At 32.6% G+C, this 144179-nt stretch overlaps 1 protein-coding gene across 1 annotated transcript; it reads right to left on the reverse strand.

Moving 5' to 3' along the window:
* Positions 1–54298: 54298 nt before the first annotated feature.
* On the reverse strand, positions 54299–97023 carry LOC143195329 (uncharacterized). The gene is made up of 3 exons (XM_076402373.1): positions 96571–97023; positions 80309–80491; positions 54299–54500 (listed from the first exon to the last, which is right to left on the reverse strand). The coding sequence occupies exons 1-3, from the start codon at positions 96950–96952 to the stop codon at positions 54370–54372; spliced, it is 696 nt and encodes a 231-aa protein (XP_076258488.1). The 5' UTR covers positions 96953–97023; the 3' UTR covers positions 54299–54369.
* Between the last annotated feature and the right edge of the window lie 47156 nt (positions 97024–144179).

Here is a 144179-nt window from a genome sequence, read left to right on the forward strand (position 1 = left end):
GACGGACCGTGTTGTCTATCCGAATTCAATAAAAATAGTCCCGATGACGCAGGAAAAAAAACGAATCGACGGGAAAAGCGGCCGAAAAACGGGACACCATCCCGTTCCCGTTCCCCCTCCGGCCGCCGCTCGACCTCGTATCGCAGTCGATCTCAATTCCGTTTCCTCCATTATCATCCCTCAAAAGCTCCGACTAATATCTTTGACAAATCTCCGGCTGTCGGAAAACGGGAACCATGAGGAAAAGGCAGCGGTGGAAAATTTTGCCGCCGATTAAAATGTGCCAAAGGGTTTCGGAAATCTTAATTTGTTATTTGCTAGTAAATATGCTGCTCGTTTCCAGTCTTTATTTATAAATTATTGTATATAACTTATTATGATGCTATTTTAATAATTAGTTTAGTATAACGACACAATTGTTTATTATTAGGGGAACCTGAGGAAATCGGAGCCATGGTGTAATGGAAACTACCAAGTTACATCTAAGACACAGTAAAAATCACCCTTGTATTGTCGATTTATTATTTGAGCATGCTCTAATTACGAATTTACTCTTAATTCCTAGTTCATCATTCAGAGATACGTGGGACGTGATGTTGTTTACAAGCAAGGTTAGCTTAAATGTTTTAGGGTAACCTAAAATTAGGCTAAAATTAGGTAATATAAGATATTTGCGGATTTAAATAAGAAGTAATTTAGAAATTGTTAGAAAAAAGGTTATACTTTTATAAAAATAATATGTAGTTTGTTATAGACGTGATGTTGCAAATCGGGTTGACGAATTAGTTAATAGTCAAAAGGACAATAAACTTATATTAACTTAAGTTAATAAAAGTCACAAACTACTCAAAGAGTCAGTGGAAAAGAAACTTAAATATTCATATAAAAATATAAGCTATAGAAACTTTTGAAACTACATGATTTGCGAATAGTAGCTCAATGTATATACATTAGTCAAATGCAGATAATCTGTCTAATAATTATTATAAATTCTTAATTGCGATGAGGTCAGTGGATTTTCGAACGTTTAAAGAATAAAGAGGGAATGTATGAAAAAGAAAAACATAGAAACAAACTTATTTGATATATGAAATTGACTTGTAAATCTCTTGTATTTTATTTGAAGCTTTTCATATACATTTCTTATGATAGAGTTCATACTGCAGAGTCATATGGCTTGAAAATTAATGAAGAAATAAATATCGACAATTAACAGATCACCTGCTATTTATTCTACTGTTGTATTAATATAATGTTGTTTTTGCTTTTATAAGATGGTGCGTATAGAAGATAGTGAAATCGGGACAAAAATCGGACTCTTTCAAACGTTGTTCTTTCTAATTATTTCTTCTGTATTCGTTCGACATGTATTAGCTTAAGATATCTGCAGTGTGATGTTTAAGACAAATTCTGCATATTTCTGATAGAAAAAAAGTTATTCATTTGAAAGATATTCATTGCACATTGGAATAGTTTTGATGTGTCTGTTAAATAAAATGTGAACCTAAATTCCATATTGCCAGATATATTTCCAGATATATTTATTAACAATCAACCTTTCAAAGCAAAAATATAGTTACTGCCTCTTCAAATAGAATTGTATTATAAGAAAAATGGAGTAAACGCCTCGTGGAAGAAAAAAAAAACTAGAAACTAGAGAAAAAAAGAGAAAGACTATCGCCGAAGTTAAATGAAAGAAAGAAGAAAAAATCAAATAAGTTATGGAACACATGTGTTATTAGAGTATATGGGTCAGGAAATTATTTTGTCACAGATTATGTTTGAAATGTTTGTGTTTATTAATAATTGTTTTGAAGTATATAATTGTGATACTCTACTTTACTAAATATAAAATAATTGCGTTTCATATGAAAATCATTTTACGTCATTTTATAACATTTGTTACATTATATATTTTTTATATATATATATATATATATATATATATATATATATCTGAGTACTATAAGGTAATAGAAGTCAATGCTGTTTTAAAAACAAATCAGGTGATTATCTTTGTTTGTAGGTTTATTGAATCTCTATGATTGTAGGACACATCTGAATCGTTACACTATACAAAAACTAAGAACTATATTAATGTGTGATTATCGCACAAAGTTATTGGAGCTTTTATCATAAGTGGCAATTACTATTTTTTAAATAGTTAATTTACTTTACAATATGTTAGTTATTTTTCAAAATATAAATTGTTTGCTACCATACGTTTTAAAAGTAGACAAGAACTAGCCAATATTCAAATGGTAGTGTGGTGATAAAAGTCCTAGTTTATTATAAAATTATGTACCTTTATCATTGTATCTGTTCAATTAGAAGCCAAAATTTTAGTAATTTTCAGGGTAAGTCAAAAAAATCTATTGCTATTCGCATATTCTCAACACTTTTACATATTTACAAAATGTTTATAAATGGAAACAGTTATAGGCAAGTGAAGTGTGTGCTAAATATGTATTTTGTTCTGTACCTTCTATTAGGTTCTATTTCCTGTAATATTTTGAAATAAAAAAAATCTTAAAAAGACGTTACTTTGACCCAGGCTTTGGAACAAAAATATTTCTTTCGCGAAATGATGGAGATTAAATAATGTCCATACATTTTCATTATTCCGATTTTTTAAAAGAGTGGCGAAACAAATTCTAAAGCAGATGTATCCGGATACATAGTGATCCACAAAACAATTCAAGAGATTCCGGAACCAAACTTGTACACCCATTAGATCAATTATTGAAAATTGGATAACAATAGTGATCACTATTTACATGAATTTCTAAAATATTAAACGTAAGTATTAATCATAAGTTTGAAAGTTTATATGCTTGAAAAAATATTATTATGTTATGTAAAATGTAACGTTGGGAAACAATGATTGAATGAAAGTGACCATTGAATGAGACATTAATATACTGACATACATAATTTGAACATTCGATGGAATTTGGCTCATAAACTAGAATTTTCAACCAATAATAACTTTATGATAGATGTGCAAATTGATTGATATAAGCATATATCGTTAAACTTGTAAGAAAAGGTTGGAAGCAATTTTCTATAACCATTATATTGAATTAAATGTTGAAAATCGGAGAATAAAGATTATAACTATTAACATACAATGTTAGCATTAATCGGAAGGCCTCGAATTCACTAAATTTAAAAATTCAGCTTTTAGAGGCAAAATTAAACTTTTGTTTCACATCTATTTTAAAACCAAACCTTTTATTTAGTTTTTGGTATTATTACTTTAATCGCGTTGGCCTTTATTTAAAACAGTGGAGCCGAAATGTCTGAAACAGACGTTGTATAAACATATCTGGATTGTGAAAAACCTTGGGGAAGCCCTCGAATGCCAGCGGAAGAAAAACGGCAGCGGCTTCATACATAAACGGGATGGGCGGGCATCCACTTTCAAAACATTTTTAAAGTTTATATATCGCCGTACATGGTAGGGCTTAAATTTCCAGGAAAATAAATCGGTCTGGAATTTTCTGAGCAAAAAGCCACCCAATTTATATCTCGGCTTCACGGCTTTGTCGGAAGACTGTCGAGATAATGCGGCATCCGACTGAAAGCAAAAAAGGAATTGTCCAATTGTCAGATTGGAGGAATCTGACACTGCCCATCTTCATCACAGTTGCTTATGGCCGTATGTTGAGAAAGTCTTTCAACAATTAGGGATGCCAATATTAGGTTAAGGGCAAAAATGAAAAATACAATAAATGTAAATTTTTGGAAATAGAAGTAGGCAACATTTCTACAATTTCTTTACATTTTTATGGTAACCTAGTTATACTGGGATCGATAGGATCGAATATTCAGCTACTTAATTTTCCATCCTTTCTGAATTTCTGAGGAATTATTAGCTATGTTCTGGTATATCGATCCGACCAGGAGATAATTCGGTATTTCCAAATCTGGTAAGTACGCTGATTATGCGAGAACTTCTGTTTCAAATTGAATGTGAGGTCTTATAAGAGCAACAAATGTTTGTGTGTTACTCCTGTTGTTGGATATTTCTCTAAGGTTAGTTCATTGGTATTTGTAGACATTTACAAATTATATTTATATATAATATATTTCAATTTAGTGCAACAAGATTGTTCTGGCTGCCATACAAATTATTCTTCTAAGATTTCGTTCTATCACCATTTTCGTAAGTTGTCAACTATAATTTTATCTGACGAGTATAACAGCTGTGATGCTTTGCCAATTAGGGTAGTACTTTTCTTTCCTTTGATTAGTCTTAGGCTATTTAAACCTATTATCAATAGAATAACAGCACAAAATATGTTTTAATAAAATACTAGTACTGATACATAGATGGCGCTACTAGAATTCATATGGTTTTCAGTTAGCCATAACCCTCAACAGATGCGTGATGCACTATGAACCAAACCATTAAAGACTCGTGAAATAAAAATGTTATTGACTCATTTGTTTAGTGATAAAAGAAATCAATCGTAAATAAGTCTCCGTGATAAAAAGGTTCTTCAGTACTACCTTGTAGAATCTACATCTTTCTTGTAATGAGAATAATTTTCTTCATATTTACTTGTTTATCGTATCACTTCATTATTGTCTGTTTTAATATATGTTATTGTTTTTATTCACTATATTTAAAGTAATTAATTAAAGAAGTATTTTAATACATGCGTTAAATCTGATTGAGTATTTCCCTCAATTTTAAATCAGATATGTGTCATAATAATTACTGACGCAGGAGGAAAATGGATGAATGGATTGTTCATCGGAAAGCCAGGTTATCTTTCAGGATATGTAATGATACTAGATTAGAAAGCCGGAGGTAAAACCAGAGTATAAGCTTAATTTTAATAAACAAGTCGTAGACATATTGGACATCAATAAACTAGTATGGCAGTGATGTAGATTTTATTGATATGTTGATATCATAGATTTGTAAATAATAATTAATATTAAGTTACACTATTCTTTAGGTTTTTATTTTATCTTCAAGTCAATGATTAATCATCATGCATATATAATTATAACCCTATAAAAAGCTCTTATGTTCATTGATTTTTAAAAAATAAATTTTAACATATTATATAAAGAGCCTCTGTGTACACCGATGAGCAAACTATTAAATGACAAAAAATAAGTGACTAGCGTGACTAATAAAGTGACTAGTGGCTTTTGCAGCTTTAAAATTTTAAGTTGAATTACAAAAAGAAAACCACGGTTTTTTTAAATTTATTTTAAAGTTTTATTATACAAAAAATATGACATAATCCATTATATGTTAAAAGAAATACTGTACACCATTATTTATAACTTTGGTCCATTTTTCGGATAACATGTGGATTGCGAGTAGATAAAATTCGCCTTTTTTGTAGACGATCCAGGTGTTGATAAAATTGTTGATATTGTTATAAAAAAGTGGACACATTCCATTCATTGATAATTGATTCAACTGATTGATGCTCTTTGATCAACTTAAAGCAGGAACCTGTTTGTTATGGACAGCAATAGATATTAATTCTAAGGAGCAGATGGAGATCTGGAGAATATGGTGATAGGATGCCACATTCTAGCATTTCAACTAAGTTTTAACCTCTTGAGTCACATGTGGACGGGTATTGTCATATAACAAGATTATTTGGTCATGCATTTCTTGATGCATTAATTCTGCTCACAATACCGTCATAATGCTTGTAAGTAGTGATCATTACGAGGCAGCAATGAAATTGCTAGCGCCAGTAAACAAAATTAATAACTAGACTAATGATCAAAGACCAAAAGGGTAACAAGTTTAAAGGAGACTAAATCTATCCATCTCAATTTTACTTTATAATAAGAGAAATCAGCACATTTATATCAAAATAAATAATATCCAAGTGCTATAACACAGGAAAATATTTATACTAGATTCAAAGCTGTGCTGGAAGCCATGTAAAGAAAAGGTTGGCTATCACCTTTAGAAGAATGTATTAGCTAACTGGATAAAATCTACCCAACCTACAATAAAGTACCTTAAAGTAACAAATACTTAAGCCCATACGGACATATGACAACTAGATATGGGATTGGGCTAAGAAAAGCAATCTGGACATAAGTCAGCAGTTTCAGAACGGAGTAATGAAGAGTAAAGTGTAAAAGAAGTAGAAATCTCTATAGAGATTAAAAAACAGACACTATAAACCAAACCATTAAAGACTCAGCTAAAAAGCAAATAATCATGAGCAAGGATTTCTTTACCATATCTATGTAGAGACAGTGTTCTCAGTGGCACAGATTGGATTAGACGACTAAAGAGGACTAAGGCTTTGTAGCTGTTTTCGTTACAGAAGAAGTGAAAACGTCGTTAATATAAGTGTAAACAAGTTGATGGAAACTAAGAACAAATATTATTCAGATTGTAATTTGTATGTTTATATCTTTATGTTAATGACATATACAATTTTTGACTGTCATTTTGGGCCCCCATTTTCCGCAGATGCCGCTATCTTTTGTAAAGCGGTGGGTTTCAATTTGTTATGAATATCAGTTAAAACAAGCAATTAGAAGTAGTTAAAAACTAAAGTACTAACACATATTTTGATTAAAACTTAGCTCTTTTGTTTGAGTAACTTTTCACTCATTTATCTAATTTGTCTTACAACTTTCGCTCATCCAAAATTCATAGAACCTTAAAACCGCTCCCGAAATAGTGTTTTAAACTATTTATCCCGTTCGGGATTAACAGCAGCTCGATCAAGTTTACTTTCAATTTTCAATTGTGTAAGAAGTTTCCGATAGTTGTCGAGACAATCCACTTAATAAAGGCGGGGTAGTTGCCCTTATATTGGGGGCCCCGTTTGATCTAGTCTTCCCAAAAATTTGATTAGGGTTAGTTGCGTCGTAAACGTACCCCCTTCTCTATTTTATCGGCTCGTTCCCCACATCTCCAAGAAACTTTGTCGACGCGGTTTGATATATTTAGGAGTTTGATGTGTTTATAAGTGTTGATTTTGCTTAAGCATCAATAGTTTTAAATTGTCCCGTTTAACGTCTTATAGGGTATTTTCTATGGTGTCATCATACATTTTAGAACGAAAAATTTATTTTATTTTATATTGGAATATTACGCATATCTTGATAAAAATCATGCATTTTATATTAAACTAGCAGATCCGACGGATGTGTGATGTTTAATCAAATTTATATCTGAACACACGTGCAGTGATATCAATGCATAGCGTAGCATTTTTGAGCTGGCAACAATAAAGTTTTAATTTCATCCCCATTTTGATTGCATGTAAATTTGATGAATATATCTGGTATACCGTATCCTCGCAGAAAAGTCATGACGTCTTGAATATATTATTGCATATAATTCGGACTGCCAATACATGATGGAAAAATCTAAAATTAAATATCCATGTTCCATGTATGTTACTGATAATTGCAACAAGCAGATGTTGTCTTCAGAACGAAGTTTTGCCTTATTAAACTTTATATATCGTAATCGCTCACTTTCAATTTTTGCACAATTATCAACGATATATTGATAAAACAGCTGGCATCGGATAATTTTATTGTCTTGATTGGCATGAATGATATGCATAAAATTCATTGTGCTAACTTCCTTGTTATTTTCTGCATTTGAACAAAAAGATAAATAGAATACAAAATATTACTCGTACAAAAAATAAAATAATGGATATGTAGTACCTATCACTACATTTTCTTGTTTAATGTTTAAACGAGTCCATCTTTTCTTTCCAAAATATCAACGGATATTGCAAACGAGGCTTTACGATGATTATCTTGAATTATCTGGATCATGTTAGCTCTGCGTTGTATACGTATCTCGACATTTAAATTCTTTGCTAGCTATAACAATTGCAACTTTATTAACATATTGTATATTGTATTGAACGGATCTAGTTGTTCTTGGTTGGTTATGATTTTGCAAAAACGTCACCAGAGTTGCCACAGCCGGCTTGGTGGCACAGTGGTAAAGGCGATGGGACCGGCCTCCTACTGTTGCGATAGCAGCGGGTTCAAATCCTGATTGGACATGGTCGTAAATTTATGTTTGCAATTGTTTAAAATTTGTGAATGTTCTAGGCAAGGGTGTAAAATCCGACAAGGAAAATGATCCCAGTCACGCCAGGCCGGGCAAGACCGGATGTCTCCTGCGATAATTTCTAAAGTTGATTACTCGGCAGTCGGTAGGCCTAATGCTGAGGACCGTGGTTCGGATCCCACGTTAACCTTTAAACACAGTCCAGATAAACCCATAGTTGGTAAAAGGAGACTTTAAAACATATATAAAAAAAGAGTTGCCACAATTTCTCTCTTCTCAATCTCTTCAATGTGGTAGTATAGACAGCGTGTGTTCAGGTTTGCTCCTCGGTGCCCATAAAATAAATTTACAAAAAATTTTGCCTGATCCAAATCCAAATTTTTGAAAACAAAGAACTATTTAGCTGATAAGCTTGGCTCTGTATCTTAATGTTGATTCAGTTACGACCATCCTCATTACGACCGATTTTTATTAGTCTAAATAATGTCATTTGGAAGAAAGAATTTACGAATTTTATGCAAAACAATTTTGATTGAGATATAGCTCCAGATGATAGTGTTTTCAGTGGTTCTAGTGGGTTATTTAATAACGAAAGTGAAATCTTTCCTGATGTACAGCAAAAAATTACCGATTCACTTTTATTCTTAAATGCATGATAATTATTGCATTTTTTGTCGTATTGTCGATGGTGTCTTCTGTATATGACGATTGGTATATTTTGATGATTTATTTCAACGTGACGTTCTTCTGGTTGTCTCAATCTATTAGCTCGAATTTCTTCCATTGTGCTGCTCTCGACTATACTTTGGAATATGCGTTATCCCTACAATTCTTTTCTGTCGTTCTATTTAACCTCTAGTTATGGATTATTTCTGTGATGTGTATGTATTTGTGTATGCATAGAAATTCATCGTGACCAATATTACTTGTTCGTCCTCGAAGAAATAGCATTTTGTAATAAATATACAAGAAAAAATATAACTAACTTTTTAAGTTAAAAATAACAAAAATGTAAACGAAATGTTATTATTATAACTACACACATTTGGAATAAAATTGACAATGATAACATTTAAAAATATTACCATATCCTGACTATGTTATTATTTTTTAAAATTCAGTATTCACTGAAAATTTTGACACACTATATCTTATGAAAGGACTAAATCACCAAATATCTGCCGGATGAGACCGGATAAATACATTAGTGTTAGGGGAATTAAGCTCTGTTTAGCTTGATTTGTCATACATATAACAACCACCACGTATTTAATTTAAATTTTCATTATGTTTTAATTTTCGTCTATTATATTCATGACAATTGAAAGTTTTGTTTAAAGCTATTTTATTATATTTATATGAAGTTTCAGGTATTCAGAACTCATTTAGATGTTGCTGGACGTTCATTTTTAGCTTAATGTGCATACAAAATGTTACGTCACTTGTGTGTGTGTCGATTATTGTAAAAAGTTCTTGCAAAGGTATCTGTCTAAAAAATCTACCATTCTATCTCTCTATTACCTTTCTATCCTTCTATTACATTTTATTATGCTGAAAACGAAAATAATAGAGAAAAAGTTTCAGTACGTCTTGATTTAGTATGGTAGTGCCTAAGGCCACTGCGACGTTGGTCGATATTCCAAGTTCTCACTAAGATGTTGCGGTATCTGAACCCAATGACGTAAAAAATAATTTTCAATGACCAATATTTTCTGCGACGCCAAATTCCTGTTCTTAGTTTTTTTTTGGTACTATATGAGCGCTGGTCTCAGTAAAATATGCCAATATCCGGAAATAAAAGCCTTCTTCTTAGTAATAATACTAATATAGTGAGATCTTTTCTATTGTCTTTTGTATAAAGAATATTCAAACTTTAAAAGTCATATTATCTAGCAGCAAGTTCGAAGCTTATTTTAGGACTACCAAAACTAATTGTTTGTCTACATGAAACTGCTTAAGATAATCCTATATCGAGTATCTACGATTCAGCTATTTACTATAAAAGTTTTCTGGCATGCCCATAGCTATTTTATGATGTATATCATGTCCAGTAGACTTCGTATTTCACTTTTGTTCCGTTTAACTCTGAGCAGTTTGCATTCAGTAGTACAGTTAGTGGTAAAAACATAATTTTTTTTCGTCTTATGTTTTTGTTTAGCTATGCCTCCATCTCTTGTCCCTTGTCTTCTCAAATCGTTTACTATACAAGAGACCATTAATTGATGTATTCCTAGTATTCGTGCCATATGTTCTTGTCTGAGACCCTCGTTAGCTAGCTACACAGAACCGACACACAATAATATGGCATACAATGTCGCTCCAATAAAGTAAAACAACAGAACAGAGTAATGGTTGTGTGACAATTATTTTATAGGAAAATAATTATTATAGTAAATTAATTAATAAAGTAATACTTGCCTCATTTTTTGAATGGGTATTGAGAAAATATATATCCTGATGCGGCGAACAGTTGATAATAGGATCTTTCATTGCTGAAACAAAAAAAAATACGCTTTATATAATTATTTACTTCTACAATATTTGTTATATATTAATGTCTTTAATTTATTATATTTTGGAGATATCATTATATTAAATATAATTGTTTAATGACTGACTGACTGACCAAGACATCAAGTTTTACCATCAAAGATATCCAGCCTTACCATCAAAGATTTCCAGTTCCTGGCATAACCATGTTGCTGACATGACTGGGATGGTTGTCTTCTCGTATTCTTCACTGTTATTTCTGTCATTCACCATTATTTAACCTATGTTTAACTATTGATAGATTGCAGTAATCTTTAACAAATTTATATGGCTGTATAATATCCGACAATATTTTCCTTCTCATTTTATCTCAGTTAAAAAGAAATACAATGCTATCTCATGCGTTCGAACATGTAACAGAATCAGCCTGTAAAAGTCATTCGGTTGTCAGATGTCTGCAAAATTCTTCAAATAATTGATAATAATGTTGTTTTGATGCTTTGTATGTTTTGATAAATTTCAAGTCGTTGCTTAATACTAGTCAAGTCAGTCAGAAAAAGATTACGTCTTTAATTAATAACTTTGTAAAATATTGGTACTATTATATATTAAGCTGTTCGGGTTTTTATTCGAAATATTTTTATAGTGTTTCAGCTCTACGTATAATGTATACTTTATGTATAAAAAGGCGAGAAGTCTTTTTAATATAAATATAATTTAGTACAATTACTTCATAGATAACTGTTCATCCATAGAAAACTTAGGGATATGCAGCTCCTTGACGGATATAAGTCATCGCTTCAAAGACTGAAGGAAGCATAGGATATAAATAGTATAAAGATAACCCACGAAGAAGTCCAAGCCAACTTTCAGACATTGGTTTTAAAAGAATACCATTTTTAAAAGCATATAATAAAATTGAAGGAGACGACTTGTTATTTCAATATGTGTAGCGACCTTTCAAAATGGAATATTGGGCTACCCTTGGCAAGACGCTAACAAAAAGAGTGCAATGGCAACAAAAGTCGATGAAAAAAGGTTAGAATAACATTTGGTTAGGTTTTGTAAATCATAACATTTTTTAATAATTCCTTACTTCATTAAATTAATTTCTTAATTCATTCCTCGTGCTAGAAAAAGGAATCTAACAAACCGATCCCAACATGTGGTCGCCAGAGGGAGGAATGGCTTGCTAAATATAAATTAAATTTTGAGGATACCATGTTGAAGAGTGACGCATTTTAAATTGTTAGTGATTGCAAAATGTGTTGAATTGTGTTTTATGTAATTTACCTTGTTAGTAAACGACCTGAAAAAAGATACTCCTTCCCACCACTCCATATTCAACCAGATCCATTTGTTGATGTTGCAAATAATTACAAATTTATTAACTTACGACAATATATTAATAACTAGCGCTAAGGTTCTGTTGCAAGAAATGGGTACTCTTAATAGTAAAATTTACATAGCGGAATTGAAATATCTTAAGTAGAGGTAGAGTTAGAAGAGTAACGATGAACGCAGAAATATGAAAATACCTCAAAATATAACTGAGTTAATGGGGCGCATAAAATTTGAATAGCCTATGAAAGAGACTAGCCTAGTGGATGATCTACCTTAACCTAGGACAATTATATCAGAAAAGAAAAAGAAATCCTGAAGAAAATAATGGATGCAGAAATGACGATCGAAAGCAAGGGAGAACGGGTCGCATTTGTGTACAGAATATGAGATAATAGATACTAAATATATATATCTACACTACTTAGTGGTATAAAAGGTGGTTTTGATTGTGTATGTATGTATATCACATACCGAGATTAACACGACACTAGATCCCAAGATATTGGTTGGTTGGTGTTGTCTGTGCTTTTGGTTCAATAAGTTGCAACTTTTTTTCCGCTAAAATAAAATATATTTTCGGTAAAGTAGGTTGGTAGGGTTTCGGGGAGATCATAACGTTGTTCTCTTTTCAGAATTAGTTTACTTAAGAAGAGAAGAAAGGCTGATGTTAGATTGGCAATAATTCCACAGTTATTCGAAGCATTGGTTGATATAATTAAGTGGAGTCCAAGGTATCAGATCACCAAATCACCAAAGGCGGATTGGAGTAGTCCAGTTGCTTAGTCATGTATGTTTCTATTGAAACTTGGACACACCAAAACTTACATTAAATTTTAAAAAATATCCTAGCTATGTAGCTACTTAGCGGTGTCTTCTGCCTGCAAATTTTAATGCTAGTTCTGGTATACTACATCTCTTCAGGCGAGAATATTTTAGAGTTGTATCACTCCCTGCAGTTCAGCAGTCAACTGGTTAATATGTTGGTCTAGTCTGGCTTGATAGTTCTTGCTCTATGACCAATTCTTCCTTCATTGTTAGCAGATTCAAATCTAGCTACACATATATAATGTTTATGTACGGTAGAATATTGAACCTAGTTCTTATCGTTTTATTTTGCAACGTTTCTAGTATTTTGATGTTGTTGGCTGTGGTCATGGATTATTTTGAGATTAGGATTTAATTTTCTTTTGGCTACTTAAGAGTTGTAGAAACCAATCCATAATGTTTTCTACCATGTCTTTTATATTTTAAAGTCTCCTTTTTACCAAGAGTTAATCTGGACTGGACCTACTGTTACTGTGGTTAACGTGGGCTCCGAACCATGGTCCTCGGCATTAAGCCTACCGACTGGCCAACATAAAAACATAAAAACTGTCCCAACAGGATTCGGAACCTGCGACTATTGCAACAGTAGGAGGACCGTCCTGTCACCTTTACCACTGCGGCGACCAACTGCGGTCTACCGTGTTTATTAATATAGTTTGAATTCTGTTGAATATTTTATCTAAGATATCATCAAATTGTTACGTTTGTAGCAGTTGATCTGGTTTAATTACGCTTTCTGTTTTATTCTTGGTCAATTTGCGTAGATTGTTGTCATTTTGTTGTAAGTGTTAAGTCTCTCTGGTTGCGGTTTGTCAGCTTCGGGCACCGAGGTTTAGGTTTATATTGATCTGATTTCGTTTTGGTTGAATTTTCAGTAAACACTCTTTATATTGTTTGGATTTGACACATCCCCTATAACCGACCGGGTGCTTTTCTGTCTTCTGTGTCTCTTTTGGTACAAATTGTGTTTTTATGGTCGTTTCCACATACACACGCATTTTAATGGTCGGAAGCATTGATTTTTGGATTAACCATATATCTGGCACCTTTCGCAATGGATGATATATTTTTTCGTATGGAGGATATTTTCATATGATATGAGAATTTTAGTTTGAATTTGTACTTATTGTTACGCTTTACTTTCACGTCTACATAAAATAGGGGTAAAGGTTTCTTTGAGGTACAGTGGCGCACATTTAGGAACTTACTTTGTGACCATGTTAATCAATTTTTTCCTTATTTGGGAGGTATCTTCTAAACTATGGAGATCTATAAGTAGAACTCTGTAGGGTCCTTCACTTTTTAATATGTACGTATAGTGGCTAATGTTCTTTGTAATTTTCTGCCGTTGTAATTCTTATTAGTTCATTTATAAGAGCACTGATATCTATATTTCGGTGCTTTTTCTGTTTTCTTATTATCTCCTATGTCTTCCCCGTTGCCAAGTATCGCAAGTTGATTTTGTGTAGGTACTGCATATTCAGCTCATATTTCCATGACATATTCAGCATATTTTTCCATAGCATATTTCCAGGAACTCTTATTTGGGCCGCTTACACTAAATATAACTGCGGGAGGATTAACGTATTGAGGTATGGTATCGAGAATGTTGCTACATGTTTTTTTGAACATGCTCTTCTGAAGAGTTTGTTGGATCAGAGTTGGGTTTGTTTTATTTTTTAGGTTTTCATTCATTTTGTTCCCATGAGTACTGGCGTATGTAGCAGGTCACTTAGGGATGACACATTCCATTTCCCTAAGAGGACATAATACAGCTACGTTTGCCATGTCTGCAGAGAATTAAAAAATGTTCAAGTGGCAAAACCGTGCAATTTACAAGATCGATTATCGATCGATTATCGATTATCGATTGCAAATAGCCGGATGAAAGTGCAGGTGATGCAAATAATTTAACAATAAATAGGTTAAAAGTATTTCACACGTTGTGTTAGTCTTAACAACGTTCATGTTGAATAATAAATATTCAGTTTTAAAGCTTTCGATTTTTTAATGTAATTTTGCCGATTTTCCTCTTTGATTGTGATGCTGATCTAAAGTTATGTGTCATATGTATCTTTGGAGACTTTTAGCCCGACCTTGTATACAATCTTCATACATATTTTGGGTTCTCCCCCTTAAGATACTCTTGTAAAGATTGAAAAAGGGACTATTGGCGTGGCCCTTTACGGTCGGAGAGTTCAACGGCGATGGCCCGGACGATTTAGTTTTATTTGTTTGGGAGTTCTCTTTGGCGAAATACAATTAATGTTATACGCCGTGTGGTTTTTGAGCTTTTAGTTGATTGTACCTTTTTCTATTTCGAACGAAACTGGCCGATCCCGAGAAGAAAATGTTGTCAGTTCTGTGAACGGCACTAGGCTATCATGTAATGGAAACTAATTCATTCCGGTATATAATGCAAAAGTAAATTTAAATGCATTACTTCACAGCGGCTCGCTTATATAATTATTCTAAATAGAAATAGAGCAAACGACCTGTTTTCACTTTTAGTTCAATGGAAATTTAAATTAAATTAAAATTTCTTCGGATTTGTTAATTTGATTGATTAATTCTTGTTCTATTAAGTGTTTTCATGGATTCCAATCAATTTTTCATGTTGAGAATGCATTTTAGAATTTGTATATTATATATTAATAAAAATATTTGCCATCATTGTCTACATTTTTTTTTGTTTGGGAAAGAACGATTTGCTTTGGCATATATTCAATTATCAATCTATTTCCCACTTCGTCAGCATTTCAAAACCGTGAGAGAGCCAAATTATCCTGTATTTACCAGAATAACTGGTAATGTAGTACTGGTCTACTGAGTACGTTGGTTGTAATAGAACTTCTCATTCTGGTTGCGACCTAGTATATTATACAACTATTGCATCCTGTATGATCTTGGCAATTTTTTTGCAACAACATTTAGCTCAATTTGTTCAATTAGCACCGGCAGACCCTCGTATTATACTACACCTTGTTGATCCCGCCATATACACAGCAACGCTGTTTGATTATAAGTATTTTACTTCGGTGTCTAGGTAGGGGGCTTTCTTGGAATAATCTATGATTTTTTTCGCTTGGAATTACAAATTTATTTGTCATCGCTAGTTACAATAAGCTACAGAAAATTTATATCTTTTGCCCGATAAGCAATCAAACCACGAAGTTGCAACCGTTCCAAAATGCATTTCCAGAGAATTCGTTTGGTAGCAATTTTCACTTCTTTTGTATCTTACTTATCCCATATAAACATTCATAAATAGTTAATTTTTCAATTGCTAAACTATTAGAAAGTTCTTTGTAAGTTTGAGCTGTACATTATCTGCTTGAGCTGCAAATTATCATCAACAGAGATATCAATCATCAATTATATCTGGTAAGTTAATATACAAATATGTATAAACTTAAATAAACAAAAATAAATATTTCAGCTATTTAATACATTTCAATAGGTGACTTGGTAGCACGATAGTAGTATACACGATAAGAAAAATTAGCTCAGTCAGGCCAGTAACCAGGCTGGGTAAGACTGGTAAATTTTATAAGATGATTTCCCAGTTGGTGATTCACCAGTCATTAAAAATCCCAGAGTTTGACGTGACCAATATTAATATAAATATGTACATTTAGCATCTCCATATTAAGTTCCACTATTTAATATTCAAGTGGTTTCTGATTAACTAAATTGTACCTGTTTGGAGATAATTTATTATAAGTTGCAGGCTATTGATAATATTTGGTACGATTAATAATGATTTGTTGAGAATAAATAGTTCCTGGTTCTGTTTTACGTTCAAGTTTTGAAAGTTTTCAAAGAGATAATTCTCGTTCTATCTATCGTAAGATCTATCTTTTCATGGCAAAGAGGGAGTCATTTCTAGATTAAAAAATCCTTTATTTCAATAATAGCGTCAGAGTCAACACAACCAACTATATTGACTTAAATAAGAACGATAGTTAGTTTGCTTATGCTTTTAATTTCTTTATTTACTGGATTTTATCTTTTCCATTTAGATTAATTACTACAGCCAATTACTTATAGCTAATTAATGTGTTATACATTTTCGAGATCGTCTTTTCAGTACCTCGTGAATTTACCACACACGTGAATAGATCAGAATAATCGTGTCTTTGCTGTACATTTTCATTAAAATCAATGATATCTTAGATATTACTGCGTTGGGTTTTTCTTTCTCAACTAATGTTTTTAATTAGTAAACTGCAGCCAATTTGTTCGCCAACAGCGGAACAGTCGATTTATTTATTTATATTTCCATTAATTTTCCCAGCCATTCTATTTTTCATAAGAATATAGCCAAAATTATATCACGCTCTGTCAGTTCATTCGTTAATTAAAATTTAAGTTTTACATGGGTGCGTAGTTGTAACCATAGAAAAACTGAACATTGCATAATAATCAAATAATCTGTTGATCAAGAAAACAATTTTCGGTTAACATCCCCGCGATTACAACAAGTTCGTGGTGGAATAATCCAAGTACGTAAACCTCAATAATAGGCCAGGCAGATTCTTCTTTTGATTAAGCATGTAAGTCAGTAAGCCGTAGAAACCAAGAATTATATACAAAACAAAGCAGAAACCAGAAGAATCTAGTCACGAAGCTTACAAGCAGGCGTCAGGGTCTACTAGGAAGCCGTCTACTACCACTAGGAAGCATGCAGAAAGGAATATTCTAGTTATAAGTCTTACACGAAGGCATACAGTCTGTATCACGAGAAATCGTATAAAACAACAAAAATATATTCGAATATTAATAATGTTAATATTTTATAGTTTTGCTCTATGGAGCTTTTAGGAAAGGAAATATGTGGGATAAGGGTAATGATTATTTTATGCGTTGCAACAGTGCCATGGGAGGGACTTAATTCTATTACCATGACCCTGAGTTAAAACAAGAGGTTAAGGAGTGAGTTTAAAAAAAGAAGCGATCTAAAAAGTCTTACAGTCAATATTTAAGGAATTTAATTTATAAATTATTTTTAAGCTTTTGGAACCTTCTAGATTAGTTGATATAAATATTTATAAAAAAGACCCGGTTTGTAGGAGAAAAACATATTTTTCATTAAGACTGTGCATCTTCTTACACTACTCAAGAAACAATCAGTGAATTAAATTATTAATTATTTTAATATCCAGTTTATTTGCAAGTTTAGGCATCTCTTGAGTCTCAAAATATAGTTATAGACTGTCCAATAAAATAGACAATGTACGTCATCAAAATGTCATCAATGTTGTCGTGTTAACTTAGAATTTTGTTTTACAATGCTTGCCGGTTTGTAACCTCTAATTATTATCTCTAATATTTTCGAATATAATCGACAAAAGGATCAACTAGTTCCAACACAAATATAATTTTATAGAGTGATTCATTTACGTTTTCCGACGTATCAGAAATCATTTTGTTCTTTTTAACTGGGGTAAAATGAGAAGAAAAAAGAGTTTTAAAAGTGTATGTTTTACAAACTACATTTGGTAGTATTCTCGACGTCATCTATGATGTGCATTGGCTGTTTTATTGAAAGTACTATAATTCAGATGAAAAACTATTGCGGTCTTGGGATATGTGATTTGGAAGTTGAGGAAAAATGTAATAATTTTTACAATCATTTAAACACTAGTTTAATCTGTTTAAAAGTAACTTGTTATTCATAATTTTATATAATATGAAACCCAAATTGCTTTTCTCTATATTCATGCGACGTTATGCGACGAATACTTGAATAACGACAGCCCGAAATGAAATCAATAAATTATCGAGCGAGTCTCGTATTTCATGCTGTTTAGTTCGTCCTATACATCTTCGTAATTAACTCCCACGTTCAATTCATCGCCGATCGATATCAATTTTCTGCTTTTTTCCCGTCGATTCCCCAGGGGTCGCGCGACTAATCCTCGCCGTCCAGTATATTAGCCGCCCATCTAAGCCTACTCGATCGCCGTGACAAAGGACCTGGCGGACGAAACAAAACGAAACGTCGAAAATTTTCGTCGCAATTAATAACAAAGTCGGTCAATTATCGATGGCGGAAACAAAAGACGGCGACAGGTTTTGCGAGTTTTTGTTCCTGGAGCGGGGGAGGCGACGGGCTGGAAGTTAATCATAAAGATCGGCAAAATATATAGAAATTATATGGATTAGATGGAAGGACTTTTCGTTTTGCCTTTCCTTACCGAATTTTTGACATTGCTAGGAAATCTACGCTGAAGTTGCATTATAAATTGAAAAAATCTATATGGTAAAATTAGTATTGTAGATATTGTAATAGTATATTGAGGTAGCTGGTATTTATTGTAATAGTATATAATAGATATATAATATATAACAAATATACTGGTTATAATATATATCGTTATCAGCCATTACTGTTTTCAGAAAGTGAATATTAATGATTGGTTTTAGTGGTTATTTGCTATGATGATCCAAACAAAATAATCAGAAATTACTATGAAGAAATCGTTGATATTGTAACGAAATATCCACAATTAAGTATATATTTTACATTTTGTACGACCAGTAAGAAGAGTATAATAAAGAATTGCATTGAAATATATTGTAGTAATTGAAATATGTTGTCAGTGTGAAAAAGTGCAATGGGGAGTAGCAAACAAAAAGTAGCAATAAAAGTGTGAAAGATACTTTTTTGGGTCAATTTTTCCAATGGTCCTAACGCGCTTTCACGCTTTGGACTTGGCTGAGCTATCTAAATTCTTCTGGGATACTGTCAGTTTTCAGTCCTTCAATGCCCGTCAATTTGTTTATTTTTTTTTGCCCTCCTTAATTACCGAATAATGGCCATTGACAATTGGTTATTACAATTTGTCTTTGTATTTATGTCAACATTAATTATCAAGTAAGGTCCAGATACCCAAACTCTATTTGATCGCGTTCATTTTTTATGCCTCTACTGAACTCTTCCCGTGTCTGATCTATCTGCCTCAGTGTCGACGTTTCTAATTACTGCCTCCGCTCAGTTATTGATCAGATCTATATCTGAACTGTTATTGTTCCTTTGTGGATCTTTAAATTGGTAAGACCCACCATTTTCGTCCAGGGTGCATTCGACGATTAGGTCCTTGGTGTTCTCCACACCATTACCACATTCGTACAGTTCTTCATTCTTCCTTAATATAAATCTGCTGATGTATGCAGCCTTTCTGCTTCAGCTCCATCCCTCGCATTCTACCCTCTTGCAGAAGTCATAGAATGTTTTGCCATCGCTTGAGTTGTTCCATGCTAGCTGCCATCTGCCGATTGTTTCTCTTTTTTTTCTGCATTTGATCTGTCCTTACTTATACATCCCTAGTTATCCTACTATCGCCTTTCTTGTTGCCTCCTTTACCAATTTCTCTATCCTTTCTGGTGTGGAAAGGCCCCTTGTCCATCTTTATATTAATAGAAATTTCACTCAGCTCTTTCAATGTCGTCCTGAGGTTGTCTATGTACATATTCTTCGCTTGCGAACCGTGTTCGGCCCACCATAGCGCCATCTTGCTGTCAGTTCTGATAAGGTGTTTGCCAATTATTTTATTTCTGTTAACAATATTCACCGCTAGAATTAAAGCAACGAATTCTGCCACCCCCACCTTAACGTTGCCATTTAACTTAATGATATATGTTGCTTCCTAACCATTCTTTGACCTTTCCAACATGCCCTCACCTACTCCATCCAAGCCAGCACTAGCGTTCACCCATATTGTTGTGTCTGATTTTGCTAGTTCCATGTATGTCGAGGCAGCCTTCCATGGCCACGGATCGGATTTAGGATCAACTGCTTTGGGGTAACCATATCGTTTGCTCAAAGTAGGCTGCACCAGTGCTTCTGTGTGCAAAGGTGGAATGCCCGCTACAATCTTCAAGGCTTCGACTGATGTAGTTCTATAAGCCCTCGTTATGGCTATCAGGAGCGGTCTCTGCGCAATAGACAGATCTCTCTTGATTCTTGTCTCGTTTGCCTTGCTTCCCCGTACCTCTTCTCCATAGGCTTTATAATCCGTTCGTAGAGGATTTTTAGTAATTCGGCAGCCTTGTTGCATTTTTGCCTCTTTAGCGGTCCCCATATCTTAGCTAACAGTCGTCACCTTCTCTCTAATACACCGGAAACACCGTTGGAAATTTAGGCATCTATCTATAGTTATTCCCAAGTACCGTATTGTTTCCTGAATTCTTCTAGTGTTGATCGTATTCGTATTGTACTGACGGTGGTCTGATCCTTTACCCTCCCCACAGCCATTGTACGTCAGTCTTTTCTGGATTGTAAATCGGTCCGTTGTTCTGCGCCCACTTCTTGCAGGTCTTCTAGCATTTATCCCAAGTTACATTTATATTATTTTTATAGTATTGATTGCTGATCAAAATGACCTGATTGTCCGTGAACGTCTGAAGCCTGCTTTGACAGTTCACCATGCCCACTGCTTACATTGTTCGGAACCAGCAGTTCATAAACAAGAGCCATAGTGTGGGTACAAGACTAGAGATCTGCAGGCAGAACCTGCGTTCTGTTACGTTATTACCTGTAACACTCCTATCGGACAAAACGCTCGCCACTGTCACATAGATGTCAATTTCCATCCTATTTGGCACCTTTCCGTCTCGCTTAGGCCTGTGTGTTGTGCAGCAGTGTTAAAAGCATTCTTGATATCCAGCTTCATTCACTTACCCTTCCTGAAGCCATACTGTCTATTGGCATATAATTTGGTTTTCTCCATATTAGCTCGTAGCCTCGAATTGAGTATTCTATCAAAAATTTTACCCAACACAGCCAGCAGACTAATTGGACGCTCACCACCATCCTTCTTATGCAGCCAGCAGATATTCGCTCTCTTCCACGCTGAGGGGAACTTTCTGGCGTTCAGGCAGTTATTATAGAGCGGCAGAATGTATTCCTTTTTGGAATTCCAGACTCGTTTGACAAGCTCATTCGGAATTCCATCCGGGATTACCGCTTTTTTGGTCTTAAGCGACTCTACAGCCAGCTCTAATTAATTTTTGGTTATTTTCTGGTCGCCCAAGTTGTTATTTGGCCAGCTGTCAATTCGAATTGTTTCCATGATAATTTTGTTTTTAATCGAATCTTCCTCGAATAGTTTTCGATGGTATTTCTTTATCGTTTCCATTTCCAGTCTTCTCCTGTTATCTGGATTGTCATCCCCAATATCATTTACGATGTCACCCCTTTAGATCCCGACCTTCCTCAGCGCCTCCCAAGTATCTCTAATAGCTGATATAAAGTGTGCTCTCTTCTTTTCCTCTATCATTCTCTTGTTTTCTATTTTCTCTATCCTGTATTATTCTATCAGTTGTTCGTTGTTCTTCTGTCTGTTTATTTTCCTTTTCATAATCTCTAGCTTTCTCTTTTTATTCGAAAATGCGCTATACCAGCATCCGTTGTTATTAACGTTTAGCGGCCTTATCTTAATTAATTTTGAAGCTAATTTCAATAGGTTATTCAATATATTTGCCCATGCTCCTATATCGACACACCTGTCTGTTGTGGTCACACAAGATGATTTTGTTCATTATTTAAATTAATCCTTCCCAACTAGTGTTGAAAGATAAATAAGAAATAGATAAACTATGTCTAGTATATGCGTATATGCTTCATCTAATATTTTCCTAATGCAGAGAAGGTGCAAAGATGTAGTAGATATTCAACAAGCTGCTTGGAATAATACTCTAGAAATTAAGAGTACAACTAAAGGAATTAATTATTCAGAAGTGAAGGAAATGGTAGCTGAAAAACGTAAGTTACAAAAAAAATAGTAACAAAACAGAACACCTGAAGATAAAAATTGTTTAAACAATATAACCCAAAGACTGAAAAGAGAAATACTGGAAATTAAAAACAAAACCATAAATGACTATGTGAGAAATTTAACAGGTGATAAAGAAACTCATTACTCACTCTGGAAATCCACAAAATATCTAAAGCTACAAATATCTATGTCTACACAGTCCACCTATAAGAGACCTATGTAGGAATTGGGCACGTGACAATCATCAAAAGCAGAAGCATTTGCTGAATATCTAGAAAAAACTTTCAAACCAAACGAAGCTAATATTGAACATAATTTACCGGACATAGAAGCTGAAAATTCGATGATTGAATTAGTCACACCGAAAGAGTTAACCAAAGTTATTAAAACTGACATTAACCCCAGGAAATCACCAGGCTACGATTTAATAACAGGATAATTACTGCCAAAACTACCAAGAAAGGGAATTATAAAACTCAACAACTTGATCAATACAGCATTTATATTAAAACATGTCCCAGACATTTGGAAGATGGTGGAAATTATAATGATCCCAAAACCTGGGTCAGTAAATGAAATAAAAGCTTATAGACCTATATCACTGCTGCCAGTAATATTTAAGGTTTGTGAAAAACTCCTGTTGAAAAGAATAAAACTGATCATAGAGAGAAAAAAACTAAAACCAACACACCAGTTTGGGTTTATTGACAAGCACTCAACAACTGACCAGGTCCACAGAATAACAGATGTTATTGAAAAAGCCTACGAAAGTAAAAAAGTATGCTCAGCTATATTCTTAGACGTAGCACAAGCGTTCGATAAGGTTTGGCATGAAGGCCTTGTTCAAAAGCTACAGAAAATGTTACCAAAACAACACACCGAAATATTAAAATCATACATAACTCTACAATAAAAGAAGCTAAAGCAGGTGTACCACAAGGAAGTGTACTGGGACCAATGCTTTATCTATTCTACACTTGTGATATACCACAAATGGAAAATATTACGATGGCTACATTAGCTGATGATACTAGATTATAGCTGTCGGAGATAGTAGTGAAGAAGCCTCACGAAAATTACAACAGGCAAGTGACAATATAAATAATTGGCCAGAAGCTTGGGAAATAAGAATAAATGAAAGTAAATCTGTACATGTACAGTTCACCTATAAACAGACCGTACAAGCATCAATAACATTAAGTAATACTATCATTCCATATAGCAACAAGGCTAAATATCTCGGAATGGATCTTGATGCAAAACTTCGCTGGAAGAAACATATAAAGAAGAAAAGAAAAGAACTGGAATTGAAATATAGGAAAATGTACTGGCTAATTGGAAGAAAATCACAATTATCAATACATAATAAATTGCTATTATATAAGTAAATACTGAAAGCTATATGGACATACGGAGTTTAATTTTGGAGATGTTCTGCAAAGAGTAACATAAATAAAATACAAATTTTTCAGAACAAAGTGCTGAGAAGTATTGTAGGTATACCCAAATATTATAGGACTGATTACCTACATTGAGACCTTCAGATACCAACAGTCAGTCAAGAGAATTGCAAGATGGCATGAGGAAAGACTCCATTCTCATACGAATATTGGTATATTGCAACTATTAGATACCACCAACATAGGACATAGACTCAATAGCATCTGATCTTGTATAGTGTTGTGTAGTGAGGTGCATATATTAAAAAATTCAGCAGTGACATGGACAAACATTATTTCACTAGAGACTGAGATAGGGCCGATTAATCCTATTTATATACCTAGATTTAAGTTACCATAAAGACAAATTGTAGGTTAGACGGAAACGATTGATAACAATATATTAATTAAATTTAAAAAATAACAATAAATATACGAATATTGTTGAAATGCATTACCCTAAAAATTATGAAAACCGTGAATTCCTTGGGGTTTAAAGGCGTAAATTTTTAGCGACGAAAAATCACATTGGTACGATATACTCCCTTTCTAGTGATCATAGCTTAAAATATCAGTCTGAGAAGGAAGTGCTTAATCCAACTCAACCACCAACAAGAAACTGAGGGAGAAACTAAGATATATCCGACAAATCAACCAACATTCTGAACATTAGTCAAAGTACAGAATCTCCTAATCAATCACAGAATCTTGGTCCTATATCGTAGCATAAAAATAAAGTTTTGATTACAACAAGAGTGTCGTTGAAACAAACTTAACGTAACGAATATGTATTCAAGAAGAATATTGTCAGTAAACATGGATCTTATACAAGCAGTCTCTATTCATAGTGAAGCCTAATTAGAGCGGTGCAGATTCTCGTTAGTATAATAATCGATCTATCGAAGCAAAGTTGTTATTTGTACATAATCAAGGTAATCAGTTAAATCAGCTTATTAAGCACGTAAATGTGGATTCCCAACTACAACGTTCACGACGAAATGTGCCATAAATCGCTTGTATCAATTATGTTCGTACCAGAGTAGTGTCTCTATGTCGTCCAGATTATTCTCATTATAAATTATCATTCTCTTTTGAATCTTAATCTAAAGCTGATCATCTGTAATCTTACTTGATTTATTTTATATTTATTTTAAACTTATCAATGTTGGATCTTCAATTTAAGCCGTTTAATTCTGTATATTAATTATGTATTTTTAATTTAAATTGTTTCTATAACATTTTAACAGCATTCCTACAAAATTCAATGGGTGAAGTGAATGACCGTATCGGCTGCTATATCACTGCGAAGAATTATGGAACGACCGAAAATGTTCAAGAAGAATAAAAGGATGGCCAGAAGTTTTTCAATGTTGTTTTTTAGTCATTTGAACGATGTAATTTTTAATAAATATATTCTCACATTATATTCTTTAAAAATTAGCAAATACTTTTTCTGATTACTCTTTGCATCAATTTACCATATAAAATCATTCTTTTGAAACGCCTTATATTATATATTAATTGTTTTCAAACATGCCTAGCTTCAGCTCGGTATGGTTAACTTAAAAATAAGGAAGGAGTATAACCATAATACAATAGTATTATTTTTTATTCAACATAATTCCCTTCAAGATTGATACACTGATTATAACGACCCTCCAACTTTTCGATGCCATTTTCGTAGTAAGATTTATCCTTTGCTTCAAAATAGGCCTCCGTTTCGTCGATCACCTCTTTATTCGAAGAAAATTTCTTCCAGTGAGCATTTTTTGAGATCTGAGTAAGGAAATAGTCGCTGGGGGCTAGATCTGGAGAATACGGTGGATGAGGAAGCAACTCGAAGTCCAATTCATGGATTTTTGCCATCGTCTTCACTGACTTGTGACAGGGTGCATTGTCTTGGTGAAGCAGCACTTTCTTTTTCTTAAAATGAGCCCGTTTTTCGGCGATTTCGTCCTTCAAACGGTCCAATAACGCTATGTAATGTCGCTGTTAATGGTTCTTCCTTTTTTAAGGTAGTCAATGAAAATTATTCCATGCGCATCCCAAAATACAGACGCCATAACCTTGCCAGCCGATTGTTGCGTTTTCCAGGCTTTGGAGGGGTTTATCTTGTGCACTCCACTCGGATGACTGTCGATTGGACTTCGGAGTAAAATTCCTTCGGAAAAAAAACGTTTCATCCATTGTCACATATCGATGAAAAAGCTCGTGCTTATTACGCTTGATCATCTTCAAACACTGCTCCGAATCATCAACTCGTCGTTGTTTTTGGTCAAAAGTGAGCTCGCGCGGCACCAACTTTGCACAGAGCTTTCTCATACTCAAATATTCGTGAATGGTATGATGTACACGTTCAGTTGATATCTATAGGGTGTCTGCTATTTCATTCAATTTCAATTTACGGCATTCAATTCATCATTCAATCATTTTGTGGATTTTTTAAATGTTTTCGTCGGCAACAACCTCTTTTGGGCGTCCACTGCGTTCACCGCGTCCGGTGCTCATTTCACCACGTCTAAACATAGCATTCTATGCAACTACTCTACAAAGTAACTTCGAGAGGACTCGAGGGAATCAACAGACCATGAAAAGGCAATGTCCTAATTGGATAATTGCTTATTACTAAAAAGGCTTAAATCGAATTTACTATAAGTATCAAAGCTCCCGCTCTGAAGATGCTATCTTTAACGATTCCAAAACATCAGTTAAGTTTAATCATTAAACGCGGCTTTGGTTTGAAACAAGTAGTTCGGCGACCTCATAAGTCTCAAATCTAAAAATAAATTAAAATTAACACAAATAAACTAATAATTAACATTAGTAACATAATATCTGCAAAAAAATTGTATCAAAAGAATATAATTGTTAAATAGAAAGCATATCATATTCTTCCGTTACAATATAAGTAAACTCCAAGTGAATTAAAATTAATTGTTTCCAGATTAATCGTCATATTCCGCTTTTCCATTATGTGAGGCCATAGAGGAAAGTACTTTTAAATGCCTCTTGGCGTTTCCATGCTGCCAACGTTGTTATACAACCTGGTTCCGGGAGACATCGCGATGCCCTGCTATCGATCGCCCCTCTCCCCTCACCTTCAATCCACGTCCCATATTAAGTGTAATATGCTGTTGAGCAAACCTGTGGTTAAGTAAACCCCCAAACGCGCCTAGGAGGACACGGATTTGTGTTTCGGCTGTTTGTCGACGTCTATCCGCGCCGGAGACACGTATACGAATCGGTTGACGGTTGTTTGTCGATGCCGTTGACGTCGACGTAGGCGTCGTCTTCTCGGATCCCTCCCGAGATGAAATTCGATCGTTTGTCGATGAGGCATTACGAGCGATAATGGACAATTTATACGGATCTTGTCCTTCTCGGTAATGGCATCGAATGAGCGCTTTCTCTAAACATCTGTCTAATTTTCTTCCATACCGAATTATTATATTATATATGTAGACTTGTTTGGCACCTTCTGGGTTGTCCAAAAATTTTATATAATAATTGTGTAAATGCGAGTTTTATTTGTTTATATTTTCTCGATTTGTTTTCCTAAAACATAGCCAAGACATGTACTATTCAAGGAAATAATAAATCTTTCCGAATATATATGGTACTCTTTTTGTCGTTGGTAATTTGATATATTAGACCATTTAATTTTGGGTCGTTTATGGTTTCTTAAAATGTATGAACGATAATGTAAAAGAAGAAGGCGGGATTGCCGCTTCTTTTTAATTGTGTATTTTGCCGCTTTTGCGAATGCTATATACAAATGTGGCTCCTGTCGGCTCTTGGTGGCAGCGTATCTAGCTTGTTTGTCTCTGGCTTTTTCCCTTGTACGCAATACCGTTCATAATAGTCGGAGTTAGGAGAAGTAACTACACAACTTACTTACTTATTTATTTATTTACTAGCTTATATTTACTTATTTATAGATTACAAATTTTAAATATGCCCTAGCGAGTGCTACTAATTGTAGTGGCACGTCGTGCGTCTGCTTCCCTTGATCTTATTGCATGTCACTTATTGTTAGTGATAGGATATATGCTGGTAGGTCGTGCGCTACTTACCCTTCGTACCGTTCATAGTTTAGTTATTCTCATAGTCATAGTTGATCATTACTATCAGTAAACGTTATTGTGTGTTGTTTGTTATAATTCTCCGTCAATGTTATTGATTACCATTGTCATTATCTATCATTAATATTATCAATTCCATCCATTATTACTACTTGTTTGTTCATATATTTATCAATACTATTATTTATCAATACTAAGGTCTGCCAGCATAATTAATTACCCATACTTTTAGCTGCTAGTTATATTTTATTATTACCATACATTAGAAGTATCTGACGTGATAATCATCGATCCCTGTTATATTACATTAATATTTTAATGTCGCAATTTTTATTGAAAATTGGTTGCACGGGTACGTTTTCATTTTGTTTTTAGAACTGCCATCCGACCGTTTTGATATCGAGATCTCGCAAGCTTGGAATTTGCTTTATTAACTTTGCTATTTATTGTCTAAGTAGTCGCTAAATCATTTATTTTGATCTGTGTTTTTATTTATTTAAGATGTTGGGTCGTTCTATATTGTGTTATTGCATATAATTTTTATTTTATGTCCTGGGTTTAAAATCATTCCTATATAATCCAATTATGTTGACTAACCTTGAGCGCTGCGGCTATTAAAGTAGTGTAAAGTCAACAACGAAATACAAAATATTCCAAATTGTATTGTAATATATAAAATTAAACCATAGAATCTAAAGATAACGTATTAACTTTTTTTTTGGGAATATTGTTCATTGTTTTTATTGCTAAAAATTTTAGGCAGAAGACAGATTTTGACGAGGAACATGTATGATTCGAAGCAATAAAGTTTTCGATGAATTCATATATTAAACAATGTCCAGTGTATGTATAAATATTAGTCGGCTAGTGTTATATTTCGCAGCAACTTCCAAATTGGCATTCACATTATTCCTGCAGATTTCTCTTACATATCTAGTTAATTTCACGTATTTCCCGAGATCAGTTAGTCTTTCTCGTTTTTGTTGAGTATATGAATATATGTCTTCATACTTATAGGAGCTACAATCCTTAATTTTGGTTCAGATTACCACAGTATTCTAATCGTATGGTCTAGCCTAATATTTTGGTTCCAAGAAAATTTTTGATGAAAAATGTTTTTGCTTTTTATCATCTTTTTTCACTTTTATATTAAATAAGTAATTAGTACACATTTCTTCATTAGCAAAGGCACCAGTGTGTACATTTTGTATAAATTTAATCAAGCCATCATCGGAGCCATTAGGATTACATAAAACTTCTTCTGCTTCATGGCAAAATGGAAAAATTTAATGGAAATCCGGACCGGAGAACGTTAAGTTTCAACTTTTTCACTTCCAACTTTTTAATTTTTAATCTACTCGCGAGCTGCACACTCGCCGTCTCCGACTCTTTTTCCCACAGAATGAAATGCCAAAAATCTTGGCAAAGTCCCGAGCCGATGCGAACCAAATTTATGGCCGTACTTTTCGTTAAATTATTAAAACCTTTTCGTTTTAGTGTCGCGTCGGTTTTTGGGCCCTATTTCGCTAATTGTTTCCTTGCCAACGGCAATTTATTTAAGTAGTTTTAACTTTAAAGGCACGTTGAGGTACATATACCGAACAACAATTTAAAAGCTCGCTTGTGAAACCTTTCAAACTGGTTTTGAATTGCTTCAATTATTCTTTATTGGTTTGGTAACATTGTTCTCTACTACTTTGTTGTTAAATCTTTGTTAAGTTAAATTCGTTCTTAGATGGTTTGATGTTGCCACGGTAAAATACCTGTTATAAGGTGTAGGAGTAAGTTTTAAAGTTTTTACCAGTACTATTTTTGTAAATGTATCTCCTCATGAATGTTAACAAAACGTCTTAATTTTATGCGTTGTCATGAGAAGCAATATAAAGCAATATATTAAAGTTGCCCAAATTTTGCAGACTCTTTTCGCTGCTATCTGCGATACCAAAATTATTTGAGAAATTGCTGTTAAACGTATTGTTACCATAACTGTTAACCATTTATAGAAATACCAGATTTCCAGTTTATATTTTGAAATCAACAAACGAATGATCCGACAGCTGACACACGCATCTTTTGAGTGTTAGGCCTAACTAGAAAACATAAGAATTTAATTCTAGTAGCGCTATCTATGTGTAAATTAAGATTTTACTAAGCATTTCTAATGTAAAATGAAATTAATAAAAAAAGTATTCATTCTCTGAAGTTTAAAAAACATAATTTCTCTGTACTCCAGCAATAAAAACATCCGAGTACCGCATTCAGTATTTTCAGTGGCCATTGTGATGTCTGTATTTAACAAAAACATTTAAAGACGCTGACTTAGGGCATCTTCGATACTGATTAGATTTTTGTTGAAAATTTGTTTGATTTGAATATTTCTGGAAACCAAAGCTCATCAAACACTAATATTATAGTTGCTAGTTTTGGTTGCAATTTCTTAAAAGTAATGATTTTAGAATCAAGTCTTATTGGAGGAAAATCTAGTTAAAACTTTCAAAGAGTTTTCAGACATGCGATGCGAAAAATGTGATTTTTTCAACAATTTTTCAAGATCGATTTGTTATTGTTTGTCAGGCAAATAAAGGAATTTTTTAGGTTACATATTATGATTACTTATATCACTGCTGCCAGTAATATCTAAGGTTTTTGAAAAACTCATGTTGAAAATAACAAAACCGATCATAGAGAGAAAAAACCTAATACCAACACACCAGTTTGGGTTTATTAACAAACACTCAACAATTGACCAGGTCCACAGAATAACAGATATTATTGAAAAAGCCTACGAAAGTGAAAAAGTATGCTCAGCTATATTCTTAGATGTAGCACTTCTTCTTCAAGTCTTCGGTAAGGTTTGGCATGAAGGCCTTGTTCATAAACTACAGAAAATGATACCAAAACAACACACCGAACTATTAAAATCATACATTACGACCAGAATGTTTAGAGTCAAGCAAGAACAAGCTTACCCTACAATAAAAGAAGCTAAAGTAGGTGTACCACAAGGAAGTGTACTGGGACCAATGCTTTATCTACTTTACACTTGTAATATACTACAAATGGAAAATATCACGATGGCTACATTTGCTGATGATACTGCGATTATAGCTGTCGGGGACAATAGTGAAGAAGCCTCACGAAAATTACAACAGGCAAGTGACAATATAAATAATTGGACACAAGCTTGGAAAATAAGAATTAATGAAAGTAAATCTGTACATGTGCAGTTCACCTATTGTAAGTTAAATTCTACAGTAAATGTAAATGTAATTAAATTCAGACAAATTGTAAGTTACACGGAAACGATTAGTAACAATATATTAATGAAATAATAAAAAAAACATATTTTGATTGGCGATTGAAAGTAGATTGTACACTGTGACAATCTCAAGCATAAATGGTAATGGGTTAGTCCAGAAATGTTCAATAGTGGTATATATGTTATGAAATCTGAAGGGGTTTAAACACAAAAACTATTCTCGTATGTTACTTAATATGTATTTTTTCTTATGTAAAAAAGAGGCGCCTTATGATCGGCAATAAAAAATGACGACGTCTATATTTTAACCATTCAATATTTACACAAGTATTTGAGTGTTAGTCCGTAGCTAGTGTCGTAACAAACCCGCTTTGTAGCATATATAGGTGGGATTAACAACGTGTAATACATATAAAGCTCTGATAACCGAATAAAACTATGACTGAAAATGTTTGCCGATGCCATTCCAACAAACTAAATGATGTATTGTTTCCAAAAAGATTAGTAATAGTAATTTCTATAAGTAACAGACGTAAAGTAATTCTATTGTTCTGCTGTACACAGCATACTTATTCACATCTATAAAGCATGGTGAAAATATAAAAATCTGGTAAAGTATCTTTCGTTTGATACACAATGTATTTTGATTAATATATAATAGACCAAATCCCAATTTTCAATAAATTCCTTTTCAAAGAGAATAAATGATAATAATACATCATCTAATATACTTCTGAAAGTAAAAACACCATATTTAAAAGGCATTCGAAAACCGTGGAAACCAAAATCAAAGTTTAAATATTTGTTTTTAATTTATTACAATTATACAATCATCGCTTAATATATGAAATATAATGGTAATGGTACATGCTCCCGAATTTCTGAAGTTTATTATGTTTATTATATTTGTCGAATTAAAAGAAATGTAAAAGCATGAAAACAACTTTGAGTATGTCAAAGGATTTAAATATTTTCTTGTTTCTATTTGTATACATACGTTTCCATAGGCACCAATTTTTTTCCTATGTTCATTTGATTTTTATCTTTGAAATGTTTGGCTTTCCGGATATTTTTTATTAAATTAAAATTGTATCCAAATTAGTTTTTCTAGCTCTGTTGAACTTTAGATGAGCTCAAAATTTCTGGTTATACTGAACTAATATGCAAAATAAAGCAATATTATTAAATTACGTTGTTGGTAAAGAAGTAATTTAGCGAAAGTAATAGTAGCTATAAATAAGATTAATATCCGTTTATGTGTTTGTAAATTAGTCTAAATATAAAGATAGAAAGATAATTTGGGGATGCCTAAATCAGAATAAAAAAAAACACTTCGAAAATTGGTACGCAAAAAAATACACAATTGTATTGATCTCAAGAAAAACACATTTCGAAAATAATATGTTTATCAAAATAACTTCCATTTTTTCTGCAACTTTTTCTCATTTTTTTCTGGCAACAATGATACCGTGTCGATGGGACGATATCAGTTTTGAAGTGGACTATTAATATACCTATATAGCTCACGTCACATGCGGCATTGATCGAATAAGTGCAAATTGAAAGGCGCTAAATTTCGTTAGTATGTTGATTGGAATATAGGTATATAGATATATGGAATAGATATTTTTTATAATTTACACTAACGGGGTTTGATTTGTTTCATTCTTTTGATTTTCCGTGTCTTGACGAGTAAATTACTTTATTTCTAGGTTGGTGTCAATCCAATTTTGTGGTATATAGCCAAATCTTGGATCTTATATCATAATCAGCATTGAAAATCAATCAGTGAAACTTGTTTTGAGAGCGTTGGTTCTGATTAAGGTTTTACCATATTATTTTTGTGCTCAATATGTCCGAATCAGATTTATTGTCTTATTATCTTATATAAAGTCTTAGGTCACTCCGTTTGATCCTATGTCAAGTTGAGAGCATAATTATATTAACTAATAGTTTATAATTTTCTAATAATAAATAATAGTGTAATCTATAGTCTATCCAAAGTTGCTGTGAAAATACGTTATCAAAATATTCAATGTATTTCCCGCCGCAATTTGTAAATTTGTTTTAGAATGAGACAATATTTCTCTCCGCATTTTATTCTAGTTAAAAAGAGACGCAATGCTGTCTGATAAGTTCGAACACGTAACGGAACTAGTGATACATTAATGAACATTTGTATTACTAGTTAACAATAGTGGTAAAAGGTTATAACTCTAACTATTCTGGCTCTATAAACTATTGTGGCTGTATAATTAACTGTCGTTTTTAGATGTACTATAATGGTAAAAGAAATTATATTTGATAACATGTTTGTTTCATAATTTTGTTTATATTAGAATTTTGTAAAATATCAAAGCCAAGCTGAATTAAAACACAGAGTTAATAGGGCATATTGCACCGTTTTAACGCCACAAAATGAGACGACGTATGGTCACACGAACTTTGGATATATTATACTTAGATTTCTGTTTAGCATGATGTTAAGTTACACTATTTTAGCCTAAATTTAGGTTTAATGTTAATGACTTAAGTGGTTTAAAAAATATATTATTTTTGAGTCGTAAAAAAACTGAAATCAATTCAAGAGTAGTAGTAAGGTACTTAGTAATTAAGGGCAAGAGTTGGAAAGGAAGAAGGTATAGCTGTAGTGATCAGAAATAGGAGACCAGGATAAACAGGCATTTATTAAGTATGAATGATTTTAGGCATGAATCGATATATTAATCGGCTTAACGAAAATTAAACAAATATTTTAGGCTTTATTTTCATTGGATCTGACCGGCTCGTTGCCCGCTTCCAGCTTCAATTTTAATATAGTGGATTATTCGCTATTTTTGTTGTACGTAAATCGACTATGGATGTGAAATTTTACGCAGAGGCATAAATTTGGCAGTGCTGTACCGTAAAAGACTGGCTAAGGAAATTTTAATCGAAAGACAAGTCCTTACGTTTTGTACATGAAACGATATTTACATGGAAAGTGAGTGAGTTAAGATATTATTAAATTATTTGTATTACTTGTGTTTATGCCCATGTAATTAACACTATTAAAGGATTATGGTTGTTATGATTTAACGATTAAGAAAAGTAAGATCATATAAAGTAACATTTTACATTATTTGTAGGTATAAGAAATGAGTGGATCCGTTTTATCGGAAGATATATTCAGCTGTGAATGAAAAACACTACATATGCGGAAATTTCCGAATAACAAGATTTCAGAATAACAAGAAAAGTTTGTGCTCTGTTTTCAATGTTAGTCATTTGTTGGTGAGTGTTTAGTCCCCATATGAGATAAAAGGTAAAGTAGAAAGCCATAGATGACAAATTAAAGACGATCTATCTGCAATGGTGAGATTCCAGAATATTACTTATCACCATAGTTTAAAATAAACTAATATACTGACCGGGAAATATATGACAGATACTTTTTTAATTTTAAAGAAAATAATATATTTTTTATAATATAATTATAATAGAATAGTGGAATAAATTAGCGAAGAACGATGCACTTTTATTTAAAAATGTAGGCAAAGAAATTAAATCGCTGACAAACATTAATATATTAATAATTAATGTAATAAAATATGTAATTATATGAATATTATAATTCTCATATAGTCATATTGTATATACTTTAGAGAACTAAGTTTTGAGAAATCAATACTTCATTTAATAAATAATAACATATAAGAGTATAAATACATTTCTTTAATATAATTTCTATATTGTAAAAAATAAATTGTTTATGATTACAATGTATAAATAAATAAAAAATATGTATAGTTGATGATATACTAACTTTGATATTCTAAAGTTGTTGCAGTTCTAAAAACAATGTTATTCATGATAGCGTTTTTATAATGTCCAGTGGTGTAGTTATTTAAACTTACTAATTCTTTGTTGATTACTAAAGCTTAATGGAAATTAGATTTATTTAAATGCCTTTAAAAAGATTAGTTAGCGTTACTTCTTGAGATATATATCTTATATTTCTATATAGCAGATATTGATGTTACTGTAATTTATGTTGTATATCAAAAATATTTCTGATCTTATATTGAAAATATTGTTGAAACAAGTTTTTGTAATTTGTAAGTTATTGTCTTTAGTCTATTATGAGAGAAACATGATCAATTTTATAAATTTTCGACCACAGGGCGATCATTAATAAATATGAAATCTAATAGATCCGCATAGCTGATGCGTCCGCATGGCAATGTAGAATTCTGGTAAAAGTAACCGGGTACTGACTAAAAACCTCCATTATCTAAAAGTGTGGCATAAAATACATGAATTATGTAAAATATTTTATTTCGTGATATTGAACCAAACATGGACGAATTTAGACTAGAAATAAAATTACTGAAGCATGTTAAGACGGCTACTGCGATAGATAGACAAGTAATAGCATACTGGAATAGTGTGGCTACCGATTTGGAAGGTTGTTGCGTTAAAATGTGAATATCAGACGTTGTAAAAATAATTAGGATTTTAGGCGGTAGGAGTAAATCTACCAAAAAGCAGGTGCGCGTGCGAAGGAGAGGACATATAATCAAGTCTAAAATTGGGCTCTTTTAAAAGATTATTGCCCATATTTCAGCCTGGCTCCAAAATTTGGCTACTGTTGCCGTTTGATATCTGTAAAGTTGAGGTTTCTTAAAAGCGACGCTTAGGAGAAATTATACATATACTTCTCTGAAATTATATCAGAAGTGAAATTATTTGTTTAAGATGTGTGTGACAATCAATGCACACCAATATCTGCGTAGAAATCGGCTTTTTGCATGGCATAAGCTGGAAACCACTCCGAAAAACACCCAAGATTGACATTAACCAAGGCCAGAATGGTTGCGGCCGATCTCCAACAGTGGCGAGATTAGGCGAATAATATCTTGTGGTACAATTTGCCGAAAGCGAAATATGGATTGATGTTGATAATGATTAAATTATGTAAATTGATATATTTTAAAACGTTGATTGATCAATTGTTAGCTGCTCCTCAATTCTACGTTTTTAAGCTCGATCCATTCATCTTCCATCTTTCTGGCTATGGGGGGCGTTCCTTATCATTGTTGATATCAACGTTGCCAGAGTTATTCTCCGATTGATTTAAGTACACTTTTCAATAGTGTTGGCCTATTTATGTAGCAAAAAATAAGTCATAAGCCTAGTCAACAAATTTAATTTCCTCTTTCTCTACTTTTTCCAATATATATGTCAAACTATAGGAGGGATGTTGTGTATCCAGATAAATTATAGATTTTGAAGATGTATTTAACAAAATAAACATTTATTTAGCTTAAAAACTGTTTTATTTTACTTAAATAAGAGACGACTGGTTGAATGGCGATACAAAGTAACACTGAGGTTTCTTATCTATTAGAAAATTGATCCCTCCATCTTACTCGTACAGCATTAAAGTAGATTTTACACAGATGACCGGATAAATTGAACCGTATAACACCTCTCTCCTAAAGCCACATGAATTTATGTCGCCGTTATTCCATCTGGACAGCTTATAATTATTATAAAAATGGTGTTTTAGTATCGACTGTACCTTTGTCCACCAGTTTACCTTTGAAGATCTTCGAAATGGCACTGTATCTACCCAAATTTCCATGGGATACCTCTCCACGGAATGGTTTTCTACATTTTGGTGATCCCATAATCTACATCAATAATCTACGGTTAAATAACTGAGTTACTTCAATCCGCCTTTGGTAGCCGTTCACAACTGAATCGCAAGCTTCTGTCCAAATTCCAGTAGACTATGTTAATTCACAGCAGCTTCAGTCCGCCTTCGGTGGCCTTACACCTTAAACTGTGATTCACGTACCGGGAATTTATGGACTAGGGGTTCAGCTTGAATGCTTCTTACTTGGAATTGTTTATCGCTAAGAGTCATTAATTTCAGTTAATTACATCAATTGAAAAGATAACAACCTTATGATCTGCCCGGAATCCTACTGATTGTGCTAATTATAATTTATGGAAGGTTATTAAACAAAAAAAACTATTATTTTATTTAAAAAATGATTTTATTTTACGAAAAGAAGAGGTAACTGGTTGAACAGCGATACAAAGCGATACAAATCGGGGGTGTATTATTTATTAGAAAACAGACCCCTCCATCTCACTCGTTCGTCAGTCAGATAGTCGGATAGTCCAGTCCGTATTACATAACAATTACATGACTTAGTGAGTGTTGAGTTCTGTTGTAATTTTTGCCGCGGTACTATTTTGTTGGTTGGCCACAATTCTGTTTAATGTTCGTTGGTCTCTGTGATTTAACTTTGGGTTTCGCCCATTGTTCCTCTTCGCCGATGATATTATACCATATCTTGTGTATTTTGACATTACCGTGGGTAAACTCGTTTGTTAAACAACATCTGAGGGATCACACATTTCACCAGTCCTTTTCAACGTAGCAAAACAACACTGAAACATAACCTACAAGACCTGACATGTAAACTGAACAATACATATAGCTCTTAATATTTATATGGAAGCAATATTAAGATTATGCAAAAAATATACTATTTTGTTTATGCCTTCTACATGTGCGTTCCCAAAAATAACTTTTGATTTATTGCGTTATGTAATTACCATATATAACACAAAGAGTCTAAAATGAGATAGGAAAAATATAAATGTAAAAACCCATGAAACATTAGCTCAAAAACCAAAATGTCGAATAATAAACGCGAAACAGAGGTAAATTGAGTATATGTATGTACAGAAAATTGAATTTTCCGCACCGGCAATGAAGTACAAAACATTTTAGGTAGTTGTTTGCCGCTCTCTGGAGCCCGATCCATCAAATAGTCGACTCACCAGCCAAAGCAATGCCGATGAAACATCGTAGGAGGCGTTGGCGAGCGTCAAGCCATCCTACGATGTTAATTTCATTTCGCTTAAATTCTTTGATGTTAAGATACTGTCGCTAACCTGTGTTTGTAGCAGGACGGCGGGAAGGGAGGCGAGCCCTTGACGGCGCAAGAGGGTAACGCCGCGAATAAGGCTGAGACCTGGGCGGTAATATGGGGGAAATTTGCCCGCGAGGTAACGTGTTTACGTCAGCAATTTGGTGTTGTTATTATGTTGATATGCGGATTAATCTTAGGAAATATTAAATTGGCTGGGGCTTAACGGGCGTAATTGTGTCGGCATTGTTGGGGTTCTGTAGCTGATAATCGCTAATAATGAAGAACATATATTCTGTATAACTAATGCTCCGTACCGAATAAATAATTCATTCCATGATATATTCAATGAATACACCGTTCATGAACATTTCATGTTTTAATTAACTTTAATTTGAACATTTTAAAGATACAGTTTGAACGAATTTGGGTGTATTATATTTACAAGTTTAACAAATCGAGTTCGCTTTTAAAAAAGATTAATAAACTTACAGCCATTCTCATTAACGTGTATGATCTACCATGATGATTGTGCATTAAAATAGATTAAAAAAATAAAAAGAGACCTTTATAAAATAATAAAGATAAGACAATAAAATAAAGATAGAGATAAAGATAAAGAAAATAATAAGACCTTTAGTTCGGGTATTTCTTCCAAAATAGCAAAACTATTATGATTAGTTTAGCTTTTTGGATTAATTAAATTCAGAATTTATAAAACATAGTAACTTACGAAATCTATTTTCTATCTAGATAACTCATGTGTAACACATCACATAACTAGCTCAAAGAGACAGGTTAAATCAGTCAATGAAAATATGAATTATTAAAAGATCTAGCATATTCTTGAGATTTAGCTTTCTCTGACCTTTGGTTCCTTATACATTTGACAACGCATTATTCATGGAAAATGGTTTTTAGAATTTGAAAAGGTAATAGCTGTCGTAGATCAGCATTTTCAGGTGTTCCAAAAAACTACCACAGTGCCTCAGCATCTATGAATCGGAGTGATCATTATTAATGGATAACCGACGCTTGAGTAAAGTCTCTACCTTTCAATTAATGAGAATAATCAATTTCAATCTTTACCAAATCTGGCCACTGTTGAAGATCGGCCGTAACTGTATTGGCTAATTTTTTTTGGGACCTAATCGTCTGGTCTTACATCTGAAGGTCGATTTCGCGACAGAAGTCTATGGAAAAGGAATTCGATAAACATATCCTAGCCATTGTAATTGGTGTTTCTGAATTTGTTTTTCAACTGTGCACCGATTGTACTACATTTATTGTACTTATAATTTTAGCAATAATCTCGAAAATTTTTGAGAAATTATACAGAAAGATACATTGTTAAAGAATTTAATAAAGAAGTTGATACAAAGGGTTGCTGGTTAGATTATGAAACTCCTCCCTCATCCATATTAGTTGCTAAAATTTTATCTCACAGATAGACTTTTCATTATAAAACAAGACGGTGAACTCACTCAATTACATCCAATATGTTCAGGAGTCCCACAAGGTAGTGTACTGGGTCTGATACTCCTATATACAGCTGACATACTGATCATAAAAATCATTACTGCGGTAATATATGCAGACGACCCAGTCATCTTAGCATCACACGAAGATCCAATAACGACATCAAACAATCCCCAACTACATCTTGACAAAATAGAACTGTGGCTGAAGGCACAACGCACTAAAGCAAATTAAACAAAATCTACCCATTTAACATTAACCCTGCATAGAAGTACCTACGGACTAGCGAATATCAGTAATTATCAACTTCACAAGCTGAAATTGCTAAATATCTTCTCTGAAGCGACGTCTAACCTAGAAGAAGCATATATTTGCTGAATGAAAACAACTTGGACTTAAATTATATCAAATTTATCCTGCGCAAATCCAAGATATAATTAGTTAACAAGATAATGATTCACTTCAATAATTGATTGAAATAGCTTACTTAAGCTTATTTGGTCACATGGAATGCAACTATGAGGTGCTGCAGGCAACTCTAATATAACCACCATAGAACGGTTTCAAAACAAATTTTTTGCCATTATTCATGCTACACACAATGTGTCTAATGAAGGTAACGAGAGTAATTCAAAATGTTTGTGTTAACTTATTAAGACTGTCGTATCGTAAAGGAATTACTGTTTTTAGATATTTTTCGGAGTATTTAGAAGAATTTCTTTTATTGTTTTCTGGTATTATGGTTATTTAGTATAAAAGGAGTTTTCAAGAGGCTAACGAGGTACTTTAATTCATATGTTGTGGGTGTTAACAATCTTCTTTACTTTATAAATACATATCGTCTATTCAAAAGAGTAGTGACACACGTGATCAATATGTGTCTGTCGAAAGTTGTAAATTCCTTTCGTACTCAGATAATATTTCATATCCCAATTGTTGCTTTTGTTTTCAAGGATTTAAAGGTGTTAGTTATGTAGTTATGTTGATGACCAATAACACAGACCAAAAATCTCGAAGAAATTGCAAAGATTTCTGAATGAAATTGATGTGTTGATGTCGCGACATTATAGAGCTGCAGCTTGAATCTATCAAAGCTACTACCTGTTAAGATCGATGGAGTTTGGCTTGCTTGCTACACCGTTTGGAAGACTGAAGAAGTGGGAAAATGGATCTATGATTGGATCGTTGTCGGAACAGACACCGAATCTTTCGACAGGCGGCAGAAATATAGGGAAAATTGTATAAAATGATGGGAATTATTTTGATTAGTCTATTGTACCAATTTTTCTCAATATCTATTTTTCGAGTGACAAAGTAAGTATTATACAGTATTTGTAATACGTTGTTTCCTTCTTGGCCTATTTAATTAGGAAATGTTTTGCGTGGTGCTACAAATGCAGACACTGCAACCACTCTTTTGATTGGTTCGTTTGATGTACCCTACAAAGGTATTTGATTGGTTCATTTCTATACAGCGATTGTTTGTTTCTATGGTTTGCTTCAGTCTGTTTAAGACGCCATTTGTGTGTCTGATATAAAGTAGGTTCAGCAGTTTGCGACTTAATTATAATCAGTATTATTTCATTACAATGTATCTTCAGTCTCTCTAAAATGTTGTGTATCCAGTGTCCAGAAATAAATCCTTGAAAGAAGCGTTAGATATATTTTGGATGTGTGTGTATGTGTGTATGTGACTAAACATTATTTTACGTGGTACGTTTATTATTGTTTATATAGAAAATTTGTGTTCAAATATATGTGTGTGTATTGATTTTACAGGAATACATTAACGAAAATATTACCCACAGTTTAAACCCAAAATATGTCCAAATGGGGCGATGGCAAAATTACATTGAAGGTAAATACTATTAAGAAGGATTATATTACAATTCAATATATATAAAACCAAATTTTGTCGCCCTTTAAAAATTGTTTGTAAGGTGCCATCAATTATAAACTTAATTATTTTGAAGGCGTTCATTTACTTGTACAAACATATGCATATTGGTTAACATGCCTAGTATAGGCTACTTAATCGAAATAAGACATTTGTTTTTGGTCCCATATAATTAACACTATTAAAGGATTATGGTTGTTATGATTTAACGATTAAGAAAAGTAAGATCATATATTTTACATTATTTGTAGGTATAAGAAATGAGTGGATCCGTTTTATCGAAAGATATATTCAGCTGTGAATGAAAAACACTACATATGCGGAAATTTCCGAATAACAAGATTTCAGAATAACAAGAAAAGTTTGTGCTCTGTTTTCAAGGTTAGTCATTTGTTGGTGAGTGTTTAGTCCCCATATGAGATAAAAGGTAAAGTAGAAAGCCATAGATGACAAATTAAAGATGATCTATCTGCAATGGTGAGATTCCAGAATATTACTTATCATCATAGTTTAAAATAAATTAATATACTGACTGGGAAATATATGTCAATAATTTTTCTTAATAAAAAAAATATATTTTTTATAATATAATTATAATAGAATAGTGGAATAAATAAGCGAAGAACGATGCACTTTTATTTAAAAATGTATTATATATTAATACATTAATAATTAATGCAATAAAATATGTAATTATATGAATATTATAATTCTCATATAGTCATATTGTATATACTTTAGAGATCTAAGTTTTGAGAAATCAATACTTCATTTAATAAATAATAACATATAAGAGTATAAATACATTTCTTTAATATAATTTCTATATTGTAAAAAATAAATTGTTTATGATTACAATGTATAAATAAATAAAAAATATGTATAGTTGATGATATACTAACTTTGATATTCTAAAGTTGTTGCAGTTCTAAAAACAATGTTATTCATGATAGCGTTGTTATAATGTCCAGTGGTGTAGTTATTTAAACTTACTAATACTTTGTTGATTACTAAAGCTTAATGGAAATTAGATTTATTTAAATGCCTTTAATTACATTGAAGGTAAATACTATTAAGAAGGATTATATTACAATTCAATATATATAAAACCAAATTTTGTCGCCCTTTAAAAATTGTTTGTAAGGTGCTATCAATTATAAACTTAATTATTTTGAAGGCGTTCATTTACTTGTACAAACATATGCATATTGGTTAACATGCCTAGTATAGGCTACTTAATCGAAATAAGACATTTGTTTTTGGTCTACGCATGGAGATAAAAAAATACAATTCGTAGACCAATAATTTGAGACCGATTTTATAGAGAGGTTCGGTTCTATCATAATATATATATATATATATATATATATATATATATATATATATATATATATATATATATATATATATATATATATATATATATATATATATATATATAAATATATATCAAACTTCTTAATTTTTTGTTGCTGTTCTTTAAAGCATTATTTTTGGTATGATTTCTCAAATCTGTCGCATATCATACAATTTAACTCTTTTAATTTTCCGTTCTATAATTCTCATAATAACATTGAAAAAATAATTATAACTTGCTTTAATACATATTGTGTTGAACAAGTTAATAAAATGTTAACATATACAGACTTAGTCTGCGTTTAAAATGAATGTACATATGGATAGGAATTTTAATATATCTTATATAAATTGATAGCACTAAAGAAATATGAAAATGTGAAAAGGCGTATATTTATATTTTAGCATTTTAATACTTTTTATGTAGAGTTTTATTTTAATAATTTTTTTTGAGAAATTACATTTGTGTTTTATTTCAGGGGCTAGTTATGTGATGCGTAAGAAATCATTCTTCCCACAGTTGTCAAATATGTTTCCATATTTCTATTGTCCGTTTTCAACGTTGGCATGGATGCCTGTTACTCAAGACGTCTGGGCAGTAATTTTTAGTGTAGTTTAATTAATCCGAATAGATGAAACATAACAAAAGAGAACTACAAACATTAATGAAAACCGAGGCTCTGTCGAACTAGTCCAATCCATCAAACGTAACGACCGAATGTGATGGGACCCATTTCACCGTAATTGACCGATTCCTCCGATGGTCTCTTCTTTTTTTCGCCCCATTTCCATGACAAAAACAATTATACTTTGTCGATTTATCGTACTGGTAGATCGACAAGAGAAAAAACATTTAATCTAATCCTGCGAGAGCGCCGTTTAATGAAAAACAAAATGATATATATGTCTGTCTGGTCGTCTCGACCGACTTAAAGACTGGAGTGAAACTCGAAAAGACTGTAGTAGTACGAGAGGGCGTAATATATTTGCCTTTTTCGTATTCGTCTCTACTGAGATGTTAATTTATAAATTTAAATGAATGGAAATGAGTTGTTTTTATAAAACAACTGAGATTTTAAGATAATTACATGCCCAGTATCGGCGTGGTACATAATTTATACCTTTAATTCAGAGAAACATAGATGATATTTCGAGTAGGACTGTTTGCCGGAGTTGTCCTTTTCTGTAATCCTCAAAGATGTAGTTATTTATCAAATAAATTAAAATTACACTACGTGTACACGATGTCTTAAACTAAGGTTACAAATTTAAAAAGATTAAATACAGATAGAATATTTCAAAATTGGTAAGGAATTATATGCACGAATAGTTTAACGTATCAATATGAGCGTTACAAGCGAGGATTGTTGTTGTGAGAATTTACCGTTGCATTCTCATCATCATCATAAATTCATAGTGGCCGGTCTGGGTTAGATTTAATTCTCAACCAACAAGCTATCATCTGCTGCTGAAGTAATAATACGAATCGGCCAAGCTACAGAAGCACAGGTAGAAGAGAGGAAATGCTATAACCAAGACGATAATCTGCCTCTTTCAATCGTTAACCTTGTAAATTCTTCTGTATGGCTTCGAGACCTTGACACCATTATAGACATTTGTTAGCTTGAGTTCTTTCAAATGCAATGCTTTAGGAAATTCTACATGTTTTTTTCGAGATGATATTATAATTAAAGTTATTCGTTTAAGATACGACAATCATTGTACAGTTGAGCAACATATTCAAAGATATTACAATGGTTGGACATGTTGAATGAAAGGTGTGTTAATTCGTTGTATACTTCTATGGCAAATTCGACCTTTTGGATGGGTAACGCGGCGAGCATCTTTGAAAAATACACGGATGATATTGTCTGATGCCAAAAGAGTTGCGACTGATCACCAATTGTGGAGTGATGATGGTGATAGTTAGATGAATGAAGGAGTTGATTAGCTGTCAAGACTGTAAAAAGTTAATGAGAATTGTAGAACATATACATAACTATTGTTTCCAACGACTAATATAATTGTCTTCTATTTCCTCTTTCTAAGATTATGCTAATGGAAAAAAAGCTAAAAGCTAAAGGCGTTTAGTTTTGGCAGAAAATACAAGTACAATGCATAGGGTTAAAAAATCTAAACACTTGTGGCGAACGAAAACATCATTATTCGTTGGCCCAAAAATAAAATAATTTTTTGAGTAAAGATATTTAAGAATTTACTATATCAAGAAAACTAAATATATCGAATAACAGCTGGCTAAAACCAGAAATGTGTAACTGTTTGCACTGCTGTTTGGACTAAATAAGAAATTTAACATTGTTGAGATGCATCTCATATATTATTGATTAGATCAACTACCATTTGGATTTAATATACCAAAATGGTTGCAAAAAGTTATTTTTCATAGGTCTTGTTAGTAGAATTACATGAATTGAAATAGTCATTTAGTTAGTCATTTAATTTAGCCATTTAATAACAGGTCAATTAAAATGTTCCCGGTCTGACACATAGATGGCGCTACTAGAACTAAATCCATATGTTTTTTAGTTAGCCATAAACGTCAAAAGATGCGTGTAAAAATTTGACAGCCTACGGATCATTAATTTGTGAATTATATCAATTTGAGTGAAGCAACTTTTGTTATTGCGAAAATAAGAATAATAATAAGATATTGCTCTTTGAAGGGAAAAAATACAGTTGAAGCAAAATCTAGGCTTGATGCTGAGTTTCCGGATACTGTCCCAGGAAAACTAACTATTTAAGATTGGTATGCTAAGTTTAGATGTGGTGAAATGAGCACCGAAGACGGTGAAAGCAGTGGACGCCCAAAAGAGGTTGTTACCGATGAAAACATATAACAAATCCACAAAATGATTTTGAATGAGCGTAAACTGAAATTGAATGAAATAGCAGAAACTCTATAAATATCAAGTGAAGGTATACATCATATCACTCACGAATATTTGGGTATGAGAAGCTCCGTGCAAATTGAGTGCTGCGCGTGCTCTTTTTTGACCAAAAGCAACGACGAGTTCATGATTCGGAGCAGTGTGTGAAGATGATCAAGCGTAATAAATCCGAGTTTTTGCATCGATATGTGACAATGGATGAAACATGGCTCCACCATTTCACTTCGAAGTCCAATCGACAGTCATCCAAATGGACTGCACACGATGAACCCGCTCCAAAGCGTGGAAACACGCAACAGTCGTCTGCCAAGGTTTTGACGTCTGTATTTTCGGATGCGCATGGAATAATTTTCATTGACTACGTAGGAAAAAGAACAGCAACTATTACATAACGTTATTGGACCATTTGATGGACGAAATCGCCTAAAAACGGCCGCATTTAAAAAAAAAGAAAGTGCTGCTTCACTAAAACAATTCACCGTGTCCCAAATCAGTGAAAATGATAGAAATCCATGAATTGCTTCCTCATCTACTGTAGTTTCCAGATTCGACAACAGCGAATATTTCCGGTTTTCAGATCTCAAAAGAATGCTCGCTGGGAAGAAATTTTCATCGAATGAAGAGGTAATCGCTGAAACTGAGGTCTATTTTAAAGAAAAGGACAAATCATGCTATAAAAATGGTATAGAAAAGTTCGAGGGTCGCTATAATCGGTGTATCACCCTTGAAGGGACTTATGTTGATTAAAAAAATATATTTTTTTCAAAAAAATATCTTGTTGTGTGGTAGACCGGGACTTCAATTAACCTGTTGGCACTAACTTTCAAATATATATTTTTCGTGGAATTCAAAATGTAATACTAAGGAGATTTTTAGTTCCAATGAATTAAGTCCAGTAAACGCTAGACCTGTGTCATTTATAAAAGAGGAAGAAGGTTTTATGAAAACGCACTGGGTTTGAGAGGAAGCAGGTGATATTCTTTTAAACAATACATCTTTGTAAATATTATAGACACTGTTAAATTGTTACATTGTGAATGACCAAATGTATATGATCAACGTCAAAAACATTCGAGATGATTTGTAAGGTGATTTACAACTATTGTTTACAATTATTGATAACTTCATATATCTCAAACATGTGTAACTATTACTATAGGTTTCAAAAAAGCCAGATAGTTTAGAATATTCCAGATATAGCCGAAGGTTAATTATAGGTGTAAATTCTAAGGTAAGACAAATTAATACAAGTATGATTGTTTCAACTCGTAGTAAAACGTAATTGAAAGTGACTTTTAAGTAAGTGCCCTTACTTCGATCAATAATGTGCCAATAATTGAATTCGTGCCCTTACTTCGATCAATAATGTGCCAATAATTGAATTCTAGGGACAGAAATTTCTTATGAAGATTTTAAAAAACGAATAGTAACTAAACCCGAGGAAATCTTGCAATACAAGATTCGTCTCTTCGATGACAACATTTACTTTTTTCATATACATTTGACTTTTCTTCAGTTTTCTTTCAAATATTAGATGCTTGTATGTATTCTGATGATTTGTTCACTTTAAAAATGTATGCATAGAGACATTGGAACAATACATATTAATCAAAATATTTTATATACTAGCCAGCTGTTCAGAGCTGAAGAAGTTTTATTTAGATGGTGTCATATCTGATACGTATTTTGGGTTCGGCAGCGTTGGGTTCACAACTCTTGGAACGCGTGATCGAGCGATGCTAGAAGATGATTTTATGTCTATTACTCGATATTATTGATTCGTTTTTGTAACAATACGTCATCAATTTGTTCTCTTGACGTCGGAAGAAATATTTAGTAATGGTTTTATGCGATTTTAGCTGTTCGTAGTACACTATACCATCCATACCACGAAACAGAAAAACATTTTGGTGGTTTTAAATGCTACTTTTACTCCTTTTAGGTCTTTCACATCGCATGTTGTTCCATGGTTTCCCCTGGAAATGTTTGATTCGTCAACTACTATGCGGTCTTTACTAAGTTACGTTCTCGTAAGTCTAACGTGTCTTGCAGTTTAGACCTTTTTAATCTTCGGACTATTTTAATCCTCCGGTAATGAACGGCTTTCATTGTTATTGATCATAAATATCTAAAAGTGTTTAATGGGCCTCGGCAGCAGATTATTTCAAACTAACCAACAAAAGTAATGAATGTCGAATTTGCAATTTTGAGAGTTGCATGATTAGTGTTTGTGTAAACTGAATATGTCAATAATACTAAATGGAAATTGTTACTTAACGCTACCGAATTTAACAGTTAGGTTATGTTTAAGAGTTATTTACTAACTTTTTGTTTAACCTAATACTGGAGGTTAATATAATATTGTTTCATCTAGAAATCGATCCGATGACTATACCTTCATTGTTACGTAAACCAATCATTCAAAACAGAAACCAGCATAAAATTAGCATACTGAAATGTCCAACATCCGGGAAAACGCCCAGCCCGCGTCCCCACAACCATCGCCACCCTTCCTTCAAAACAAAACACAAAAACCAAATAACCACCACCATTAAATAAATTATGGTACGTCTCTTGCAGACCGCATCATCATAATGGACCGCGAAACGATTCACTCAAACAGGCGCTACCAAACAAAAACAAAAGAAAATCACCGCCGCCCCTCAACAGCTAACTCGCCCCGACCGACGTCCCCCCCTCATCGTTCGTTTCCGGCGACCGCGACGAGAACGCGCTCTGCCGTCGGATGGTGTAAACGACGAGCGAGAAACAACAAATTTGCGGCCGTTCCAATATAGGACTTTGGCGACGGTAAAAGGGTGTCGGTGGGCCGGTAAAAAGGGCGGCAGACGGCGCCAACCGTGGCGGGGGAGCGGGCACAAATAAAAAGGGTGTCTTTTTTTGAGTCTCCGATACGGGACGATTTTATTGCACGTGACGCTAAGGGAAACCGGGAAAAGGGGACGGCAGGGTGACGGACGATGATGGAAATGAGAGGAAAAGGTAAGAAATTTAATAAAAGTAATCGAAATTGCTGGGGTGCTAGGCGACGAGGAAAAAGGTCAACGATTGTTTGTAAAAAGAGATCGTGAGTTCAAATATTACTGTTAGCGATGTTATAAAATCATATGGGGCCTTTACCTGATGGAGCGGGGAATTTTTTCAAATTTTGATACTGAAATAAATACGAACTTGAAAATTAGCTGAAATAAAATAAGAAAAGGTGTTTTTAAAATGTTAATATAATCAAAATGTTTGTAGTATACAGCGAGGACACAATGACTGCGAACTATGCTGGCGGCACTGCCGTCATTGTATTATGACTAAAAAACTGCTTCGTTCCAACTCCAATGCAATGTAAATAAAATTGAGAAAAAGGCAACTAAACCAATTCCACTCATGTTACTTAAACTCTAAGAAGATAAACTTATCCGTCGCTGAAACTAATAACGAAAACATTCCGCAAGAGGAACATGTAAAACACTTTGGAATTAACTTGGGTCGTACGCTAACTTGGCCACAAACACATCAGGACCAACAGTAAATAACTCGACAGCAAGCTCGGTAGTGTGAATTGGTTAACAGGTCATTACTTCCTTTTAAATAATGATGATGAGCAACATGATGATATACAAATCCATCGTCAAGCCAATCTGAACTTACGGTATTCAACTATGGAGTAGAGCAGGCAGTAGCAATATAGAAATATCAGTACAAACTGGAATTGGTTCTGAGTGGAATAGGAGAACAATAGCATGTGAAGCTCAAGATTACCATGGCGAAGAACAGAGAAGGGAAATAATTAGTATACAGTTTCTATTGAAATGTATTCTAGATGGTGACCAGCACAAATTCATGGATCATCATTTATTTTGTCAATTTATATTATATTTCATAATAATGCACTAAATATTGATTTTTTAAGCACATTGCAATGTCTCTTAATGTTGTTCCTCATCATCTGTTATAACTAACAGAAAAAACAGACGCTACTATACACCTTTATCTCTGTGTATAACCGAGCCATATTACCGGATTATATTAATAAACTTAGGTAAAAATCTATTTAACTTTTTTTTATTTGAACGATTATATTTTATTTTTAATTAATATACATAGAATATTTTACAGGGCATCTCCTCAAAACCAACGACCCCACGAGTTTATTGGCAGTGAGGTGAACGCTTAATCACTTACCCGTATTACCATTAGTGTTGCCTAAATATGAACCATGTTTACATTTACATGTAAACCAAATTTACAATTCTTTTATAATAATGGATATTGTTGTAGTATTGTTGTGATCAACGACAGGTCGACTTGTGATCAATATGCATAATTTTTTATTCATAATTACTGGTAATGAATTCTCAATATATATGCAGTAATAGTAAGACTATATGCTATAGTAGTAATATACACCGGTTATAGCATTATGTATGGCAAACATCGTTTACATATTTGCTAATTCTTGTCATTTGATTATTCCCACTTGAGATATATTTTGGGATGCCATAGTACTGTCTCTCAGCTTGCTGTCCAATTTATATAAATTCCGATACATATATACGAACCATAATTACACGTCTAATGTCAAAAATGCACCTCATCTCTTTATATATAATTTTACTGTCCAAAGTCCCTATCTTTTCTAGTAAGCTATTCCACTAGTAGTTCTGAGTTAGAAATTATCGTTTTAGTGCTTTCAAATTATGAAACAAATAGAGGTATTTAATATTCATCTGAATTTTGTAATTTATTTTTTCTAGTAATAACTGTTTACAACTGTTTGTTCTCCGGACCATTACACACACATTTCACATAATCTGCTATACTAACACTAATTATTCAACTTTAAATATCTAGAAAATATCTGTAAGGCTATATTGTATACTATTTTAGATATTTTCGATATCTTAAGCTATTTTAAGGTCAACTATTACTTTACAAATATTAAGAAAATAATAAGGTTTACGCTACGTATAGAAGTGCTACGACGTACAAGTTTTTAGGACTTTTGCAGTGAAAGTGAAATTACCTAGGATGTCATCCTATATAGAGGTATGATATGATATTTTTTTCATTTATTTATTAAGATAAAAACTTCGTAGATTGTGTGGTTAATCCTCATAAAGCACTGTTTAACCACCAAAAAAGTAACAATAATTTTTGAAAATAGAACGGTGATAAAACTTGATGAAGAAATTTTATGGTACAGTAGCAGTATATTATATTTCGATAATGAGCAAGTTGTTAAATATATTATTAATTTATTAACTCACTTTAAATATTTATCGGAATATAAAAGTTACTGCTAACATTTCGGTCATATTAAATATATGTTGTTGTATATATTGTACATTTTTAGCTTACTACTAACTGAAATCCGCTGTTTTCTAAAGGGTGTCTTGAAGCAGAAAGGAAGTTTGAAGACGCGGAAATAGAGGAGCTGCTTTACAAAATTTTAAGTAAGAAATCCTCAGCAAGAGCTTCGTCACTAATTCGAGCTTACTCAATATGCCATTTAAGATCAATTAAAAGCTTAAGAATGGTTAAAAAATAACATCATTTAGCACACGAATTAAAGCCAGTCCTACCACGCCCGTCATATTCTCTGGATGGGGATCCTTTGAATTGTCATTTATTCCTAGTAAGGCTGAATAGCAGATTCGTTCTTTTGCAGACACTAAAAACTGGATCGTTTTCTGGATCGCTATGAAGACGAATTGCATCGACGCGAAATCCGCATACAAAGAGGATAGACAAAATTATATGAATACCAGACATTTACAAAATATTTATTTATTATTTAAATGCTAAGTTTTAAAACAACTGCTATTCATCTTGAAATAGATTCGCAGAGTTTATGAATAGTTTCCAATACAATGTTATCCCATTCTACTACCAAAACAAACATTATGCTCTATAACTTGTCATAATTGTTCAATTATTTTAAGTTCTGTTGATTTTTACGTACCGGGAATGTTTCATTATAGTTTGATGCTCCTCAAACTAAGATCTTTTTGGCTGTGTGCATGGGCGCTTTATCATCTTGGAATATCGCAGTGTTTGACAACAATACGTCAGTCATAGTAAGAATTTTATCATTGAGGATGTCGATATATTCATTATCAGTAATCTGGCCAGTGATATGAATGAGTGGATCAGTTTAATACTATGTTTCCGTCTAAATCATCAACGGAATTTCCACCATGCTTGACTCTAGGAAGCAGCCAGTCCAGATTGTATACTTCTTTTTGAGATCTTCATACATAATCTCGGCCGTTTGTAGGAAACAAAATAAACAGTAATTCACTCAACCGTGCTATATGCACCACTTCTCTCGCAGCTTAGCGTTGACTTCACTTACAAAGGTTATCGTAATCGCAGCCCTTCTATGAATGTTAGCTATGTGGAACTCCTACCGTTCTATTTTTAACGAAACAGTGTTACTCAAACGATTGTTAAGTTTTGCTGTTACTTTTTCGGCGGTAGTTTTACGTTATCTGGCCCTAATAATTTTTAATATTCGGCGGTCCCTCGTCAGTTACTCTTCTTCGATAACGTTTTACCATGTATTGTGTATGGTGTCATTACCGTAGATAGTGCTGCTCAAAAGTTTTAAACAATTCTGCTGCTTTGGACACGGACCCTTTCGCTAAGCAGGCACCAAAGATTTGCCTTCTTCGATGTTTGAGAGATCACGCATTCTACTGATCGCTCATTTTAACCATCGGAAAACCAAGTGTATAATACATTGAAACATAACCCATTGTTTCTTCTCACTTTACGGTAGTAAAAATGTGATAGAATCTGATGCTTTGGAACATATAATCGAATCAGTCTATAGTATTTGATTTGTGTTAGTACTGGTCGACACTGTTGTCAAATGTATAAAAATTCTTCAAAATATCAGTGGTAATAATTAAATATTACAAGCCGGCAAACATTTTAAATCAAAATTTCAGGTTAATACGGTAACATTCAATGTCAATCAAAGTCATAGTCAATTAAAAAGTTTCCGGCCTGACACATAGATGGCGCTACTAGAATTAAAACCATATGTTTTTTAGTTAGCCATAATCCTCAAAAGGTGCGTTTATAAATTGGACAGCTGTCGGATCATTAGTTTGTGAATTATAGCATTTTGAGTGAAGCAACTTTTGTTATTTTGAAAAAATTGATAAAAAGGAATTTCGCGTGTTGATAATATATAGCTACAGTTGAAGCAAAAAATTGGCTTGATGCCGAGTTTCCGGACACTGTCCCAGGAAAATCAACCATTAAGGATTGGTATGTTAAGTTTAGACGTGGTGAAATCAGCACCGAAGACTGTGAATGCAGTGGACGTCCAAAATAATTTGGTACCGACGAAAATATTTAAAAAATCCACAAAATGATTTTGAATGACCATAAATTGAAACTGAATGAAATAGCAGACACTATCAAATGAACGTGTATATCATATCACTTACGAATATTTAGATATGAGAAAGCTCTGTGCAAAGTTAGTGCCGCGCGAGCTCACTTTTGACCAAAAACAACGACGAGTTCATGATTCGGAGCAGGGTTTGAAGATGATCAAGCGCAATAAACCCGAGTTTTTGCATCGATATGTAACAATGGAAGAAACATGGTTTCACCATTTCACTCCGAAATCCAATCGACAGAGTGGATTGCACAAGATGAACCCACTCCAAAGCGTGGGAAAATGCAGCAGTCAGCTGGCAAAGTTATGGCGTCTGTATTTTGAGATGCGCATGTAAAAGGAAGAACTATTAACGGCGACTATTACGTAGCGTTACTGAACCGTAGCGTTTAAAAGATGAAATTGTTGAAAAACGGCCGCATTTTAAGAAAAAGAAAGTGCTGCTTCACCAAGACAATGCACCGTGTCACAAGTCAGTGAAAACGATGGAAAAAATCTATGAATTGATCTTCGAATTGCTTCCTCATCCACTCTATTATCCAGATCTGGCTCCTAGCGATTATCTCCTGTTTTGAGATCTCAAAAGGATGCTCGCTGGGAACAAATTTTCGTTGAATGAAGAGGTGATCGACGAAACTGATGGCCTATTTTGAAGCGAAGGACAAATCGTACTACAAAAATGGTATCGAAGTTGGAGGGTCGCTATAATCACTGTATCACCCTTGAAGGGTATTATGTTGAATAAAAAAACTAATTTTGACAAAAAAATATGTTTTACTATGGTAGGCCGGGGACTTTTCAAATGACGTGTTACACACCAGACTTGATATGTATCTGGGCAAAGCATTCGCGTCGCATTATTTACATGAAAGCAGTGTTGACAACATGTAAAATGATTGCATGGTGTTCATATTGTTTGTATCTCCTGAAACATGAAGGAAGAATCAATATTGTGGATAGTGGTGGATGGCATTTCTCCGAACAAAGTAAAATTTTAAAATAATTGAAAGAATATACATATATTTTACTGTTCTTTTATATAATTATTAAAATGGTATCTACTCTACAACATTTGCTGTTATGATTATATAAGTTGTGGTTTTTTTCATTTCTTCTTTTTATTACTTTTCTTTTTCTTTTCACCGCCTTTTTCTGCAGCTTTTTTCTCTTTCTTAATTTTTCTCTCAATTACCTCGTCTGGTAAGCTAACTAAAACAGTTTTCGTTTTTGGCCATCCTAAAATTAGTTAAAATTATATTTTTACATCCGTTTTTTTGTCTATTGTTATACTGTAATGAATACACTTAAAGAATAAAAACGCTTAATAGCAAAGTTTTTTGTTACATCGTCAAATGTTATAGCGCCATAACTCGCAATAGTACATATTTAATTTATTTCACCATTCATTCTATTCGCCTCGCAATTATCATAAAATTCAACATTTCACGCGAACAACATGCAACAATCGTAACGTTCGAAAGGAACCGTGAGTGAAGTTCTAAACAAAATAGAAAATAAAACCTATTTATTTGGATATTCCGGTGGAGACCTATTAGGTCTTGTACCCAATCTATCCTGTCATGTGCCGGGTGAAATACGACGGAATAAAAGGGAATCTTATGAGAGAAGTTGGATATAATTCAACCAGTATGAAGCGAAATGGGAGTAGCCTGGATAGAAATGGATTTAAACCGCTTCAAATGGGATTTATTTCAGATATATGTTCTATTTATATATTGCTTATGAAATTATGTTTTGATATTAATATTATTAATATTATATGCTAATTTTGGTATTTGTTGTGACACAGAAGTACTTTTAGTTGTTAATTTCTGTCTCTATTGATATGTTTAATTTGTAAGCAATAGATATAACAGATCAATTGAAAAGTCCCCGGTCTACCATAGTAAAACACATTTTTTGTGACACGGTGCATTATCTTACGATCGATGTCGGCGATTTCGTACCTCAAACGGTCCAATAACGCTATGTGTTAGTCACTGTTGATGATCCTTCCTTTTTCAAGGTAGTCTATGAAAACTATTCCATGCGCATCCCAAAATACAGACGCCATAGCCTTGGCAGCCATCCTTTCGATTTCCAACGCTTTGGAGTGGGTTCATCGTGTGCAGTCCACTCTGATGACTGTCGATTGAATCGACGCAAAAACTCAGGTTTATTGCGCCTGATCATCTTCAAACTCTGCTCCAAATCATCAACTCGTCGTTGTTTTTGGTCAAAAGTGAGCTCGTGCGGCATCCACTTTGTACAGAGCTTTCTCATACCCAAATATTCGTGAATGATATGATGAATTTATCTTATGAATTTTTACTATGGAATTTAGTTGAATGTTCTGCAGGAAGTTATACCAATATTAAAATATAATATCAAAGTAATGGTTCTGAGGTTTTATGGATGCTATAGGAACATCTACTTACAGCGAGATCTTCGGATTCCATCATAGAGGAAATTAAGAGATTCACAATAAGATATGAGGAAAGACCTCATGCATACTCAAGAGAATCAAACTGTTTGATCTAATATAGTTGTATGGTAAAATGTACTAAATGGTAAAAACTCAAAAGTGCTATTAACATTTATTTTATAGTAGTATTTATATATTAATAAATTAATGTATTTTGTGTCGTTATTTGCGAGCCCATTTATAGTCTGCCTATAAAGGTGAAACTTTGTAATTTTAGAAATAACCAATAAAACCCCCGAGACGATCTACCGCGCGAAGGAGACTTACCCTGACCTCTACCTACTCCGAGAAGTAGATTTCTATTGAGTTAGGAAAAACAATATTTAATACGTATACTGTCCAGTGAGAGTACGCAGCGGTCCCGAGACCTTTTTGGTCTTTAATCTACTGGCTGGATACTATAACAAGACGAATGCGGTGAATGAACTACCAATGTGGTGAAGAGAAGATGGTCAACCAGCTCACTCTTGGTGAATACCCTGGCATCGGAATTACCGAACTATTCTATGCAGTCTAACAACAACACGGTCAAATAAACAAATTTAGGTTAACACCATCGCGTTTAGAGCAAGTAATACATGCTTGTGGCCAAACAACAAAGTTTGTCATCAAATAACCAGTCGACTGTGAAACCTCTAGTCTTCGGTCAGGCAGAGGCTTCAGGTTTTCAGTTTAGGTTCTGAAGCACTAGGAAGCGTGCAGCTGGCCACTTGTAATGTTTACATCGGTAATTAAGTGGAGTCTACAAGTCATCGAGAAAGGAAGAATACATTCTACCCAGAAGGCTTGCACGAAGGAGTACGGTATTTACCACGAGGAAGTTTACAGTGTACTGTTTGCAACATACTCTCTCGGTACAATATATAAAACGAACAGTGAAACCAAAAGCCTTTATATTCACCAATTCTACACCATTTTATGTACCCATTATGTCTCAAAATTATTAAATTAATAAATGTAATATGCTAATAGTAATCAAATTATAATCAAATAATAATCAATAAAATCATAATATTAGTAATAATATTAGGTAAAGTTTTTCTGTGATATGATTTGGATTATTTTAATATATAATTTTTAACTAACTTTGTCTTTGACGATTAATTTGAACAGAAAAGAGAGAAATGCACTTGCATTTTATCCATGCAACGTGTTTTCCTCTCTCACGCTTCAACAGGATCTATTGTAGAATTAAAAGGTATTATGAACAATCGTTATTTTTCTAAGTACTCTTTTTTCTAAGTAATAGTTTTACAAGCACTTAAACTCTATGAACCTATCCAAGAGCCCTTTTATCACTCGGTAGCATCGAACGAAAGAAGTAATAATCGGCAATATCCAGTTAGTAGGGCATGTCAACTATCGATACGAATATCAATATAAGTGTTTTCATGTAGGTCGTATGGATTTTATATTATGACAATATTCTAAGAATTTTATGCCGTGTTACAAAATTACTTTTATTGCCTTTTATATTGACCGTTGCTCTCAATACTAATCTCAAACTTATCAAGTATAGTCGATTGTGACCTTTTATATTGTGTTCATTAAATTAATAGCTTAATAATAGAATCTCTTCTATGACATACGCATTGGGTGTACCATAATTTTAAAATAAATTATATGTTATAACGCTATTTTTGTTTCATTATTTTATTTATCTTTGCATTTCGTTGTCATAGACAAAATAAAACAAAACTTCAATTTGTTGAGGCAATGTTGCATTATAGATTTTGACGACGTGCATTTGCTGATTTATTGGAAGGGCTATGGTTTGCTTTTTAATTTTGGTTTCTTAACATCTCGAATTGAACTTGGTTCTTGTAATCTTATAAGTATAAACAGGTTTCGTTTCAATACCAGAGTTCAAATGTATATAAATTTCATTGTGATAAATTATATTTTTAAATTGAATCAGATATAAATACTCTTAGAATTATTTCAGTCTTCTTTCTAATCATGTCATGTTAATGATTAATCGTCGAATTACAACCCTTGTTTGATTTTATTAGCCGACGAAAAAACAATTGTAGGGTATTGTATTCTATTCTAGGTCTTTGTACCGCTTTGCCCAATACATAGCTTAAAGTCGAGATTGTTTTTTCAATTAATTCATTTAATGGGTCTGGTTATCAGCTAGAATCGGAATTTTAATATTCTGAACTATGCATTTAATATAACTGTTTGCTTGTATGACAATTCTGAATATCTCTAAAATTTTTAATATCTCAAATTTTGATATCATTTGCGAAAAATAATGAGAGGAAACAAGAAGGCTTATGTTGGCCGATAATTTAATAATTTAGTCAATGGATGTTCATTCGATATTAAATAGATATCATCTTTGATGTGGTTGAGTAATGTTTGTTTATGCATTACCTAAATTCTGGATCAGGCGCCCTCATATAATCAATGTAAGTAAAATCGTTTATACGCTTCATCGTGCTGTATCTGCTTTGAAACCCTCCTTTACCTCAATTTAATATTTTATTTAATGCTAAAACCCATATCTAAAGACGACTAGGTAAAATTGCTCTTTCTGAATATACTATTTTCTACATAAAATATATGCCCGAATACTTAATACACTTATTATATCTTCTAGGACTTGACTTTTAATGTCGCTAGTAATAGTACCTGTTTTCTTAATTTGCATGCTTGATATTTTAATTAAAGCTTAGTCTAAGGTTTATTCTGATATTATATATGATGTACGTGTTTTTAACGTGCTTTAAACATTTAGTAATGCGACGACAATGATCAAACGACAGTAGACTCTACAGAGCGAAATTAGTCTTGAACTATTTGAAATCATGTTGAACACTTTCTAGATCTATTATTAGTAAAATTAGTACTAAACTATTAGTAGAACCTAGTAAAATTAAGACGACTTTTTTCCCCTGCACAATGCTGCTAATATTGCATTCTGAAGACGTAAGGTCTTTAGTCTGGTGTTAGATATAGCCACTCCCACGTTGGTACGTGAGTGTTCCGGTACCATTATAGGGATGATACCATGCACTGTTAGTTCTGTTGATCCTCCGATCATATCCTGACTAAAATCTAACAATATTATTAAATAATTATCCTAGCACAAATTTCATTTATGCAATTTCATAGAAAAATTACTTTATTATGATTTATGTATTATCGATTCTTCTAAAATGAAATATAAAATATTCTTTACGCTTTATGTTACTTGCGATTATTGTAGCATTATTGAAAATGTGAAGGAACAAAAATTAGTTCAGATAAAATATTTTATAAACAGCATAAACCCATATAAGTTAAAAATATTTAACATTTTTTTGAAATGACAACAAATTAATATATCCATTTTGTCGAAAGTTATATTCATCATTGAGAAAAGAGATATATGAGCACATCTCTTCCTGAAACAGATTGACGAAGTTAGAAAATAATATTTTAGGAAATAAACCTTCTCTATCGATTAGAAGATAATTTTCTCACTTATTTCAATTTCCATAAATATTTTTTACTTTATGTTAAAATACAGGACAGAGGAAGGAATGAAAGAAGATACTCTAAGTAAATGGTCAAAGCACCAACCAAATGTTGCAGCTATTAAATATGTTGAGAGTAAAAGAGCATGTTACAAATACTATTAATAATAAAAAAGTTTTAATAATAACAAGATAATAATAAAAACTTTAATAACAAATATAACATAAAACGACATCTTGACATATTGATAGTTAATTTATCTTAAATCTATTCATAATACAGCATGCGTTAAATATGGACGAGTGAAATAAATAAGGAAAAATCAATTCATTTACAATTAAGTATTTTTACAAGTAAATTGTACAGTGATTTTTTATTGTGTATTTTAGGTCATAAAATATGATGTATTAATGGATGAAATAATGGGGACAAATTAAAGAAAGAAACCTCATTCGAATTAATGGAACACATGATCAATACTCTAAACAGTTTGATAATTGTTTTAAATTTAGATACATTTTGAAATGTTTATTAATTATTATAACAAAATATGTAGTGATATGTTATAGTTATTTACCCGATTTGTTTTAATTTTAATTGATATTGTATTTTGAATTGTAGTCATGTTGACGAAATCTAACACTGGAAAGTATGTTTATTTACAATAATAGAGCATGCGCTCTTAAGACAATCGCATACGAACGGAGTTGAAATGGCAAACAATCCGTGTTTTTCTATATATGTTAGTGTGTTACAAATAATACTTTTACCATTTTTCTGATAATCCTCTTTTAACAATGTCTTTATATTGCTAATATTTGTTTTATTATTACGTCATCGAGCTTTGATTATGTCGATTCTAGAAGTTATATATTGAATAATTTTGACGTTGGTCTTTAATTTCATTTGAAGATGGAGGAATTCTATTTTGAGACATATTATTTTGGATATATTTTTATACTGTATATTCTTTGGTTAAACTAAACAGACTCAATAAGTCTTAAGTCCTAATTAAGAATATTAACTTATAAATCGGATATTTTGGATAACGATAATTTTAAATATGGGATAACTTTAATTGAATATAGCTTATGTTTAAGTTGGTCTTTGATTTTTGGTTTATTTATATTACTTGATCTATTTTTAATTTAATTATAGAATTAGGCATTAAATAGGTGTTGAAAGAGTATTGGAAATATTGTTAAAATTCTAATTATTCAACTAACTTTTCTGATCAAATGACTGCAGGGAAATTGAAGAATTTTTTTTGTAATAATTTTTTATTTCAACTAACTTTTCTGATCAAATGACACTACAAATTAATTAGTGTCCCTTATATATGTCGAATATTCATTTTAAAATGTAAAATTCTGTATTCCTTATGGGACGACAAAAATTGAATAACCTAATATAGGGATGCCAAAAAAAAATCTAAACTTTTGGCTTACATATAATTAAATTAGAAACGCAGATTGTCTTTATAAAACAAACTTTATATCCGATATTAATACAAAGGATGCTTAACACTAAGACATAACAACTACAATGGATTATTAAAGACTATTTCACATGCAACCGATATTCATATTTATACCATTTTAAGGCAGCCCAAAAATGTTCAAGGTCACGCTATATTGAGATGTCTGCATTCCTGGTTGTTTACTAGTTTGCGATCAACGTTGTTGTTGGCATACCTTGATTTTTTATTCTACATATCTATTATGCTGAACTAACCCAATGTATGTAATGTTCTTCGGTAAATGCCTCCCATTTCCTCATCACTCAAAGGCTGTTCATGACCATATGACTATATCAAAATATTCTGTGGTTGACCGATATTTTCGCGGCGGGTTAATATTCTTGAGTATGAGGGACTCCGAAAAAAATATCGAAAATTTTTTGGACGGTTATACCGTTATTCCTGTGTACTGCTAGTTCCCGATATTTTTTGGATATATATATATATATATATATATATATATATATATATATATATATATATATATATATATAAATATTTCTTTAAATATCGAATCCGATATATTTATATTTTTTAAAATATCAACTTGCCTAGTCTATTATATATTTGGGCTGAGTGGCATTTGCATTTTTATGTATCTTAATATAAATTGAAACCTAAATTGAACCGATAATTGGGGTTAAAAGTGTTAAAAACTATTGATAGCAGAAGGAAGGGAAGAGTAGTGATAGACGATGCACAACATATTTAAAAATAAAAATTTAATTATTTATTCATAATAAAGAATTAAATTTATTAAAAAAATCCTTTTAAATTAATCTATAGTCTTTATGGCTCGAACTATACGTTTCTAGGCCTGTCTCCTAGATTGAAGTAATTCCATTTGATTTTAAGTGGATAATTCCAATATCGCTCTGCAAAAAAAGAGTCGTAAACAATTTTCCAGCTATGCGGCAAAACGGTCGAAGGCTAGACCTCGCCTCTTAATAAAACTTTTATTTGTCTTCAATGTCGTAGGAAATAAAACGCCGACAATAATATTCTTCATCGAGCGTTTACTCAATATTTTCAATAATAGGGATGAGATGGAGTGAGAGCCAATAAGATTTTCTGAAAAATAAACAACCGATTTCCATCTCGCGTCGTTTCGTCGGACTGCTCTAGAAAAATATCGATGGCTAAATATGTTTATTCGCTGGAAATTTACATTTTATTTTCGGTTTTATACGAAAATGGCTTATTTTCTGTAAAGAGTTTAGTCTATTAGCATTTACTCCAAATAATTTGAAGTTTTTAGGCTATTCTAATGTTATGATAATGTTGTTTTTGTTGCATTGCGTGTATAAATCTTAGTTTTCTACAACTTTTTTCCAAATTTCGAACAAAATAATGAAACCGTGTCGAAAGAACAATTTTGCTTGGGTAGTGATCTAATAACACTGTGTGACATTTTTTTTGTGTTCTATAACATTAAATAAAACGGCTCTTTTGTTAAATTGTATCTGCTGAACACAAACTTAAACGATATTTTTGTAACACGTACCATTTACCAGCTGGCCTCAGCCTTATTTAATCTCTTTAGTTTATATTTATCGATAAAAGAGCACATTAACGTCGCGTGTTACGCTGGCGAGACTGCTTTCTTTACGGCCTCCAGGTTCGAAGATACCATTCAATGACGCTCACAGAAGCAGCTCGATCATGCGGTCATGAGGTTCAAATTCTAGAGGTTGCAAATTAACCCCCTGAAAACGTTACCAATTGCGCGTCTCGCATTTGCTCCACTTCGACCAATGATTCGGTTGGCATTCTCAAATCCAGAAAGCAATCCAGAAAGGGTCTAGCAAACTTGCTACCTCTTCTGATCTACTCTTCCAGCAGACTCTCCATCTCCATCAACTGCTTGACTTAGAAGATGTTAATCCGGTCCGTAATCCTTTACGGATGTACTTCAAATTTGTTACATGCATCTAGGTCAAACGGCTTCGAGTCTTTCAAAATAAGCTCTTCAGGAGAATATGAGCCGCTCCATGATTTATCAGAAATAATTAAATTCACAGGAACTGACACTCCACAAATCAATCACTTCATATCTCAATCCTTCTACAAATAACAACTCAGCTCAAGTTCTTTTGAAAACGTGCTTGTTCACCAGCTGGTCGACATATCCTACTGGAAGCGTTTACCTGGTTCCTCACTCACCATTCCAAGATTAGGGGAGAAAATCAAAATTCGAATGCGAGAAATGCATTTTTAAAGACATTTTATATTCCATCGTTTGAATTTTTGTAACAAGTCATTCAGTAAAAACCCCGCATTTTCAGCTTTTGAGATTTCCAAAAAATCCATGAATTACTTTCTTTAGAGATAACCAAATGCTGATCCTTCACGACAATGTATATTTGAGAAGTACTCTGCGTGCGACAGAACTTCTGATTCGAACAGTAAAGGTACATCCTGCACAACACTTGTAGCGTGCGATTGAAAATTGTTATGCAAAAGGATGACTTCTGTTACTCGCTAGTGCTGGTCTTTTCTTGCAGCAACTCCTTCAATTCACGTTGATAGATATGTATAGTGATAGTTTTAAGTGGTTTTAGTAGCTCGTAATTCACTACACCTTGCTGATCCCACCGTATGTAGAATGCCAATCTGGAAGGCTTTCTATGGATTAATCTAATTTTCATCGCCACTCGCAATATACTGCAGAAAATAGTGCTTTTTGCATGACAAGCAATGAAATCGTAATGTGAAATCGATAATTGGTATATGATGGAGCAGCATCATTATATGTTTCTTAAAGTAATGAGTGTAGAAAATGTAATTTTTTGAGTTTTTTATGATTAGTGTGTGTAATTAGTATATAACTCAATAATACGAGGGTTGGTATTTATATTTTGAGCCTTTTCAAGACTAAGTATTGTGGGTTTTCATCTGATGTTTCCAATTGGAAGTTTGATCTTTACAACCATAACTTTTAGATGGTTTCGTTATTTGAGCACAACTTGTATTGCTTGTAAAAAAATTGAGTCATCTTTTGAACAGTTTCGTGTGATTATTTCTGATGACTTTTGATGGGGACTATCAAGACGGGAGTGAATCGATCAACTCACTTCCACTTTTGACGCCGAAGCCCTATCTGCGGCCACTGTAAAACACTGGTATAACGAATTTAATCATGGTCGTTAGACTAATGAATAGCAGACTCCACTAAAATCATAAATTTTTGCTAACTAGTAATCTTTAGAGCTTTAGATTAGGCTGAATAAATTATTATCATACACATATGTTTTAGTTCTTTGTCAATTACGGGAGTAGGTATTGGAGGACAATGCTAAACATCAATTAAGGCAGACTAAGGATTATTTTTCTTCTAACTAAAAAATAATTATCACTGTGTCATGTTAAAAGTAAATATATGTTTAGTTTGTTATAAATATTTGTGTATGTAATAATTATTTACTTAATAAAATATTTATTATTTAAATCACATAAAGTTGGATATGTATGGTTGGTTGGAAAATATCGCATTTTATTCCTAGTGGTACTCTTTAGGCTTCATAGTCGTATATTAAACATACCTTTCCGTAGCCTGGTTTGTTAACAATTCTACAGAGGAAAATACCTATCCAATGGCGACTTTCTTATCGCGATAGAGAACGTATGCCTGTAAATTACGAGAAATTTACATTCCAAGGATTTTTGAGGGTCAATGCATTTCTTCATATTTGTTCCACCGGGTTAAAATCTCTTTTTCTGAACTAGCTGCTTGATCAAAGGAGAGTCTGCCTACATATGTACTATTCAAAATAACAATGAACTCATGCCATCAATATGTTTAATATATTACCTAATGAAATTTGTAAATTCGTTTAAGAATCAGGCAATATGTTCCTTCTCATTTTATTCTAGTTAAAAAGAGATATAGTGCTGTCTGATACGTTCGAATATGTAACCGAACATATAACAATATTACATGTATTATATACCGGAATTTATTAAATAACAGCGAACGATATTTTAACGCTTTTTTTGCATTTGCAATTTTTTTTTCAAATTGTTTTGATAAACTTCAACTCACTGCTCATTATTACTCTGATTAAAAATGACGACATTTACTTCGAACAGGAACGCGATAATGGAGGTCTACTTTTGCCAGCCAAATTCGTTAGAGAGATGAGCATTTTACAGTTAAATATTAAGTTGCTGCAGTTTTTATAGAAAATAATTTATAGTGTTCCATCTGCACTGAATGTTAGTATGCACACGGTTACTGAAGTATCCCAAAAAAAATCCCAAATGGAAAAATATATCATATATATATAGTTTATAAAGTTTATAGACAGCGAGTAGTTTTTTCAATATAAAAATAATTTAATAACATATTTTAAAATTAAAAGATTAGTAAACAATTTTTTAGGAAACTGTTAGTCTGGAGAGTATTCATAGAAAACGTAGAGATATGCATCTCTTTGAGGGATGTAGAATATCCTGTCTTATACGATTGGGTAATGGGTCGAATGAAAGTACCAGACATTGCTTTAAAATAACACAATTTTTTAAAGCAGATATTAAAATTAAGGAATACTTATTATTTCAATTTGCGTATTTAGATGAGACATTTCAGAATATTCAGAGGATATTTCAGAATCTTCTATACTCAATCGAGTACGTTGAAGAAGATATTGTCAAAAGATCGAGTCGTTTACAAATGTTAGATTGATTAGAAATTAACTTAGAACTATTAACTAGAATTAGCTTAGCTATTCATGAAATTTTCTGAGTATGGAATTATGATACAATGCTGACAATTTCCAAGATAGTGTGATAAGAGTGGAAACAATTAAAGATGAGAAGAGGTGAAATCTTATTGAACAGTGTGAAATATTTATGTACACAGACATGTGTGTAATTGTTCAGTAATATACATGTGCATTTAGTTAAAATGGGAAAAGAGAGAATAGATAGTGATTAAATACAGTGAGATTAGAGAGATTAGATACAGTGATTAAATCTAGTTTTATCAAAAAAGACGTATACAGGTAGTAACAGAATAAGCTAAGGGGAAATACAGTGATATCAAAATGACTACAAGGAAACATTGTACCGATGGAAACAAGAACTAAACGTAAAAAGTAAATATATTCTCCAATGTAATGTAAGTAAAATGCATTACTTAAATATACAATTCTTAATTAGGATTGGCTTCCAGGGGATACCACTACATAAAATTACGCGCCTAAAAGTTTGACTCATATATGGAAAAGCGTTCAATGTAAATATAATAAAACATAAACCTAACCTTCAAACTATTATAACTATATAATTAGAAATTGTAGTTTTAAGTCATTCGATAATATATACCTAAGATGTACTATAATGTTAAAATAAATTATTTTTGTTAACAGTACTTTTAGTTAATTATTTTGTTAAATTAGAATTTTGTTGTATGTCAAAGCCAAAATGAACTAAAACACAGAGTTGATGCGACAACATTGCGACATGTTGATGTCATCAATTCAAATGACGTAAGTTCACTGTTTTATTGAACCGCCTATATCTAATATATTATATATTATTGAGTCGCAACAACATTTAGCGCGTATAACAGTGTAACTCGTTCTTATCTGGTGATATTAAAATACCCTGAATAATTATATGAATAATTGTGAAAATGGCATATTAATAATTAATTAATGTACATATATAAAAAACTAATTAACTATAGACCAATATCCATGTTTGTTACGTTTGCGAAATAACGTTTGAATGAATACAATTTAAAAAAAATCGTACAAAACCTCTCTCAGTGTACTAATCAGCGAAAAGGCCAGGTTGTTGTGCCAATTTTAAATACGTCAGTCGTTAAAAGGCCCTTTGCGCCTCTCTCGAACACAATTTCACGGGTTTTTTTCCCCCGAACCTTTGTTATCTTTCGTCCGTTTGTTTCTCTGTATGCGTGTACGTCTATCCCGTAACAATACAGCCAGCTCGAAACAAAAGGTGAAAGCGGATAGAAAAATAAACGCGAAGGAAAACATGTTATTTCGTGTTAGATTCGTCTGGGTACTGACGTATATATAGCTATCGTTCAGTGTCGAGGCCTACGCGGAGATATACAAAGAGCTCGAGCAACGTGAACCGATGTACATTCGTCAGTTATAGTTCTAAAGGCATTGAGACATGCTAAGGTATATATATATATATATATATATATATATATATATATATATATATATATATATATATATATATATATAGAGAGAGAGAGAGAGAGAGTGAGAGAGATAGTTTTGCGGGCTCTCATCTATGTTGGTTGCTTATATAGTTAAACTCACGTCATCAATGTATAACGTATGTCATATTGTAGTTTGCAAATTCATTTTACTATAAGACAGTATTTTCCTTCTCATTTAATTCTACTTAAAAGAGATAAAATGCTGTCTGATACGTATGAATATGTAACCTAATCGTAAGTATTGATACTATTAAATATATTTTTATTGCAACTATTTTTATTGTATTGCAGCTTCACTGAATATTAATATAAGGAATATATCTAAAATCTTTCAAATTAAAGGAAAACCATATAATTTCGGATTCACGGAAAAGAAAGTATCTACATATCTTGATGTTAACTCTTCTTAAGATTAAATTTATGGAGTTTATGGAAAATGGTGAGTAGTTTTTCAATATAAACATAATTTAATAAAATTATTTCAGAGGAAAGTGTTCGTTAGGAAAGTATCTACAAAAAAATTAGAAATATGCAGCTCTTTGAGGGGTATCATCACTTCGAACACTTAGAGGAAATATAGGATTTAGTTAGGATATAGTATAAAGGTAACCCACGAAAAAGTCCAATGCAATTTCCACATTGCTTTTAAAAGAATATAAATTTTAAAAGCATATAATAAAATTAAGCGAGATTTGTTATTTCAATATGTGTACAGACAAAGGTATTTCAAAATGGAGCATTAAGCCACCCTTGGCAAGACGTCAATAAAAAGAGTTAGTAAATGTTAGAATAACAATTAATTAGGTTTTGTAAATCATAATTTTTTAACAATTCATTACAGATATATTATTTTTCATACTAGAAACAGGATTTTACCCAAAAGATCCCAACAAGTGGTCGACAAATGCTGTAATTAAGGGTTGGCTTGCCAAACATAAATTAAAGGTTACTTTTTATTTATCGAACTGAAAAAGATATACAGTAGATCAGCTGGCTGAATCATATGGTCACAGTTTCCAATCAAATTGAATTGTTATTGGATGTGGCAAGGAATTTCTACAGTAGATATGTAAATCGAGAAAGATATACTGACAAGAACTGTTTAGATACGTGGAAGGGTTTATATATAATAACACCCTTTGGTTTGAATGAACTTCATCAGACACACAGAAGAGGAAATGGATAAATAGTGGAATCTTGAGCAAGTATCAGATAGATTGGAAAATAACAGCTTAGTTGTTGACTTGAATATTGACTGAGTGAATGACACTGTCTGGATGTGGGATTATGATTTAATGCTGTCAAAACTAAGACTAGGGATGAGAGTGGATACTGTAGGTGAGTATAATAATGCATAGCTTTACAAAATCGTATTGTGGAGCGAAGAAGATTTATGTGCATAGATTTGTATGTAATTGTTCAGAATATACATGAGCATTTGGTTAAAATGTACGAGGACAACATTAATATTAAATGTTTTGACGATATGACAAATTTATTGATTAAAGACTGCAATGATTAAATCTAATTTCATCAAGAAACATGTAGCAGAAGGAACTAGGGAGAAATACAGTGATACCAGAATTTTTTGACACGAAAATATAGCAACGAAGGAAACCTGCCATCTTGAGATCTTAGCTTTACTCTGCTTACTTTTCGTTACACAAGCTGCATTGCTTGTTAGCTAGATATCATTGATCAAACAGATAGATAGATAGATATTGTTGATGAAAATACAGCACTCAATATTTGACGATATATCATCTTCTTATTAATCGACTTAGCGAAAATGTTGCCTCCCTTGATGAAAAGGCCTGGACCTGGGGCGTGAAATTTGGCACGGTTAAAGGTTATATCGATGAAGAATTTTTAAGCTTGAAATTTTTGTAATATGCGTTACAAATAAAAAAATGTCAATATAAAATACGTTTAATTAAACTCCAAGTAGAAATAGCCGCCAAATCGCTGATATAAAATGTATAAACTAATATTTTAGACTCTGGCTGATGCGCTGCCAGCTCCAACTATTATTCAGTAGATTATTCGCGGTTTTTGTTGTACATAAATCAACTAGGAACGTCTAATTTTTAAAATCAAAATTTGGCAACGTTATGCCGTAAAATGGCGACTGGAAGGCAAATCCCTAAATTTTGCATGTTATTACATGATATTAGAACTGAAAGTAGCTGTGTTAAAACATTATTAAACGAAATTATTTAATTTTAGCAGTAGATATTTTGTCTTATTTTCGGTTATTTCCGTATTGTTAGAACTACTAAAGCATTTACGAAAGCTTTTATAACGGAAGTCAATGTTAAGCTGCGAAAGAGAATGTGTAATGATCAGAAAACTGGGAAACTTGATGACTGAATACACAAACTAAATAGATCAGTCTGGGTTTGAAGTGCATCAGAATATTGTCATATACATAATTGAAGCGTTATGGGAATTATAGGACAGAACGAGGAGTTTAACATTATTGAAGCAGTTAACAGATGTGTAATTACTCTACAAATTTATTCTCTGAAGCCTTGCAGGTATTTTAGAAGCAAATGGTGACTCAACGACATTAATATTATGTATTATTTTATTCATCTCCTGAATTTTACTTGGTTAACTATTTAAATCGTTTTTTCAAATAGTAAGATAGTTATAAAAATGGCTGACTAGTTAATTTGAAGATAGAAGAAGCAGAAGGAGGAGCTGCACCATTTGGACTAATAGCTATGAAAATATGTTTTATTTATACTTTGTTTATATAAAGTACAAAATAAGTTGGCGCTAAGTGGAGGCGATTTCAAATAAGCTAGAACTTTTTTAGTTCTTTTTAATAAAATATTCTAGTATTGAATAAGTAATGTAGCGCGATTAATACGATATAAACGTTTGATCCAAAATAAAGTGTCGTCTGTCATCGTCGACGCCCTATATTGCATCTCAAACGAACTAATTCAACACGATGTCCCTCTGGAACCCATAATAAATGTTATGCAAAGTGCCTATGTAAAGTGCGAATGCGCTCACCAAACAATTAATCTGCGATGTCAGAGAAGTGCGTAGACTTAACTGGCAAAATAGTAGGTAGATGAAATTGGGCGGGTTAACTTTAAAACAGTTAGAAAAGAAAGCTTTACAAGAAATGCTAGGCAAATAAATCTTTATATTTGCACAGATAACCGTATAACTAAAGTATTGTTCAATCACAAATATTGTCAAATTACATACTTAATACTAGAAACAGCTGTTCCTTGTTTTTCATAATATTTTTTGGTTTAATCGGTCTGAGAAACATTAATGCGTGCCGTGCAGACAAAATCTGAGACGTTGTGTTCCCAACAAAGAAAACATTTAGCCGGACAGCTGACAGTTCAACAAAACAAAAATAGTTCAGGGTTAAAACGGGAATACTACATGAAAGAACAACGCATTTTCACTGTTAAACTTAATAGTAATGAATGCTACAGCAGGTCATGCAATACAACAATACAGCTTGTAATTTCCGTTATATATTATTATATAAAAATATAAATGGAATAATTATTTAAATTATTTTTGATTATTTAAATAATTATTATTAAATATTTACAATTATTTAAATATTGCAAACTGTTAGTTAAAGGTTAGTTCAAAAAATTAGGTGGTTGTTCTTTGACAAACATTTCATTTACATTTATTACATCAAAGTTTGTATTATTGTTAGAAAGTGTTACAAAATATTGATTATTATTTATTAGCTAAGTACTAAAGAGATTTATGTAAAGGGTTAATTCAAAGAAAATATATATGTTATGATTATATATATCCAAATAACCCCAGTTTGATATTTTAATTTAGAATTTTTGTAAACTTAAGTAATTTAACGTCTTCTTTATACAATATTGTATTTTATTAATCTATATTTAAATTTAAAAGTCAGCTTCTTTTAGTTGGAATTGTAGTCATGGGAATATGTGATAGTTTAAGCATGTCACATATCGATTTTTCGTGATGATTGGACTTTTACATTTTTGATTTTCGAACTCGTCAAAATAAATAGTCATGTGGTCTTTTGGATCAACAATGTTTCCTATGAATTTCTAACAATACCGGATTAATATTCGCAATAGTATTCAAGTAGATGGTTTCCTTAAATTAAAGACGATATGTTTAATTTTCTGAAATTGATATGCGGTTTGTTGGGTACTAGGAAAGCTCTGAATGTTTTGGAGTTAAAAGTTTTTCCTCAGTTAAGGTTCACCAAAATGAACATCACGTTATATTCGCCATACCTAAAGAGTAGTTTGCTGATAATTGTTCTATAAATACAGTTATTGTTATTTTTAACTAACCAAAGAAGCGGATTAGTAGCATGTTTTAAAACTGAATCTGAAGAATATTTTGGTATACATTAGTTGAGTACAGTAGTTTTTTAGTGGTATTAATTTGGTTTGCATCACTGTTGCGGTACTTTCCTTTCAAAGACGTGAATAGAAACCAGAATTAACAATTATCTTCAACAATAAACATTTTAGTTAATCAGTTAAGCAGAACATATCACACTTTTTCGTTCTTAATGCCCCACAAATGAAGTGATCTTGACTGATATTAGTCGACAGATAGTTATAACAATATGTTTCACAGTTAAGTAAATATTATTATTACTTAAATGTATGTATGTATATTCTTATTATAGTTTATTTTAAGATTAAAATATTAAAAAAGAAAACGAGCACAAAGACGTAATTAATGTTTAGAACAAGTACACTGAGGTTCCAAACTCTATTCACAATGACCTATTTGCTAGGTAGGTGGTTAACAATTAAATCATGATGTTTTAAAATATGCTTGAAATAAAAAGATTCACATTAGTTATCCTATATCTTTATTATTGGTATTGTGTAAGCTTTGTTTTATGAAGATAATTTGAAAATTGATGAGATTACAAAGTGGTTTTTAATTATAGTATTTTGTTAGTAATACCATTTCGAAAGACATTTTAATACCTGCCTGAAGAGCTATGTTTAGTTTTAAACCGTGATTTACATGGACAAATGAAACATTACATTAATGGGGATATCTAAATAGATAAGATGACTAGCGGCAGAAGGCTGACTGGAAACGTGGTTTTGACAATATTTGTGCCACAATCGCTTTACTGAAGAATATTTGTGGCAAACCTATAATTTTACATTTTGGATATGTCGAATGACCTTTAAGTTCGTGAAATATAGACCTGTTGACTGGCGATATTTAAAATAGTAATCAAGATATTGTATACCTGTGTGTTAAAGGGTATAGAAGACATGGATGGCAGCATTTGAAACAATCGAAAATTAGATCTCGAGATTACATACAACTTATACTTAGGCTGAATAATGTGTTTTATACACATTTGTATTTCCATTACCATTTCCATTAGTCACATTATTATTTCCCTACATTTATAATTGTTTTTAAAGTACTAGAAATAAATGAAAAGCCGAATATAAAAACGTTAGCAATTGTAATTATAACAATGACTTAGTTCAGAATTAAGGGGAAGGTGATAGAAAATGGTTTCAAATTGTAACTGATGTGTTTGAGTTCAACGTTGAAATAAAGAACAATTTTTCTTAGGAGAAGCGCTGCTAAGCGACTTTATAAAATGATTAAACTTAACCGCTTGTTGCAAATCTGTGAGAACTACATGAAAAATTCTATAGGGAAAGACCCGTTCTATCAAATGTATTTATCGTATATTGTTGAGCCTGTCAGACCAGTCTGAGTGCCGCAGGATTTCGAATATTATTTATTAAATCTCACCTTACACATCATTATGTGCACAACAATTATTGTTTCCATTCTGATAGTATTTTTTCTAATTTTCCAATTTGTGCAAGCAGAAAAGAAGCTGTTGATATAAGGGTTTACTCACCGCTCTTGACCCTTTCTGCTTGGTCGTCTCTTACTAGCTGCAATCTTACTAGACTTCAGTTATTTATCGTCTATTATTGCTTTGACATCAGGATATGAAGTTCATGAAATGTAAACTGTTAGCAGAGTTGCTAAATACTGTTATTGCTCATAATTGTAGAGCTGCACGAAAAACTCTTTCCAAGTGTTGGGTACAACAGCCGATATTCAGGTTTTGATGCAGCAACATCCAAATCGACGATTAGATAATTCGGGTAAGCTTTTTTTATTTTTAGTTTTTGCTTAACATTTCTATTTAATTTTCGGTATTTCTTGAGATTGATTAGTTTTGCCCGTTTACATTCTTCTACCAACTGTAAAAATTCGTCAGATATCCAGAATGCTTAGTGTGAGGAACCCAGGCGCAAGTGGGCAATCTCTATGGTTTAGGTGTTATAGTGCCTGAAATGTGTTTGTTGTTTCGATTTGGAACTGCTTCTGATGTTTTCGATTCCGCAAGTAGTGTCAGTCGCGAATGATTGTGTACGACTTATCACAATTTGCCTGTTGAGGACAGATAGGGTGAGGCAAAAGTACAGCTACCATTTAGCTCAGTTTTGCTTGTGTTGTGTAGACATCCAAATATTATTATGGATATATATACGCCACAAGAACGAGCAGAAATAGTGATAATATTTATTGAAAATAATCGTTCCACTATTGCCATTCAGCGGAGATTACATCAATTGTAGCGGGACTTTTGCGAACGAAATCGGGAATTAATAATTAGGGCTTAATATGATCCAGCATCAGTGATTTTATTAATAGTGCATTATTACAATTTTATTACTATTTAATAAGGCAAATCAAAAAAATTGTAAACCATTGCTATTAATTTCTGCATCCTGAAATGTTTCCGAATGAGAGAAGCTGCTGGAATATAATTAAATATATCTTAAAGTTCGACTTAGAAGTAAATTCTAGAATGGTAGGTATTTAAACATAATATCATAGTGATCTGATTTAGGTGTGAAAGAAATGACAGTAAAATCCGTTTTTTTATCAATCATGAAGCGGATGCCTGCTGTTCGCTGGTTACCACCGGAATAAAATAAGCATCATCGGTGGTTGGTAAGTTAACGAACATTATTTTGGATTCATTCAAGTGTAGCTCGGTCTGCAACTGCCATTTTACATTTTATTAGTTTTAAAACATCAACAAATTCAGATTTTTTTTGACAATGATAGTTGAACTCTAACAGAAAGATGTGCATACTTTTCCCATAGCTAGCAATTGACAACATTTTGAATCATATCCCGCTTCAAAATATATAATTATTATTCTTAAAATGCACATATTAGACAATCTTAACACATAATTGACAATAAATATAGAGACAATCATTTTCATTTTTTTTATCTAACAGGTTAATTGAAAATTCCCCGGCCTAATACATAGATGGCGCTACTAGAATTAAATCCATACGTTTTTCAGTTAGCCATAACCCTCGAAAGATGCGTGTATAAATTTGACAGCTGTCGGATTATTAGTTTGTGAATTATCGCATTTTGACTGAGGCAAATTTTGTTATTGTGAAAAAAATTTATAAAAAGTAATTTCGGGTTTTGATAAAATATGGTATTTTTAGGGAAAAAATACAGTTGAAGCAAAAAGTTCCGGACACTGCCCCAGGAAAATCAGGGGATGGTATGTTAAGTTTAGACGTGGTAAAATGAGCATCGAAGACGGCGAACACAGTGGACGCCCAAAAGTGGTTGTTACCGACGAAAACATTTAAAAAATCTACAAAATGGTTTTGAATGACCATAAATTGAAATTGAATGAAATAGAAAACACTCTAAAGATATGAACTGAACGTGTACATCATATCATTCATGAATATTTGGGTATGACAAAGTTCTGTGCAAAGTGGGTGCCGCGCGAGCTCACTTTTGACCAAAAACAAAGACGAGTTGATGATTCGGAGCAGTGTTTGAAGATGATTAAGCGTAATAGACCCGAGTTTTTCATCGATATATGACAATGGATGAAACATCGCTCCATCATTTCACTTCGAAGCCCAATCGACAGCCATCCGAGTGGAATGCACATGATGGACCCGCTCCAAAGCGTGGGAAAACACAACAGTCGGCTGGCGAGGTTAATGGAATAATTTTTATTGACCACCTTGAAAAAGGAAGGGCTGTCAACAGCGACTATTACATAACGTTATCGGGTCGTTTAAAGGAAGAAATCGCCGAAAACGGCCGCATTTGAAGAAAAAGGAAGTGCTGCTTCACCAAGACAATGCACCGATCAAGTCAGTAAAAACAATGGCAGAAATCCATGAATTAGGCTTCGAATTGCTTCCTCATCCACCGTATTCTCCAGATTTGCCCTCAGCGATTATTTCCTGTTCTCAGATGTGTTTTACTATGGTAGGTCGGGGACTTTTCAATTGACCTAATATGCTTGCCTCGATTTCTTGTAGTTCATTAGAGAATTACAACTGGCCATAGCATAGACAAAGCATTCAAGTTAAAACATTCATGTCAAGTAAAAGAGACCCTCATCTTCCGCTAATCGCTTGGATTATCTACCATCAGAAAGTACACGATGAATAATTGATTATTTTAACATTTTCCCGTTCACTTTCACAGTAATGCCCATAAAGTCGATATAAATAATTAATATAAATAAAGGTAAACTTCCGAAAGAGCGCGCTTATTTAATTTTAAATCCTCCTTTCTGTTTTATTAAAACCGAAGCGGTGCTGTTACGCCAATCGGCCCGCTCGAAGACAACCGCCGCGAAATGAAAATCTCAACCTCTAAATCCGGAAAAATCCACCCCCCGAAAATCGCGTTGTTTCTTTACAGCCCGGTTCCGTTTACATCCGAAAATCTTTAAGGGTTAAATCTCGACGTTTCGAGGAAATTACTTTTTATCGGAGCTCGTTTTAAAAGGTCGGGTTTGGTCATTAGAGAATACGCTCTTAGCGAACCTGTTGAGTCTCGTGTCTCTTGTTGGAACAGAATACACCGGCGACAGCAGTCTATTTTTCACTGCTCGTTTTATATGTCTGAATTGTACAATGATATCACATGTTGCTGTACCCGGTCGTACATGCAGAAGACCAACATAATATCTGTAACACGAATTAATACATCGTGTCGATATAACGATGTTGAGTTTGAGGATGGCCTCAATTACAGGGATATACAAAATAATATGAACACCACGAAATTTGGTAAATCTTATTACATGCCAGCAACACTGCTTCCATGTAAGTAATGTGACGCGTATGTTTGGCTAAGTTTACGTGCTAGGCCCTGTAGGTTACAACAAGCTATGGCTGAAATGTGTAACCTCTCAGACGGAAGGGATCAAATCTTTGGTGCTCCGTGATAAAAACAGAATTGTTTAGCGTTTCACTGCAGCAACGGCCTTCATAGTAATGGCAGCATATTGTGTATATATGGTAAAAAGTTATCGGCTGTCAGAAAAAAAATATTTGAATATAATTTTGGTCAAACAACATAAAACTACCGCGGAAAAAGTAATAACAGAACTTTTTCGATAAAAACAGTAAGGCGGAAGCTTCAAAAAGCTAACATTCATGAGGTGACTGCGATTGCTAAACCCTTTAAAACGGAGGCTTAAGCTTCGAAAGAACTGGTACAACGATCTTAAAACGTGGACCCTTGATGTATGGAAGAATATAATATGATCAGATTTTTGATTATTTTTTACATTGTTTCCTAGAAATGGTCGAGTTATATACGTAACTCCAAAAGAAACCTATGAGCTGAACCGCCAGTTTCTGACTGTGAAGCAGGAGGGTAGGTCCGTCATAATTTGGGTGATAATATCGTGGTATTTAGTTAGTATTAATAAGAGTATCAAGCTGGCCGGATTGTTGCAAATTAATATCTGGACATTCACAATGACAAAGTTCTTAGTATGCTGCCAATTACCGCCATATACAAAGGAAATAATGCGACCATACATACAGACCAATAGGTCCAGTCTAGATTTGAGGAGCTTCAAAATATCATCAGACATCCTCATTGGCTTGTACAATCGCCAGTTATCAACATGGTGTGGAGTAGGTTTCCTTCCATCTTCAATATACTGAAATAATTGGCGGATATTTTGATATCAAAATGGGAAAACATACAAATGGAAACTGTTCAGACACTCTATGAATCTATTCCGCGAAGAAATGCAGATAGTTTAAAAGCAATTAGTGACTCAACACGTTGTTAATATATTATTTATCATATTATTTTGTCGACACCCTATTTGTAGTTATTCAGCACTTCCGAAGTATGTATCATCCATATTTTGATATACCGCCCTAAACTAATAATATTTATTAGGGGTTGTTCAATAAGTTTGTGGAGTGTAAGATGCTTATCAATATGGTGTTAATATATATTCTGACCACTTTTTCACCTGCAAACTTCAAATGCATTTATTGAAAAAATATTTATTTATACAATATATACAACATATTTCTTTTTTCATCTTTCTGACAACATGACGATGTTGTGTCAAATGAACGATTTTGGTTTGGCAGCGATTCAATTATCGATCCATTTTAGCACTTTTTCAGAAATTCGAAATTCTGTGTCAGCCAAGTGATGCTGTATCGATTAGAGCAAATGCTAATTCAGAAGGATCAGTGCATCTGGTGAGTGCATACGGTGCGGTAATACTTTTTATTCGAACTGCAACAGGGTATACAGTTTTTGCAACCTGTTGTTGGATTTTACTTGTGTTTCACACCATTGCTGAACTTTATGCAAGAATATGTCATCTTATTTGTTCAATTGATCTCAGTGGACATCTGCAGTAACAGTTTCATTTGGTTTTAGCAGATCACAATACCTTATTGATCCATCTATACACACAGCAAGATTTTATGACCACGTATATTCCGTTTCGGTGTTGATGTGGATGGCTTTGGAGTATTAACACAAGGCTTTTTGCTGTTGGGATTCTCGTAAAAGATCAATTCTTCATCACCAGTCACAAAACGCAAGAGATAATTCTTTTTTTTAAGAAACAATGAAGTCACTATGTTGAAACATTTCTAAATAGCATTTTCAATGACAAATCGTGTGGTAGCTATTTTTTCCCCTTTTAGATCTTTCTCATCAGATGTAAACATCTGTAAACAGTTGGTTTATGAATTAATAAATTGTCTGAGTTTCTTTGAGAATTTTAACTAGGTTATAGACTAGTGCCTATATATTCTGAATACTTTGATATAATTAAGATAATGCTAAATGGAAAATTGTTATTTTATGTAAAGGAATGTAAAAATGATGGAACTTGGCAGTTGGGTTAGATTGTTTAATTAAACTATGTTCTACGATGTTCTGTTATTTTTCCTATATTTTTTAACTATGTATTATTGTCGTATTGACAATAATTAACGTCGTTAATTTTGCATGATGTTGATGTACATTTAGTGTTAATTATTTATTTTATGGATTATTATTTGGAACAAATGCCAGTAATTCAGAGCTAAAAGATCTATTTTTTATAAGCGCTATTAAAGCGTTTTTGATATTTCATGTTTCTTAACAAGATACTCACAAGATGTTTCAAGATGACGTGTCAGAACGTTTGTATCAGTAAAAAAATTGGGACCAAACTTTTTCTAAAAAACGCTATGCCAATTCATATCAAAATGGTGTTTATAAATTTAAAAACCATCAAAATAGTTGTGGAATTTTTTTAATATTATCTACTATATTAAACTGAATTTTGCGGCTAATATCTATCCAGCAATTAGCAAAAGCTGACTGTATCGTGTTATGGATGCACTGTTGTTTTTTATATGTGTCCTTCAACATATATATGTAGTAAGACACGTAGTAACTTGTTTCATGTTATTGTCCTAGCTGCCGGATGCTAGTATCGCTAGTATCGCTTACAGAGGCCTGTATTATATTTTGGTTTTCAAAAGTAATTATTTTCATACGATTTTTTTTGCCAAAATAATTTGTACTTTGATAGAATAATGAGTGTTTTCCTATAATGCTGCGTACAGACTGGACCAACGAAAGCCAACGAATGAATTTGTTGGGATATTTTTAGTTGTGTTCGGACGGTTGGACGACCGTCTGTACGCATTCACTTGCGATCCGTAGAGTGTCGGTAACATCCAACAAAATGAATTGAATCGACGAATGTGGTGTGGACGGTACGTATATAAACTATAATCGCCTCCGCCGCTGAAAAATACGGATTCACGTCCAGCGAACGTTTGCTCCTAATAACAAAGGCAATATGTACGTTTGATCGAAGGCCAACGAATGTGTCGGTATCCAACGCCGAATCTCATTTGTTGCCCTTCCTTGACCTGGTATGTATGCAGTATTAGTGTATTAGATTTTAGATTTAGTCATTTAAAACCACTGATTACTTTTTGTATAGGTTAGTTTCTACTATAGCAAGGAATATTTTTTTCACTTGTGTTGAAAAAACCTTCAAAAGCTCCTCCCAGAAAAATAAGGCATTGAGGTCCCAGATCTAAAAGTAAACTATTTACGCATATATGCCTGAGAAGGAGGCCATTAGATAATGATATATAAAGAAATTAATACGACTGAAGGCTACAAAGAGCAGTGCCATTAAAAATGAAGCTAAAAAGAAAGACAAAGGGAAGCGCAAGGGGAATAATAAGAGTTTGGATAAAGGAAAAGGAAAGGAAAGGAAGAAATATTTGAAGAAAAATGGTTGCAATGTCAGGGAACATCTGTCTCATGTAGAGCATAAATAATGGTCACAACTACGTAAGTTACATGTGAAGACTCTAATTAAATTGTACCAAAGATCTCGTAAAAATGTTTATTTTAATTTTTATCACAGATGAATGGAAATTTTTTCTTAAGTTCTTTTAGATTTAATCCGTCTTTTCCTTTTTAAATACCTATTGCTCATATTCAGAATTTATTTATATAAGTAATTTTAGATTAAAGATATCTAGGTTAAAATAAGAATTAATATCATTCAAATTCTGTTTTTTTTAGTAAGTAAACTAATTATATGATTAAGATAATTGAGTTGGCCATATTTTTTTACTGATTATAAACCACAGACTGAACTTATGAGGCTATGATGCTAAAGAGCATTAATTAGCCACAAAACAGTTATTTACTTACATTAAAAATTGATATAAAATATGTATTGCTATTGATGTATGTATTACTATTGACCTCAATTATTGTCATAACTGCCTCTGTTATGTGACCGGTAGGTAAAAAATTGGTATTAATATAATTATATTCTATAATATTACAAGCATTAGTTCTTCCATATAAAATATATATTGATGATGAATTCAAACTTAAATTGGCACAACGGTACTTAGTCTATTATACTTTTCATCACCAATTATAATATGGAGCATAAAATACTTTTTGTTGACCTGAATATATTTATGCAAGTATCCGATACACGTAATTATTTTTCTGTTAAAAACACTTACCTCTTCTGATACAATCCAATAAGCTATAACCCGAGCAAATATTCGCCGTGTAACATCGTTCTAATGGCATTTTCCTTACGGCAAATTTGAGAATATCATTCTCGTCATTGGAACCGTTCTCTTCGTTAGATACAGAAGGGATTAGTTGTTGACATTCTTCGATTTTAGCTTGTATTTCATCAGCTGAAACAAATAACCGTTATTAATATTATTCGTTTTGTGAACATAACACGACTATGTTTATATATACTTAATACGTGTTATTTAAATAAAGAGTTATTAATCGGATGTAGCAGAAAGTGTAATATAGCTACCGTACTTTGTTACCAGTTTAAATATCTTTTTAATAAACATGAAATAATATCATATAAAACTCAAATATTAATTAATGCTCCCTGAATGTTGATTGAATGAATATTTTGCCACTTTTCTGTTAAAATTATATATACTGTACTGTAAAACCTCTGAAATTTCTAGGCGAAGGATTAAACCAAATAATATATTCAGACAGTTATAGCGTTTCGTCTATCTTGTCTAGATTTAACAGCGTCACAGCGAGGTTTGATGACATTGAAATATCAGGAACAAACAAATTCTGATATTAGCATTCTTTTAAGTACTTATACATAAAGTTCCATAAAGTACCAATTGTCGATGGAGTTTTGAAAGTAATGAAGCAACATATGATGAAAATCAAATTCGGAAATCTAAATTTTCAAGACGCAATAAACTAAGATCCAGTAAACGAATGAGCTATAGCATGATTTCAGTGAATAAGTATTACCAAAGATATGTAGATTTAAAGACATTTAACAGGTCAATTAAAAATTCCCTGACCTGACACATAGATGGCGCTACTTGAATTAAATCCATATGTTTTTTTTTAGTTAGCCCCAACCCTCAAGAGATGCGTGTATAAATTTGACTGCTGTCGGATCATTAGTTTGTAAATTATAGCATTTTGAGTGAAGCAACTTTTGCTATTGTGAAAAAAATGGATAAAAGGGAATTACGCCTGTTGATATAATATTGCTCTTTGAAGGGAAAAAATACAGTTAAAGCAAAAACTTGGCTTGATACCGAGTTTCCGGACACTGCCCCAAGAAAATCAACCATCAAGGATTGGTATGCTATGTTTAGACGTGGTGAAATGAGCACCGAAGACGGTGAACGCAGTGGAAGCCTAAAAGAGGTTGTTACTGACGAAAACATTTTAAAAATCCACAAAATGATTTTGAATGACCGTAAATTGAAACTGACCGCGTGAGCCCAGTTTTGACCAAAAACAACGACGAGTTGATGACTCGGAGCAGTGTTGATGAAGCGTAATAAACCCGAGTTTTTGCGTCGATATGTGACAAAGGATGAAACATGGCTTCATTAATTCACTCCGAAGTCCAGTCGACAGTCACCTGAGTGGACTCCACACGACGAACCCGCTACAAAGCGTGGGAAAACGCAACAGTCGGCTGGCAAGGTTATGGCGTCTGTATTTTGGGATGCGCATGGAATAATTTTCATTGACTACCTTGAAAAAGGAAGGACCATCACCAGCAACTATTACATAGCGTTATTGGACCAGATCTGGCCCCCAGCGAGTATGTCCTATTCTAAGATCCCAAAAGAATATTCGTCCAATGAAGAGGTGATCGCCGAAACTGAGGCCTATTTTGAAGCAAATGATAAATCGTACTATAAAAATGCTATCGACAAGTTGGAGGGTCGCTATAATCAGTGTATCACCCTTGAAGGGAATTATGTTGAATAAAAAAAAATTAATTTTGCCAAAAAATATGTGTTTTACTATGGTAGGCCGGGGACTTTTCAATTGACGCCTTATCAGGAAAATCAAACATTACTTGACAACCTTGACAGCTAATGATATCGATGAGTATCAAGTTATGTAATGTTAATGTTTGTATATGTTTGGTTAATTTGTTTTAATTTTTACTACTCTATTCCGCTTACTATCTCTAGAAAAAATAACAGTATGATCAACAAATGTTAAATACGTAAATGAATACGTACCAATCAAAACATAGTAGCAATATAGAACATTAAAAAAAGATCAAACGTAATATCAACAACATAGATCTTCTATTAGAAATAGTGCGAAATAATTGTTGGAGACTATTTTGTAAATTCGATGATATAATTCCACGAAATATAGTAAATTATTGTTATATTTCATAGTTGTCCAATAAGTTTTTTATTCGATGATAAAAATTAGGTTTGTTGTTTTAGACTTATTATCAGCTGGTCTACTCATAAAGATATATTAAATTTGTTGTAGAGGATATTTTAAAATCTCCTTGTTACCAACTCCGGGTTATCTGGACTGGATCTACTACTTAACATAGTCTTCGAATAGGCATTAACGACTAGCGAGTAACCAACTTGGGGATTATCATCAGAAGACACCCGGTCTTATCCATCTTGGCCACTAGTGCGACTGGAATCATTTTCCTTCTGGGATCTTGAATTCATGCCTAATGGACAATCACGTTTATAAACAATCGCAAACATACATATAAAACCACGACCCAACAGGATTTCAGATCGCGACTATCGTAACAGCAGGAGGATCGTCTTGTCGCCTTCACCAAGCCAGTATACATTTTATTCATGGAATACCTCCCAACTAGTACGAAACCTAATTTATAGAAAAAATCTCATTTTTCATCAAGACAATGCACTCTCCAACATAACTCAACTTCCTGGCATATATATATCTGAAAAACAACACCTCTTGAGAAATTGGAGTGTCGAGTTTTACCTAAAAATGAAACTACTCTTTATTCCGTTCATTCATCGGAATCTGTGACTTTAAATAGGAAACTCAACATCTGCTGGATACGGTGAGTTAGTTAAGTGTGTTACAAAATCTCGTTGTCAATTTTCTCATAATATAAATAATGTTTATTTGCTTTTAAATACTTGAACAAATTCAATTAATCAATGACAGCTGTTCTTCGTGATAATTTTGTTTATTTTGCCCTTATAATTTCTTACAATTAACTTCTTTCGCATCGCTGGGGGCTTTCGGTTAACTGTGCCAAAATAAATATTCTTAAAATGCCAGAAGCAATACTCAGATGTTTTTGTTGGTGGAATATGTTTACTGTAAGCTTCCAACAGCATTCCCTAACTTTCAACGGCACTCTTGTTGTTGTTTACTTTTAAGTAAAATGATGTATAACATAAAGGAAAATAAAATTACATCCTTCTCAATATTTTGTTCCAGTCCTAGTGTAACACGCAACAAAGATTTTTTTATTAAATATACAGCGATAAAATAAGAAAACAATATTATTAAAGAAAAATTCATATTTTCTGAAGTATTACATTTAATAGTTTAAATAAAAATATAATATGGATCAACTATGCTTAAAGAATAATTTTTCATATCATGGTTTGGTCAAGTGTCAAATTTGGTACGGTTAAAGCTTATACGTTTGGTGCTTATACTATACCATTTTGCTGTAATATTCTCTTCAAATAAGTAAGTTCCGATGAAACTAAATACGTTCAAATCAAGCAGTCATGTATAACCGTCAGATCGATGACACTTAATATATAAATACATATTTTAGGCTCTATTTTCATTGGACCTGGCCTACCTTTTGTCCGCTGTCACCTACAAATCTAATACAGTAGAATATCAGCTGTTTCTGTTGTATGTATATCGACGATTTATTACAATTTTAAGATGTGATATAAATTTGGCAGAGCTGTACTGAAAAATGATGTCAGAGCAATTTGAAATAGGAAGACAAGTCATTACGTTTTTTATTTCAAACGATATTATAAGGTAAGAGTAAGATAATAAGATATTGTTAAATGATTTTGATTAATTTTAAGCCATTGACAACTAAGTATCCGATACGCCAACAACAACAGCGCATTGTTGGAACTATTAGACAATCTTGTTAGTTATGATTTAACGATTAAGAAAAGCATGCTCATATAAAGCTATATTTTACATTATTTATAGGGCATCAAATTAATGTGTCCGTTTTACCGAAACGTATATTTAGCTGTGAAAGAACATCTGTGCTCTATTTAAACGGCAGTTAGATTTTCACAAGAATTTTTCTCAAGTACATATAATAAACATCAAGCAATCCATTTTTGGTTTTTGAGAATATTAATTAATTTTATATCTGCACTCAGAACAGCTAAGAAAAAAATTTCTTGGCTAATAACTGTTACTAATTGATATGGTTCTGGAACCATAGCATATCATTATATTTGAAGTAAGTGTAACATTTACTATATATATATAAAATTGTATGTAAATGGATATCGTAAGAAAGACATTAATTCTTGCATCAAGAGTTAAAATTAATTTTTTAGTTTCTCATTTGTTGGTGAGTTTTTGGTCCTCATGTGAGGCATAAGGCAAAGTAGAAAGCGGTATATTAGCGAAAGCCATAGAAAATAAATATCTGCTATCAGTAATAATGATATTCCAGAATATTACATAAAATGATACATACATAATACATGAATATTACATAAAATATTTATAGATAATATTAATACATAAATTGATTAAAGGAAATATGTAGATAAAGTGAAACTAACTACATAATTTGACTAAAATGAACACGTGGGACTACTAAACAGAAGGAAATAGGAATTACTAACAATAATAAATATTTTAAACCGGTGATAAATATTGAGATGTCTAAATTCTTTTAAATATCAGAACTGAAAATTAAAAATTAATTATAATAAAATAAGCTTCATTGTTAAAATTTGTGTATCTAGAATGAAACACTGATATTATGAAATGGAACATTGTGCGATTTATGTTAAGGCACTAAGACAGAATATCAAACTATAATTGAATAACAATATGATTGGGTAGGAATAATATATTTTTTAAGATTTATTGCAGATATATCATTTTTCTTATTGTAAACAGGACTGTTTTTAGTGTTTTTGTTTCACAAATTGGTAATAATAATTTAGTATAATAAGATACATTGATTTATAGTTGTTAATTACATGGTTTAGGCCCCCAGAGGATACAGATTTTTTGTTTTCCTATTTTATTTAAGTCAGTATATTATTATATGCCACAATAAAAATAAATCAAAGGTCTAATTTGATGCGACAACATTGGGACGTGTTGTCGTCGTACTTTTTTAACCGACAAAAAAAGGAAGAGGTTCTACGTTCGACTGTATTTATACATATTTTTATGTATGTTCCCCGATTTCTCCGTCAATTATGGACCGATTTTCAAAATTATTTTTTTATTCGAAATAACAATGTTTCGGGGTAATTCAATTGGAACCAATTTATTAAAATAATCAGATATTTGTGTATAATTTGTTAATTATGTTATTGCTGAACTAATGTGACGGAAGACCGGAAGTCGTTCATTGCAAGTGCCGATAAGTTTCCTTTTAGAGCACTAACCCTATCGTATGAGAAGCCGTAGAAAAATTGTGTAGTGACATCCTCATATGCTCATAAGGGTTCGGCATCGACATCAAATTGATCAGTTGGTGGTAGTAGAGTAATATTATAAATAGATAAATAGGTTTAGGTAGGTATTAAGCTAAATTGTTTGTATATAGTAGAATATAAAATACGTGTACTACATAGGTGAACGCCTTTTGTTTATTTTTATTTAGTTATTACAACTATTATTATGTACATATTATGTTTAAAACATTTTTTTGTTTTAAAAATATAAGTTTGATTATTTCGTACTCTTTAGTGAGTTACTTATTTATTTTTTGAAGTCGGTTCTATTTTCTTGAAAATGCAGTATTGGCTATTGCCTATTCAATGGATATAGTTATGTTTAGGTACGTAGCGATATCCGACTATTAAATATGTTTATTTTTATAAAATAATCGCTTTTTCGTCGATTTATTTAATATCTAAATTTAAATCCGTCTATTAGCAAAACATCTAGAAGCGCCCAAAAATGATATAGATTTTAGAATTTGGGCTGTACGACGTATTTTAATTTAAGTGTGCTCACATTTATTTACGCCTGAACTGTAGCAAACACCAGACCGTTTAATATGCTTTCAATCTCAGTATAGCTGTTAGATTTACCTGTAACAATTCCGGGTGCAAATCATCGACGATGTGGATGAACTAATCACGGATCGTGTAGAATTTCCAGTAAAATGTGCCAGAATGTCAGAGCGGGAAAATTGATTTCGACGCAGTCTGGATGTAATTTCCCGATCTAGCTGGCTCGGGAGATTTATGGTAAGCGTTAGATGCATACTAGACACGTTATAGAACGCGTCGTTTAGGAGAATGCGAGAAAAGTACCATAAATTTATCAAAAGAGGTCAAAAATTTTCGCGTCGAAACTGAAATATTAACTTCAAATGTAATGAAAAATGTTTTTGTATAATGGATGCAGATAAACGTGCACTAAAAAAAATGTTAGGTTTCTAAATGTTACGGTTACATATTGGTTGAGTTTTCCAGTATATATTTTTAAATAGAACAAAGAATAATTATTCTAACTCGTTAACCCTCGGGTGATTTACAAATATCTAGACACTGTCCTTCATTTCATCTAAAAATATATTTTTTCTACTCCATGAAGGGAAAAAAATCACTAGAGTTTGGTTAAGGATTCACTTGTTCGGCGTGTTAGTTCTTGCCTTGAGATATTAAGCCCCTTTATTGAAACTCATTTTTCTAATTTACATATTATCATACATGGATTCGATAACGTGAAAATCAAGTGAGAAATAATGATATGCAAATTCAGCGCTTTGTTACTTTCCTTATTAACAATTCCTGAAGAAATATACTTAGTCTGAATCGTACTAAATCGACAGTAGACAATAAATTATGTGCTATCAAATACCGGCTTCGTTGGCGCAGTGGTTAAGGCGACATAACAATTCTCCTACTGTTGCGATGTCGCGGGTTCGAATCTTGCTGGGGCTTGAATGTACATGAAGTATGGATGTTTGTGATTGTAATTATAAATGTATTCATACGAAAAATCCGACAAGGAATAACCATCCCAGTCACGCCAGTGACGAAACTGTTACAGTAACCAACGTGTACACAACAATGCCAACTACACTTTCAAGCTATTATACTATAAACATTCAAATTAGTATGATAAATAAGTTAAGAAAATTTAAAACAATTGCAGATAAAAGGACAAATTTATAACTTACTAGGAGCGCTATTACTACCCGATACAGATAATAAATTCCTACAATTTTATAAGCAATTTTGGACGCTCGTATTGACCAGCGTTGTGCAACTAGGCAACTAGACAACAAGGAAGCAAACCATTGTCTAAGAAATAAAAAAGTTTCTTCAGCACAACAACGATTTAGATATAATATAGTTGAATTAGATGCCATCTGATTGTCATAATATCTTTATCAGGCATGAAAGGCAGCTGGTATACAATACAAGTTGGTATTGATATTATCGGCAAAAATTTGCAAAATACATATAGGTGGCACGAAGTTCACTGGGTTATCTAGTAACTTATAAACGATAAACTTATAAAATCATTCACTATAGTATATACAGAATTCTGGGAACTAACTGGAATATAAACTTCAATATCTTTAATTAAGGATTAACATTTTCATTATAGTTGAAATCTCAAGTTAACCTGATTAAAGCTGAGTGAGCTAGGATATAAAACGATTTTAAAAATATGAACGGTAAGGGGCTTGCTTTTGTCCAGGAGCATCAAAAATCTTCTCATGTATTGACAGATTCGTTATTTTGCTTTCCTTTTCTTAATATATACATTAACCTTAACATTTTTTATTTGTGGACATTATTTTTGATTATACATTATACATTATTTTTTATTTATAAACATTATTTATTTATGAGAAAGGACTTGGCTCTGTAGATAAGATTTTCGCCCTCCGCTAGTTTATGGAGTATTTTCTGGTTGTATTTTTCGCTGATTTTCCTTCTGATTTCGACTGTGTTCACTAGTCCTCAGTTCGGCCAGCTTTGGAAGACACCTAACGCTATTATATGTGCGCTATTTCGAAATTATTTCTTAAATTCATTTGGGTCCGAATTGGTCTTAACCAAGGAGATGTCGATGTAGTGCTTCTCGATATCGTGTATTATGGATAAATTATTTAAAAAGGGACTGGAGTAAACTGACGCTCAATATAATACTATAAACTATTTGGCCAATTTTATGTTCATTAATGATATCATAGATATTGCGATAATTGATGATATTCAGGTTTCGAGCATTATTTAGGATATAGCATTGCAGTGCCATATGGATTCAAAATTAGTCAAGAAATAATCAAAATATTGGCAACCAACGGATAATTATGATTATAAATATTAACGGAATCGAGGTAGAGTAAGCTCAAGCTCTTGGGATTAGTAATGTCGGAGAAGAAAGTGACATCTACGGCTGAAATAATAAACTGAGTCTGTAAAGCTGTAGAAGCTTCTGCCTTTTGCTTCTCTAAAATGGTATGTGTAGGATAGAAGAAAATTACAATCAAGAATATAGGCTTTTCTGACGCTTATTTTATCGCTATTTCTATATGGATCTAACATTTCCACACTGTTATTGATCATTGATTTGGCATATTGATTGTTAACAAAAAGCCACTTGATTAATATGGGTTATAATCAGTATATCAGCTGAGGAACAAAACGAAAGGTGAATTAATTCCTCAAAGGCTTCTCGCTCTGCATAAATCGACTCTTTGAGTGGGGGAAGCACCGAGAGGCTCCATAAAAGATATAGATCAATTGTCCAGGGTCAAAGTAGATCATTAACAGTGGCGTGATTTAGTAAAAACTATTCAAAGTTGAAGTATATTAAATTTTAGCCCATTTCAGTATATTAGTTTTAGAAGAAAATATAAGTCCCCGAAAACTATTGTTTCATAAAATATAGTTCTCAGATATAATTTTTGAATAATTTGTGTACTATTTGGCCAAAAAAAAAAGCATGAAACTATCCTCAATTAGGGATCCTTTTCAGGTAGCAATTCGTCGAAAAACAGACTTCATTCCTCAGACTCCTCCATCCTATATTCATTTAATGTGTACGTTAACGTAGAACATAATTTAAATATAGAAATATTCACTGTGTGATATAGCGCTTAATATCTTTTATTATACTTAAATGAAACGTAGGCGATCAAATATAAATGGGATTATCTTGTGCACTGTAAAATCGCATATATATTACTAATCAGTTCGATAGCACTGTTTAATTTGATAGTACTTTAATATATTTATATGCTCTGACAATAACTTTAGTATTTCATTGTAAATTCTAACTTTAATAATCGTTATTATATAGTATAAATATTAGAATCAGTTAAATTAGAATCAGAAAATTCACAAATTTAAAATAATATAGATGTAACCAGTATCCTGGAGACAAGTAATCTGAAATTCATTTAACTTCAGTTTAATTGAGGAAATCTTAAACCGTTCAAAACATTTTGAATATTTGTGAAAACTGAAGCAAGACTCTGTTAACGCAAATAACAATAGAACGTGGAACTGAACATCGGTTATATATAGTTTTCAAGAACAATGTTTTGGTATATTTGAATTGTATCTTAGTTCATTCTTCTTGCTTTAGCATCTCGTTATAAAGCCAGTTTTCGGTGCGAATGCTCTACAAAGGCCGCATCCATGTTGTATACTGAGAAATATACGTAATTAAAAATATGGGGATATCTATTATATATTAGGTATTAGTTTGAAGCCTATTTTTAAAATTAGTGTAAAAAAAGCAATTTTGGTTTTATAATATGCTGTGTTATATTTCTATGTAAATAATATATCACAATTCATGAAAATTTTACAGCTAAATTAGAATTATACGCAGAATTTTCAGCCAAGTTTATGCATTTTTAACTATAATATTTATATGAGGCTTTGTATTAGTATAATAAAATATTAGTTATTTGTATTGTAATGGGTCGAAAAGTCGCAGCGTAACAAAGAAAACGCGGTTTATCTTTGTTCAAAATTGACTTTATTCATCAATGTAATCTCTATCAAGAGCCATCAACATTTCAATATCACTTTCCAGAACGATTTATCTTTTGCCTCAAAATAGGCCTGCCACCAGTTGCTGGAATGAAGTGATGGAGCCATTTTCACATATCGAGGTAAAATTATCGGTTTGTTACGTTTAAACATGGCCAAACACTGGTCAGAATCAATAACACGCTCTTGTCTTCGATCAACACTGGCAAACGGCCTCCTCTTTGAACAGAGCTCTCTTATAGTCAGATACTCATATAATATAAAGCCAACACGTTTATTTCATATCTTTTCGATGTTTTGCTAACTCTGGCAACTTCACTTTTAGATCATTCAAAATGATTTTGTGGATCTTTTTTATTTTTTCTTGTGTTACCACCTCATTTGGACGTCAACCACGTTTGACGCCAGCAAACCAACGTTTTATTGTTGTTTCTGATGGAGCGGAGTTCCTATAATACTTTTAAAGCCACTGACTCGCTTGAACAGTATTTTTCAACAAGCGGTGTAAAATTAAAACACAAAATTGATTCATTGTTTTGAAAATAGGTAAATAAGGTAGTATCACAATTAGCACAATAACTTACAAACTTATGAGTAGATTATCATAAAATTTTAATAGCTTTCTTCTGAAGATTAGCAATAATTGAAAAATCGGTGAATGCAATAAAACTAGCGCCACCTATGAGTTAGTCCAGGAAATTTTCCGATTTTTGTGGTAGATGTCACTAGCTATAACCTCAACATTATGAAAAATCTGATAGCATGCATTTGTGGCATGTATTACTATTCTTGTTTCATCAAAAGAAAAATGTCCCTGAAGGTAATTGTTTGCTGGTCGAGATTTACGTTGTGCATGATCGATATAAGAACTTATTACATGAGGTTTCGACAATTCAAATGTTGTGATTTCAACGTTTAAGATATTGGTTGGTTGTTTGAAGATTATTGCATAAAGTATTGTGTAAAGACCCAACACAAACTCAAATATAAATTGCGTTGAAAAGTTATAAATAAAGTTATGGGCAAGCGATTGGAAATACCCAAATGATGGAAAGATGGGAGCTGTATAATTTGAATGACAGATAATTAGAAAATCAAAAAATTGTTAGTGAAGTGCCGCTTTTTTTCATATCTTTGAATTTAAAAATTGAAGTCATTTCTTTCGGGCGATGAAAAATCGCTTCGCTTCCTAAGTGAACAAAATCTAGGTTATTGACAAAGCCGGCCGTCTATATGGTCTCTGGAGAAGCAGTTACTACTATCTACAAAAAAAAAGATCAATTCTAACTGTGAATTAGTTTAAAACGTCTACAAAACTCCCAAAAGTATGATTTTGAAGAAGGCGCTGTCATATAGCAAGACTAGTCAAAGAAATGTTAAAATGATTGCGATGGGAAGTTTTATGCTACCTGCTGTACTATCCAGATGCGCTTGTAGCGCTGCACGATTATGAGGAGGTTGAGGTTGAATGGTAAAATGAATGAATGAATGAATTTAGATTTTTAATAAAAGCTGTTGAAATTTTGTGCTACTTTTGATTATTCCATTAATGTTGTTGATTAGGAAGAACAAAGGTAAGTTCTATAAAAGTATATTATAAATAGTGTAGGTTTGTAGAACCTTAAACATTTAACATTTTTTTGACATTCGCTTATGCATTTTGTTATTTATTCATATATAATCTAAAAACGACATATATTAACATATTATCTGAAAATATATGAACAAAATTCGAGAATCCTCTACCCTCTTAGAGATTCAAAATATAAATATTAAGGAATTGAAGCTGAACTATAAGATTTTTGATGAAATTGATTGTAAATAGAAATCACAAAATAGAAGAAGAATTAAAACATTATTCCATAACAAGCGCTTTCCAAGAACTATAAAACAAAATAAAAAGCTGTTCTGGAAACGTTATCGGATTTTGAAGTCATTTTAAAATGGGAACAAGTTTTAGTATTTTAATATACATTTACTTAATTTATTTTTATTATATATTAGTGGGAGAGCTTGATACTGAAAATGTAATTAGATTAAACTATATCCTAATATAATGATTGTAAAACATTATTCTAAAGGGGTTTTTCATAGTTAACACAATTTTCTCTAAACCCTTGACTTCGATTTCATGTCTGATAAAAGACCCAATTTTTCGTTTGAATTATTGACCAAAGTTTATTTTTTATAATCAATAGCAAGCTTCGATGTTGATTTCTTTCACTTTGAGCTTACCATGCTTGCTTTTCACACATTTTTGGTATACTAAGGCATTCAACGGCATCGATTGTATCACTTTTTGATCATAAAAAGTGTTTCACAACTGAACCCGGTGATCTCTGGTTTTCTTTAAAAGAAATAGAACATGTAAAATACCTCCTAAATGGCATTTTGAAAATTTTCGATAGTTTTGACTAATAAATATGCATTGAATGAAAAGTGAAAAGTCAATTAGCAATTCTAAAATTAGTTGTGGTATTTAATTATAAAAGTTGTATACATATCATATTACCATGACAATACCTTCGAATCTTAAATCATACTTGTTTTGTTCTTTTTCCTTTAGTGACTTTTCCGATAAGATCCAAAATTTCTAATAAGTTATCGGAATCCGTGTACTTTCTGGGTGTGTCATTTCTGATGTATTATGTATAGTTGTGGAGCTGCCGTCATCGTCAGAAAGGCGGTCAAAGACATATGATCAATGATCTCAATGAATTGAGTTTTAACTAGCGTTGGGAACTATCGACTGAAAACGACTATCGACTGTTTAGTAACTGACTACTTTTTACTATCGACTGTTTTCAGTGGCCATTTTCGGTCCGACTGATTTTATTACTATTTACTGTTTCAGTTGTGTACTTTTAGTTACTATTTTTGGTTTTTATAGTTTCATTCAACTGATTTTTAATGTTCTGGCTCTGCCGTCCTAGCCGCGACCTTGAAATGTACCCAATTTATGCTTACATATATTTATATGTAATATATATAGTTTTATGATTTTTTTGGTAGTTTGTTTGTAAATAACAATATATTGTATATAGCAACATTTTGAAACAATGTTTTTCAAGATTGTTAATGGAAGAGGGTAAAAACATTAAAATTGTGAAAGATAAATGGTAAAATACTCTTGACTGTTTTTATGGCAATAATAGATAATATTTCGATTACTCTCTCGATTTTTGCTTAAAAATATTCCCGTTCAATAATAAATAAATCATTTATTTAATTTAAAAAGCTCCATTAGTTATTGCGCGATTATTTTTAATTATGTCATGTATTAGTTTTTTACTCCATAATCAGGTATATGTTTATTTTTTATTTTTATTTTGTGGGGTATTATTCAATTCCATAGAAAAATTCCATTCCTTTTTATAGATCCACAGAACATTCAAGTATAAAATAATTCTAATTCGTTTACAATAAAATTATTAATTGCATGTTAATAGTATTCAGTAATAATTTTTTTCCTTTTCTTATGTACATATTTGTCCCTATTAATACTACCGTTGGTAAATATAAGCACATACAGAATTAACTGCTCCCAGAAATTATCTCCATCGTTTCTCCTCTTACAATTTATACAGAAAAGGCTTCATACATCTTTGTCAAAATTGATAAAAATAGTCGAACCGTGCATTTGACTGAGAATAGTAATTACTATTTTAAGTCGCTAGTTTTTTGACTAACGACTATTTTGTGAATATCGACTATTTCGACTGTTTTCAGTCGATACTTCCCAACGCTAGTTTTAACTTTAAATTAAAGTTTTAACATTGAAAAGGATTGAAAGAACATCGAGAGACTTAGAAAATCGAAAAAGTCATCCAAAAAGGGCCCAATAGTTGCCAAGATAACATAAATGCTGTCAAAATTATTTTTATTTTTATCAATCAAAATGTTGTTCCTTTTACCTATTTCTTTCATAAATACTCTTAAAAAATAGAGTTCCAAAATGTTACTATATCAATGTACTATATATTGTTATTTAAAACCATTCTACACTACCACCATTCTACAAAACATAATATTATATGTATGACATATAAATCTATTTATTTTTGGTTTACTAAAGCATTCAGTGACATCGATTGTATCACTTTTTGATCATAAAATGTTTTGCAACTGAATCCGGTGATATCAAGTTTCCTTTAAAATAAATAGGACATGTAAAATATCTCCTAAAAAAGCATGTAATTCCATTGAAATCATATAGTGCAATATTTTCGTCTAACAAAAAATGCATTGATTGGAAAGGGAAAAGTTAATTAGCAATTCTAAAATCAGTTATAGTATTTAATTATAAAGATTGTTGTATACATATCATATTACCATGACTATACTTTCGATTCTTAAATCATACTTGTTTTGTTCTTTTTCCTTTAGTAACTTTTCCTATAAGATCCAAAATTTCTAATAAGTTATCGGAATTCGCGTACTTTCTGGGTGTGTCATTTCTGATGTATTATGTATAGTTGTGGAGCTGCCGTCATCATCAGAAAGGCGGTCAAAGACATATGATCAATGATCTCAATGAATTGCGTTTTAACAAGCGTTGGGAACTATCGACTGAAAACGACTATCGACTGTTTAGTAATTGACTACTTTTTACTATCGACTATTTCAGTCGCTATTTTTGGTTCGACTGATTTTACTACTTTTTACCAGTGACTGTTTCAGTCGACTGTTTTCAGTCGCCATTTTCGGTCCGATTTATTTTATTACAATTTACTATCGACTGTTTTAGTCATGTACTTTTAGTTACTATTTTTGTTTTTTCTAGTTTCATTCAACTGATTTTTAACGTTCTGGCTCTGTCGTCCTAGCCGCGACCTTGACAAAAATGTACCCAATTTATGCTTACATAGATTTATATGTAATATATATAGTTTTATCATTTTCTTGGTAGTTTGCTTGTAAATAACAATATATTGTATATTAATATAGCAGCATTTTGGAACAATGTTTTTCAAGATTGTTAATGGAATAGGGTAAAAACATTAAAATTGTGAATCATAAATAGTAAAATACTTTTGACTGTTTTTATGGTAATAATAAATAATATTTCGATTACTCTCTCGATTTTTGTTTAAAAATATCCCGTTCAATAATAAATAAAGCTTTTATTTAATTTAAGAAGCTCTATTAGTTATTGTGCGATCATTTTTAATTATGTCATGGATTAGTTTTTTACTCCATGATTAGGTATATGTTTAATTCTTATTTTTACTTTGTGGGGTATTATTCAATTCCATAGATAAAATCCATTCCTTTTTATAAATCCACAGAACATTCAAATATAAAATAATTCTACTTCGTTTACAATAAAATTATTAATTGCATGTTAAAAGTATTCAGTAATACATTTTTTCCTTTTCTTTTTTAGGGTCAGTACGTGAGGGAATATGTACATATTTGTCCCAATTATAAAACCGTTGGTAAATATAAGCATATATAGAATAAACTGCTCCCAGAAACTATCTCCGTCGTTCCTCCTCTTACAATTTATACATACATCTTTGTCTGACATCACGAATTGATAAAAACAGCCGAACCGTGCATTTGACTGAAAATATTAATTACTATTTTAAGTCGCTAGTTTTTTGACTATCGACTATTTTGTGAATATCGACTATTTCAGTCGATAGTTCCCAACGCTAGTTTTAACTTTAAATTAATGTTTTAACATTGAAAAGGATTGAAAAAACATCGAGAGACTTAGAAAATCGAAAAAGTCATCCAAAAACGGCCCAATAGTTGCCAAGATAACATAAATGCTGTCAAAATTATTTTTATTTTTATCAATCAAAATGTTGTTCCTTTTACTTATTTCTTTCATAAATACTCCAGAGTTCCAAAATGTTACTATATCAATGTACAATATATTGTTATTTAAAACCATTCTACACTATCATCATTTTACAAAACATAATGTTATATGTATTACATATAAATCTATTTATTTTTGGTTTACTAAGGCATTCAGTGACATCGATTGTATCACATTTTGAACATAAAATGTTTTGGCACTGAATCCGGTGATATTAAGTTTCCTTTAAAATAAATAGGACATGTAAAATATCTCCTAAAAAGCATGTAATTCCATTGAAACCTTATAATTCAATATTTTCGTCTAACAAAAAATGCATTGATTGGAAAGGGAAAAGCTAATTAGCAATTCTAAAATCAGTCATAGTATTTAATTATAAAGTTGTTGTATACATATCATATTACCATGTCAATACCTTCGCATCTTAAATCGTACTTGTTTCGCTCTTGTTCCTTTTGTGACTTCAATTCCATAAGATCCAGAATTTCTAATAAGTTGTCGAGATCTGGGTACTTTCTGGATGTGTCGATGAGTATTATGTATAGTTGTGGATCTGTCGTCATCGTCAGAAAGGCGGTTAAAGACATATGGTCAACGATCTCAATGAATTGGGTTGGCGCATACCTCCAGTAAATCAATAATTTATTTTCTTGAATTAGAGTTGGCCATAAATCGTACAACGTTTGTAGCAGGTAATGAAATGGGGCCAAGGTGGGAAAATTTATATCAACGTATTGTTTGGATATAATTTCCTTGCACAGGCTGCTGATGAGGTTTATGGTAAGTGAAACGTGCATACTGGAAATTTTGTTCAGTGAATAATGGATAATTTTACAAGCTATCAAAATTGATAGGTAAGGCTAAAATGACATTGGATAACTGCCAAACTTGATAGGGAAATTATATTATTTAGAAACCACAATATAGAAATATATAATGGGAACTTAAATAGGTGAGTCCGTAAACATGTTTCTTTTCCCTGTGCATCTAAATCACTAGGAGGTTGAAGTTAGAAAGATGACAGATTTCTTTTCTTCATTTTGATTTGTAATTTTGTAAAACATCTTAGGTTATATTTGTTCTTTTCTATTTTTGTGTATAATTTTTAAGACATTTCTTGTTATGACGTTTTATTTGTAGCCTTTAAGGTAAATATTATGTGCAATTAAGCAGAACATAATGAGAATGTTGTTTTCTGGATATGAAGGTTTAAATAATATTAATTATTTTCCCTAGGATTCCGCTCTAGTACTCTTATATTATCCTACGTCAAACTTTCGAATAGGAAGGTTTAATTTTTTTAGTTTAATTTTATTTTTTGAATTCCGAACCGACCAGATGAATATGGACACTAATGTGGAAGATTATTACTTCGCCAAGACACAATTCGTAATTGTAATTTTAATAGTCTTTCATTTAAATCTACATTGATAATTGAATTGAAATATGTATATACTCACAGACAATTTGCCTTAAACCACAGTAAAGGAATATGTGGTTGTAAATTAAAAATCAGCTGTGGTTCAGCTCACATTAGTATCTATAAAAAGAATATTATTTTTAACTGTCCGGTCAATAATCAAACTTTCACAATTTGTTCAATGACCGGGTACCCGGGTACCCACCTATATAGGCAGATGTGCAAGTCATCAGTGTACTGAATACATTTTTTTTCTGTGTAAACTGGCTATATAGCGTATGAAATAGCTATAGGGACACAGTTTACAGTTTATAGTCCTTATAGAAATAACAATAGCGGAGTGCTAAGCCAATCGATATTTAGGTACCTGAGATGAAAAGAAACATGTTCAGTTGAAATTCTACAAGCGTAGTGAACAGACTATAAAATAAATATACACTGAAAGTGAAAAGAAAATATACAAAACTAATATTAATTATTAATATTATTAATATATTAAAATATAATATAATAATAATTTATTAATAAACAAATTGTATTTAATTTAAATACAATGGCTGATTCATCTGGTTTTAGACGGTTAGGAGAGATTTAATTGTTTTATTTTCAAGTATATTATTTATTTTATGTTTTCAATATTAAAAAATAGTCATAAATACATTTTAAATTGTTTGCAATAGAGTCACCTGCTCTTCTGCGGCGTCTGGAATGACAGTAAAAGATGGTATTTAGTGGGCTGCGACATCACCAAGTGAACATCAAGCTGGGAGGCGTAATATTGTTCGAGAGAGATGGACCTAATAGGAACACCAACATGTTCTGAAATCTAGATACGTTATAGTAGAAAAATATGTTCGGTATGTGAGAACTCTATTTGTGACGAACACTGTATTACAACCACGACATGTGAAGGATGTACGAAATAATTTAATGTACTTCAATTTTTATATGGCACTGTATCATAATAAATAAAATAAGGTACATAAATAAATAGTAAAAGAATGGAAAACGATATTAATAAAATAAAATAAAACGGAGTCATGTATTTTTTATTTTTTATTTTTGTTATTGTTTATAATAAGAATTATTGTTTAATTGTTGTTTAAATTAAAAATAATTACAAACTATATTGTCTATTATCAATTTAAAAGTCAAATTAACTAAATACTTTAATAAGCAGTCTCTGAAGTGTATATAAACCCGTCGTTCATCATCTTAGTGGGTATCTGGGTACCTGAATGTTGAACGGGCAGGGTATTAAGTTTGATTGTTAATAACTTTTATTAATTAAATTCTTGTTAAACATTTTTTTTTCGAGGTCCGTTCACCAATTGCCGAGGAAACACGCACAACGTGCTTGGGCTTCTACCGTAACGGCACCTCGGTCTGCATCTCCGTGCCTTTTCGACGGAATTGTAATGATACCATCACAAACCATCGTAGTCGAGCTCTACTGCGAGTACGTGATCGGTCGCGACTTGAAGAGCGCGATGACGATTGGCCACCACTTGAAGAGCGCGACGATGACCGGTTACGGAACGACGCGCGTTGGTGCTCTGCTACCTCGTCAATTTTGGCTTGCAGTCCGTGAATCTGCAGCCTCAACCGCGCGAACTCCTCCGCCAATTGGCTCTCTGAATTATTCGTCGGTGCCGTACCGCCTGCTGACCGCCACGGGTCTATGGAGTCTTTAATGTTGTCCGCGATTTTCGTCAGGTCTTCCAGCTTGGTGCTCCCATGCTGCGCCGCGATACCAGCTCGGGTAATGGGGTCTAATTGGTTCATCCACATTACTTTAATGACATCGGGGCCCACTGCGTCCCCTGTTAGTGACTGTAACCGGCGGAGAAACTGCGATGGGGTGCGGTCACCGATTTCTTCCCGTTCGAGGAGTTATCGTATCCGGTTTTGGATTGAGAGTCCTAAGCATTCCTGGAGCGCCTCTTTTAATTTGGTGAATGGATCTTCAGCTTCTGGTGGGGGATTAAACAAAAGGTCGCGCATTTCCTGAGTATAGATGGGGTCCAGTACTGCCCCTACGATTTCAAACTTTTCTGCACTTGTGGTTATCCCTGCGTGTTTCAAGGTCCATTCGACCTGCAAGAACCACATCTCTGGATCGTTCGGATTGAACGCAGGCAATCTGATGTTTGAAGCTCATATAAATATTTATTTCTAGAGGAACAGATTTCAAACAATAAACAAGATCACGCTGTAATAAATTAAAAAGAAAAGAAATGCACGTGGCAGATTTACCTTCAGTTAATACGCACAGTCGACACGTCCGATTACTCTCACAGTCAGGAACGGAAAGTACCTCCATAGAAAAAATAGAAATTTCACGATATAGGCAACCTTGGGGAAATGTTGTGTTTAGTTCAATCAACGGTAGCGCTGCGATCGCAAATTGTGATTGGCTAGTTTAAATTCCTGGTGCCGCCACTAACATGGAATGTGATTGGTCGATCAAATTGTGTGAAGTCAGCATTTTCTATGGGCGTCCATTTTTAAGTTTGTCGTTTGAAGGTTTTGGTTTTGGTTTAGATCAAGAAATCTTTGTCTTACGTTGTGCATATTTTCTGTTTTACGATAATTATTATGGAGTAATAATATGAAAATTAATGACAATGCGTCAGTGTAGTAAAAGATGTACTGCACCGGGGTAAAAATCTATTACGGAAATTAGACATCGTTTCCCAAAGAATGATCTCGCTCCTTTCCAAAAATGGGTTGATCAAGTAAATAGTAGTAAGTTACCTGGATAAACCACAATGCAAATATATCAAAGTCATGGTGTCTGTCACGGACATTTTAGTGAAAAATTTAGAATTACCCTTCCTTCACGAACAGGTATTAGGGTAAATGCATATCCAACATTGTTTTTATCAGGTATATATAAAATTATCTATCTACTACATGTCTGCTTATATATTGTCTGAGTAGAGAAAATCAAAACCTACTTATGAAGATGTTAGTAGTAATAAAATTCATTTAATCTACTAAGTTGTTCGTATGCTGTCAGTGTGATGTCTCTACATAAAGAAGTCTTACAAAAAGGTAATAATTAAGATAACTGGATAACTAGTAGTAATAAATACTGCTTTTAGTTGTAAAATATCCCTAAAATATTTGTAATACTTTAACTTTTTAAAATAATCAGTGATTTGATTGCCTTGTTAAGAAAATATTTGTTACGGTGCCATCAATTAAAAATTTAATTGCTACTTTTAGGGGATTTATTACCATAAAGAAATCTATTTTGTCTAAATTTACCAATAACTACATTTGTTTGAAAAATATTAACCAAGATTGCTTAAATAATTTTGTTGGATCTATTAGAGTTCATGGAGGTAGAAACAGCATCCTTCATCTAGTATGTTCGGAGAAATCTTTAAAAGGGCAGATCATCACTTCAATTTTTTCACATCATTCTCCCGGAGAAAATTGTATATATATATATATATATATATATATATATATATATATATATATATATATATATATATATATATATATATATAATATATATCGTGGATATGGCGCATTGTACATAATAATTACTAAAGGTTCCTCCAAGTTCTTTAAAAGCTGATTTTCAATCTACTGCTAAAACAAGTTATCGCTGATCTCTCCATTGTAGTCATCCTTTTACTTAGAGGAAAACACTAATTCTGCACCAGGAATAAATAAAAGCATTCCTGTTTCCAGCATGAAGAACTATATGTCTGCAATGAATTACTAATAAATATTATCACTAACAACACCTAATCGATAGTTATTCCAACGTTTACCTTCTTCCAACAACTTTTGTTATCATTACGCTATATTTATTATCATCTTGCCATTACCATTCTGATATGTCTCATAATATTTATGTCTCATTTAAATTTATAAATTGATATAATAATTCTTCCTTGATTTTGTTATGTTTTTAAAAATTGTATTCTTTTAAAAACAATCTCTCGAAGTTTCGTTAAACTTCTTCGAGGGTTATCTTTACACCACTTAAATATATTACCCAACAGTGTATGAAGGGATGTTCTACATCCCTCAAATAGCTTTATATCTTTTGGCTTTTTATAGATACTTTTCAGACTAACAATGTTCTCTGAAACAATTGTATTAAATTATGTTTCGATTGAAAAAAACTACTTACAGTTTTTTTACATTTCGTATATCTGATCTCTGATACAGCTAACAATAAGCTGATCTTGATTCGTCACTTGTTTCTCATAAACACGGTTTCTTTTTGGTGAATTTAAGGCTATATTGTTTTTTATTTTTTTAGATATTTTAGTGATCGTGCCCGGGCTAATATTTAGTGCAGCTGCAACAATTAATAAAAACGCCGGCGATTTGCAATTTATTAAAACAAAGCGTTAAAACAGCGTTTGCCGGTTTATAACGTTTGGCAATTAATTTTGACAAACGGACAACTTTTGCCGGCTCTTTCTAGCAGCATTCTATCTCTTTTTAAATTATATTAAAATGAGAAGGATAATATTGTCTGACTGTAAAACGAATCTACAATTTTAAACAGACACATATTGACACGCGTGTCGCTACAGTTTTGAATTGTCTTTACCTAGTTTTTTTGAAGTTATTGTAGAAATAAAGTGTAGCTTAATCGGCACCAACTACTAAACAGTTTTAAAAATTAAAGAAAAATTAAAAATCATATACAGTTAAATGTATAGAGAAACTGGGTAATTTATAAAGCGGTGGGGTAAAATCGGATTATCAAATTTATTAATAATATGATAAATTACAACAAATAAAACGTGATCATTGTCGGAGAATTATTTATTTAGACGGGTCAAATGGCCGCTGATAAACGGAGCGCCGTTTAATTCGTCCATATTGTGCGTTTGTGTGTTTGTTGTCCGGGTTCTTTATTGCGAACAACGTGTCGGGAAAATTATGCCCGTTTTGGTCGGCACTATTCGAAATTCTATGGCCGGTAATTTATGGGCGATTTCGAATATATTTCGGTCTAATATTTTATCGGTAGGGGACGGACGGTATGGGTCTCGTATTGGCGTATATATTGGTCAAGATAACCCCATTCCTTTTCATTATTAATAGACCGCTTGAAATATATTATAACTTAATAAAAAGTTAATTGTTTTTTTTTGTAATTTATATTTTACTAAAGATAAATTATTGGATATATGTCTAGTTTTTGCAGAATGTTTATTTGACCATAAAATTATTTTTAAAATTAGCTTTGGGAACTATCGACTGAAATTAGTAGAAACAGTCGATAGTCGCAAAACATTTGAACTAGTAGATAGTCAAAAAAACCAGCGACTGAAATTAGTAATTACTTTTTTAGTCATATGTATAATTCGACTATTTTTCTCTTCGTGATAACAGACGGGGTTTTACGAATTCCTTCCGGCACTAATTTTGAGAGATGAAAGGACGAAGATAATTGTTTGGTTCTCTCTACTGTGCATATCAGTTCATTTTAAATAATTTTAAATTCGCAAATAGCATTGTGGAACAGGAATGGAATAATAAACACAAATATATTTAATAGTATTTTAATATTAGGAAAGTAACAATAACATAATATAAAAAAAACTAATTCGTTTATTTCTATTTCATTCCTACATACGCTTACTAATTTTTTTTCAAGCTTGCCGTAAGTGGGACGGAGATGTACTTATTTATTTCCGAACTTTCTTTGGGAAAGAAGGATAATTGCTGTAAGTCATTACCTTCAAAGTAACAGTTTCATTTTGAATGAGGTAAAATTATTTTTATATTTTATATATTTGACGTGATTATAAAGAGGGATGGATTAATGACTTTAATAGAATATTTGCATCGTATTTTCTCAGGAAATCTTTATCTTTTTCGTCCAGTTGAAATACAATAATAATTTTATTTATCGTTAATGAGGAATATTTTAATATTAGGGATAATTTTATTCGTTGAAACGTGAATGAAAGAAGTTTTCACATTCAAAAGACTTGAACAAACATCGGGATACTAGAAAATAGAAAAAGTTAATCAAAAAAGGCGTATTAGTTGCCAAGATAAGATAAATGCCGCCAAAATTATGTTTCTATCTATGAATTAAAATGTTTTTCTTTTTATCTTATTTCATTCATAAATACTATATGAAAAATAGAGTTCCAAAATGCTACTATTTTTATGTACAATATATTGTTATTTACAATCATACTACAAACAAAACATAAAACTATATATATATATATATATATATATATATATATATATATATATATATATATATATATATATATATATATATATATATATATATATATATATGTATATATATATATATATATATATATATATATATATATATATATATATATATATATATATATATATATATAAATCTATGTAAGCATAAATTCGGTACATTATTTTCAAGGCATCGGTTAGAACGGCAAAACCAGAACGTTAAAAATCAATCGAATTTAACATGAATGAAACTAGTAGGTGCAAAAATGGCGACTGAAAGTAATTGATTAAAATAGTCGATAGTGAAAAGTAATAAAATCAGTGCGTCCAAAAATAGCAATTGAAATAATCGATAGTAAAAAGTAGTCAATTACTAAACAATCTATAGTGTTTTTTTGTCGATAGTTCCCAACGTTATTTAAAATAGATTTTTTTTATATTTTATAATGTTGTGAGGACTGAGCACAGGCGCAGAATACTGAACAGTAGTTTTTATGCCTAAACTATGTATTTTGAAATTTGTATTTTGTAATTGCCCAAGTATTGAAATTCGTACTTATTTATTTTGAGTCCTCTTGAAATTATATTTCACCAGAATTATTGAATGAATTGCAATGAAAAGCTATTATTATGTTCACATATATGCTTAATGCTTGAGTTATATTTTAATGTGACACAAATAATTACACTTAAAAAACATGATGAACCGGCAGAAAAAGTATGATATTATAGGTCCATATCGCTAATGTTTAAATTTACCTATGATATACACATTATTTGAGAAACTTTTATTAAAATAAGTTATAGCACTTATAAATATACTATCATCACTTAACAATTAACCAAGTAACTGCAGTTATGGAAAAGGCGTTTGAAGAAAAGAAATAGTGCCCTGCAATTATTTTTGACGTCTCATAAGCTATTGACCGTGTGGCATTTGAGAGTAATCCATAAGATCTGCAAAAGTCTTGGAGTGCTTGTAGGTCAAAAGATCGATTCGCATTTTGATAATTGAAGAAGTCAATTATTGTTTGTCGATTGGAGGAATAGTGACTTCGTTCGCTTGGAGCAATTAGCCCAAATTCCATTTCGTCTATTATCCTGGCGATGCCCGCACTAGCAGTGTTTGGTCTGCTTATGCCCCAATGTGGATGAGGTGCATTAAAATCACCCCCAATGAATTTGGATGTATTTCCTTGAAATAATAACTTAAATTCATCTTCAATGAATCGAACGTTTTTTCGATAGATTGATGTGAATTGAATTCGCCTGCTATTCGACTCGATTGCTATGGAGGTGTGTTCAAGAGTTGAAAGAGACTGCGACTGCAGTTGGATGTGCTTGATGTTATTTTTAACGGCGATTGCTGTGCCACCGCCGTGGCCTGTTAATTAAATCAGATGGAGGGTTTTAGAAAGGTTTAGATGCTTTAGGGGTTGCTCGGCATCTGCATCCTGAGTAATTGGCTGTGTGTGATTCCCCACAATTGACACATATTGGCGGGGAATTTCTGTCTATAGGACAAGTTCGTGAGCCATGTTTGCCTGCGCACTTGACGCAGGCCGGGGTAGCCTTACAATTGGCCGATAAATGACCGAATATTTAGCATTTGAAGCATTGGACGCGCCTGACATTGCTGCGTTGTGCTTGAATTTTCTCCACCTGATGCATTAGACAGTCGACCGCGAAGATACGGCGCTCTTTGCGGAGGACAACCACTTGCACAATGACAATTGGTTTTCCCCTCTTCGTTCTCCACCGCTATATCGAATTAACCGAATAGTGATATCTAGATATTGGACGTCGCGAAATATTTCCCCAAAATTGCATATAAAGTTAAATCTCGATTTTCTGTGACTCACTGATTGCTGGTCGTATATGTGGTTCGATTTATTTAATAGACTTCGTAGACATCTGTAGTAATAGTTTAGATTTAGTTTTAGTAGCTCCTAATATACTACACTTTGCTGATCCCACCATATGGAGAACAAAATTTATAGTTATGAATATTCCACTTCGGTTTCTATGTGGATAGCTGTCCTATACTAACCCATGGTGTTTTCATCGCCAACCATAATACACCGTAGAAAATTATATTCTTTTCCTTCGTCTTTTTTCTGGCAATCAATTGAACTGCTGAAATCAATGAAACCAATGTTGAGCGACTAGAAATGGAATTTTTAGGTCAGTTTGTGTGGTAGTAATTTTTGTTCCTTATTGGATGATCGCATGTAAATGCTTGCAAACAGATAGTTGGAAACTACTGAAAAAAGTATATGGAAGTTCTTTGAGAGCATTCGCTGGATTTTCATGTAATAAACCTTGCAATTAACTGTCTTCGAACTTGGTCCTCTAGGCCGTTCTTTATCACTGAAATAAAATTTCAACTTAAACTAAAGTAATGATTGTTGTAAATGCTTTTAACGTTTTATAATCAGCATATGTACATACTAAATAACTTAACATTCTCAAATTCATTTATATCACGTAGAGAAATGTTAAAAATTAGCAAACAGTTAACTTAAGTTGTTTAACAGTTATTTTCATTTTAACATGTTAAAATTTACATTAACTTGTTTGTTTTTTGTTTACATTAATATTTCGCATTTTAACCAATAGATAGCGCTGATCAAAATATACGCAAGAGCCTAATGACTAAAACTAACCTACAAATTAACACACGACCAAAGTTAGGAATCTTATTCGGAAACTAAATGGTTATGAGAATATCTTTCGGTTTCATATTTATAATATAAATATTATGTAAATGCGTTTTTAAATAATATATAAGTTCTATGCTAATATTATAAATAAGTTTAAAGGTGTAAATAATATATAATTTATATATTTAGATTATGAACTATTTCATATTAAACTAACAGTAAATCTGTTCATATAACCCATGTATTTGACACAGATGTCCCCTAGCATTGTAAACAATTTGCCCCAGGTCCTAATTTACATAAACACATAAATAAACATGTATAATGAACACTAATTAGCACCCTTGTTGATTCTATGTTTTTCGTATATTATGTCTTGAAAATCAATAACTTTTCCAAACAGTATCATATTCATTTGTGAACCCCCTAGCAAAATTTCATAATTTTGTAAAATATATATGATATGATGTTTTGACGATACAGTTGTTTTAGTTATTTTTGTGTTTTTGAAGATATGATATATAATATATTGATCTTAAAATAATTGTTTCTCTATTATTACCGATTGTTTCACTACATAAATCTGAAGAAATAACTTCAGCACTAGTATCTTAATAAATAAGTGACATTATGACTAATTTTGATAGAAAATATTTTTAACGCATATAATATTTCGAATAAAAGTAATTTCAACAAAAATAATTGAAAGGAAACTTAACGTTTAAAATAGCATAATTTCAAATGCGCACCAAAGTATTCGAAAAATGTGTCTGCCTTAAGTGTTTCATTGCACTTTACAGTTTTTATGATTACAAGTTTGATTGATACATTATTTTAGGAACTTTGTGGCACTCTAATATATTATCGAATATATTACCTATATCTCTAGCGTTCCTTAACAGAGTCATTAACATTACATCGGCAGAAAAAACTAGCAACAAATGTTCCTTTTTGTTGCAAAGCAAAAAAGTTAAATATATAGATAACTCTAAAAAATCAGATATAACTCCAACTGTGAAGCAATTTAACTATATGCAGATGCGAAGATGCTAATTTGAATGATTGTTAAACCGAGACGTTCAGATACTGAGTTAGTCAGGAGTTTTTCTAGATGGTTACTAGTTATCGGTGAAGAAGAAAAAAGAAGTGAAGATAGTTTTTTACTTATTAATATTATAAATTTCTATATTATAACTTATCAAAGATAAGGAACTAAGGGTAAAAGTTATTTGAGTATAAGGCTCATTAGTTCATTTTTTTTATTATACTAATCTAACCTAACTTATTATTACTATTATAAAATACAATTACTTTCTTCTCGACTCGATATTATGTAAACAATTTCTTTATTGATAAAATTATATTTAATTGTTATGGAGTCAAGAAAGATTTTACAGAATATTGAGTTGATATAGATATAAAAACACCTTCAAATTGCCTTCGTAGCGTTAATTATTTTTAATTATACGACCCTGGAGATTTTTAAAGCGATTTCCTTCTTTCCATTACTTTATGCTAATTAGATCTTGTAATTTTTAAACTGTCAATTTAATTAATTAGATATTTTAATTCGTTTAATTCTTATAGTACGGAATGATAATGAATAAAAAGTCATGGTGACGGGAAAGGCAGGAGAAATAAATATCCAAATTAAGATATAAAATTAGACTAAATATAGTTGAAATCTGTTAATTTTTTTGCCAAGTCTCTTCTTTACAAACTAATGTTTTTCTGGATTGAATCTAGTACTTAACACGGGCTCTGAACCACGGTCCTCTGAAATGAGCCTACCTACTGACGGGTGACTAAATTTAGAGACCATACCCGAAGACATCCGGTCTTACCCAGTGTGGTTACTGGCGCACCACAATTATTTAATAATTTACTTTTTTGGTATTTGTTATTGTATTTCGGCCACCCTTGTCAACCTACTTATTCTTTACTATATTCTTAATTATATGTTTACAAAAATGTTGAATAGCGATTTTTGACGTAACAATCCTTTTTTCCATTTTAGATAGTTTATAAAAAATCCGAGATCCTATAGGATAATTGCAATTAGCTTTAGTCTTGTTCTGTTAACTTCTTATAAAGGATCTTATCTTATCTATTTTGAACAAATTAGAAAAAAAAAGTTAACTTAATATAGGATTTTGGTATATTGGTATACTAATGTACATTTTTTTTTTTTTGATTTATTGATCATGTTTTAGAAAGAGAGTATTTTTGAAAATTAGCCTGAATTTACATCTTCTACTAGATACTCTTAGGGCAATCTTCATTTATAAATTAATATATATTATGTGTAACTCTTCACTGGTTAGGTAACGATAAACATTCGTAAATAATCTAAGAACTTTCTTTTGATATCGTTAGATTAATATATTTGGGTTATACAAGATGGGAATATCTTCCTACTAACTAGCACAGTTCTTTTATTTTAAGTCCGATCTGATCTGTTATTTTGTCTAATATGATGCTTCCAATTTAAGCTACCTTCGAGGTGGATTTATATCGGCATCCATTTCGGCTACACTTCCCTACGAATTCCAACCGAAATAGATTTAAATTTTGAACATGTCCCTTCATGCGAAACTCTGAATTTTCTTTGGCAAAAATACGACTTAAATAATTGACAATATTTCTACAGTAACCATTTGCAGATCTTATGGATTACTCTCAAATGCCACACGGTCAATAGCTTATGAGACGTCAAAAATATTGCAGGGCACTATTTCTTTTCTTCAAACGCCTTTTCCATAACTGCAGTTACTTGGTTAATTGTTAAGTGATGATAGTATATTTATAAGTGCTATAACTTATTTTAATAAAAGTTTCTCAAATAATGTGTATATCATAGGTAAATTTAAGCATTAGCGATATGGACCTATAATATCAAACTTTTTCTGCCGGTTCATCATGTTTTTTAAGTGTAATTATTTGTGTCACATTAAAACATAACTCAAGCATTAAGCATATATGTGAACATAATAATAGCTTTTCATTGCAATTCATTCAATAATTCTGGTGAAATATAATTTCAAGAGGACTTAACATGAATTAATTAAGTACGAATTTCAATACTTGGGCAATCAGTATACTAATAATTACAAATTTCAAAATACATAATTTGGGCATAAAAACTACTGTTCAGTGTTCTGTGTCTGTGCCCAGTCCTCACAACATTATAAAATATAAAAAAAATCTATTTTAAATAGCGTTGGGAACTATCGACAAAAAAAGACTATAGATTGTTTAGTAATTGACTACTTTTTACTATCGATTATTTCAATTGCTATTTTTGGACGAACTAATTTTATTACTTTTCACTATCGACTATTTTAGTCAATTACTTTCAGTCGCCATTTAGATGGGTTAGAAATTACCACATATACTTTACATTTTCCACTATCGGTGATATTTCCTTTTCGCCAAAAAAAAATCTTCATCGCCCACCATCTGACGCTTTTTGAACAGTTTTCCAATAATTCGGAATCCAAACGGCCAAATTAACTTTGATATATTCCTGCCAATGTCGTTACGATCGAAATTTAAAGTTCACCATCGCCACCGCCACCGCACTTGCGGCGGCGGAAAGCGGATCGCGGCGAAAGCGCCATCGTCGGGAGACTTTTCGGCGATGATTCTAACGAATAACAACCCGTCGCCTAATTATCGCCATGAAAAGGGAAAAACCGTTATCTGAATTGAAAATCTTCGCCCTCACTGCCGGTGGAAACTGTTCAGACAAAAGGGAATTGAATGTGGAAGGGTTCGCGTTCGGTATTGGGCTCGGGCTTTTCGAGGAGGGACCGGGTTTTTTAAAGAAAAATATAGCGGGTTTGTCCCATCAAGTCTTTGGAATATATTAATTAAGTTTTTTTTTGGATTTATTTGTTCCATTGTTTGTCATTCTTTTGTCCCGCTTTCTTGTTAGCGTTGTCAGATCTGTGTATTCCTTTATAAATAAGTAGGTATTGTTAAGGAATTATGATTTGTGCTTTAGGAAAAATAATAAATTAAATATCTTTATTATATTTTTAATTATATGCTTTGCTATTTTTGGTAGAATTTTGTTATTGTGCAAATGTTTTTTAATCATTTTATTATTCATAATATTCTTAATCGTTGGTAGATAGTTGTTTTGTTCATACGACTTTGTTTCAGATGAAAGTTGAGAAACCCTTTAGCGCGATTCGTTGAGATTTTCAGGAAGAGATGAAATATTAGTGCGATTTGGAAATAGATATGTAGCGACCTTGAGCATGTCGAATTTTACATCGTGGAATAACGGTCTACAAAATACCCAGAAATATAATCCCAGATGTTGAACACGGGCGGGGTGCCAACTGGAACCCGACAACGAATAGCTGGCGGCAACCCCGAGACGTTTATCTGGGATATTATTGAAGGGTATTTCGGTCATTCAGTGCTCAACCCTCGTTTGGTTAAGACGTGCCACCATCGACTGCCCAAGCCTCGTCAACAGGTAACTCCGCTGCCATCCGTTTTACTATTTGTATTTTCACATTTTTTTTATATTGTCAATAAATAACGGCCACATCATGTAAACACCACTGTTTCATTTCGATTTACCTCCATTCACCGAGCCACATCATTTACCCTAAAGTGGTGACCCCGACGTGATCTTTCGCAAAATTGGGTTTGGACTCGTGAATGGAGGGTACGTAGAAAATGGTGTATTTTACGTGACCGTTATATTTTTTTTTGTTTCAAAATTTTAAATATTTTTAATTCGATTCCTTTTCAATTTTACCTTCAAGATTCATTTTCATTTTATTCCGATTAATTTCATTATTTCCAATTAATTTTTTAAAAATTTTTTTGTCAAAATTTTTATTTCACAATCTTTTGGAATATTTTTACATCACTGCTTAATCATCAGCGTCTCGGCTAAACATTTCTTTCGGCGCTATGTTTAAATCATAATGTCTTCCTTCGCTCGCCGTCTCCGTCATAATGGCAAGTATTTTGATTTAAAAGGCTTTGGGCAGCTTCGGTCGGATACCGTCGTTATTTGTTTTTTTTTCTGAATTAACCTAACGTATGTGACTACGGATTAGTCACAGAGCAGCTCCAGAAGCTAGGTACCGATTGCAGTCACCGTAGACTCGTCATGTCTTCGCCGAGGTACCAGAATTGCTAACGTCTCGTCGTCGAAGAAAATAAGCTACCACGTCGTCGAACAGTCGATCCTCCCACAGCGTCGATTACGGGAGCCCTGTCTGAAGAATAGCTTGTTTTCAACGTCGTCGATGGACCACATTCAAGTGTCAAAGCGACGATGATGCAACGGTATCTGTAGGACCGGAAGATATCAACAGCCGTACCAGATCGCAACCGTACCAACCACAACCGTTTCAAACTATCATATTCTTCAAAGCCCATTTTACACAGCACCTTTTGTTTGGTATATATTTTTTTGTATTGATATTTTTTTTTCAAACATTTTTGTATTTTTGTTACTTGAAATAATTTTATGTAAAATTCTGGCAGGGGAGTATTGTAGCGACCTTGAGCATGTCGAATTTTACATCGTGGAATAACGGTCTACAAAATACCCAGAAATATAATCCCAGATGTTGAACACGGGCGGGGTGCCAACTGGAACCCGACAACGAATAGCTGGCGGCAACCCCGAGACGTTTATCTGGGATATTATTGAAGGGTATTTCGGTCATTCAGTGCTCAACCCTCGTTTGGTTAACCATCGACTGCCCAAGCCTCGTCAACAGGTAACTCCGCTGCCATCCTTTTTATCTTTGTATTTTTCTAATTTTTTATATTGTCAATAAATAACGGTCACATCATGTAAACACCACTGTTTCATTTCGATTTACCTCCATTCACCGAGCCACATCATTTACCCTAAAGATATTTCAAAAGGTAATTATTTTACTTTTGAAAATATGCGGCGCAGGTTAATAGATAATTTTTTATTATTTATAGTGGCGAGTATTTAGGATAACATCGGTGCCAGAATTTGTGTGTTCGTTTTATATCCAAAAATTTTGATGTTTAAACTTAAATTAAAGTTAATCATTGAAAAAGTGGAGGAAATTAATTTATTTTTATTGCGATTAATGTTGAGTATATCATGTAGGACAATAGTCTCTGAAGAAGCTTGCTTTAAGGTCAAGGAAGTGTTTGACGAGGTTGAATAGGAATCGTCCATCGAGAGCATCTTGAACTTTGTTGAACGATTAGTTTGACTCGCTATTATCAATAATTAATGCAATTATTTGGTAAAAATTAAGGGAGATTGCTGATCGGACTACGAACTGTGACAGTCTCGGCTAAGCTGGTTTCAAAAAAATGTTTATGAAAATACTAGGTTCAGTTTTTCACCCAGAAATCTCAGAAGTTCCACATGTTGCCTGTAGGGTGATAATATACCTAAATGACAAATATGTGTATGTGCCTCTTTCGATATATATTAGTGTGTGAAAATTATATTAAAAGAATGAAATTTTTTTTATTATTATTTATTAATTCTTCAACTTCATTTCACTATTATATATATCATATTATAACTATACTATATAACTATATTATAACTATACTTCAATATATTACACCTGGCACCTGGAGACGTGAAATTTAGCACGGTTAAATCTTATATCTACAAATAAATAAATCACAATAAAACGAAATCGAGCAACCAGGCATAGCTATCAGATCGGTGACAGAAAATATATGAACAAATAACATATATTAGGCTCTGGCCGACGCGCTGCCATATCCGATTCTTATACGGTAGATGATTCGCCGTCTCGGTTGTACGTAAATCAAACTACGGATGCGTAATTTTTAAAATAAAAATCTGGCAACGCTGAACCACAAAATGGCGCATCGCAATTTTATTTCAATATTTGTGTTATATTCGGTTGTTTCCGTATTGTTGGAACCATTAAAGACTTATGGCAAGTTTAGATAAAACACGATTAAAAATAATTAATGTGTCCGCTTTATCGGAAGGTATATACAGCTGTGAAATAAAAACCCAACACATGGGAACATTTCATCCCAACATAGATGAACAAAATACGAGAATAACAAGAATCGTCTGTCCTGTTTGTTTACAAGATATTTAGAATTTCGAAGTCAGCTTTTGATTTAATTTGATCTCTAGTGAACAGAGAACTGCTAAGAAAAATTGTTTTTCCTTAAGGGCTGTTCTTGCTTAAGTAATTGATATGGTTTTACCATTATACTCTAGGTAATACTAAAGGTTATTAAGGTTTTCTGTAAATGTTGTTGCTAACAACTTCTGATTCATTTCAGGTTTCTTCAGTAAATGCATTTCTTAGCAAAGCATTAAACGAATATTGCAGGTAATAAATATGTTCATTTGGGCATCAAGAGTTACAAATAAATCGTACAAAGAATATTAACAATTATAAAATAGTGAATTTATAATTATATATTTTTAAAATAGTGTATTTATTATTTTTGCACTGTATATTATAGGAGGAAAATATGGATAAAAGAAAAAAACTATATAAATACATAAAAGAAGTACTGAAAATAGTCAACAGTTAAAAATTAAACTAACTATATAATTTATATATATGGAAAACACAGAAAAAATAGAAGAAATTATGAATTATTAACAGTTAAACTATAAACGTTTTAAAGCATTGATAAATATTAAAGTGTTTAACGATCAATGCCACAAAGTAAGTGCGAATATTATATTTTATTTTTTGAACTTTGTATCAATTATTTAGATTATTTACTTTATAAACATACGTTCTGAATAATTAATAGTTAGTTTATTAACTAAAGCCAAAATTCAATTTAAAAATTGTTTTATTCATATATTCTCTGTTTTAAATACAAACATGTATTACTTTATTTATCATTCCGTATTATGTTTATAACAAGAAAGTAAAGAAATATCATGTATACTTATATTTGATGCTCTGAAATTGTTAATTAATGTTATATATCCAATACATTTCTAATCTTATACTGAAAATACTATGAAAATCGTCGAAAAATGGTCGAATTTCGATTACAGGGCATTACATACTAGTGATCGTATCATCAAAAATGGTAGTGAAAAACTTTCAACATTTGTATCAGCGAATATAACACTAACAGCAGCGATCATCAGATCGTAGAAAGATTTTGTAACATCAAATTAAATGCCACGTTTCTTTTAAGAAACTTTTCGTATAATTTTGATGAATTATATTGTACTAAAGCGAATAACCGTAAATAATAAATTAGTCGTTAGAATTAAAATTTTATGACTGATTTTTTTATTTCAGTTCAAACAGTGGATGAAACCAGCAATCTCTTTTTTTTGCTTCTATTTGACTTACTTAAACTTCAGTCATATGAAAATTTCTTGACTCAAATACCAATGATTGTGCTAGCTCCGCTTCTTCGGGATCTTCATCGAGTAAAATCTCCAACTCTTTGTCTTCGAGTTTTTTATCTATTCGAAGCTGAGTTTCATTTTTGTATAATAATATATATTAGATAACTGTGGTTTTATTTTTTTTATAAAGAAAATACGTCTACCACAAGACATGTAATAATACTTTTTTTGTGTTCATTATACGACCGCCCAGACCTCAGACAAAAATTATATGAGTAAATTCTAAATTCATTTTAAAAATTATTTCGCTCGTTAAATAACCCCGGAGTCGACCCTCAGACTTAAAAATCTCTTTCTCTATAAAGTTTAAACATAATTTTAATAAGTCCATTATGCAGAAACAATTCCGAAGCGGTCGGAAAACAAGAGGGCGTCGGAAGGGGATGGGGGGGAGTATCTGCGGAGGCAGACAGGGGGCGGAGGAAAAATCCGGAAGAGTCGGCTTTTTCCAAGAGGTTTTATTAACTTTTATCTGGAAAGTATAAAACCGTGGGCCGATATACAGAACGTTCCGGAACGAAATGTTCCGCTTATTCAACTTTTTATCGCGCTAATTAATTGGCGGCGGGGGCAGTTGGCGGACTGGACGCTTCCCATCTCTTTCTGGTTCTCCTTTTAATTTAAAAAGAACGTTTTCCAGCTTTCCGACTGTCGCATAAATTCCGAAAACTTTTCGGAAAACATTTCGGCGGGGGAGCCGCATGAAGTCTCGGCTTTAATTCATCCTGAATTATATCTGCCAGTATATAATTCTTTTTCTCTTAGCTTTTAACGTTTAGATCTTCACGTGATGAATTTTTAGAGCCATTTGTTTGTAAGGTAAGATCATTTTTCTGTAGCCATATTTATAATATCACCTCATATTATTCGTCTAGATATCAAGCCACCATCTAACTTTCCTAATGCATATTCTATTCAAAATAACAGTGAACTCACGTCATCAAGATATTTAATATACTGCCTGTCGCAATTTGTGAACACGTTTTTGAATCAGTACATATATCCTTTCGCATTTTATTCTAGTTAAAAAGAGACACAATGCTGTCTGATACCTCCCATCATGTAACCGAATCAGCTTTAAAAAATCCGGTTGACAAACACCTACAAAAATTCCCTTCAAACTATTAATTATAATAACTATGGGTTGTAAACCGGCAAAGGTTGTTCTACCGCGTTGCTTGTTTCGATACATTTCAAATCGCAGCTTATTATTATTGTAATTGAAAATGCCGAAGCCAAACAGAACAGATTCGGTCTCTAATGAGTTACTTCAAACAGGATATGGCAGAAAAATTCGTTATAAAAGTAGGCATTTTTACTGTTAAATTTTAAGTTGTTGCGGTTGTATTGAAAATATTTTCAGCATGTTGCAGCTGGACTGAACATTAGTATGGACACAGACACTAAAATATCTCAAATGGTGAAAAAAATAATTTTGAATTCACCCAATCAAGATCAATTATTTCAGAGGAAACTCTTATAAAACAACAATATATGTTGTGTAACATAGGTAATAGAGGATGGTCTAAAGATAACACATGAAGAGGTCTGATGGAACTTCCAGATATTAATTAATAAAAAAAATTAAACTTTTAAATGTATGTAACAAAATCAAGGGAGATTTGTTTCAATTTGTGTATTTAGATGAGATATGGATATTTCAGAATGGTCACAATGGCCACTCATTGCCAGATGTTAATAAAAATAGTGTTAATACTGCAAAAGTTGATGGAAAAAGGTAACATTGGAATTGTAATTGATTAGGATTTATTAGAACATTTCGATTTGTAGAAATGTTGGATAGGTTGGAAATTAACAGTTTAGTTATTCACTTGAATGAAACTTTCTTAGTATGGGATTATGATTCAATACTGACAATTTCCATAACAGGGTGATAAGAGTGGAAACAACTAAAGGTTACTATATAATTAATATACGATATATGTAGGAACTCATATTGTAGTAGTATTAGGAGTAGTTTAAGTTTAAGACCTTCGATAATTTATGTATTAGATGTACTATAATGCTAAATTAATTACATTTGATAATAGTATTTTCATTTAATTATTTTGTTTAGATTAGAATATTGTTGTATGACAAAGCTAAAACGAACTAAGACTGAAAGTTGATGCGGCAACATTGCGACCTTTTGACGTCATCAATTCAGATTATGTGATTTTACAGTTTTATTGTTTATACGTTTATTCTCAGCTCATTGACTAAGTTTGTGGTGGTTAACAATGTATTTCATTTTTTTTTTTTTTTGTTCTGGCCTAAAAACCAGGCGGTGGAATGCATGACGCATACCTGGTCGCGGAGACTTGCCCTGGAGTGACAAGTTGGACCGGGTTATGTGGGACTGCCTCTGGGCTTACCAATACACTAAACCGAAACCGCCTCACAGTTGACCCCTGTGGATCACTACTGCTACTGCATTAACTTTGGGGATATGGCACCCGCTGATCGGGCAGCCGTTATTGGGCACGAGAGCCCGGCGATTCTATTGATTCGCGAACCTGAGTTAACACACAACTGGGTACTGTTGTATGGGGGCAAAAGTTATGACTGTAGCGACGGATGAGGTCGTTTCAGCCTGGAAAAGGGGGAGAGCTTAGCGGTGACGCGGTGCTAAGCTCCCAGCATGTCGACCAGCTCGCGAACAAGCGCGTTTTCAGAAGAACTTGAGCTGAGTTGTTGTTTGTGGAATGATTGAGATATGAAGTGCTTGATTTCTGGAGTGTCAGTTTCCCTATGGATTTGATTATTTCTGACAAACCATGGAGCGTTTAATATTCTCCTGAGGAGCTTATTTTGGAAAACTTGAAGCCGTTTGACCTGGTTGGGTGTAACAAACTTGAAGTAGACATTAGATCCGTAGAGGAGTACGGACCGAATTAACATCTTGTAAAATAAGCATTTGATGGAGATGGGAAGCCTGCTAGAAGGGCAGATCAGAGGAGATAGCAGGTTTGCTATCCCCGAACCTTTTTGGATTGCTTTCTGGATTTGGGAATGCCAACCGAACCGCCGGTCGAAGTGAAGACCTAGGTACGTGACGTTATCCAGCCATGGAATTATTGCGGTGTCGATCTTAAGTTGCGAGACGCGCAGTGCGTAACGCTTCTTGTGGAAAATGATGGCCTGGGTTTTCAGGGGGTTGATTTGCAACCTCCAGAATTTGAACCACTTGACCGCATGATCGAGCTGCTTCTGTAAACGCTCATGAATTGTAACTTCGAACCTGGCGGCCGTGAAGAAAGCAGTGTCGTCAGCGTAAAAGGCGACGTCAATATGCTCTTTTCTCGGCATATCTGAAATAAAGAGATTAAATAAGGCTGGGGCCAGCGGGGAACCTTGAGGTACGCCAGCATCGATTTGTTTACGACTGGAAAGTGACGCCCTGATCTTGACCTGGAAAGATCTGTCCGAGAGATAGGACTTGATGAGAGCGGTTAGGTCTTCTGGGAGGCCTAACCGCACGCACTTTGCGATCAATCCATCATGCCAGACCTGGTCGAAGGCTTTGGCTGGGTCCAGAAGAACTGCTCCAAGCTTTTTACGTTGGTCAAGAGCATGATGGATGTGTGCAGCCAGACGGGAAGCTTGATGGACGGATGAGTGGTGAGCGCGAAAGCCGAATTGTTCATCTGGAATGATGTTGTTTTCCTTTGTGAAAGAGTTGAGAGCGTAGAGTATTGCCCTCTCGGCAAGCTTCGAAATGGCGCTGAGAAGGCTGATAGGCCTGTAATCAGATGGAGATGATTTTGCTCCTTTCTTGGGTATAACCGCTATATGTGCGTGTTTCCAAGACGCCGGGAAGTGTTGCAGTCTCATGATGGAGTTAATAATGTTAGCCAGTTCTGCGAGTTGCTTATGCGGGAGCTTTTTTAACTGGGTAATCGATATTCCATCGAAACCTGGAGATTTTTTGGTTTGAAGTTTGCCGATCATAGTCTGTAGAGACTTTGGAGATACAAAATGGTTGAGAAGAAAGGCGGGGGTTACTGGTCTTTTGACGGAGTTGGATTCGTTGATGACAGTGTCAATGTCTTTAGTTTTAGTGTTCTATGCGGGTGGGAGGCATTTCATTTGAGCTTCGTAGGTCTCTGCAAGGAGCTCGACTTTTTCTTGGTCAGTGACTGCAAAATTTCCTGTAACCGCTGACTTCAGGGGAGGGATGACATTGTGCGTCTTCCCCACGAGGCATTTGGAGACACGCCAGAAGGAAGGGGGGCCATCCAGCCTTTGGTCCGCGAGAAATGAGTTCCATTTCATTGCTCGCCAAGTCGAGACGGCCGCCCTTACCCTCTTGCATGCTCTGTTCGCCTCCCTTTTGTCTGCAGCATCAAGGGTGAATCGAGCTAATCTGCATAAACCGTTTTTGATGCGAATTTCACGTTTAAGAGAAGCGGGAAGATTGTTTTTCCACGGCTGGGGTTGTGATGAAATTTTGACTGTGGAAGATTCGTGAGCAGACTGAATATCGCGAGTTAGCTTGAGTACGGCTTCCTCGAGGTGTTCTGATGTGTTAATTTTCGGAATTGGATCGGATTTCAGGAGAAGAGATTGGTAGTTTTTCCAGTCGGTTTTTTTTCCTGAATCTTGTTAGTGGGACTTGAGTGGTGGCGCAGTTTCCGAGTTTGAGAAGGATCGGACGATGATCAGAGTCTAGTTCGTCAAGGACTCGAACTTCGGAATCGCGATTTACGTCTTGAAGAATAAAGAAATCAAGGATTCTTGCTGCGCCTTGAGAGACTGTACTAGGGTGATGGGTGGGTTCATCTGGCAAGGCAAGACCGTAGCCCAGATCTGCACTTAGAGCTACGATGGCGTTACCTGCGGGATTCGCTCTGGAACACCCCCAGGTGGGGTGGTGGGCGTTGAAGTCGCCACCTATTATTTTCGGAAATTTTCCTTCGACGAGTGATCGGTATTCGGCATAGTTGAATGCAGAAGATTTCCTGTACAGGGATGTAATTACGAAGGGACGTTCTTGGATATCGATTTTAATGGAGGTTGTTTCGAAGTTGTTTACTGATAACGATGGAAGGAGCTCCTGTTTGACTCCTTTTCTGACGAGAATGGCGGTTCCACCGCCTCGGCCCGGAGTTCTATCGTTTCTGTAGACAAAAAAGTGTTCGAAAGAGAGACGATGCGAAGGTTTCAGGAAAGTTTCCTGGATGAGCACGATGTCGACGTCATAGAATGTTATGACGTCCTCCAATTCCGCTTGCTTTCCGCGTAAGCTATTTGCATTCCATGTCATCAGTATAAGAGATTTCGGAACAGCCATTTCGAAGAGTTAAAGGCTGCTGAAAGTTATAGAGACAAGTAAGTGTTGCCGCTTAGGCGGCGACATTTGGAAAAAGACGAGCAAGTTGGTGAGCCAGGGCGATCACTTGTAGGAAAGCCTGCGGGTTAGTAAACGCCTGCATTGTGGAGTTAAGGTCCGGTGTATTGGTTTTAGCAGGCTGGGTAGCGCTGGCTAATTTTTGGGCTAGCTTTCTGCCACCTTGGTTACTCCATGCAGAACCTTGTGGAGGTCTGGTTTCGGTCGGAATTTTTGGTTTTCTTGGAGCAGGACGGCAGGTGCAACCGCTGAAGTTTGCGGTATGAGTTTCACCGCAGTTGCTGCACTTTGGAGGTGCTTCTGGGATTTTGGTACAGGATCTAGTGTCGTGATGCCCGGCACATTTGACGCACCGTGGTGGGGCTCGGCAATATGAGCTGGAGTGCCCGAAAAGCTGGCAGTTGAAGCACTGCACTGGCTGGCCGTTTCCTCTCTGGACCTCGACCTTCACTGTGATGACGCCGAGTTTGGTCATATATATGATCTGTCGCTCTTCGCGAGGGACAACTACCTGAACAATTGGTAGTTCTGTCCCGGATTTTAATTTCCATCTTTGCACAAATTTGGGATGGAAGCCTTGATCAAAGAGAAGTTCACGTACTTCGTCAATGCAGAGTGATTCTGGGATGTTTTTTATTATTACCCGGAATGCTCTCTCCTCCGGATGACAGAAGGAATGGTAAGGGTAATTCCTTTCCTCGAGCAGGGTAGTAAGTTTACGGTAATTGTCGCTTGTGGCGACGAATAAGAAAATGCCGTCCTTTTTATTTCGGGTTATAATGTCTATTGATTGTGCCTTAGTAATTCTAATGAGCTCCATGAACCTCTTCTTATCACGGAGCACTATAGGCGGAATTTTTTCCTTTGGGGGACTTTGAGAAACAGTCGCCGAAACGGTTGGCACTGTTTTTGCTGTGGAGGTTAAGACTTGTTTAGTGACCTGGCTACTTACCTGCGCAGGCTGGTCTTGGGTTGGTCTTGTGGTAACTTGTTTCGGTACTGGCTGTGGGGCCGTCTTGGTGGTCGGCTTGTTTTGCACTGGTCTGGTGGCAAATTTTGTAATCGAAGGCTGTACGTTAGCCTTGGCTTTCGATTGGGTAGATTTAGTGGCTGGCTTGGCTACCGGATTGGGTTGTGATTTGGGAGCCTGTTTTCCCTTGTTGCCGGCCTTCGGCAGCTGGCTTTCCTGAGGTGGAGTGACGGGCCCTCTTTTCCTTTTTCCCACCAAGGTGAAACCGTCTTCTGAGTCTTCAGTTTGGTCTAAGTGTTGTGTCGGTTTAGCTGGTGTCTGGGACTGAATTTCTATGGCAGCGGGAATCTTTACTTCCATGGCATCTCTTTGATGCTTCATGAATTGTGTTATCGTAGCTGTGAGAGTTTTTATTTCTTCCTTGAGCTCTTCGGAAGCCTTTTCGCTCTTTTCCAGCTTTTCCGTCTGTTTGTTCAGGGCGTCTGTTTGGGCTTTTGCGAACGTTTTAAGGTCAGCTATCTGCTTTCGCAGGTCTTCGTTCTGTTTTCTCAATTCCGTTATAAGCACTTCTCGGCTGTCTTCTGAAGATGGTCCATTTGAATTTGAAACACTGGGATTATGTTCAGGAGGCGACGTCGGCTCTGACGTACATGACGCCATTGTCTTGTCTGTAAAAACGCCTTTTCGGCGCTTACAGATGCTTTTTTTTTTTTTACGTAGGCACTGGTGAAACGTGATAACGGGTCGACCGTCTTAGGGAAAGTTTCGGGTAATTCTCGGAAGCGCAGGTAGGTTCGGCGGACCGGACACGACCGTTCTCTTCGAGAGCTAGCACGGAACTGCAATGTATTTCAACATCTTGCGGAGCGCCGCTGACCTGGCGAAAATTAAGAAGCATTCATTCAGTGCCGTCGAATTATGTTTTGACTACCACCCTGTTTTATTCGCCGCTCAACGACGTAAAGGCGTTGCGGGCAATTGTGGACTATCTTCTGTTTAAACACTATTTACCCCAAGCAAGAGTGCAACTATGACTCTAAAAACTTAAACCTCCTAAACAGGCAGTGTAAAAAGTAGCATACAATCTATCGCGACTGCAGTCGTTTGGGCAAAATTGAAGCCGTAATTACATTCCAGATACTAAAACACCTCAAGGATACAGATATTGATGCAATAGAAAATAATTGTCAAAAATAAGTGCCAATAATAATGCCCACCAGTTCTGTATAAACCACACTCCTGCATGTTTACGAATGTTTACAAATTGTATAAGATCGAAAACAAGAAAAACTTAATTTACATATTAATTTATTACTACTGTTCTGTTGTACTTATATTAATACACAAGCAAGGCGAGTACGGAATTAATACATCAGTTTGTATTTTCCAAATTAAAATAAAACTTAATATAACTTAAAATTAACTTATTTAAGCTAAAGTTAAGAATGACACTTATACACTGTACAAGTTCGTGTGGTTTGGTATCCAGTCTTCTGATTTCCTGCGTGCTGTCCAGTAGATGTGTTGCTTCTACGTTGCTGTGATTTAGCAATCTTATTTCGTGTTTTAGTGCGATATCTTATCACTTTGTATATCCATTGGATTATGAGGCCATAGTGCAGCTCTTCGTTGGTTATGTAGCGGTAAGTGTTGGTAGTTAATCGTAGAATTTTGCTTTGGGTACGTTTCATTATTTAGTACAATCCCATTTTTCACCCCGTAGGTCCAAATTGACTTTATGAATGACTGATAAACCAACATCTTCGATATTAGGTCAAGTTGAAAGTACCCGCCAACTACTTGTATTTATCTCATTCTGCTAGTGGAATCGGGTATTCGCCAGGTGATGTAAATAGGTTTTTGCTTTTTCGCGGCAACGTAAAATTAACATGGACATATTTGGAATGATTAAGGAAAGCTTACTGGAATAGTGTGACTACCGATTTGGAAACTGCTGCGTTGAGATGTGAATATCGGACGTTATATCAAACACTTGGAGACTATTGGAGAACACTCGGAGGAGTAAATCTACTAATGACAATATCCAAAAAGCAACTTCGCTAGAAATTAATAGTACAGATACTTCATTCCCTAATGAAGAGCCAACAATGGACGAATGTCGGAAGCATGTTGATGAAAAACATAGAAATTATACTTCAAATATGCTTATGATAAAAATGCTTTATATGGTCTTCTATGGTCTCCTTGGCTTCAAGTAGATTATCTTGGTTTAATCGATTTTGATATATAGTATAGAAATATATTGATTTTCCGTCATTAAAGCCACTATTAAAAAAATTAAAATGTTTAACAGAGATTAAAGATTTATTACACTTCATTTCTAACTTAGTCAAGCTATCTAACTTATCCACCAACTGAGTGTAGCGTATCTGCACTAATATATGCATTTTGAACTACCTTTAATTTGACCTTGTACTGTTTTGATTTCGTTCAAAACCGTTTCAAAATGTGCTCTCACTGAGGGTAAATCCATATTGTGAGCATTTAATTCCACCTGCAATTGCTGTAGTCTTCTATGGTCTCCTATGCTGACGTTGGATCTCGTCAATGCAGGGTGTTCGAGAGGTTTAGTGATTTTATCGATGTTACTGCTCTTATTAATTACTTCATCTTCCGAATTCGTGAGTTTTATGAGGAATTGCTCCGCATTACCTTGCTTTCTTTTCATGTACTCGATTTTCGGTAAACCTATTTGACCAAATACACTACTTGGAGGTTTTTGCCTAGCTTGTTTTAAATTTTGTTGGTTTGTTGCGGAGCTACTTAATTTTATAACTATTTCTGTCCGGCGAAGCAATTTCAATACATATTTTTAATTTCCAAACGTTCGGCTACCTACGCAAATCCTATCAAAATCGCAATGCAAAAATTCTATTTGTGTTTGGATGGATTTGAATTCTGTTATTTTCTGTTTAATTATTATATAGCCGTATTAGATATCCGACTTCAAGACCTTGGTTGAATTTAATAACGTATTTCTTAAATCTTGTTAAAATTAATGTTATTATGTTTCATAGTTCCATTAAGTCTCTTAACGGCAGTTCGTTAGTCATTTTGATGCGCTTTTATCTTATACAATCGTATATAGAAACTTCATAGACAATAAAATATAATTGCGTCCCAACAGTACAAATTTTCCAATGATAAGATTTCAAGACAATATGACATTTAGATACAATGTTGATAGATGCATCATTTCACGGATTGATGCAAGGGATAGTTAAAATGGATAAAATGTGTGATAGGCTATTCACCATATAGTCCAGATCTGGGGTCTAATGAGCACTGGCTGGCTTTGGATCACAAATGATAAAAGAGGATTCAGGGATGTGGGTTTGGCTCAAATTAAGAAGTGATGAAGCAGAGCTGATAAAGACTGCCTATTTTGAAAGCAAATATAAATTATTCTGCGAGAGGGGTATAAAAAATGGAATGTATCGCTCCTGAAGGACGTATGACTAAAGGCTAATTATCTAAAAGTGGTTGTCTTATAATATATCCAATATAATATGTGTCTTTAGTAAGAAAACAACTAAAATTTCAAAATATTTGATGAGATGATTTGCATATATATTCTTAGTATTTTGTTACTTTAAAATTCATTTGAAAAAATATTGGTACAATATATATTAATAAACCTATTTTTCCTTATTTTTTAAAACTATTTTCATCTCTCTGGCATTATATAGATACCACATCGAAAGAACAATATTAGTTGGGCCAATTAGTTAACCATATCGGCCTAGCCATATTTCACCGATATCAACAAGTGCTAACCAGAAGGCGTATTTGGTGAGTCTGCTGGATGAGGTAGAACTTCTCCTTCGAGCTGCAAGAGTGTATCCCTCACAATTCTTGCAACATATGGCTGAGCATTGTCATGCAAGAGGACGACTTTGCGTCAGTTATTTGCTACTGGTGCAACATTTACATTCGGATTTAGTACAGTATTTGCACAGTAAGATTATAATGCTATGACTGTGTTATACCGCTTCAGATGGTTTTTTTGAACTAACCAATAATTCTAGCGCTTGGAATTGTCACAGAAAATTCACTTTTGATGAAAATACCCTACAGAAAGCTCTTCAAACAGTAAAACCGCGTGGTTAAAACTGTTCGAAATGACATCTTCATAGTAAATTCCTGTCGTAGCAGTTTTCCATTATTTTAGAACTTTCTTATCCCTTCTAAACGTCTAAAAAGAGTAGATGCTAAGCTGTCTGAATGTTCTTTGAGTAGCACAAGTTTCGTTCAATATGTCTTACGATTTGAGCTGTTTATATTTCTTCAGGCGGTATTGTGTCATAAACATGAAAACCATGATGTTTAACTGGTTGAAACAAAAACTAATAATTGGGATATGATGAAGTACCATCACTATATATTCCTGATGTTATTTGATGAGCAGCAGATCAGACCTTTAAATTACAAACACCAAAAAAATAGATATTGCTAATAAAAATACATGGAAGTACCCGTCATTAGTCGTAAATGTAAGAAATTGGTGGTTAAATAACATTGTCTCTCAACTCTCAAATACATCGTCAAAATATTTTAAACAAAATTTATTATTGACATGTCAATAAAAGTACAATTCAAAGATATATAGATATAGGTGTATTAAAATTGAGAACAGCAATATTTTCATACAAATAAAATTGAAATGTAGATAGAGTTTCATTAGATTGTTTTAATTAGTTTTATAAAATAGAAAAACAAATGACGGAAGAACATACACGTTTTATCAGAAAGGTCAAAGGTAAGCAAGCTATATTATGTTATAGGCATTTCCTGAGCAAATAAGTTAAAGTTCATGGTATAACCTAGCCAGCGAAATAACATAGAAAAGTGTTTTTGTAGAGTTCCTTCATAGAGGGCGCGGAAAATGACCAATCTAAATATCATTTATAAATAGCACACACATGTATAAGAAAACAGTCTCAGTTTAAAGGTTCGGCGTTTATATAAATATATTAAATTATCGATTACTAACGAAAATATGACTTTATTATTTAAAATATTGCCGATGTTGGTTACATATTATTATAAGAAGAAAAGACGATGGAATAAGATATACGTGTATTTATTTCTATTCTATTCTCGTATAGAATGATCTTGAATTTCATATTTCTTCAGACACACTCAGAGAGCTTTATACAGATCCCAATTCTGGCTCCAAATTCTTTATAGGAAGATATTTATAGCCTTTTATAGGGACAAGTCCTGGCCAATATACTTTTACTGATAATTATTTTAAGAATGAAACATTTTTTAAATGTGAATTCGTAACATGGATTACATATTACATTACTGAGTGTAGTATATTATTAGGTAATTCCATATGTGAATACAGTAAAGTTCTTAGACATGATACTGGATATGAAGCTCAATTGAAAAAAAACATATAAAAAGTAATTATCAGAAATTTGTATGGGGTTTAAAATATTATGGTGGACGAAAATCCAAATTACTATTGCACAACAAATTGTTATTACTAGTGATAGCCCTGCAGTTGAAATTGGACCACAATTTATTAAATTAATCATATTTCTCTCATAACAGAATAAAGGGAATAATTTGAAAATTATGTTTCTAAAATTTGTCTCTAGAGTATTTTCAATATTCAATATGAGAAATGTATTATTATATGTAACATTAATTAACATAAGGAATGCCTGTATATTATAATACTAAAATATATTAAAAATATTCAAACTATAGCAATTAAATAACACTCACTAGCCATTTTTAAATAGCATTTAATTAAATCTAACTTTCATTAAGTTTCAGTAATCAACAAAATATTAATAAGTTTAAGTTACTACATTCACTGGTGTTACAACAAAGTATCATAAGTAAGATTATTCTCAGTACTGTAGTAACAAATCATTAAATATAAGTATACATGATCTTTTTTGCTTTTATGTTACAAACATTAACATGGAATAATAAATGAAGTAACACATTAAATAATAATTAGTATATTAAAACAGAGAATATATGAATTATACAATTTTGAAATTGATATTTGATTTTTGTATATATATTAAAACAATAATGGACACAAATAAGTAATTTATTTTATATAATTTAAAAGTATATATTTAAGAAGTTTATTTACAATTATTAAATTAACTACTGATACTTTAAAACTTAGGCGCATAAAGTAAATAATCAAAATAATTGATACAAAGTTTAAAGAATAAAATGTCATATACTCACACATATTTTATTACATAAATCTTTAAAGAGATTAATATTTATCAATGCTTTAGATTCTCATAAATTTACTGTTAATAATACATAATTTTTCCTATTTTAACTGCTGCTATTTTAACTGTTCATTACATTCTTCACTTATTCATTACCAAAATTCTATAAAGATATTTTATAATTGTTAATATATTTTCCTAACATTAATTTCAATTCTTGAGGCAAAAACAACGCTGTCAGATTTTGGATCTAAAAATTACGCGTCCGTACTGTATAAGACTTGGAGCTGGCATGTTAGCCAGAACCTAAAATATTTGTTTATATATATTTTGTATCACCGATCTGATGGCTATTCCTGGTTGCTGATTTGGCCGTGTTTTGTTTTATTGGAATTTATTTACTTGTAGGGCATATTAGGCAAGCATTTTACGTCTAAAAATTCTTTCTCGTTATAAGCTATAATATATGTGAAACATATATTAAAGCGTTTAATATATACACAAGATATACATACATTTCAAGGCCAGTCGAGACCTATGGTATGCAACTATGGACTTGAAATAGACAAAGAAACTTAATATCAATTTGATTTAAACTTGCCAAAACAAAGTTCTTCGCGATATTGTTAACTTATATTCTATAGTAGAAATGATTCTGGTCTCGTATATGATAATTGGTATGATATACGTGATAAGTAATATGATCATATGGTACATTCGAAATATGGATATTCATAGAAATCTAAGCGACTAACGATGAACTAACAAATTGAACGGTTTGCAAAAAAAACCAATGGGAAATTGTATACTTGATAACAGTGGACTTACTCCGAGGTTAATGAGAAAAATATCCAAAATTATTTGTGAAAACTGGACCTTGTTTTACAATTGTATATAGTATACCACTGGGAGTATATCCATCAACCAGTTTTTGAATAAAAAATGGTATTTGAAGTCAATTTATTCCACTCTACTGATCTTCAGAGGCGACACATTATTAATATTACAATGTTAGCAGAAACATAAACAGTTAGGTTATAATCATTGTCTTCTGATTTTACAGTCGCTGCTTTCTTTTACTAGTCTTTTTGGGCATTAGATTCATAGCTTACACAGCTTAGCCACAGTTGAATTAGTCGTCTCACCTCACATAAAGAAATAATTTAACGGAAGAATAAATTTGACGAATTGTACCAACAAAATCAAAATTTCATTTTAACAATTATTTAATCATACTAGAAAACAACGATAATGACCGATTTCTAAAATATTATAAGTTAATTCCATTTTAGTATCAACTCGTTCTTATTGAAAATCCTGAAACTAAATGTTATAATAATATAAACAATATAATCTCTTTTAAGTGAATTTTGTATAGGGTAAATAAAATACTGGATTATTTCAGAGAAAACTCCAGAGAGAACGAGAGCAGTTAAAAATATGTTTACCAGCCTGTCTAAAACCTAACTCAACTCGGCTATTATAAATGCAGGAATAAGAACGGGACTAGCGGCGGCTTCGTCTGGAATACCGACCTCGACCAAAATCGAAACAATATTCATAAATTTGTCCCAAAAGCCCGTTCGAATTTGATAACAACTTGATCTCAACGAGCGTCGCTTTAGACGGAGTTAAATTAAGTAGAAATTATTCAGTCTTAGAAGCTAGGTTGTCTTAAAAGATAAAGGTCGAGATGGTGGACAAACAAACCGAACCTGGAGCGATCGTGAGAAAATGAATAACAAAAAAGGTCGGTGTTTTTTTCGTTAGCAGACATTTATTAATTGAAATTTGAATATTTTTGCTATTAATATAATTAGTATTAGTTATACTGAGGTCGGCGAATTAATTTTGTTGTCTTATATTGTTATTCGATACACTATATCGAATTAAACATTTCTCTGGCTATATTTGTGTTAAACCTAATGATTTAGCTTTTATTTTGTTCATACTGACAAAACACCATATGTTGGGCTTTCCTCTTTACTGTAAATCAAACCATGTATTGGCTTTGAGGTCTTATAAGTGATAAGCCAACAGAAAAAATATCAAGATTTGGAATTGAGTCGAACACTGAAAGTTTGATATAGGCTAGTTTGACGCAGTTTTCAATTTCTGGTTAAAAAAAGTTACTTACTAGAAACAATAATTTATTGTGATCAAATAAAGAAGCTTACTGGCTTATATATTAATTACATTGGTTGATCAACAATATCTATTGGTAAAAAGGTCTAGCATGACAACGATCGGCAACATTTTGCAATAGTTGTGAAGGATGCACTGTTGCAGCTCGAATGAGAATTTCTATTGTACCTGGTGTATCGCTATCCTGGTGTACCAGATATAGCAACTATACTAAATTTGAAAGGGTTTAGAAAACAAAAACTATTAATTTACTTGGAAATATTATTTTATTTAAAGGAAAGAATAAAACAGTAACAACTAGCAAAGAACCAACTCGATTACCATTCAGGTAGTAAAAAAAACAGATGGCCGGATTGTCTGGGTCGTGTTAAATAGCATATCCATCCTAAACAAATGCCCACATTGATGAACGTTGTCCTTATTCCGCCTGGACTGCTTGTAGTTGTAAAATTATATTTGAGTATCACCTGTACTTTCGTCTGCCAGTTTGCCTTCTCCATCTCTCCATGGTATCCCTCTATGGAATGGATTCCCAGCTTTACTGACTCCAGACTCCAATAATCTACTGCTAAGAAACTGAGCCACTGCAATCCGTATTTGTCAACCGTTCACCCTGAACTATAAGTTTCTATTAAAATTCCAGTAAAATATGTTCTGTATGTTCACAGCAACTTCAGTCTACTCCTGATGGGCTTATACCTTGAGCTGTGATGCATGTTTCAGGAATCTACGAACTAAGGGGTGTTTTTCAAAGCTTGAATGTTCCTCACTTGGAATAGTTTACGGCTACAGTTTCAGTTGCGATATATTTGCCCGAACTTCACTTAACTACATCAAAAACGTTTCGAGTATTAGCGAAACGATTCCCAATCCGACATCAACCTGTTTTTCTCAAATTGTTTTTGTAACTAAAGTGATATTGGTTAATTGAATTAATGGAATCTTAATTCCTTGGAATCTTACCGACTACGCCAGATGTAGTATGTGAACAGGTTAAAAAATACTAATCTACTTGGAAATACAATTACTTGACGACACTAAGCGAAATCGATAAAATTAAAGAATGTTATATTTAGATTTGCGAAATTTACTATATAAATGCTATATTAGTTTGCATGAAATATAAATTACATTATTTTATTTTTGTTGTACCGTATGAATTAATGCGATATAGTGCAAGTTGCTATAGTACTTGCTTCCGATAAGAATAAAACATTTTTGTTTATTAATAATCAATCTTTTACTGTTCATTTCTGTACTGTTCTTCTTTTACTGGGACTGTAAACGCAACAACTTTTGAAAAAAAATGTTAATGCTAAAAGCAAAGATAGTTCCTGTTTAGAATTTAATCACATAGAAAGAAAATGCGGTGCATAATCCTGTGTTAAGACTATTTTACAAGCTAAGGTCAATGTTGAACTATGTTGTCACAAGCCTGGGCTTAGCTTGGGCCCATTGTCCTAACTATATAAAATGTTTAAAGATTACTACTACCCAGCAAAATATTTGGAAGAAGTGATGAAGCTACGAAGTCGTCATTTAGAAAAACGGTCAGCATCTGGTTCATGAAACTGAAGAAATCTCTGAGTTTATCTGATCTGATGTTTTCGGAACTAATGTTATTTAATGATATAGTTACAGGCGATTGGTGAAATAATATGAACATCGTATAATATAGTATCTTATTGCATGTTGGTAACACTGATTCCTTGAAAATAATGTGGCTCGTATATATTACCCAGTTTACGAGTTACATTTCGTTATATATAATCATCTTGAAGGTTTTAATAGATTTAATGTGGAGAGTCATAATCTATATTATTTGGTTGATCTTTGCTGTAATTTTTCTTAACAAGTCATTAATAGGCTTCTTAATTAGGAGGAAATGATGACCATTGATTTCAAGTTAATTTTCAGTTATTCTGCTACTGATAGCATTATCTAGGTGATAGTTTGGGTAATGAACTAAGATATGCCAAAGAATACTTTGATTCAAACGAGTTGGCTTAGCTCTAGTAGTCGTTTCGAGTAGTTAACACTCAAATGGTATTAATATTCAGAATGATCAAAATTTTAACATGTTGTTTAAATAGTTTATGGATGTGTTTGCTGTGTGGATCTTGGGGAGCTTACTCATATACCGGTTTATGGGTGTGTTTATAAGTGGGAACTGCATTCATAGAGGACAAATGAGAGTGTGAGCAGATATGTACACAATATTTACACTTACAGTTAAAAAAAGAAATTTATTAGAATTTCAATTTTATTCATCAAATTTCCATGTTTCCAATTTTTTCGTCCATTTTAGGTTTGTGGTTTACAAAGGTCTATAGTGACTGGAAGCCAAATATGAAGAGTATGGTGCGTACAGAATCAATTTGGAGCATACAAACTGCATTATCTTAATATATATAACTTTAACACGACTTTAATACATATAATGCCATTTTTTAAACTTTTTATGCTTATATATCCATTGATGTCGCGTAACATTCGTTATTATTAGTTTTATCTTTTCCTAGATAGTTGATAAATATTATAACTCTGCTAGTCGACATTATCATTTTCATCGCGTTGCTCATTAATGATAGGAAAACAGCGCATATGCAAATATTCCCGTAAATCTAAAAATGCATAACCTCTGTCAGCTTCTGACCGGTGATGCAATTTAAAAGTATTTTTTGATTGTTTCACGTTTTACGAAGTTGTAGTGTAGTACGAAGTGTAGAAGTTGTATGACTAGATATTTACCATAATTAGTGCTTATATGTTTAAGTCAAACAGTTAATAAAAAGTTTAAATGGAATAACATTTTTAAAAACAATGTTTAGCAAATAAACGAGATTTCTTATTTACAGATTTTAAATTACACATTCAACAATTAAAACAAATTAACTTGTGAATAGTAGGAATGGTATAAAATTTTGACAGTTCAGTACTATCCAGAAATATTATGGGTCTATAAAAATTAGTGCCCTTTCTGTGTCAGACCGAAGACTTATTGAGCTGTTATTCAATATCCCTTAAATATATCTTTTTTGTGAAAATCCACATTTAGCATTAACTACGTTTCATTTGATTAGCGATACATTCGAAAATAATTTATTGGCTTTTTATACAGCCCGTTTTCTCTTTATTTATTCGTCGATTATTCTCTTTAATGAGCCATAAATTAAAGATACTTATCTTTTTAGGCTCCTCTTCACTGAACTCTGCGAAAATGGAAAAAGGAAAAATACAGATATAAATCAAATATCGTTTTTCTATAGCTCGGAGTTTCAGATATTCGCTGTTAGGAAAGGGAAAAAAGAAACATAAATGATCAAGAAGTATTTAAATTTTCAGTCATCGACTTTTGTACAGTGAGTGATTCAGTCACGGTCGTTTAAAGTGGATAATACCTTTAATATATGCCCAATATGATATAATACATGTATAAATATATTATATGACCAATTCACAACTTTCTTGCTGTTATTTTTAGATCCTTTTTTTCTATTTCTTGCGAATTTATCGAGCAGTATTTAATGTAGATATATTGCAAAATAGACAGCATATAGAGGGACTATTTTAGGACTGTGTGGAATCAATCAAAAACACATTATAATAGGAATTGGCATAATTGATGACTTCTGTGGTCGTTTTAATTGAATTACAAGCTCAAAGGCATCATTATAACCTAGAACGATTTCCGAATGAAGGGGTTTTCATCGACCATTGATTTCTCATGGAATTTTAAAACTAGAATTATTTTCATATCTACGTGGATATTCATAATGTATTTGAACAAATATAACCTGAAAACATAGAAATTCTCTGTGGTAAGTTACATTAGCTTAGTTTGCTACTAACTACTCTATGATATACTAAGATATATTTTTCTGAAATAAAAGATATCAGAGCAGGGATACTACAAGGTACCCCTACTGTATAGCAGTGATATCCCAAATCATCAAGATGAAACAATCGACGATTTCACTGATGCCACTGTAATTATTAACGTAGGAAAAGATCATGGGTTGATGGGAAACTATAAACCTCCATTAATAGAACTAACATTTGTACTAAAACTTGGCGAAATAAGTTAAACGGAAGTAAGTCTGTAGACTCAGCTAAATATCTAGGTCTGACCTTAGACATTAGACTCAGTTGGAAAGTTCACGTCAAAAAAATGAGTAGAGTTTAACATCAAACGTAAGAAAATGTATTGGCTATTTGGAAAAAATTCCAAGTTGTCTGCATAAACAAACTGCTCCTATATAAGCAAATATTCAAAGTCATTTAGTCGTATACCAGTCTACTCTGGGGTTGCTCCAGTAAGAGCAGCATCAAAGTGATCTAGCTTCCAGAACAAAGCACTAAGGATCATCATGGATACACCCTGGTACTACCTGCTAAATAGATATATCTATCAAGATCTTCTAATAGGTACTGTTGATCAAACCATCACCAAATTTTTCATTGGCCACAAACAAAGGTTACTCAACCATGGGACGACTCAAGGGTATGAAACATAAACATACAGTGAAACAGCGGTAGCGCAAAGCAGAGTATTGTGCTACAACTTAATTTTAGTGTAGTTAAGTTACTAGAAGACAGGATGAAATATAGATAGAATATTTCAATTTAAATATTACATATTATTTAAAATTGGAGCAACATTTTTCAATGATCTATACAAAAGATCAAGAAAAATTCAATGAGGTTCAATGGACTTATACCATTATGTTGATTTAAGTTAAAAAAATTACTTAAAAAGTTTTATTTCAAGAATAAGAACTGGTGATAAGTTATTAAAATAGTATTGTTTATTTGTTAATTTTTCCAATTAAATGAAAGTTTAAAATATGTACACTTGCTATCACGTAAATCAAATATTTGAAAAGGAATTTAGCACTATGAACACCTGCCTTCTGAAGGCCAGACTAGGCGAAAGGTTTCGTAACTTCTATTAACGATTAAAGATCAACCCTCTAGTTATCAGAAATAATTAAGAGGTGAACATGCCGGCTTAGTGGCGCAGTAGTAAAGGCGATAGGACGGTCCTCCTACTGTTGCCGACGCGGGTTCGAATCCTGTTGGGGCATGGTCGTAATTTTATTTTTGTGATTGTTTAAAATTTGTGATTGTCCTAGGCAAGAGTGTAAAATCCGACAAGGAAAATGATCTCAGTCACGCCAGTAACCAGGCTGGGTACTTAATGCTGAGGACCCCGGTTCGGTGCCAATGTTAGATAGTAGGTACAGTCCAGATAAACCAGTCCAGATAAACCCATAGTTGGTAAAAGGAGACTTTAAAATATATTAAAAAAAAAGGTGAACAATACTATAATATCACGGGAATAATTCTACCAAATGCGCCGGTAACTTCACAATTATTGAAGTATACTTCAATAGTTATGTGAGCAATACGAAGTTTAGGCTTTGCTATGTAGTAGTATTACCTAACTTCTTTGCTTACCAAATGACCTTTTTTGATCAAATTCGAACAGAATTTTCCAATTATTGGATATATAATTTTATAATCACTATCTAGACAGTTTTATCGTTATTTAAAATAAAGCCCTCTCTTAATGTGCTACCAGATATACAGGAGAACCTCTTTAAAGAGGTTATATACTGTTTTGTTATCATTGTGATATGTAAGATGTACTCTCGGCTTTGTATATTTAACATTTTTATAATAATCTATATTTCTTATTACTCGCCACAATTTCCACAAAGAGTTGTTTTATTGTTACCAGCACGTGCCTTCATTCACCTATTTATTATCTTTAAAAAAAATCTTTTCAATTATTCCATTATAATAAAAGCTTGGAAATGGTTGTTATGTTGAGTCCTAGTTGAGCTGCGAGTCCTTGCTGCATTTACATTGAGTATTTAACTAGAAGACCTTGCTTTTCCTCATTTACAAACTGCTTCAGTCTATTGAAGGTTGTAAAATGTTTGTTCAAATAAATACATTTCATAAGAAATAAAGTTGACACTAACTATACTGCAAGTAGGGTCGCTTGCTTTAGAAAAACTTCTTTTTCAGGCACTCTATAAAATGCAGTTCCGAACGTGTTATTTATTATTACACCGGTACCAAATGGTACCATTGTGAACCTTGTTATAGGCTATGTATATTTCGTGAGCCATTTCCCATCGATTAAAAGTGTTGGGAGTAGTAAAAAAAATAAATTTGTTATCATTTGAGTTAAAGCCTTGAAATATTGAACGGCGTTTTTTTACATATCAGTAACTGCTTTAAGGGCAGAAAATAAAGAAGTATTTGCATTACACAGGCGCCGAAAAGTGAATTTACAGCCATAAGCGGAAAAATCGTGGGGAATCCCTGATCACGTTTCTAGATCCACAATAAATCCAAGATCTTGTTGAGTAGCAGGTGTGTCGGTAATTCCTTTCTGATTTTTTTTGAAGCAATGTATAGATGACAATTTCTCTTTTGAGCTAAACCGTTCATCGGAATCATTCGTCAGATGGATCCAGGTATTGCGAGTAGGATGGTAGTTTTCTTGTACGAGCCAGCGCATTGTAATGTTACAAAACCATCTTATCGTGTGACTCTTAAGACTTTTTGGTTAATGCATAGTACATGTTGGTCATTTGTTCATTGTCTTGAACAATTAAATTTTCATATTTGAATTGTTGAAATTGCGTTTCACGTGTTGTTGAATGAATCGATACATTTATTGGTTATAAGAAGTGAAGCGCTGCTGAGACAGGTTATGACTTATATGTCGGAAGAAGAAGTAATCAGAAGGAGCAAGATCTGGAGAATACGGCTAGTGAGGTAGAACCCATTCTAATGTTTCCATGTATGTTTTTGTCGGTTTTGCAAAATGTCGCGAAGACATCAATTGTAGTCGATAGGGATCTCCATTATTGTTGGGTAGTATACCACACCAAGCTGATTACGCAAAATACAGAGAATTAATTTAAAGCCATGTATATTCGGCTTTGCCGTTCATTTATACCAGGTGGTTTCCATCATTTTATTTTGCTTTGGATTATCTTAATGGATCCTCTTTTCATTACCAGTAATAATACCATGAAAGAAACCTTCCTGATATTGCTGTTGAAACAGCATTTCACACCTGGCCGAGAGTTTTCAATTTTCATTTGTTTCAATTCACACTGCTCAAGATATCTAAGCTCTTCGAACTTATCTAAGTTCTTTAAGCGATTGAAAATGGTTTCTTGTGTTAGTTCTCACAATTCCGCATATTTATATTGGCAAAAATAACATTTTTGTTCACACTTCGTCGAAAAGTAATCAAGAAAAGAAACCTGTCAATGAGCTTGCAACATGAAGTTACTTATAAATATAACCGAAGAGAGTTCCTACACAGCAACACCATTTATCGTAAATCTTTTAAAATTAATTCTTACACCTATATTTGTATAAAATGGATTTATGACTTACATTTTTGTATTATATGTATATTACAGATATGTTTAAATTTTAATACAAAATAAACAAGCTAAAAATCAGGAGCGATAGTATTTTCAAAAGCCTATAAATATTTTCTGTTTGTAATAAATTACACCAGTAATTTCGGTTCCGCTATAAACAAGCCTTCTATAAATTTAAGACAACGAATGTTAATTAGCAAGGCGTTCAAGATAACAATAGCCAGATTTTATCGAAATTTAGCGATTACTATTCTGAAATACTGATTGAGATTCTAAGCTAATTGAATAAACATTAAGTCATTTATTATGCATTGAAGAACCTTTATGGATCTGTAATCTTAGCCTAGCCGAGGAATAGCTGAAAGAGTATCTCAGAAGTTGTATCTCGATAATGGAATAATTACTTTTCAGTGTAATGATAAATTATGTTTCAAGCTAGCGGAAATCAGGTTTAATTTCACTTTATATATACAAAGAATTGGATCGTTGACATTATATTAAATTACGCAAATAGATAGGATAGAATTGAAGTTTATTATAATTAAATTATTTAAATCTAGAAGTTGCCTTATTTGTTTCGAATTTCAACACACAAAATGGTAAAGTATACAATAAAATGGTAGATATTGATTGAACTGCAATATTGAACAGTATGTCATAAACATCTTAATAAAACTGAAGAAGCTGTATGTCGTTGGTTAATTACACCACACACTTAAAGATTGCTGTGAAATGCATCAAATCAATATATAATATAAGGGCTAGAAAATCAATATCAAAAATATTGACAAAAAAAAACTATGGCTAACAGTTTGAACGTTTTTGTTGAAATTTCAGTGTCTTTTTCGAGGAAAAGTATATAAAGTATACTAACCTAGTTTTGCCTATGAGCGTATCTTCTAGTGATGGACAGTACCTAAAGGAACGCCTATCTTAGGAACAGTCTTGAATTGGCCCTCGACCTTTTTTTGGTTTAAAGACTGTAAATTCTTGCCAAAAAAATATGTAAAGTGATTGGATGCTCTAATCGTTTCAAGCACATATTCTTTTTGTAATTAAAAAGAGTCATTAGAAGATTATTATCAATAATTATTTATCTTATTGAAGCAGAGCTACACTACGATTTTTACGTTTATAATTTACCATTTTTAAAAGAAAATTTATATAACTTTAAGGAAACTATATTAATGCATATATAAAGATTGATAAAGAAGACATTTTAGAACATTCTTATGGCTGAAGTTATTCAAGCTCTTGGATCATTACCATGTTCTTCAAGTGACTGAAAATAGTTTCTTTTGCTAGTCTTAACAATTTTGAACTTTTTTCTTGCGTTCTACATGTATCACCGTCGAGTAATACCTTTAACTCCTCGTCCAAAAATGTTTTGGCTGTCAGAACGCTCTTTGTCAAAACTCCCATTTAGAAACGGGTATTCATATGTTGAAATAGATATACCATGGTTGCTTAAGTTTCGTACACCACCTGCTACTTTTTATCCTGCTTTTTTTTGAAATAAAAAAGTAAATGCCATTTACTTGGTACAAATTCAGACATATTAAACGCACCGAATGAAAACAAAATGTTTTGTTCACATTTCGACGAAATGCTACATATTGAAAAGTGAAGCATATTAATGAGCTTTCAACATGAAGGTGGTTGCAAATGTACCCGATGCGATTCAATATACAGTGGCGCCATCTCTTGTAAATCCTTTAAAATTAATTTGTGTACCAATATTTATATAAAATAAGAATCACATTCATCTATATCTACAATAAACGATCTTCAAGCAGCTACATTTTTGTACTACATTTATATAACAGATATTTTTTAATTTTGTTACAAAATAAACAAGCTAGAAATTAATATTAATAAATAAATTCATTGTGTAAATACGCAAGAGGCATATAATAAGAAGCATTTTAAGACAAAATAACATTTGTATATATAACTCCTAAACTAGAATTTAATTTAGTGATATTGAATATTCCACGGTAGACGAACAATCTCCAACTAAGTTTCAACAGAAAACAAAAGCTATTAGGTTGATAAACAAGACATTTTAGAACATCGGTATGACCACCTGGAGAATTACTGTTTAAGGTCCAGGAAAATTAAATTCCATCGACTAATTGAGGAGTTCAGGCCGGAGATATTGTTGTTTTCAACCTAAGTTAGTGCGTGCGGTTATATGGGTAGAACGTGTTGGATAATCAAGGACAGAAAAGGGTCATTTGTACAATGTTAACAATATGCCATTGGCAACAGAGATATAAAACAAACTCCACACACGCACATACTAATACAGACAAAAATAGCTAAAGTATATATTTAAATTTATTTTAAATTTCTCTCTAATATTTCTATATTTTTTGTTCCCAAATATTTTATTGTGAAATCGCTTGTGTATGTTTTGCGTACAATATCATTATTTCAATTAGTTGATATAATACACGGAAGGCTCCATTGTTGATAGACTTGTATAACCTTCGAACCATATTTATTAACTTTTCACTAATGATAACTATGGTCGAAATTCCACCATAATATATTATATTAATATTTCTCTCATCATTATCTCATTCATGATATGCTACTAAAACATTTTCTCACAGTATTTTCAATATAAGATCAGAAATGTATTTGATACATGACATTAATTCAAATAATACATGTCTATATATTAAAACATATAAAAATATGCAAGCATTAATATCTAACGCTCGCCATTGATTATACTATCAACATAATTACTATGCCATTGAACATTATAACAAAGTATCATAAGTAAGATTATTTTGAGAACGGTAGTAACTTCAAAGCATTTAATATAAGTATACATGATCCTTCTTTACTTTTATATGTATTCTAAATATAAATATGGAATAATAAATGATGTAATACATGTTTGTATATTAAAGCAGAGAATATATGAATAAAATACATTTGAAAATAATATTTTCAAAATATTTTTATAACAGACACAATTAGGTTATTTATTTTGTATAATTTAGTATGGAATATACTTATTTACAATTATTAAATTGTGTAGTGATTTTCCAAAAATTATAAAGTAAATAATGAAAATAATTTTAATACGAGGTTGAAAGAATAAAATGTCATATAGTAAAAAATCGTTTTTTGCCACTAGTCGTTAAAGACCTTATTATTTATCAACGCTTTAAAATGTTCACAAATGTACCGAATTAATTCATAATTTCTTCTACTTGTCCTCCATATTCCATATATACAAATTATGTAGTTAGTTTCATTTTAAATACTGCATACTTTCATTACTTCATTTATGTATTTATCCATATTTTTTCCGTATCTTTTAACCATATTTTTCGCCTAAAACGTATATCATAAATGAATATACCAGGCTGATTAAAAGATTAATTACCTTACCCAAATGTTTAAATAAAATTGTATTGTTCTTTGCTTATTTATTTCGCTCTTCGGCCTCGCCATTGTATATAGCTCATATAGCTCATCTTTAGTTTGTTTTCTATGTCTTTCATTTATCTATTGCTTTTTAATTTGATTTATGCTCCGTGTGTTCTATTTAAAATTCTATGAAATTATTTTATAATTGTTAATATTCTATGCAATATTCGTTTTAACTCTTGATGTACAAATTAACGTATTTGTCAATATTCGGTTATTGTTTTGTTTAGAAATTTATTTAATAATGAAACCTGAAATTAATTAGAATTAATACTATTAATACTATTAGAACTAATACTATTAAAGTTTAGAGAAAAATCTTAACAACCTTTTGAGTTACCTTTAGTACAATGACATGTCTCCAGAACCATATGAATTAATAACAGTCCTTAAGCAAGAACATTTTTTATTCTTTTTCTTTTCCATATCGAAAATCTAAATGTCCATAAGCACACACGATTATTACTCTCGAATGTTGCTAATCTATGTTGGGATGGAATTTTCATATATGTCCAGTTTTTTTTGTTCACAGCTCTATTTACCTTCTGATAAAGCGGGAACATTAATTTGTTTTCTCTTCAAAATATGTAAAATATTACACTATGTGACCATGCTATTCTTAATCGTTTTTTATTGCAACCTACAACCTAACTATTTAATAATTTCAACAATACGGGAATAACCGAAAGCAACACAAAACACTGTTTAAAATTAAATAGCTTGGTTTAATAATGTTGTAATCACTCACTTTTCGTTTTAATATCATTTGAAATGTAACAAACAAACATTCATTTAGTTTTAAGAAACATTATCCTTTATTGTATTTTATAAACTTAAAAAAAATTATCCCCAGTGAGATTCGATCCTAGTACATTATTGTCGGTGAGCTAAACTTTTAGTCCGCACGGCTACCCGCTGGGTTCGTTTATATATTTTATGTCACCGATTGGACAACTCTTCCAGGTTGCTTCATTTGGGCGTTTTCCATTTTATTGGATTCCATGTCATATTGGATAATTCCACGCCTCCAGGTGTCCCCGTTTTCTTCAAAAAGGCAGGCAAAATTTTGACTAAGCCGATTAATAGGTAGAAGAAACTATTTCATATATATATATATATATATATATATATATATATATATATATATATATATATATATATATATATATATTTATTTGTAACAACAGGCATTTTAATAACACAATTTTTCCGCTTTAAAAAGGCCTTTATTGAAAAAAATATTTTTATATATTATGGCAATATATATGTAAAACAAAAAGCGACATAAAAAGGCATTCATTGCAAATAATTGGTACAAGGTATGTAAATTAATGAAAATATTCTCCGTTATTTCACATTTTTTGGCAATATCATGATACCCTGTTGAAAAAATGATGCAACGGTTTCGCATCGATACATTTGCGCACTTCTTCAGCCTTTCCAAACCATGTGCCAGAAAAGTCATGCTGCATGGATAAGAACAAGTGGTAATTAGAAGGAATTATGTTTGGAAAGTACGCTGGGTGTAGCAGAACTTCTCAGTCGAGCTGCAACATCATCGACGTGTCGACTTCTGCAACGTATCGGTCGGGCCTTGTCTTGCACGAGGAACACTTTACAACTGTTACTTGCTATTTATGAATTTTTTTGCAAAAATATATCGATATATCGTTCAAATTGATGTCGGTAGACACCTGGAGTGCATTGAGTTTTAGTAGTTCCTAATGTACTACATCTTACACTGATTCATCCTAAAATTTCACAATCCATTATCTTCGAATATTTTTGTTTCTCTAAGCTGAGAAAGCTGAAAGTTGTTTTATTCAAATTAGATATGGGATGGGAATGAGAAATTTAATGACTGATGATAATCAATATGTTGAAAAAGAAAAAAAGACCAGCAGTTAATGGATATATCTCATTCTTGTAGCGACACTTCATAGCTAGACAGAGTTGATACAATTAAAGTGAGTTTGGGACACCCTTTGTATATTGCTTCATTAGTCCATCAATCTAAGTCAATCTCAATAATGTATCTTTTGTAATATATAGAGTTGAAATATCTCTAGATGTTTTCGATCTGTTAGTCCTTATTTCTTGTATCTTTACGAGTTAACTTTTTATTTGTATTATTCGCTTCACTTTGGTAAATCTCAATAGTTATGGCAATAATGGTGATTTAGCAGCCCGTAGTAAATGCTTATTTATTTATTACAACATGATCTTGTGAATCTAGATATTTGTTTCCGGTTGTGATTCGGTGTCTATGGACCACCAAAATGAACTTATATCTCTGCTAGCCTCATTTGTTTCATATATTGGTGAACTTGTATTGAAATTATAATACTAAATTTTTTATGTCACACGATTCGCAAGATTTTCATTTGTTCATTCATGAATTCCTAGTTTCTCCATAAAGTTGTATTTATGGTTGGTTAATGTTAAATAATAATAAAATCGCTGCTTTTAAATTATCGAATGTAAACTCAACAGCTGAGATATGATGGAGGAGCAGCACTACATGCTTTAATATATAGTTTCTGCGTCCTGACTAGCATTTTTTCTAATTAAATAGGAAAAGTAATCATGTGGAAAATGCAATTTCGAGCATGTGCGAACAGTCAGTAAAACATTAAGAATTCAGGATAAAATATAGTTCGTAAGTGACAAGTATTACAATTGGAGTTATGCCTTGTAGATTTGCTACTATGTTTTAGTTAAATCTCATAGAAATGGTATATGATTTGATTTACGACAAAAACTTCCAAAAATTGACAGGCGTTATAATATTGTTATTTGGATTTGTGCCTGTTTAGAACTAAAAAGGTGTTATCTACTTTTTAGTACTTAGTTCTAAGTTTATCTGTTATACTGAACGATACATGAATGCTGAAACGTATTAAATCACATATAAATATATCAGATTTCTAGTTTGAATTTAGAAATCTCCACTTATTATTCAAAGTCTCACAATCGTTTGAATAATTTCGGACTGATTTATAAAATGAGCAAATTTTTCCCTCAAAACCAACGCTAATTATTCTAGTTGTATCTTTCGGAAAGTAAATTTAGAATGTGGTACGTAGGGGAATTCTCAATAAAATGGCTTTATTGCGGCTGGAGTTATGCAGTGTAGTATTTTGTCTTGTTACATTATTGATATCCCAACACTAAAAAAACAATACTTTTGCTGATACAAATGCACAAGGTATAGACAAAACTACAGGTGTTGATTGTCACTTACCACAAGACACACAAATGACCTAAATATTGCAAATGGACAGCCAGGGTAATATAAATTCGAAATCTGCCCATAACATACTCATGACACCTAAGGGATTCTCAATTCCTTAAATAGGATGGTGACTTAAATTAGAAACATCATGTTTGGCAAAAAATTAGAAATTAGAATTTAGATTAGGCTACAAATTAAACAACTATACTGATTAGTCACAAAAGCTACGATTTTGTGACTAATAATACTAATGACAAATAGAATAGCTTGATTAATCAGTCAATAATAAAGCCTGCTTGCATTTAAGAGATGCAAACATGAGGTTGACTATCAAATCATTATACTGACAAGTAGTTCCCTATCACCAAAATTAAGCTCTTGGCTTCAAAAACCAATGCTCACAATGCTTATGATTACGTAACCAACGAAGTACTGTACGACCACCTCGAAGTTAAATGGATCTACAAAGTTATCCTAGACGCTGCTGTTATACATGAAAATATAGCCA

Source organism: Rhynchophorus ferrugineus, unplaced genomic scaffold (genome assembly GCF_030347505.1).
Source record: "Rhynchophorus ferrugineus isolate W39M unplaced genomic scaffold, kcgeb_rfMv2 rfM4, whole genome shotgun sequence".
Taxonomy (NCBI): domain Eukaryota; kingdom Metazoa; phylum Arthropoda; class Insecta; order Coleoptera; family Curculionidae; genus Rhynchophorus; species Rhynchophorus ferrugineus.

Coding starts and splice junctions, on each gene's coding strand:
- LOC143195329 (XM_076402373.1), bottom strand. CDS start 96,952: ATGCACGTTTCACTTACCATAAACCTCATCAGCAGCCTGTGCAAGGAA. Junction 80,492..96,570: donor GTACGATTTAAGATGCGAAG/GTATTGACATGG, acceptor TATTTGTTTCAG/CTGATGAAATACAAGCTAAA. Junction 54,501..80,308: donor ATTGGATTGTATCAGAAGAG/GTAAGTGTTTTT, acceptor AACTAATTTTAG/GATGGCCAAAAACGAAAACT.